At 52.1% G+C, this 124,520-nt stretch overlaps 6 protein-coding genes across 7 annotated transcripts in view; 3 read left to right on the forward strand and 3 right to left on the reverse strand.

Annotated features, from left to right (window-relative positions):
• CCDC102A (coiled-coil domain containing 102A) overlaps positions 1-2,989 on the reverse strand; it is an 8,410-nt gene extending 5,421 nt beyond the window's left edge. Inside the window, exons 1-5 of the mRNA XM_053448503.1 lie at positions 2,286-2,989; positions 1,715-1,878; positions 1,494-1,602; positions 1,236-1,352; positions 648-857 (exon numbers count right to left, since the gene is read on the reverse strand). Of these exons, the coding sequence (XP_053304478.1) occupies positions 648-857; positions 1,236-1,352; positions 1,494-1,602; positions 1,715-1,878; positions 2,286-2,837 (1,152 nt within the window). The 5' untranslated portion in view covers positions 2,838-2,989. The remainder of the gene's footprint in view (positions 1-647; positions 858-1,235; positions 1,353-1,493; positions 1,603-1,714; positions 1,879-2,285) is intronic.
• An 8,448-nt stretch (positions 2,990-11,437) lies between these two features.
• Positions 11,438-20,929, forward strand: LOC128467004 (adhesion G-protein coupled receptor G1-like). Its single transcript, XM_053448502.1, has 15 exons — positions 11,438-11,536; positions 12,356-12,596; positions 12,979-13,058; positions 13,791-14,213; positions 17,108-17,186; positions 17,441-17,555; positions 17,708-17,830; positions 18,034-18,150; positions 18,587-18,620; positions 18,696-18,796; positions 18,966-19,087; positions 19,237-19,502; positions 19,691-19,793; positions 19,884-20,152; positions 20,753-20,929. Exons 3-15 carry the CDS (start codon positions 13,019-13,021, stop codon positions 20,899-20,901), a joined length of 1,941 nt encoding a protein of 646 aa, XP_053304477.1. The 5' UTR covers positions 11,438-11,536; positions 12,356-12,596; positions 12,979-13,018; the 3' UTR covers positions 20,902-20,929.
• A 4,095-nt stretch (positions 20,930-25,024) lies between these two features.
• Positions 25,025-32,447, forward strand: DRC7 (dynein regulatory complex subunit 7). The gene is made up of 18 exons (XM_053448499.1): positions 25,025-25,161; positions 25,712-25,945; positions 26,152-26,323; positions 26,443-26,568; positions 26,668-26,862; positions 27,107-27,265; positions 27,874-28,092; positions 28,204-28,323; positions 28,577-28,646; positions 28,758-28,886; positions 28,956-29,084; positions 29,201-29,427; positions 29,622-29,837; positions 30,430-30,540; positions 30,635-30,745; positions 30,931-31,125; positions 31,472-31,611; positions 32,315-32,447. Exons 2-18 carry the CDS (start codon positions 25,743-25,745, stop codon positions 32,403-32,405), a joined length of 2,613 nt encoding a protein of 870 aa, XP_053304474.1. The 5' UTR covers positions 25,025-25,161; positions 25,712-25,742; the 3' UTR covers positions 32,406-32,447.
• Positions 32,448-35,968: 3,521 nt separating this feature from the next.
• KATNB1 (katanin regulatory subunit B1) lies at positions 35,969-47,063 on the forward strand. Of its 2 annotated transcripts, XM_053448501.1 has the most exons (20): positions 35,969-36,049; positions 38,222-38,368; positions 39,064-39,194; positions 39,814-39,931; positions 40,710-40,810; positions 42,389-42,430; positions 42,529-42,612; positions 42,791-42,906; positions 42,988-43,059; positions 43,339-43,489; positions 43,814-44,001; positions 44,092-44,189; positions 44,266-44,316; positions 44,808-44,881; positions 45,105-45,245; positions 45,394-45,543; positions 45,829-45,905; positions 46,207-46,281; positions 46,473-46,589; positions 46,684-47,063. In XM_053448501.1, the coding sequence occupies exons 2-20, from the start codon at positions 38,329-38,331 to the stop codon at positions 46,814-46,816; spliced, it is 1,959 nt and encodes a 652-aa protein (XP_053304476.1). In that variant the 5' UTR covers positions 35,969-36,049; positions 38,222-38,328; the 3' UTR covers positions 46,817-47,063. The 2 variants fall into 2 exon arrangements, with proteins under 2 accessions (XP_053304476.1, XP_053304475.1); XM_053448500.1 differs by having other exon boundaries at positions 43,814-44,189.
• A 9,906-nt stretch (positions 47,064-56,969) lies between these two features.
• Positions 56,970-106,427, reverse strand: HYDIN (HYDIN axonemal central pair apparatus protein). Its single transcript, XM_053449821.1, has 86 exons — positions 106,256-106,427; positions 105,091-105,201; positions 104,861-105,018; positions 104,283-104,408; positions 103,897-104,016; positions 103,677-103,811; positions 102,497-102,696; positions 102,133-102,257; positions 101,419-101,620; positions 100,459-100,642; positions 99,478-99,577; positions 99,224-99,342; positions 98,827-99,050; positions 98,622-98,689; positions 98,172-98,407; positions 96,605-96,705; positions 96,361-96,512; positions 96,020-96,168; positions 95,508-95,660; positions 94,920-95,158; positions 93,675-93,900; positions 91,679-91,822; positions 91,125-91,265; positions 90,522-90,832; positions 89,808-89,883; positions 89,534-89,632; positions 89,122-89,331; positions 88,848-88,985; positions 88,562-88,739; positions 88,330-88,448; positions 88,090-88,196; positions 87,515-87,651; positions 87,299-87,426; positions 86,977-87,168; positions 86,686-86,835; positions 86,245-86,484; positions 85,987-86,140; positions 85,620-85,784; positions 85,253-85,426; positions 84,233-84,406; positions 83,853-84,073; positions 83,627-83,764; positions 83,283-83,466; positions 82,707-82,848; positions 82,188-82,356; positions 81,235-81,861; positions 80,900-81,124; positions 80,608-80,822; positions 80,341-80,523; positions 80,084-80,203; positions 79,383-79,542; positions 79,034-79,206; positions 78,469-78,667; positions 77,899-77,998; positions 73,283-73,382; positions 72,768-72,936; positions 72,218-72,459; positions 72,003-72,123; positions 71,551-71,755; positions 71,045-71,280; positions 70,638-70,789; positions 70,325-70,514; positions 69,793-69,901; positions 69,293-69,544; positions 69,031-69,173; positions 68,588-68,806; positions 68,121-68,275; positions 67,939-68,039; positions 67,552-67,762; positions 67,193-67,417; positions 66,974-67,112; positions 66,655-66,820; positions 66,339-66,486; positions 65,890-66,097; positions 65,460-65,681; positions 64,958-65,127; positions 63,114-63,312; positions 62,851-63,009; positions 62,494-62,774; positions 60,744-60,963; positions 60,441-60,653; positions 60,158-60,321; positions 59,845-59,995; positions 59,492-59,722; positions 57,663-57,887; positions 56,970-57,515 (listed from the first exon to the last, which is right to left on the reverse strand). Exons 1-86 carry the CDS (start codon positions 106,425-106,427, stop codon positions 57,027-57,029), a joined length of 15,408 nt encoding a protein of 5,135 aa, XP_053305796.1. The 3' UTR covers positions 56,970-57,026.
• A 15,617-nt stretch (positions 106,428-122,044) lies between these two features.
• The window catches only part of CMTR2 (cap methyltransferase 2), a 3,213-nt gene continuing 737 nt past the window's right edge, over positions 122,045-124,520 (reverse strand). Inside the window, exon 2 of the mRNA XM_053448427.1 lies at positions 122,045-124,520. This exon is cut by the window's right edge and continues 104 nt beyond it. Within this exon, the coding sequence (XP_053304402.1) occupies positions 122,334-124,520 (2,187 nt within the window). The 3' untranslated portion in view covers positions 122,045-122,333.

Consider the following 124,520-nt stretch of genomic DNA (forward strand, 5'->3'; position numbering starts at 1 on the left):
TAACGGCTTTCTTCTCTTCCCACAGCGAGTCGTCGCTAGACGTTTATCATCAGCTGCCCGTGTATCGGACGTATGCTGAGCCATTGGTCCCCCGTTCCCCTTTACGTAACCCCTGGGGTGGAAACATACGGCACAGCGTGTAACCCAAGATCCAGCAGAAACGTCGGCGGTCGCGGCAGGGTGCCTTGGTGCGCGTTACACAGTGGGAATGGAGAACACGAATTACTGGCAGCTGTTTGGCACCAAGCATAGCAGCAGGTCTCTAACCCGTTACGTGCCCAGACTGTGGCAATGTATGATTGATGGAAAGCCCGATGCCTCTGTGTGTTATGTATGCGCGGCAGCGGGCAGCACATAGGTTCTCCATGACGCTAAAGGAACACAGCGTGCTAGGCATCGGTTACAGCCAGACTGCGCTTTGTGCCATTCCTCTGATATGTTGGGCAGCGTGGCACAGCATGGCGTCTGACCTAAAGCCATCCCACGAGATTCTAATTCAGTAGCGGTAAAAACGTGTAAAGTGATGGAAACATCGGCTAAATACCCTTTTTTTACCCTTCTAAGCTGTCAGCGTTGTCTGTTCCAAACATGAAGGTGCAGAGACCCTTAAAGCGTTTCTTAATGGGACTTACTAATATTTCACTCACCTTATTCTTCTCAAAGAGTTCAGTCTGGATGGTCCTCAGGTCAGTGTCGAGGGCACTGGCCGTCTGTCTCCTCTTTCGGGTCAGAATTTCCTCCAGGTCTTGAATCTGAAGCCTCAGTTTTTTGTTCTCTCGTTCTAGGCTAAGCTTTTCAGTTTCCAGCCTTTCGCGACGGCCCCACTCCTCTGCGTTCTCGGCCTGGAGTGCCTCCATCTAGTCGTGCGGTATTATGAAAGGTTGATGTGGATAACCATTGTGAGCGGCCGCCATACATGGAAAATATGTGGTAACAGTGATTTCATTTACATGTCACGTGACAAGACTAGCAGAATGTATAGATATTAGATGGATAGATATGAGATAGATATAATATATAGATGGTGTGAAAGCCTTAGCATTAGTACTTGCAGTCAATCGGGTCAGGGCGATGGGAATACTTTCCAATAACATTGCTATTGTTTGTTCATTATTTTTGCCAGCAGTTTACTCGGCTCTTCAAACACTACGGCGTACGACAAACTCTAATCAGACAGACTGACGTGTAGGGAACAGAAGGCTGTGCTGGCCATCTTCCGGGTCAGCTCCGGGTACCTCGGCTCGGAGCTCCGCCAGCTTCTTGTCCATACTCGACCGGACTCCGAGTTCATCTTGCAGGTCTTCTGAAATGCGACCCAGCTCGTCTTGGTGTCGCTCCCTTAGAAGGGTGAGCTGAAAAAGCGGGCGTCCATCAAACATGCACTGTCTACGTAAAGCGCCCTACTCAGTTACTCCTGACTCCCCAGTCATACAATGGATGCAGCACATCCCGTGTCCTCCGTGTGCTCCAAATCCACCCGCATCTCCACTCACCTGCTTAACCACTTCCTGCCTGGCTTTGCTCATCTCCTCACATTTCATCTTCCACTGACCAAGTTCAGCTTCCATCTTCTCAATGGTTTTACTCAGCTGCACTTTGTCCCTGCAATAGGATATTCTGCTTATCTGGCAGCCTAAACATGGTGATGTGCAGATGTTCAGGCGTTGTTTTTCTTACGTGTTAGAGGCTACTTTAATGGTATTAAGGTTCTTACTCTCTCTCTTTAAGCAGCACCTTGTGGGTCTCATCGAGCCTCAGCCGGAGAGCTGTAACCCTCGGAACATCCTCCTCACCGGCGCTTGCTTCGTCCCAGTTCCGGACCCTTGGGCTGCGCCTCCCATTCTGCTGCTCCCAGCCTTCCGTCTGCAGGTCGGTGTCCTAGATGTCAGTCATAAGCGCAGAATAGGGCTGTTAGAACCTGTCAACTTTCACCAAGTCATAATTCGAGAATATAAGCTCCTTAGGAGGAAGACCCTTCTATTTGTGTCCGACGTGTTATGTCTTAATTATTCATTGTTCGCCATCACAGAATAAGATGACACTATAGATGGTTGGTATTTTGCTAAGAAGGCTGCTCTCGGCTTACAGGTGGAATTCTAACATTTCGAATCCCACCCGTCGAGCATGGACATGCCTGCCCCAGGGTGCTGTGCTTTTATATTCTGCATACCTTGTAGACCCGTCAGCTTTTAGATTGCTAAACTTACCCGACAGCTTCATCGGCCATTAAACCTCCTGTCAGTAACCCGGCTGCCCCCACTTTTGTACCACTTGTGGCTACTGACCTTGTTCTTGATGCAACTGTAGGCGTCTACATCCCGCACCGGCTCCTCTGTGTTCAGATCATCGGCCTCTGGCTCCCCTTTGTTCTGTCGAAGTCTCTCCAGCTCTCTGCGAAGTTGTTCGGTCTCGCTGGCTGCCTCTTGCCTCTCTCGTTTGAGAGCCGCTAGCTCCTTGCTCAGTATCTCAAGCCTACTCCTGAGTTGTATTCCCTCTTCCCTGGCCTTATTGCGTTCAGCTCTCACTTTACTCCACTTCTCTCTCCAGTTGGCTGTACAGTCTGACCACCAGCGCATGGTTTTCTCCATCTGTGCCGCTCGCGCCCGAGCCTCTTCCAGCTCTCGGAGGCGAAGCTCCTCTCGGCTCTCCCAATCCCCCGTTGAGATGTTTGTCTGGGGCACCGGGGAGGGTGGTAGACTTTTTGGGGAAGGAGTAAGGGATTCCGGGTGGTATATACATTCTGGTGGAGGATTACTCACACCATAAAGAAGTTCTGTGCTTTGCAACAAGAGAGGGGAGTCTGCTAGCCTGGGGCTGGGACCGCTGCTCTGACTCATAGTGAGCTACTAAGAGTGGATGTATGTGACACGTGACAGCGTGAAAGTGCTCTTACGCCACAATATTAACAGCTGTCCCAAAATGTAGTTACCATGCCTGTTAGGCAAGTCCAGGGTCGGGGTGAGCTCCCCGCTCTGTGCCCTGCAGCCCTGGGGCCGACCTCCCCGCTCTGTATATCGCTAATGGCTGCTTCTCCTTTATTGTGCGTGGCACTGCCTCTGCAAGGCCCACTCACTCGCTAATTAGTTGGAAATCCATCCATCAACTTTGTGTAATTAAAGATGGTTTATGAGCCCTGAAAACAGAAAGAAACATGATCAAAAACAGACCAAAAATCTGGGTTTTCTATTTTGTTGTACTGGTGTTGCTGGTACACACTGGTTTATTTACCAGTGGTGTTAGTGAGACGCTGCGAGTCTGTGTGCTGGCGGTGTTACTGGGGTGCTGCGAGTCTGTGTGCTGGCGGTGTTACTGGGGTGCTGCGAGTCTGTGTGCTGGCGGTGTTACTGGGGCTCTGCAAGTCCGTGTGCTGGTGGTACTGGGGTGCTGCGAGTCTGTGTGCTGGCGGTGTTACTGGGGTGCTGCGAGTCTGTGTGCTGGCGGTGTTACTGGGGCTCTGCAAGTCCGTGTGCTGGTGGTACTGGGGTGCTGCGAGTCTGTGTGCTGGCGGTGTTACTGGGGTGCTGCGAGTCCGTGTGCTGGCGGTGTTACTGGGGCTCTGCGAGTCCGTGTGCTGGTGGTGTTACTGGGGTGCTGCGAGTCCGTGTGCTGGCGGTGTTACTGGGGTGCTGCGAGTCCGTGTGCTGGCGGTGTTACTGGGGTGCTGCGAGTCCGTGTGCTGGCTGTGTTACTGGGAATCATGCGGTGTATGTATTAGTTACTGTCCCGGTGCGCAGTATTAAGTACATTCCATCCCCGTGTCCCATCATCTCTCTCCCATTCACTACAAAGAGGGGGAGGAGGGGTCACACGAGGATTCCAGGCCAGTCTATCAACATCTGTTACTTCCATTGGCCATTTTACACTGTGCTGTCGTATCATTGGCTGCCAGTGCTGTCAGTCTTCCATCTCCATGGTTCCCACAACTTTCTGGTCCACCTCCTTTCCACACTTTTTTTTTTGTATCTATACTTCGCCTGTGAAACCTCAGTATACCTGCCCCCTTCCCCCATGAGGTACTACGTACCCCCCACCCAGCACCCCAGGATATATGTCCCCTGTGCTGTTACTGGGAGTCTGTATAACTGAACTGGAGCCACTGGGCTGCAGACACTGCCTGGAACTCGCCTAAGTTTGAGGAAGTGCTGTGTGTGAGCGTGAGTGTGTGTGTGCCCTCTTACCCCTAGTACTTACATATTACAGGTGGGGGTAGAAGAGCTGCCAGGCTGTCCCTGCTGCTTGGAATCTGCCCCTCTGTGGGTGAGTCTCCTCCCAGCTGACAGCACTTCCTTGGGAGGGGAGGAGGAGGAGGAGGAGAGTCTGGTTAGCAGAGTCCTGCCTGCTGCAAGCTCTGCCCAGGGGCCCCTTGGGAGCCATATGGTGAGGCATATCACTCACAGACAGGGGTCTGCTGCACTCTGCTGAGTCCTAGTCTGCCCTGTACTGCAGCAGGACACTGAGTGAGGGTCTGTCCCTGTACTTTACTACTTTTATTGGGGTTCTGCCCCTGTATTGCAACGGGATACCGTGTGTGTGTGTGTGGTCTGCGGTCTGCCCCTGGACTGCAGCAGGACACTGAGTGGGGGGGTCTTGTCCCTGTACGTTACTACTTTGGGGTTCTGCCCCTGGACTGCAGCGGGATACCGTGTGTGTGTCCGCCCCTGGACTGCAGCAGGATACTGAGTGGGGGTCTCCTCGCAGCATGTGTTCGCTCTTTGCTCTGGCTTGCGTGTGACGCTTGTTGCTGGCTGCCACCCCCGCCCAGCTGTGTGATATATGCACGCAAAGCCCCCCCCCATGTCTATTTGTCTGATAAATATTTGAGGTCTGAAACTGGGGAGGCAGGAGAGGAGAGGGCTTCTGACATCTTACCCCAGCTGTGTACATAGAAACCTTCCCATGTAGCCACAGCTGCACCTATTATAGATTTCGGTCACAACGCTTCCACGCTTGCGGTCTCCCAGAGCTGTGTCTCTCTCTCCCACCTGTTTCTATACGGGACATGAGCCCGGGGCGCAGTCTCTCTGCGTGTAAACGTGCAGCTACTGTTATGGTCGGTGTATATAATCTGTGTACGTGACTACGTTTGCTCTTGTAGTATAGATCAGGTGAATATGCTGCGCGTCTTCCTCCCGGACGGACATTAGGAGGTGCTGTGGCTCCATCTGTTGTGGAGGTGACCGTGTCGGATAATTATTCCCATCACTATAAGCTTGGCTCCAAGGGGTCCGCACACTGATCACGCTACAGCTGCCGCTCTGTCACTAACCGCTCCCAGCGCCATCGCGCATTATCCTGAGCGTGATGAGAATAGAGGCTCTCATGTACATTCCTGGCCAGATGAAACAAAGAACTTGGTGGCCCATCTTCTGACCCTTAACCGGTCTTTGGTCTCGTCTACGATCCATTGAAGCCCCTCTAAAGCCATGTTGGGTCACGTGGTTATGGTGATGCCGGCTTTCCACTTGTCTCATGACGGGGTGTATATATATATATATTTATATCGCTTTTTGATCCGCACAAGACGCTTTATTTCACCCAACTGCCTTGTCTGCTCTCTCCCAGTTCTCAATAAGGAATGTGCAGTGAAATCACGTTGCCAGTTAATGGCTCACACTTGGATGTTATTTTCCACTAGTGGCATTTCCGCTAACTTTGTCTTGTCTGATGCCTGTATCCCCACTAATGGCAGTCATGGGTATAACCTGTGGGTACTCGTACTGCAATATTACCTGCCATTCACATGGCATGCCAGTCGTTGTATCGGTTCTCGCTCCTCCATCCAGGACTCTGAATCGTCTCGTTCTATCGCTCTCGCTCCTCCATCCGGGTCTCTGTTGAATCGTTTCGTTGTTGAATTGTTTTGTTGTATCGGTTCTCGCTCCTCCATCCGGGTCTCTGTTGAATCGTTTAGTTGTATCGGTTCTCGCTCCTCCATCCGGGACTCTATTGAATCGTTTCGTTGTTGAATTGTTTTGTTGTATCGGTTCTTGCTCCTCTGTCCGGGTCTCTGTTGAATCGTTTCGTTGTTGTTGAATCGTTTCGTTGTATCGGTTCTCGCTCCTCCGTCCGGGTCTCTGTTGAATCGTTTCGTTGTTGAATCGTTTCGTTGTATCGGTTCTCACTTCTCCGTCCGGGACTCTGTTGAATCGTTTCGTTGTTGTTGAATCGTTTCGTTGTATCGGTTCTCGCTCCTCCGTCCGGGACTCTATTGAATCGTTTAGTTGTATCGGTTCTCGCTCCTCCGTCCGGGTCTCTGTTGAATCGTTTCGTTGTTGAATTGTTTTGTTTTATCGGTTCTCGCTCCTCCGTCCGGGTCTCTGTTGAATCGTTTCGTTGTTGTTGAATTGTTTTGTTTTATCGGTTCTCGCTCCTCCGTCCGGGTCTCTGTTGAATCGTTTCGTTGTTGAATTGTTTTGTTTTATCGGTTCTCGCTCCTCCGTCCGGGTCTCTGTTGAATCGTTTCGTTGTTGAATTGTTTTGTTGTATCGGTTCTTGCTCCTCTGTCCGGGTCTCTGTTGAATCGTTTCGTTGTTGTTGAATCGTTTCGTTGTATCGGTTCTCGCTCCTCCGTCCGGGTCTCTGTTGAATCGTTTCGTTGTTGAATCGTTTCGTTGTATCGGTTCTCACTCCTCCGTCCGGGACTCTGTTGAATCGTTTCGTTGTTGTTGAATCGTTTCGTTGTATCGGTTCTCGCTCCTCCGTCCGGGACTCTATTGAATCGTTTAGTTGTATCGGTTCTCGCTCCTCCGTCCGGGTCTCTGTTGAATCGTTTCGTTGTTGAATTGTTTTGTTGTATCGGTTCTCGCTCCTCCGTCCGGGTCTCTGTTGAATCGTTTCGTTGTTGAATTGTTTTGTTGTATCGGTTCTCGCTCCTCCGTCCGGGTCTCTGTTGAATCGTTTCGTTGTTGAATTGTTTTGTTGTATCGGTTCTCGCTCCTCCGTCCGGGTCTCTGTTGAATCGTTTCGTTGTTGTTGAATTGTTTTGTTGTATCGGTTCTCGCTCCTCCGTCCGGGTCTCTGTTGAATCGTTTCGTTGTTGAATTGTTTTGTTGTATCGGTTCTCACTCCTCCGTCCGGGACTCTGTTGAATCGTTTCGTTGTTGTTGAATCGTTTCGTTGTATCGGTTCTCGCTCCTCCGTCCGGGACTCTATTGAATCGTTTAGTTGTATCGGTTCTCGCTCCTCCGTCCGGGTCTCTGTTGAATCGTTTCGTTGTTGAATTGTTTTGTTGTATCGGTTCTCGCTCCTCCGTCCGGGTCTCTGTTGAATCGTTTCGTTGTTGAATTGTTTTGTTGTATCGGTTCTCGCTCCTCCGTCCGGGTCTCTGTTGAATCGTTTCGTTGTTGTTGAATTGTTTTGTTTTATCGGTTCTCGCTCCTCCGTCCGGGTCTCTGTTGAATCGTTTCGTTGTTGAATCGTTTCGTTGTATCGGTTCTCACTCCTCCGTCCGGGACTCTGTTGAATCGTTTCGTTGTTGTTGAATCGTTTCGTTGTATCGGTTCTCGCTCCTCCGTCCGGGACTCTATTGAATCGTTTAGTTGTATCGGTTCTCGCTCCTCCGTCCGGGTCTCTGTTGAATCGTTTCGTTGTTGAATTGTTTTGTTTTATCGGTTCTCGCTCCTCCGTCCGGGTCTCTGTTGAATCGTTTCGTTGTTGAATTGTTTTGTTGTATCGGTTCTCGCTCCTCCGTCCGGGTCTCTGTTGAATCGTTTCGTTGTATCGGTTCTCGCTCCTCCGTCCGGGTCTCTGTTGAATCGTTTCGTTGTTGAATTGTTTTGTTGTATCGGTTCTTGCTCCTCTGTCCGGGTCTCTGTTGAATCGTTTCGTTGTTGTTGAATCGTTTCGTTGTATCGGTTCTCGCTCCTCCGTCCGGGTCTCTGTTGAATCGTTTCGTTGTTGAATTGTTTTGTTTTATCGGTTCTCGCTCCTCCGTCCGGGTCTCTGTTGAATCGTTTCGTTGTTGAATTGTTTTGTTGTATCGGTTCTCGCTCCTCCGTCCGGGTCTCTGTTGAATCGTTTCGTTGTTGAATTGTTTTGTTGTATCGGTTCTCGCTCCTCCGTCCGGGTCTCTGTTGAATCGTTTCGTTGTTGAATTGTTTTGTTGTATCGGTTCTCGCTCCTCCGTCCGGGTCTCTGTTGAATCGTTTCGTTGTTGTTGAATTGTTTTGTTGTATCGGTTCTCGCTCCTCTGTCCGGGTCTCTGTTGAATCGTTTCGTTGTTGAATTGTTTTGTTGTATCGGTTCTCGCTCCTCCGTCCGGGTCTCTGTTGAATCGTTTCGTTGTTGTTGAATCGTTTCGTTGTATCGGTTCTCGCTCCTCCGTCCGGGTCTCTGTTGAATCGTTTCGTTGTATCGGCTCTCGGCTGGGTCCTCACAAGGTTACTTCACTTAGACACTGTTTGTGATGATAGCGTTACGGAGGAACCTGGCGGCTGGAAACCATCTCTAGCGCTAGAGGCTCATGTGCCGTCCGCTAAAACAACGCAGGGAGAGAACAGGAAGCGGCTTCCAACTTCCTGCTCGGGCTGACGGGAGGATTCCAATACACTTAGCACTGAGGGCTCATGGGAAATGGAGGGGAATGTGCATAAAGTACCCATAGGTCGCGGCATAATAAGACAGTAATGGTAAGAGAATGAGCGTCTCCAGCCCTGCGACTGTCCCGCTTTCCGCCCGCAGCCGCTGGGACGTATATTGAGGACTTATGGTTGGTCTCTTATAACATTCCTGGGATTTTACCTGCAGGGGAGGATCTGTGTAACGTTTCATAAACGCTCCGCGGTCTGCGAGAGGAAATTGGGGCTTATTCTCCATTCCGAGATAAAAGGCGCCCTTCCTGCGGCACAAAGCGCTGCGAGCCGGACCGCTGATCCGTAATAAACAGAAGCCTCTGCCAATGACGAGTATTAAGGGGTTCGTCGCTCGGCACCGAGAGTCGCGGCACTCGGATACGGCAGCCTTTGCACACCGCTTTGTTTATCGCGCCAGCACATAATGGCTTGGTAGGGTCGAAAGAGCCATTTTTAGTCATCTGTCTGTCTTATCCTGTGTGAGGTGACCACAAGCCACCGAGACGGAGCCTGTTTCACAGTCATGACACCGAGAGCACGTGCGGGGAACTGATTACACCCCCGCCGACCCGCCGCACACCACATGGTTTAGCAGCCGGCCGCGTGTGTTACGCAGCGCTCTGTAATGTCTTTATCCCCCATCGCGATACTGCGCGTGGCCGGAGCAGCCGGGCTCTCTGTGAATGAGCAGCAGCCAAACGCCGCTGTACGTGGGGAATGTGCTGGGCTATGCTGCGCATGCACGGCAATCATGTAGTCTGTGAAGCCGGTGCTCGCCCGCTCTCTGATGTCACGGTAAATCCACTTACATGCGATCAATTTATGTTGACTAAAAGCGCTTTATGGTTCCTAGAATTAGTCATGAAGCGCTGCTGATAAAGTACAAGTGTGGTTTACGAGGCAAGCAGCAGATCGCGGTGGTTATGGTTTCCAGCCTGTGTTTCTGTTTCTGCTTTTTTATCGTTCACATAGCAGCGCCAGCCCTCTCTGAGCTGCGGGTGTTCTCTGTGCCCTGCGTGATGCCAGTCGTGTGGGCTCGAGGATGACCCTGCAGACACAGCGGCTTTATGTGGGCTTCTAAACGACTCGTGCAAATGGCTTGTCGTCGTTTTTCTGCCCCCCAGGTGCCCCTCTCTGTGGCCGGCGCTTTATGGCCATTCTGTTACACGACATGCGCGGCGAGGGATCGTCTGGGTGGAAAGTAGCGTTTGGCTTCAGGCGCTCGGGACGCTCTTATCCGTTACCATTCCCTTATACCGATTTAGCTGATGCTGAAGAGCTTACGCTCACCTGCAGATACACACGGTCTGTGCAGACGTCTCACCGCATCCACAGAAGCGCTGACACACGTGTCCGTGTCATGGAAAGAAGCTCTTGGTTTTCAGAGCGTTAAGCCGGGTTTAACCCCGTAGGGACCAGGGCTTTTTTTTCTGTGTTTTTATGATGTCACCCGTGATGCCCCTACACATTTTGGCATAAGCAGGGCTTTATTTGAAGCCTCATTTATAATTGTAAGAAATTTTGTATGAAAAACATCTAAAAGGTAAAAATAAAAATGGAAAATCGTACATAGCTAGAGCCAAAACCACCCCGTGGCAGCAGATGGAAAAGAAGACAACCCCGCGTTTGCTATCGGGCAGCCGTTGTCTCTCCGATCTCTTTCCACCGTGGCAATAACTTCATTTGTTTTGTGTTTTTCAGACAAACATCCCTTTTCTTATGTTTTTTTTGCCTGGAAAATAAGGGACCGCAGAAAGAAGAGCACCTTATATGTTCAGAAGGTTACATTAGCTGCCCCTCAGTTCATATTACCCCGTAACCCCCCCCAACACCTAAAATAAAGTATCGGAGGCATCATAAAACGCTAATCTGCGACCACCAGACGCTTGCGCTTCCCGCAGAAATCTCGCAGTGATGTCACCGCCGCAGAGGATTCTGGGTATGGTGCGTGGGCTTGTCTGGTGGTTGCAGATAAGCGTTTAATAATGCCTCTGCTACCCCCGCCGCGTTTAACCTTTACCCCACCGCAACTTGTGTTATGTCTCCTAAAAAAAAAGTAGCCCTCGAAGTGTACTTCTTGCTGTATGGCGTGGAAAGGGTGTTTGTACGGCCAGATAAACAAATGTCTCTTACACTTACATTCTATTAGAGATCTGCGCTCAATGTATATGTCTGACTCACTTTGGGGTGTCATCGGTGACATCACCTGTTCTCCCCCTCCGGCAGTGGGGAATTGTCGGGGCCCTCGCGTTGTACCCTCGGTCGGTGAGTGCCTGGGCTTTGGGCAGTTATATCCCTGTGGAGTGCAGCCCCCAGCTGGTAAAAGAACCCTGCCGTGATGTAGGGGCTACGTCCTGGGGCTGGAGGTAATGAGGGTGATGCTGCGCTCTCTCGTGTCATGAGACAGGTGGGCCGGTGCTGCGTGACATCCCGCCGGGGGCCTCGTGGAGACTGCGCGCTGTGTCTCGTGAGCGTTATCGGTGGCTCCCAGGGCACGGCTCGGTTATCTCTTGTAACAGCGCGCTGTACATACGTGTAAAACACATTCTATACGCTATGACTTCGTTTGTAGTGTTTTTACATGGTACGAATTAACCCTTTATGCGGAATCATCCTTTCAGGTAATAACATCGCCTCGGCATCTCCCGGCCGTGTCAGAGAGTCGGCCCAAATGCTTTTGTTTCTTTTGTGAAGCTGCTTCAATGAGACCGTTGTCATGGATACGATGGACCGGCTTAACGCCTGCTTGCCCTGGTTAACGGCTCAGGAATGCCCCCTCTGTGCAGTCTGTGGTGGGGGCAGCATTCCTGTGCCCCATTGCAAGCCGTGCCTTTTCTTGTATGCGTGTGCATGCATGTACATGCGTGTGCGTGTGTCTAACCTTAGATTCATTTACTGGTTTAAAGTTCACGAAGCTGTGAAAGTTTCCACGCTGGGGAAATCCTGCCGCCTGAGTGCTTGTCAGGGTAAGTCATGCAGTGAGATCAGACGGTCTGTGTGAATGAATGAAGAGTGTTTTTGGAGATACTGGGTTTGCCCCCTCGGTGGCAGATTTCCCCGCTCTGCTGTGACTCATCTGTGGGGCCGACACGTGCCCCGTCCGCTCACACAATGCTCCGATTCAGAGGCGAACGTGAGAATGGACAGAGAGGAGCTTCTCATCCCCACGCGCTGACATGGACAGAGCGAGAGGCACTGACTGAGTGTGAGTGCATGACAGAGAATCGGCTCATCTGAGTTGGTCCCTGTGCCGCAAGAGGAGTGGCTATGGGCACTAGAGCTTAATCCAGCCACCCTAACCAGAGACAGGCCGTGGAATGGGGGTCCCTATCCAGTGACAGCTGGAAAAGGGAGCGCCCTTCGGGGGACCCCTGACCAGAGAGGCTGAGGAATGAGGTTCCTCCGAGGGACCACTATCCAGAGACAGCTGGAAAAGGGAGTGCCCCCCCCAGGGGACCCCTGACCAGAGAGGCTGAGGAATGAGGTTCCTCCGAGGGACCACTATCCAGAGGGGGAATGGCACGGCTTTTGGGGCGTCTTTAGGAGGCGTCTCCGTGGTAAGCAGGGGAGCAGGAGGCTCATGGAGGTGAGGAATGTAGCACTGGGATGGCAGGAGCCCCGGCGGTGTTCTCAGTGCTCTGTGTGTATAATCATTAAACAGTCAATAGTGGGGCCGCCTCAGCTTAACGGCACATTACGGGTCGAGCCTGTGTGTAACGCGCTGTGAATCCCTCCTCCCGTGTGATCTGCTGCGTGTTACACGTCTCCCTCCTCCTTTCTTGTAGGTTTCTCAGGAGTTGCCGTGAATCTGCCGACAGGTGGAAGTGGCTCTGCGTGGATAAGGAACTGTCTGCTGGAAGGAGCTGTGAGTTTCCTTGTTTTTGCTCGCATTTGATTGGCTGCGCATAGAGATGTTACCTGTGTGTCACACCTGGAGGGGGCGGGAGGAATGAGACCCTTCACACAATAGCAGACGGCTCGTGATCCGGCAGGCTGTGAGGAACGCGTTAACTAAATCCAGAGCTCCACACGGCGCAGGAAGAACGGATTCTCGCAGGTAACCCCTTCCCTGCCAGCCGGGGAGCCCCCGCGTAACCCCTTCCCTGCCAGCCGGGGAGCCCCCGCGTAACCCCTTCCCTGCCAGCCGGGAGCCACGCGTGATATTTGTTCACTGCTGTTACTGCTTTCTGTATTGTAGTTGTGTTGCCGCACCTGACGCTGTGTGTGTGTTGTAGTTGTGTTGCCGCACCTGACGCTGTGTGTGTGTGTTGTAGTTGTGTTGCCGCACCTGACGCTGTGTGTGTTGTAGTTGTGGTGCCGTGACTTGCCCCTTTGTGTCTCTGCGTGTGGGAAGCTGCCTCCTCCCCTCCGTCTCCTCTCACATAACAAAGCTTCCCTTTATTTATTGCAGTCACTGCGCTGCTGCTGCTGCGTTCCTGGGCTCAGGGATGTCGCCGGCTCTACTGCTTCTGCTGCCACTGATGCAAGGTAAACACTACAACTGGCAATGCGCTAACGGCACGTGGGCTGTCACTGCGGGGTACAGGGGCATCCGTCTTCCCCGCGTGTCGGTACTGGGGCATCGTGTGACGTAAAGTTTAGGAGAGGTGCACCGGGGCCTGCGGACATGCGCGACTGGCGCAGTGCTCACAGCTTTTAATGTTGGGATAAATTCTCTAAAGATGATGAAAGTATGTAAGGCTTCAGTTGGAGGAACGCGCCGGGAAATGTGGAGACAAAGTCTCGGCTCCTGTGCCTGGAATAAGCTGACGGAGTGCGGGACGGAGGCTCGTGTGTGGCCGTCGTGTCTCCGAATAGCATTCGTCTGCTCACCTGCTACATGCACGTCTCTTATCTATTTGGGAATTTTGGAGGGGCAGCCGGCGGTGGCCGCGTCGGCGGAGTGCGGGGGTGCAGCCGGTGGTGGCCGCGTCGGCGGGGGGGGGCAGCCGGCGGTGGCCGCGTCAGCGCAGTGCGGGGGACACTGTACATCGTCGCGCAGTGTTTAATGGTTACAAGGACGGATCATCTCAAGGACGGATGGTTGTTTCCCGGGGGAACGGACGGTTTGCTGCGGCTGCTCGGAGGCGGATTTCTCACGTTTCTGCTCTGCGGGGGTTAATCGCTCCCCGGCAGGTGTTGCGGGTAACGGGGAAATGAGTTCTTGTGGTGTGTCGCTGTGCGAATGTCCCGGCAGTAACGCTACGGCTGTTTTCGCAGGACTGGTGCCCGGCGCGCGTGGCTTCTCGCTCTGCGGATGGCGCACGCAGTATGCCGGCGGTGGCGTGTTGCGGTACCGCGGAGGATTTGGGGCGGATGTCATATCGGTGGAGAATACGCTGGAGGCTCTCATAGTCAGAGGTCCGTTCCTTCCCTCCACCAACATCACGCTCCAGGACCTGCCAGGAAAATACGTGTTCTGCGTGCGCTGGTTCCCCGGCCTCCGGATCTTCAATCTAACGTACGGGCTTCAGAATTACACGTGGGAGGCGAGGGACACGGCACGTGGCGGCCGGGACCCCGCCGGGGAGTCAGCTGACTCTGTGTGTCACAACGAGACCCTCATCATCAACATGACCCTGAACGGGATTAACATGAGCAGCTCCTGTCGCTTTGATGTCCGTCCCCGGGACTGGCTTAACGGTGAGTAAAGGGGTCCCGGAATGCACCCCCCCCCCGGAGAGCTTGCAGGGGGTCCTCATGCGCGGTGCTATAGGCCAGGCAGCCCACGGAGATGTAATGGCTTGGGGGTCTGCTGCAGCAGGGAAGTGCTAGCCAACACAGCAGGTACGTGATGTAGTGTGTGATACGTGGACACAGACAGTGCTGCGTGTCGCGCTGGGACATGTGAGCAGATACTGCGCTCCATCTCCTGGGGGGGCTGCATGTCTGCGCAAGTCATTAGTGCGGCTCGCTGCCGTCCCGTTCTCAGACGCCAGTACCTTGGTTTGCTAAAAGCTTTGAGTGCGGCCCCGCTTACCGCGTGTAGCCCTAACCCGTGGTACCGGCTCCACACAGAGCGGCCGTCCCTCTGCGGCAGGAGGCTTCGCTCTGCAATGGTCTGCGGGGAGTGTGAGTTACAGCATACAGCACACACGCTTCATGTACCTTACGTGCTCGGCATTCAGTAGCTGTATTTCTTACATACATGTATTCTTGGCACACAGTAACTATGCATGCTCTTGCACACGGCCCCGTTACGTGTTCATAATAACCCGATTTGTGAAAGTAATCCGGCGTCCGGTGACTTTAAACACAAACCTTCCTGCACAACCAAAGAGCTCATGAAGCAGGGCTTTGCGTGTCTGCCAGCTTTGTGTTACATGTGACGGATCTCATGAAGCAGGGCTTTGCGTGTCTGCCAGCTTTGTGTTACATGTGACGGATCTCATGAAGCAGGGCTTTGCGTGTCTGCCAGCTTTGTGTTACATGTGACGGATCTCATGAAGCAGGGCTTTGCGTGTCTGCCAGCTTTGTGTGTTACATGTGACGGATCTCATGAAGCAGGGCTTTGCGTGTCTGCCAGCTTTGTGTTACATGTGACGGGTCTCATGAAGCAGGGCTTTGCGTGTCTGCCAGCTTTGTGTGTTACATGTGACGGGTCTCATGAAGCAGGGCTTTGCGTGTCTGCCAGCTTTGTGTGTTACATGTGACGGATCTCATGAAGCAGGGCTTTGCATGTCTGCCAGCTTTGTGTTACATGTGACGGGTCTCATGAAGCAGGGCTTTGCGTGTCTGCCAGCTTTGTGTGTTACATGTGACGGGTCTCATGAAGCAGGGCTTTGCGTGTCTGCCAGCTTTGTGTGTTACATGTGACGGGTCTCATGAAGCAGGGCTTTGCGTGTCTGCCAGCTTTGTGTGTTACATGTGACGGGTCTCATGAAGCAGGGCTTTGCGTGTCTGCCAGCTTTGTGTGTTACATGTGACGGGTCTCATGAAGCAGGGCTTTGCGTGTCTGCCAGCTTTGTGTGTTACATGTGACGGATCTCATGAAGCAGGGCTTTGCGTGTCTGCCAGCTTTGTGTTACATGTGATGGGTCTCATGAAGCAGGGCTTTGCGTGTCTGCCAGCTTTGTGTGTTACATGTGACGGGTTTCATGAAGCAGGGCTTTGCGTGTCTGCCTGCTTTGTGTTACATGTGATGGGTCTCATGAAGCAGGGCTTTGCGTGTCTGCCAGCTTTGTGTGTTACATGTGACGGGTTTCATGAAGCAGGGCTTTGCGTGTCTGCCTGCTTTGTGTTACATGTGATGGGTCTCATGAAGCAGGGCTTTGCGTGTCTGCCAGCTTTGTGTGTTACATGTGACGGGTTTCATGAAGCAGGGCTTTGCGTGTCTGCCAGCTTTGTGTTACATGTGATGGGTCTCATGAAGCAGGGCTTTGCGTGTCTGCCAGCTTTGTGTGTTACATGTGATGGGTCTCATGAAGCAGGGCTTTGCGTGTCTGCCAGCTTTGCGTGTTACATGTGACGGGTTTCATGAAGCAGGGTTTTGCGTGTCTGCCAGCTTTGTGTGTTACATGTGATGGGTCTCATGAAGCAGGGCTTTGCGTGTCTGTGTGCTGCGTTACATGCACCTTTGCCTCCTTGCCATTAATAATACCCAAGGAATGTCACAAGGAGCAGCCGCCGGCGCTTAGCGTGTCTCATTACATGTTACTGATTTACAGATCACCCTGAAAGCTAACAGGTTGGAGATAAATTCCCCGTCCAGACAGGGAAGTGGGAGATGTTTGCGGAGCGTAGAGCAGAGTGAGGTTACAATGCAGCCGCGCATCGCGGAGTCGGCCAAACACTGTGCAGCATGCGGCGGGGGGGCAGAGACATGGCGGCATGCGGCGGGGGGGCAGAGACATGGCATGCGGCGGCGGGGGCAGAGACATGGCGGCAGGGGGGCAGAGACATGGCGGCATGCGGCAGGGGGGCAGAGACATGGCGGCATGCGGCGGGGGGGCAGAGACATGGCATGCGGCGGCGGGGGCAGAGACATGGCGGCAGGGGGGGCAGAGACATGGCGGCATGCGGCGGGGGGGCAGAGGCAGGGGGGCAGAGACATGGCGGCATGCGGCAGGGGGGCAGAGACATGGCGGCATGCGGCAGGGGGGCAGAGACATGGCGGCATGCGGCAGGGGGGCAGAGACATGGCGGCATGCGGCAGGGGGGCAGAGACATGGGGGCATGCGGCGGGAGGGCAGCAGCAGCATGTCTGAGGGAGAGAACTAAAACTCAGACAGCGAGTGCAGGCTCTCTCTTGGGGAGGCTCGGGAGCCGCGCCAGGACGCTTGCGAAATGTTTCCAGTATCGAGCCAAGGCCACGGCGTCCCCCCCCACATCCTTCCAGTGTACCACAACACGCCATTGTGAGTTTAAAAATACAAGGAAGCCGCGCAGCCGGGTGAACAATGCTGGAGCGAGACGCTCGGTGCTGCGCCAACTCATAGCGCCGCAGGCTGGGAGTGTGCACTCGGAGAAGCGAGTGTGACGTCATTCTGTGCAATCCCTGCGGGGCGATAACTGCGTTATCTCCGTGTTTCCTGCAGATACCCGCTTTGTGGACCGTGAGATTTCCATGCTGGGCCGGTTGCTGGACAGGGCCGGTGCTGTTGGCAGCGGACCGGGGTGAGTTACTGGTCGCGTGTCACGGAGAAGGAATTTCGGGAGGTCGGCGTGTTCCTCGGCGAGCTGATAAGCTCCGGCATCGACGACTCGTGTTCTTTTACATTTTTTTATTGTATTTTGGTTAGTAAATAGCCGTTAACCTTTGCACTGCCAAGACGATGAAGCGGTTTGCAGAATGGTTTGCCGGGCCGGCGTTGTGGACCGGGATGTTCCGGCACCGGTTCTGCCCTCTCTTATGCTGGATCTTTTTTTAGGCTGCGTCGTTGGATCGATGCGGCTCTCTCGCAGGTCCGGTTTGATGGGGAGAGCCACCGTTTTGGGAAGGGTTCGATCGAGGCTGCGGTGTTCACGCTGGGTTCGGTAGATGCGGTAAGTGGGGAGAAAAAACACATTTTAATGCCTCACATCAAAGCGAAAGCCGCAATTCCACCCGAAACTGTCGGCGTAAGCGTTTTCCTCAGAGGCCAGACATGTCGTCTTTATCTTGTTCTGTCACTGAAACGTGTACTGTCCACGCGCAGCTGTCTTCCATCCCAAAGGACATGGGGGTCTCCGTGTCGCTGCCCAAAGAACTGCTGCCGGAGAAGGGTCTCCTTCCCAAGAGACTGCACGTGGTGAGAGTGCGCGGGAGCTCCCTGTTCCAGGTACGGTGAAGCTTGTCTGACCCCCCCCCTCTGCTTGTTGTCTGACCCCCCCCTCTGCTCGTTGTCTGCCCCCCCTCCTCTGCTGGTTGTCTGCCCCCCCTCTGCCGGTTGTCTGCCCCCCCTCTGCCGGTTGTCTGCCCCCCCCCTGCTCGTTGTCTGCCCCCTCAAGAGAGCCTAGAAAGGATCTTGCTGGGTTTTCGTAGGATGCGGCCAACAGCACGATGCTCGGTGAACACGTGATCGGGATCAGCGTGGAGAAAACCCAGATTTCCAACCTGCGAGAGGACGTGGTGTTATTCTTCCAGCACCCCCCTGTCCAGGTAACGTCTGTTCTGGGCCGCCCAGGCGCCCGTCGTTCTATATCTCTGTATGTTTATATTTCACGCTCCGGGCACGGCTCTCTTTTGGATGGAAATAATGTTCGGTTTGCGGTTTTCCGTGTCTAGATTGTGCACAGCGAGAGCCAATGGAGGGAAATTCCCCCAAAATATTAATGAAATCTCCCATCTCGACGACTTTGATTACGGACGTTTTTGGGATAAACCCAAACATTGCGTGTTGCTAAAAGGCGAATGCTGGGGGGAACCCCCCAAACTTAGTTTAGCTGCCCCTTTCCCCCAAACTTAGTTTAGCTGCCCCCTTTTCCCCCAGGTGCAGTTGGATAAATCCATTTTTACTTTTCTCTCCCCTCGTTAAGGGGTTAAAGTGCACGCCGACCCTCTGGAGGTGCTGATTATGGTCTGGTCTCTTTCGCAGGCAAACTTTTCCCCCGTGTGCGTGTTCTGGAACGGTAAGTACGGCTGTCCCTTCCACGCACGGCACCGCGTGAAATCCGGCGGTAACGTGACAATGTCTGTCCTCACAGAGTCCGCGTCCGGCTGGAGTACCTACGGCTGCCGGACCATCCCTGCCGGGATCCAGACCCAGTGCAGGTGCAATCACCTCACCTACTTCGCTCTACTCATGGTGGGTCTCACGCTGTCTGACCCAAGGCTCTCCCGACTAGCTGCACCCGCTCTGCAAGATCTTGACCCCTTATATAACCCTTTCCCCCCTGGCATGCACCCCCCCCCATACAGAGCCAATCCTCTGTCTTTCCGCCTGTGTGACGCCGAGTTGTGTTCTTGTTGTGCAGCGGATCGCGGAGCCGGTGATATCTGAGGCGCATTTGGTGTCTCTCACTGCTGTCACGTTTGCCGGCTGTACCATCTCAGCGTTGGCCGCCCTCTTCACCATCTGCTGGAGTTGCTTTAGCAGGTACTGAGACGTGAGAACCGCTCGTTGGGGGAAAGGCCGTGTGTTTGGGCCGTGTGTTCTCTGTGTGTGACGCTGGCGGGGGCCGCGCGGTCCACCGGTTCAGGGCGTTGCTGGTGGTCTGTAACGCTCTCTCATGGCTTCTCTCCCAGGGCCGCGCACTCAAACCCCACTCTGCAGATCCACATGCACCTCCTGGCCGCCGTGTTCCTGCTGGACGTGAGTTTTATGGTGAGCGCGGTGCTGGGGGCGGCGGATCTCCCGCTTCTGTGCAAGAGCTCCGCCATCCTCCTCCACTCGGCCCAGCTCTGCACCTTCACATGGATGGCCATCGAGGGCTTTAACCTCTACCGACTGGTGGTCAAGGTCTTCAATTCCTCGTTCTTGACCACAGGAAAACTGGCTGTGGTGGGCTGGGGTGAGTAGGCGTGCTGGGGGTGGCGGGGTGAGTAGGCGTGCTGGGGGGAATGAGTAGGCGTGCTGGGGGAGGGGGCAGGGTGAGTAGGCATGTGGGGGGGTGAGTAGGCGTGTGTGGGGGGGTGAGTAGGCATGCTGGGGGGGTGCTCGTGTGATTGCCTGCCCCTGACCCCCTCTCTGTTTTGGCAGGCACACCGCTGCTCATCGTCCTCGTCATCGCTCTGATGAATTCCGATAGCTACGGCTCTCTCAGTATTAACGTGGACAGACCCTCCGGCTCCTCGGCAGCCCTGTAAGTCTTCCCTCTCGCTGTGTGATCTCATTGCAGGGGCCCGGGGCCCTGTTACATGCATTATTTCACTCTGTCGCATTCTTTCTCCAGATGCTGGCTCACCGAACCCATTATCCACCACGTGTTGAACGTTGGTTTGTTTGGGTTTGTTCTGCTGCTTAACACGGGGATGTTGGTGGCTATGACCCGCTGCGTCCTGCGCCTGGCTCCGCACACCCGGGGGGAGAAGGTCCGGCACTGCGTCACCCTGCTGGGGCTCAGCTGCATGCTGGGTCTCCCGTGGGGGCTGGCGTTCTTCTCCTTCGGCGTCCTCTACCTGCCCGTGCAGTATGCATTCAGCATCTTGAACTCCTTGCAAGGTGAGTGTGAGTGGCCGGAGCAGGAGATGTAAGTGGATAGCGGAGCTGCCAGAACACTGTTACTCGCGGGGGGGACATGGGGGGCCAGGGGGGGTGAAGTGTCTGCAGATTGCTGTAGCTCGTGAACACTTCTACTCGCCTGAAACTAATGCTCGGTGATGGAGCATGGACCCCGCGCATGTGTTCGATACAGGTACTGAGTGACCCCACATGCTGCCTCTGCCCCTCTCCCCCCCTCCCCCATATACGCGACCGGCTCTCAGTAAGCGCTCGCTTCCGGAAACGCGCTCTTGTATTATGGAGCGAACACACCCGTTGCGTTTGTTCAGTAATAAAACAGACCGGCCGCCCAAGGCTTCCTGAGATCTCACCGCTCTGGCTCTAGCAGTTGGGCCGTGGGGGGCCGGTGTGACCGCAGACCCTCCCTCAGGGGCCGTGGCACGGAGATGCAGGTAATGGGCACAGCATGCAAACGGTGCACCTGCCTCCCGAATTGCGGCTTTAGCGGAGGCTCCCGCACGTCTATGAACTGCTTTGTGTGCTTTAACCTCTTTTCTGTTAACCTCGCTCATTATCGCTCCCGCTTTTTCCTCCTCGTAGGGTTCTTCATCTTCCTGTGGTATTGGGCATTGTCTCAGCCCCACGGAAAGGACGCTTCACGTTCCTCGTACAGCACCGGCACAACACCGGCGTCCCCGCGGCCGGACCAGAGCGTGATAATGTCTGATCACAAGAAGCTCCTCAGCTGAGGGTCTGTAGGCTGCTGTTACCCCTGCCGGCACGCACCGGGCCCTCACGGGAGCCTGGGCCTGGGCCCTCACGGGAGCCTGCGCTGGGTGATGGACATACCGGCTGCAATCGCACTTTACTTGGAACGTCATCTTCGAGACATGAAGCACAAACCCTGCGTTTACCGAGCGCTGTCTCTGGTGGGAGAGTCACGCGTTTCTCTGTACCCCGCGGTCAGGGGCCGGTATCCTGGGTCTAGCGTGACTTTGCTGGGGCTATGCTTTGACTGATGGGGGGGCAGGGGGCAGTACCCTTCTCGCATTACTGACGGGGTACTTTGCGTTACCGGGCTGGGGGGCAGACTTCACATGGAAGCCCTTCTGAAACGGGTCCGTTTGTGTCCAGCCAGCAGTGCTCCTGCTGTACTCTTCCCCATATCCGAGCTCTTTAAAGAAGTAGGGGGGATTTGGGGGGTACTATCCTGGGTCAGGCATCCATAGTGATACATCTCGGCTCCGGGCAACGAGTCAAACGTCCCCGCGGCAAACACCTTCCGGGAGAAGCACCGGAGAGAGCCGGGGATGGGTGACGTGGGGGGGTATGAGGCACGAGAGCTTTCAGCCTCTCGCCCGTTAGTTGCAGAGCCCCAGGTATGAGTGATGTCCCCCCCCCACAGCCCCCAAAAATACTTTATTTCCCGTCTTTTCCCTTATCTGCTGTTATTTATAATGAGATTTTCTATAGAGATTTAACGATTGCAGTGCTATTGGAATGTGTATATATTGGCAGTGAGCGTGTAACCCATGTAATAAACAGAAAAAAAGCCTTCCCGTGTACTTTCTGCCCACGAATCCCAAACAGCGCATTTACCCCCCGCGAGCAGCCATTGCCATCTGTAGTGTTCCTATAACGGCGTCTCGTTCGGGACGCGGAAGCCATTGTGCGAGAATCAGCCGCTTCAAACAACCAGCCAGTGATTATCTCTGCCCACCAGGCCCTCCTTCAACCGCTCCCTCTCCAATTACAGCTCTCCCTCACCCGGGACGGGGTCATCAACTATAGAACGCTCCTGTTACAGCTCTCCCTCACCCGGGACAGGGTCATACAGGTATATTACTCTCCCGCTCCTGTTACAGCTCTCCCTTACCCGGGACAGGGTCATACAGCTAGAGTACTCTCCTGCTCCTGTTACAGCTCTCCCTCCTGTTACAGCTCTCCCTCACCCGGGACAGGGTCATACAGGTATATTACTCCCCCGCTCCTGTTACAGCTCTCCCTCACCCGGGACAGGGTCATACAGGTATATTACTCCCCCGCTCCTGTTACAGCTCTCCCTCACCCGGGACAGGGTCATACAGGTATATTACTCTCCCGCTCCTGTTACAGCTCTCCCTTACCCGGGCAGAGTCATACAGATAGAGTACTCTCCTGCTCCTGTTACAGCTCTCCCTCACCCGGGACAGGGTCATACAGGTATATTACTCTCCCGCTCCTGTTACAGCTCTCCCTCACCCGGGACAGGGTCGTGCAGGTATATTACTCTCCCGCTCCTGTTACAGCTCTCCCTTACCCGGGCAGAGTCATACAGATAGAGTACTCTCCTGCTCCTGTTACAGCTCTCCCTCCTGTCATACAGGTATATTACTCCCCCGCTCCTGTTACAGCTCTCCCTCACCCGGGACAGGGTCGTGCAGGTATATTACTCTCCCGCTCCTGTTACAGCTCTCCCTTACCCGGGCAGAGTCATACAGATAGAGTACTCTCCTGCTCCTGTTACAGCTCTCCCTCACCCGGGACAGGGTCGTGCAGGTATATTACTCTCCCGCTCCTGTTACAGCTCTCCCGGACAGGGTCGTACAGCTAGAGTACGCTGTAATCTGGGAACGCTCCCTCTCCTGGCCAATGACAGCTCCTGGTGTTTGGTCCGGCCAGCTCTCTGCAGACCCCTATGTAAATAACACTGGGGGGGGTTAATAAATCCCTGGTAGGGAAGGAGGAGCCCGTGTCCATCGCCCGGCACTAGATGTCTCGTAAAGATAAGCAGCGCTCGTTACGGCTTCTAAAAAGACGCAGGCGGCAGCGATGGAGGGTTTAAAGTATTTCTTTAGGGGTTTGTGTAAGGATTTCGTGTTCTTAGTCCTCCCCTTCTCTTCAGTGCTTTAGCAGCCGCTACCAGACAGAGCAGAAGCAGCATGGCACCGGCGGCACCAGCGGACTGACGTCTGCCGAGAGAAACAGGCGCTTAGTAGAGCAGCCCCTCCATCCCCTTACATGAAAGGTCAGTGCGGAGCGAGATGGCACGGGACTAACGAGCGAGGCTATCAAACAGACAGGGTGACCGGCTCATCCCCGAGGGAGGAGGCTGCGCAGGGCAATTAGACTAGTCGCCAGTGTAATATAGCTGCTTAAACACAGGTGTCGTAACACTCGGCCTGGCAGCAGCATTGTTAAAGCCCAGGCACCTCCGATCCCAGGCAGGTTAACATTTCCGCCGTAACCAGAAGGTTTACCGGAGTCGGGCGATACGGCCAGGGCGACCTCGTCAGGTCGGGCGAGGAGGCAAATGCTACCCGCTGGGGGTCACGCCAAGTCGCCACGCATGGAGCCAGGGATTATTCGTCACATACGAGGCTTTCAGTGGCCTGGCGTGAGCTTTCATGGCCGGTACAGCGGCTCTGGCGACCGGTGTCTGCACCGGCCTCATGAGAAATGGGAAACCCGGTGCAAGGCTAACGGTGATTGACGGAAAGGGGCACCGGTGACGCGTTCCTCCGGACTGCCCGTACCTTCTGGCGGCTGGTGCCGTCGCCTGGCAGAGCCGGACGCGGCCGTGGAGATGCACCTCCTGACGAAGTAAAACATTTGCAGGGACAAGCGGATCAGGGTGTTGTCTTGAGACGTCATTCTCTCCGCGGTGACATCGCTGCCGTATCTGCAGGAAACAGCATGCGCGCCGTGACCTCTCCCGGCAACCGCCACGGATAGAGTCTGGGACCCGAGATATGACCGACCCACCCCGGATTATCTACGGGAAACGGCACTGCGTCTCGCCCGTTGGAAATGATGGGGTGGCTCCGGGGTGGCCCAGCACTCCTCCAGCTCCGCGGTAAAGGGCTTTTGTGCTCCGTGCCCCTGGATCTGCAGCTGGGCGGAAAGCTTGTGGGAAAACGGGAGGGTCGGGGTCCGATCCTAGGCCTCTGAGAACTTTGGCGAGGGGTAGAGGGTCATGGGGTCATGTGACTTGAACTCCCTCCTTGACCATGAGGGTCACCAACCTGCATGCAAACAAAAAACAAGGGATCAACTACGTTACAGCGAACGGCTGGAGGAAGCCGAAGCGACAGCCACATCTCGGATACCCGGTCTGTGGAAGAGAAGTTTGAGGGAAGCGAGCTGTGACATTTCCCACTCGCCTGGGTCAACCCACCGGTGACCATCGCCGCTGCTGACGGGCGAGCCTGAGGGCAACCCGCTGGCCGCATTCCAGGAGCCGCATATAAATGCTGATCATCTTCTGCAGCGCTGCCCCCTGCAGGGTATGAGAGGTACAGCGGCTTCCCTTCGCTATATTTAGACACGGCACGGGGCAGCACTTCACCGGCGGCTTCCAGCAACATACAAAAAGTACACGCGTGGCTAATGTGCCCAGTGTGGGCAGCCCAGTGGCCTTCTGCACGACAGCTCAATAAAGCTTTCGTTTACTCAAAAAACAGCGATACGGTGTTGCGGTACGTGTCATGTGTCCGCATTCAATCTGGCCAGTCCCTCTTTGGACCCCGATTCCATGCGTCTCCCCCCTCTCCTCCCTGATGCCCCTCTCTCCTCCCCTGATGCCCCTCTTTTCTAGGAGGTCAGAACGTTTGCTGGATATGAGGGGATCGCAGGGTTCTACGGCCCTAAAAGCCCCGATAATGTGTATAGAAACGTTTATACATTAAACGGGATAAATAAACCCATTATTATTCTTCTAAATGCCCCACTCAGTGACATAAATACCCCGTGATAGGGCACAAAGCCTGTGAAAAAGCCAGGGTGAAGCCCGTGTGTCTGGCGTGAGGGTTTGAAGTGCTGGGAGGTATGAGCTGTGGTTACTGGGTATACTGGAGAAAACGAGCTTTTATTTAATAATCCGGCTTGTTACAGAATTACTGCGACTCGGTTACTATGGATAACAGAACTACACCTCCCAGCAGGCCCGGCAGCACTTCCTGCATCCTGTGTTAGGTTGCCCTGGTAACAGCAGAGGTACAGACAGTGTGGAGACGGGTACACTTAGCAAGGTATTTCTTAATACAGCATATTCTCTGTGAGAAGATAATGTAAAGCTTGCATATATGTACAGAACATGCGTGTAACTTCCCTGTGTGTATACGTACAGCATGCGTGTAACTTCCCTGTGTGTATACGTACAGCATGCGTGTAACTTCCCTGTGTGTATACGTACAGCATGCGTGTAACTTCCCTGTGTGTATATGTACAGCATGCGTGTAACTTCCCTGTGTGTATACGTACAGCATGCGTGTAACTTCCCTGTGTGTATACGTACAGCATGTGTGTAACTTCCCTGTGTGTATACGTACAGCATGCGTGTAACTTCCCTGTGTGTATATGTACAGCATGCGTGTAACTTCCCTGTGTGTATACGTACAGCATGCGTGTAACTTCCCTGTGTGTATACGTACAGCATGCGTGTAACTTCCCTGTGTGTATACGTACAGCGTGTGTTATGCATGTTTCATTCCACACGTCACTACAGCTCTTACATGACAAAGCGTGTAATGGACCCGCCTGCAGAAACATACCCATAGGGTCCAGTTGTGTCCTTTGCAGGTGTCGGCCGGCGGAGACAGAGGAGCAGGAGATGTATGTGACGGAGACGGAGGAGCGGGACGAGCGGGAGATGGACGTGACGGAGGAGCGGGACGAGCGGGAGATGGACGTGACGGAGACGGAGGAGCGGGGGCAGACAGACGGGGGGATCGGGGAGGACCTACTGACTGAAGACGAGCTGCGTGATTTGCAGGAACAGCTGTCTCAGATTGAGCTGCCCGGCTCCGGCCACCGGTAGGTGGGAATACCCCCAGCGGGGCAGATACGACACCCGTGACACATACGGGCAGAGCAACCCAAAGCGGCATCATGGCTGTGACATGACGAGGACCCGCCTCCTTTCTTCATATATATATGTGTGTACACTGCGCATTAAATGCATATATGTATATGTCATATGCAATGCGGCGAGCTGTCTGCGTGTTGGTTCTGTGTTTCAGCGAACCCCTTCCCCCTGACAATGACATCGAGTTCCCCTCATCCTACAAAACCAACTCCCGCAAGGAGCGGATCTTGCTTGATCTAGCGGAAAACTTCTGCCGTCAGTACGCGCACCTCTACCCGGACCGGAAACCCCTCTTCACCTGTCCCCAGAATGAGTGTGGGGTGGAGGTGAGTGGAGGGTTATGGGCTGAGTGAGTGTGTGTATTGAGTGGGTGCTCTCACTGTGTGTGTTCTGGCGGACTGTTTGGAAGCCCTAGGGGGGTAATCCACCGATTTTGTGCCGGCAGAAGTTTGTCTGCACCACTCTGCGCCCCACTCTCCTTCCGTACCCGGAGCTGTACAGCTGGGATGGCTGCGCCCGCTTTGTGTCCGAGTACCTGGTGATGCAGCCCCTACACCCCCCGCTGGAGCTGGTAAGGTTCCTCCACGTGGCTGCGTCTCGCCCCGCACCCTGTATTCTTTATGTATCCTGTCCAATGACGGAATTGTCTGCCCTTTCTCCCCCGATGCAGCCGCGCATGCTCCTCTCTTCTAGCACGGCCCTGCGGAGGCAGCAGGGGAGCTGCTTTGATTTCAGCGTGCTGCTGTGCTCTCTGCTGCTGGGTGCCGGCTACGATGCGTACTGCGTCAGTGGGTACGCGACGCGGGAGATGTGCCTAATGGACGAGAGCCGAGACATCTGCCCCCTGCTGCAGAAACCCAAAGAGGTGAGAATCCCAGGTTCCTGCGCGCTCTCCCTGCCTGCTACCCCAAACGCTTCATTTAGAAGGCAAGCCCCCATCTCATAGCCAATACACGTAATCCTACTGGCCTTAACCAGGTCCACACGAGCCACCAAGTAACAGCTACCACAGGAGCAGTCATGGCAAACGAGATGCCCGTCTTCCAGTTACCTAACCTCGCTTTACCTCATGTCCTTTCCATACGTTACGTCGAATCTCTTTGGATAAGATCCCCGGGGAGCCCCCTGTGAAGCATCACAAGAAGTACAGCGTTAAAGCCCCCCGACAGCTGATCAGTAACTTTGAGGTGCAGCAAAACGCCAAGCAACAAGAGAAGATCCAGCAAGGCCTTCGCCGACAGCGCCAGGAGGAGGAGCAGCGCCTGGCGGTGAGCAGCAACATACCGACAGGTGCCAGTAACCAGTGCAGGGTAACGTACCGAGCCGGTCCGTGGCCGGCAGGTGCCAGTACCCAGTGCAGGGTAACGTACCGATCTGGTCCGCGGCCAGCAGTGCCAGTACCCAGTGCAGGGTAACGTACCGAGCCGGTCCGTGGCCGGCAGGTGCCAGTACCCAGTGCAGGGTAACGTACCGAGCCGGTCCGCGGCCAGCAGGTGCCAGTACCCAGTGCAGGGTAACGTACCGAGCCGGTCCGCGGCCAGCAGGTGCCAGTACCCAGTGCAGGGTAACGTACCGATCCGGTCCGTGGCCGGCAGGTGCCAGTACCCAGTGCAGGGTAACGTACCGAGCCGGTCCGCGGCCAGCAGGTGCCAGTACCCAGTGCAGGGTAACGTACCGAGCCGGTCCGCGGCCGACAGGTGCCAGTAACCAGTGCAGGGTAACGCACCGAGCCGGCACCCAATGTAGGGTAACACACTGAGACTGCCAGCACCCGCTGCCAGTAAATGCCTTTGTAGCCCTATAAGCATGGGGCCTATGAATATAGGGTTTTTTGTCCATGTGATTGCATGAAATACTTCCTGGTCTCCCGTGGCAGGATGCAGAACAGCCCGGGCCGGATCCTTTGTATGGACTCCGGGTGCATTGCTGGGTTTTGGTTCTGTGTGGGAAGCGCGAGGTGCCGGAGGATTTCTTCATTGATGCGCTCACCGGGAAAAGCTTCCAGACCAAAGATGAACATTTCCTGGGTGTCGAAAGTGTTTGGAATCATGAGAACTACTGGGTTAACATGCAGGACTGCCGCCACGCGTGCAAGGTAGGGCGATGTACAGGAGACGCTGGCTCGAGACCCTTTGATGGGGTAAATTTTTCAGAGAACGGCTAGGCATGAAGGGCAGGTAATTGCGCCTCTTATTTCTCCCCGCAGGACATGAGGTTTGATTTGGCCGATCCCCTGCACTGGGAATACATGCTTCTGAGTGCCTCCAAACCGCTGCTTCTCACCCCCAATGCGGAGCAGGAGGACGAGGAGGAGGATGAAGACCCGGTAAGCTCAGGACATGGCAGATCAGTGAGATGTGATTCAGGTCTGACAGACGGCCAGGGAAAAAGATATCATTGTTAGCGGAAAGATGGCTCGCGCTCGGTATCAGACTTACGAAACCTGCGCTGTAGCAAGGGCTTTAGTGTGTGCTCCCCCCACTCCACACGCTGTGTGCTCATGGGCTTTATCAACATGTATGAACATACCACGGGGCGGGAGGCTCCCCCTGTAAAACAGATTATTGCTCTGCTTGCAGGACCAAGACACAAAGCCGGTACTACAGATGCCCCCATCTTGGGTCCTTCCCATTGTGATAACTCCAAAAGGTGAGCGTCGTGCTGCTTCCTTCCTAATCCATTATTCTAAATGAACCCAGAACGGCTGATCCTGTCTCCTTACACCTCAGGGTGAAATAATGTTTGTCATTTGGCTCTCAGACTTTGAGACTCGCTGTCCCCAGGGCAAGAAAGTTCTGCAGTACAAGAAGACCAAGTTGGAGAAATGGGCCCCGTACCTGCAGCGGGATGGACTGGTTTCCCGTCTCTCTCTTTACCTGGACAGCGAGTGTAAGTCCGTCGCTTCGGGCTGTGAGTCAAACAATGGACAGCCGCCATGCTCATTGCCGTCCTTCGCAGGCTCTCAGGTGGTAGAAATCCAAGACTGGTTTCAGAACAGGCAGGACAAGCTGGATATGAGGCGTCGGGAAACGCGGGCCGGGGTGACTAGCGAGTACTTCTCTCCTGGACGCAGCGATGCCTTGAAAGGTAATTCTCACATTCGGTGGCCCATTTTATTGGTCTGACAGAAATTTCCACAGTCCGGTCAACTGAGTGTCTGAGTGTGCTGGAGTGTAATGAGTGTGTCGTTCCCTGTCTTTTAGTCCATGTCTTCCAGTCTATGGCTCCGGAGAGCGAGCGCAGGATGGTCTTTTACAGCGAGTCGCGTCTAGATGGTCTAAAGACGAGAGACGAGAAGGCCACGGAGATGACGGAGACGTTTCAGGGCCGATCAGACTTCCTGTATTACCGGCACACGCTGTTCAGGAAAAGGCCTAAGAAGGTGGCAATAGCAGGAGGCCCCGCGGAGGCTAATCCCAGACCCATTCTGGTAAATGCCGAAGTTTATTCTGTTGTGAGAGAAGGAAGCGAGTGTGCGCGTCTTCTCATAAGTGTTCAGAGTCAGTATAAAGAGAGAGCGCAGCTTAGGGGGAGATCAGCTTCAGAATGGGGTCCGGATCCTGCTGCCGAAGGTGCCGACCGGCGCTGTACTAAAGCTCTCCATGTCCTCTCTTCTCTCCGAAGAAAGTTACAGAGCGTTTCCATAGGAATGAGGGGAAAGCAGCCAACGAGGATGTGGCCGAGCGGACCTTCCTGCTCACAGAGGATCGCATCCAGCTCCGCAGTCACCGGGCAGATGATCGTATCACCACCTCGTCCTGGGACTTCCTGAAGCCACCCAATTTAGGAGAGAAGGGCGCGCGTGTCACTCTGACTCCAGAGACCTGTGCCTCCTACCAGGTGACTGTCTGCACCGGGGACAGCGGGGACAGCGGCTTCATGGGCAGACTGGGTTTAAAGCTTGTATTTAGATGACATTTGTGAGGCCATCTGTGTCTTCATAGGTGTACAGAGGCCCTTTATCACTCCCATCACTCCTGTGTTCCAACGGCCCTTTATCACTCCCATCACTCCTGTGTTCCAACGGCCCTTTATCACTCCCATCACTCCTGTGCTCCAATGGCCCTTTATCACTCCCATCACTCCTGTGTTTCAATGGTCCTTTATCACTCCCATCACTCCTGTGTTCCAACGGCCCTTTATCACTCCCATCACTCCTGTGTTCCAACGGCCCTTTATCACTCCCATCACTCCTGTGTTCCAACGGCCCTTTATCACTCCCATCACTCCTGTGTTCCAATGGCCCTTTATCACTCCCATCACTTCTGTGTCCCAATGGCACTTAGACTGCCAGAGGGTCCGGGACCCTCGGGGGGGGCTCTCAGCCATTGTCATGTGCTTTAGAATGCAGAAGGCTCTGTCCCCCTCCTGGCTTCTCGTTGCCTGTCAGGGTTTGGCTCTGTCTGATTCTGGGAATGTATCGTGATTCCAGGTGGAGCCCCGTGAAGCGGTCACCAAACAGCTGTACATGTACGAGACCCTGATCCGCCTGCAGCGGGGGGAGCTGGATGCAAAGGAGGCAGTCCGGAGGTCAGAGGCCGAGGTAACACGGCGAGGAAGCTGCTTTACTTACCCTGTTCCATGACTTTAGGGGGGACCGTAAACCCACCATAAACCCACCTACCCCTTCCTGGCAGGTTCTGAAGATCTTGGCCGTCCGCACTCAGGAAGAGGCCTGTCCTCGGCTCACCGTATCCATTTACGACACAGAACGAAATGAGAAGAGCAAGGAGCAAAGAGAGGCCATGGTAAGACAGCGCACCGGACCGCGTGCGACCGATCCACAACGGCCCTGTAGGAGCAGCGTAGCGGGGTGAGGGGGCTGGGGGTAATTGTTAGTGGTAGGCAGAGAGTAATGGGATTCCGTCCTGAAGATCCACCTCATGCCGTTGATTCTCCATAGTTGTTCTTCTCATTGATTTACCTCTACCAGGAGAGAGCGCAGCGGGAGGACAGCGAGCTCCGCGCCATGCTGGAGCTAGACTACCTGGCACCGTACCTGGCCCAGCTCGGAGACCCCGTGAAGCTGAACCGAGCGCAGGCACAGCAAGTAAAGGAAGACTGTCTGAGGGACCTGAAGCAGAGGCTCATCGAGCAAGCAAACCTCATCCAAGCTCGCTTTGAGAAGGTACCCGCAGCGGCCGTCTTTTACAGCGTGCTGGCTGAGCGATTATCCCAGTAAATCTGTCGTGTGGCACCGTTTGGCAGAATGCGGGCCCTAATTTGGCATCAGCTCTGCCAACCCTAACCCATCGCTGCTTCTTGGGGCTGGCACAGCAGACATTTTTATATGGTGAGGCGTTTGCTTTCCATTTGGATGATTTTAAAATACTGCTTGTCGTGTATATTGTATCTGTACATCACCCCCAAAATGTAACTATTGGGTCAGTATCCGCTCCAGCATGAGATCCAGTGAACAGGTGGGACGCCTTCCTACTAAACCAGGGCTCGCCTCTCTGCCACGCTCTCTCCAGGAAACCCAGGAGCTCCAGAAGAAGCAGCAATGGTACCAGCAGAACCAGCTGTCCATGGCCAAGGAGGACGAGGAAAGCTATCTAGACTTCTGCTCAGAAGCCATGTTCCGCATCCATATCTTGGAGACCCGACTTAACAGGTGCCTGCGCACGAGCTCGGGAAACCCCAGGGGCCAGGGGCCAGGGGCCACAACAAATCACTTCCTGACCCATAGGGTTTTGCAAACGGAGCTCAAAAGTCCGAAGCTCACCCTAGCGATGAATGTATTGCCAAGGTACACGTTGTACTTTGTGTTCAGTGTAGGCCACCATGCCAGCGCCACTGACCCGTCAGCCCCCTCGGCCCTCGGGCGCAAGCAGCATGTGAAGACTGCAAGGGAGTGGGGAGCAGAAGAACTGTAGAGGGGAAAAAGTGTGATTATGTTACCGTATGTTAGTGTGTATGTTACTATGTGTGTGTAAATATGTTACTATGTGTGTGTAAGTATCTTACCGTGTGTATGTTAATATGTTAGTGTGTGTAAGTGTGTTACTGTGTTGTGCGTATATTTTACCGTGTCTGTAGTCAGTATGTTAATGGGCCGAGCAAACATACTAGGCGTGTGCTTGGGACGCTCTGTGGAACCATGCGATCTGATGTTAGTGGCGCAGCGTTGGCACGGGGCGCAGCGTTGGTATGGAGCACATCGTTGGGACGGGGTGCAGCATTGGCATGGGGTGCAGCGTTGGCATGTGGCGCAGTGTTGGTACGGAGCGCATCGTTGGTACGTGGCACAGGAGTGGCTGAACATGAACACGTGATACTTACACGACTGCATGAATAACGTGTCTTTCCCTGTGCAGACACAAGGACCTAGCGCCCAAGAAATACCTGGCTCTGGAAGATCAGCTAAACAAGGACCCGCGGCTGAGTGAGCAGCTCCTCTCCTCATAATTCCCCGTATCCCTCAATAAACATGCCTTCCAATGCACCCTTTATTGTCTGCCAGAGTCGCATTAAATGCACAGACCTGTGTGTGGGATGTTGCAGCATGTGGACAGCACGCAGCGCTGATGGCATGATCCAGACACGTGGTGCCTGGCAGCTCCACGGCTCGCGCTGTTTAACCATCAGCCGCTTGTGTGATGTGCACATGTTTACATGGCTTGCCAGGAACGCACGCATGCAACAAAGCCTCTGGAGTGTCAGCTCATGAGCCGAGCCTTCTTGACGTTATGTGTCAGTTTGTCACTGCTAAGCAGACATGGCTCGGAAAGACTCCCTAGCGCGTGGGGAGCGGCAGCAGACAGAAGCTGTGGGTTGGGGTCCTTGTGCTCGAGGTGTTGGCTCCGCTGAGTCTCATTACCCGCGGTACACGTCGCAGACTGTATAATGCGCGCATGTGACGCAGAAGCCGCATCATGCTCTGGCCGTGTGTCTCCACATCATGTTATATTTCGTGTGTAGCTGTTTCCAGCCTCCGCACACACGCCAGCCTCACGTCACAAGCTTCCAGCTCACGCTACGTGCTAACTGGGTTTCCGTTCGCACATTGTCAGGGCTGTGATGTGATTCAGTAAATTAGGGGTTAAACAATGTCTGGATAAAATACCCCAGCCCCTGTTACAGAGCAGAGCAGGACTACTGGGGGGCCACGGGAGTCAGCCTGTAAAACATGATATATTCAGCCCTCCATATACACGCTGAGCCACGCGTTACTGCTGGGCTATAGGCTCCTATCGCCTGTGTGGGACTTGTACACGGGGTAACACGGCTGCTGGGCTATGGGGTTCTATGGGCCGCCCTCCGCCAGCGTCCCCATCCTGACCCGTCACTCCTCATCTGCTGCCCTCCGCCAGCGTCCCCATCCTGACCCGTCACTCCTCATCTGCTGCCCTCCGCCAGCGTCCCCATCCTGACCCGTCACTCATCTGCCGCCCTCCGCCAGCGTCCCCATCCTGACCCGTCACTCCTCATCTGCCGCCCTCCGCCAGCGTCCCCATCCTGACCCGTCACTCCTCATCTGCTGCCCTCCGCCAGCGTCCCCATCCTGACCCGTCACTCCTCATCTGCCGCCCTCCGCCAGCGTCCCCATCCTGACCCGTCACTCCTCATCTGCCGCCCTCCGCCAGCGTCCCCATCCTGACCCGTCACTCCTCATCTGCCGCCCTCTGCCAGCGTCCCCATCCTGACCCGTCACTCCTCATCTGCCGCCCTCCGCCAGCGTCCCCATCCTGACCCGTCACTCCTCATCTGCCGCCCTCCGCCAGCGTCCCCATCCTGACCCGTCACTCCTCATCTGCCGCCCTCCGCCAGCGTCCCCATCCTGACCCGTCACTCATCTGCCGCCCTCCGCCAGCGTCCCCATCCTGACCCGTCACTCCTCATCTGCCGCCCTCCGCCAGCGTCCCCATCCTGACCCGTCACTCCTCATCTGCTGCCCTCCACCAGCGTCCCCATCCTGACCCGTCACTCATCTGCCACCCTCCACCAGCGTCTCCATCCTGACCCGTCACTCCTCATCTGCCGCCCTCCGCCAGCGTCCCCGTCCTGACCCGTCACTCATCTGCTGCCCTCCGCCAGCGTCCCCGTCCTGACCCGTCACTCCTCATCTGCCGCCCTCCGCCAGCGTCCCCGTCCTGACCCGTCACTCATCTGCTGCCCTCTGCCAGCGTCCCCATCCTGACCCGTCACTCCTCATCTGCCGCCCTCCGCCAGCGTCCCCATCCTGACCCGTCACTCCTCATCTGCTGCCCTCCGCCAGCGTCCCCATCCTGACCCGTCACTCCTCATCTGCCGCCCTCCGCCAGCGTCCCCATCCTGACCCGTCACTCCTCATCTGCCGCCCTCCGCCAGCGTCCCCATCCTGACCCGTCACTCCTCATCTGCCGCCCTCTGCCAGCGTCCCCATCCTGACCCGTCACTCCTCATCTGCCGCCCTCCGCCAGCGTCCCCATCCTGACCCGTCACTCCTCATCTGCCGCCCTCCGCCAGCGTCCCCATCCTGACCCGTCACTCCTCATCTGCCGCCCTCCGCCAGCGTCCCCATCCTGACCCGTCACTCATCTGCCGCCCTCCGCCAGCGTCCCCATCCTGACCCGTCACTCCTCATCTGCCGCCCTCCGCCAGCGTCCCCATCCTGACCCGTCACTCCTCATCTGCTGCCCTCCACCAGCGTCCCCATCCTGACCCGTCACTCATCTGCCACCCTCCACCAGCGTCTCCATCCTGACCCGTCACTCCTCATCTGCCGCCCTCCGCCAGCGTCCCCGTCCTGACCCGTCACTCATCTGCTGCCCTCCGCCAGCGTCCCCGTCCTGACCCGTCACTCCTCATCTGCCGCCCTCCGCCAGCGTCCCCGTCCTGACCCGTCACTCATCTGCTGCCCTCTGCCAGCGTCCCCATCCTGACCCGTCACTCCTCATCTGCCGCCCTCCGCCAGCGTCCCCATCCTGACCCGTCACTCATCTGCTGCCCTCCGCCAGCGTCCCTGTCCTGACCCGTCACTCCTCATCTGCCGCTCTCCGCCAGCGTCCCCATCCTGACCCGTCACTCCTCATCTGCCGCCCTCCGCCAGCGTCCCCATCCTGACCCGTCACTCATCTGCCGCCCTCCACCAGCGTCTCCATCCTGACCCGTCACTCATCTGCCGCCCTCCGCCAGCGTCTCCATCCTGACCCGTCACTCATCTGCTGCCCTCCGCCAGCGTCCCCGTCCTGACCCGTCACTCCTCATCTGCCGCCCTCCGCCAGCGTCCCCATCCTGACCCGTCACTCATCTGCTGCCCTCCGCCAGCGTCCCCGTCCTGACCCGTCACTCCTCATCTGCCGCCCTCCGCCAGCGTCCCCATCCTGACCCGTCACTCCTCATCTGCCGCTCTCCGCCAGCGTCCCCGTCCTGACCCGTCACTCCTCATCTGCCGCTCTCCGCCAGCGTCCCCGTCCTGACCCGTCACTCATCTGCTGCCCTCGGCCAGCGTCCCCATCCTGACCCGTCACTCATCTGCTGCCCTCCGCCAGCGTCCCCGTCCTGACCTGTCACTCCTCATCTGCCGCTCTCCGCCAGCGTCCCCGTCCTGACCCGTCACTCATCTGCTGCCCTCCGCCAGCGTCCCCGTCCTGACCCGTCACTCCTCATCTGCCGCCCTCCGCCAGTTTGCGAGCCGAGCTCCCCATACACCTCGACTACCTCTGCCCCCTCTAGATTGTAAGCTTGTGAGCCAAGCCTTCTCACGGCTCTTTTTAGTTTTGCTTGTGTGAAATCATTCTGTTTGTTGTACTGAGAGTTGTGTGAGTTGTTGTCACTCTTGACATATTATTATGAGGGCATTTATGTGCTCTGCCCTTCCTGCCAGTACTTAACATGTCCCCGAAAACAAGTCCGGAAAAGGGCGTGGCGTCACTGCACGTCCCACACGCGAAAGCCGCTTGGGGCGGGGCTTCTGACGCGATTTGTTTTGAAGACGGTTGTCAGGGAATGACCAATAAGAAGACAGTTTGTAAGCAGGTGTAGGAAACTATTACTGTGGTAACTGCGGGCAAACTGAGTGTACAGCTTCTGCTTATAGGAGGTAAAAGCGGTGTTACCGGGGCTCCGAGGTAATAATACTGTGCCTGGGTATTACAGAGCATGTGAGGTAATAATACTGTGCCCGGGTATTATGGGGCATGTGGGGTAATAATACTGTGCCTGGGTATTACAGAGCATGTGAGGTAATAATACTGTGCCCGGGTATTATGGGGCATGTGGGGTAATAATACTGTGCCTGGGTATTACAGAGCATGTGAGGTAATAATACTGTGCCCGGGTATTATGGGGCATGTGGGGTAATAATACTGTGCCTGGGTATTACAGAGCATGTGAGGTAATAATACTGTGCCCGGGTATTATGGGGCATGTGGGGTAATAATACTGTGCCTGGGTATTACAGAGCATGTGAGGTAATAATACTGTGCCCGGGTATTATGGGGCATGTGAGGTAATAATACTGTGCCAGGGTATTACAGGGCGTGTGAGGTAATAATACTGTGCCAGGGTATTATGGGCATGTGGGGTAATAATACTGTGCCAGGGTATTACAGGGCATGTGAGGTAATAATACTGTGCCAAGGTATTACAGGGCGTGTTAGGTAATAATACTGTGCCAGGGTATTACAGGGCATGTGAGGTAATAATACTGTGCCAGGGTATTACAGGGCATGTGAGGTAATAATACTGTGCCAAGGTATTACAAGGCATGGGAGGTAATAATACTGTGCCAGGGTATTACAGGGCATGGGAGGTAATAATACTGTGCCAGGGTATTACAGGGCATGTGGGGTAATAATACTGTGCCAGGGTATTACAGGGCATGGGAGGTAATAATACTGTGCCAGGGTATTACAGGGCGTGTGAGGTAATAATACTGTGCCAGGGTATTACAGGGCATGTGAGGTAATAATACTGTGCCAGGGTATTACAGGGCGTGTGGGGTAATAATACTGTGCCAGGGTATTACAGGGCGTGTAGGGTAATAATACTGTGCCAGGGTATTACAGGGCGTGTGGGGTAATAATACTGTGACAGGGTATTACAGGGCGTGTGAGGTAATAATACTGTGCCAGGGTATTACAGGGCATGTGAGGTAATAATACTGTGCCAGGGTATTACAGGGCATGGGAGGTAATAATACTGTGCCAGGGTATTACAGGGCATGGGAGGTAATAATACTGTGCCAGGGTATTACAGGGCATGTGGGGTAATAATACTGTGCCAGGGTATTACAGGGCATGGGAGGTAATAATACTGTGCCAGGGTATTACAGGGCGTGTGAGGTAATAATACTGTGCCAGGGTATTACAGGGCATGTGAGGTAATAATACTGTGCCAGGGTATTACAGGGCGTGTGGGGTAATAATACTGTGCCAGGGTATTACAGGGCGTGTAGGGTAATAATACTGTGCCAGGGTATTACAGGGCGTGTGGGGTAATAATACTGTGACAGGGTATTACAGGGCGTGTGAGGTAATAATACTGTCGGGGGGGTAATGATGGTAATACTGTGTCGGGGGGTAATGATGGTAATACTGTGTCGGGGGGGTAACCTGGGGGGTAATGATGGTAATACTGTGTCGGGGGGGTAACCTGGGGGGTAATGATGGTAATACTGTGTCGGGGAGGGGTAACCTGGGGGGTAATGATGGTAATACTGTGTCGGGGAGGGGTAACCTGGGGGGTAATGATGGTAATACTGTGTCGGGGAGGGGTAACCTGGGAGGTAATGATGGTAATACTGTGTCGGGGAGGGGTAACCTGGGAGGTAATGATGGTAATACTGTGTCGGGGAGGGGTAACCTGGGAGGTAATGATGGTAATACTGTGTCGGGGAGGGGTAACCTGGGGGGTAATGATGGTAATACTGTGTCGGGGAGGGGTAACCTGGGGGGTAATGATGGTAATACTGTGTCGGGGAGGGGTAACCTGGGAGGTAATGATGGTAATACTGTGTCGGGGGGGTAACCTGGGGGGTAATGATGGTAATACTGTGTCTGGGTGTAACCGGGGTGAGTAATGATGGTAATACTGTGTTGGAGGGGGGGGTTAATGATGTTAAAATTGTGTCGGGGGTTACCGGGGCGAGGGGTAATGATGGTAATACTGTGTCGGGGGGTTAATGGGGGGATAATGATGGTAATACTTTGTCGGGGTGGGGGGTACTGATGACGCAATGATTATATTGGGTGTAGTTGTGGTAACAATGCGGTGACGCCACCTTTTTAAATCCCCGCCAGTGCAAAGATCTGCTAACCGGACGCCCGTCTCCCCTGGCAGCGGCTGGGGGGTTGGACCCCCTCTGGGGCAGGATCCGGGTATCTTCCCGCTTCAGTCCGGCAGCATTATGGCGACCTCTGGAGCAACAAAAACGGCTTGGAAGCTGCGTGAGTCCCGTGATTGGCCAGGGTTATGCGATAAAATTACTCTTAGAACCACGGCAACCAATTAAACTGCCCAGTCAGCAGAAACCTCTCACTGGTTGCTGTGCTGATAAGGGCACTAAATGCAGTGTCCCGGGATCTCTGTGTAGATGTAGCCTTTGGCGTGTGCGTTTGTGGCGTGTCCTGGGATCTGTGTGTAGATGTAGCCTTTGGCGTGTGCGTTTGTGGCGTGTACTGGGATCTGTGTGTAGATGTAGCCCGTGGCGTGTTGTTAGAAAAATGCTTATGTTATCGTAAATATTATTCCTGACAGACATAAGAAAGCAGGGAATGTCTAGTCCATGATATATGCACGAGTTCACGCCAACACGTCTACTGTTGTTCTATATATATGTGCAAAGGGTCAAGTCTAGGCCATTCTTAATTATGCAGCTTAAAGAGGTGTAACCTGCTTGAAAAGTAACCAATCAGAATGATGCATGCTATTAGAAGTAGATAAGATGCTATATAAACCATGTAATCTTAATGTGTAATCAGACAACGCTTCGACTTTTGTGTGTTGTGTGCCTTGTCTCGATTATGCGCATGATCTAAATAAAGGAAACTCTTTCTGAGGAGAATTCGACCATTATTTCAACCAACACGTGTGTGCTCGTGGCATGTCCTGTCTTTCTCTATCACGCTTCTCTATAATGCAGAAGAGATCGCCGCGCATGCCAGCAATGTGTGCGCCTTGGCTTTGGGGAAAAGTTCTGGTCGTCTGATGGCAACAGGCGGAGAGGATTGCCGTGTCAACCTGTGGTCAGTTAACAAGCCCAACTGCATCATGGTGAGTACACCCCAGGTGACGTGTCTCCTCCACACACACACACACGTGACGTGTCTCCTCCACACACACACACACACGTACACGTGACGTGTCTCCTCCACACACACACACACACACGTGACGTGTCTCCTCCACACACACACGTGACGTGTCTCCTCCACACACACACACACACACACACGTACACGTGACGTGTCTCCTCCACACACACACACGTACACGTGACGTGTCTCCTCCACACACACACACGTGACGTGTCTCCTCCACACACACTCACACACACACACACACACACGTGACGTGTCTCCTCCACACACACACACGTGACGTGTCTCCTCCACACACGTACACGTGACGTGTCTCCTCCACACACACACACACACACGTGACGTGTCTCCTCCACACACACACACACACACACACGTGACGTGTCTCCTCCACACACACACACGTGACGTGTCTCCTCCACACACACACACGTGACGTGTCTCCTCCACACACACACACGTGACGTGTCTCCTCCACACACACACACGTGACGTGTCTCCTCCACACACACACACACACGTGATGTGTGTCCAGAGCAGTAATCCGCAGAACTCTGCTCTCCTTAACGCAGAGTCTCACGGGACACACGTCTCCGGTGGAAAGCGTGCGCTTCAATACCAACGAAGAGCTGCTGGTGGCCGGCTCACAGTCCGGGTCTCTGCGCGTCTGGGACTTAGAGGCTGCTAAGAGTAAGTCAAGCCCGGTGTCACTTTATTTCTTGACATGTTTGTGATGTGTGTGTCCGTGGCATGTGGTGTTTGGTTTTCTGCCCCGTGTGTCTCATGGAGTCATCTCTGTGGCATCCGTGCTGTTTGGTTCTCTCCCCGGGTGTCTCATGGAGTCATCTCTGTGGCATCTGTGGTGTTTGGTTCTCTCCCCGTGTGTCTCGTGGAGTCATCTCTGTGGCATCTGTGGTGTTTGGTTCTCTCCCCGTGTGTCTCGTGGAGTCATCTCTGTGGCATCTGTGGTGTTTGGTTCTCTCCCCGGGTGTCTCATGGAGTCATCTCTGTGGCATCCGTGCTGTTTGGTTCTCTGCCCCGTGTGTCTCGTGGAGTCATCTCTGTGGCATCTGTGGTGTTTGGTTCTCTCCCCGGGTGTCTCATGGAGTCATCTCTGTGGCATCCGTGCTGTTTGGTTCTCTGCCCCGTGTGTCTCGTGGAGTCATCTCTGTGGCATCTGTGGTGTTTGGTTCTCTCCCCGGGTGTCTCATGGAGTCGTCTCTGTGGCATCCGTGGTGTTTGGTTCTCTCCCCGGGTGTCTCGTGGGGTAGTCTTGTTGGCGTGTGCCCCCGGGTGTCTCGTGGGGTAGTCTTGTTGGCGTGTGCCCCCGGGTGTCTCGTGGGGTAGTCTTGTTGGCATGTGCCCCGCGTGTCTCGTGGAGTGTTCTCCTTGGCACGTGGTGTTACTGGATTGTTCCGGTGGGAGGAAGCGTTAACCTGTAATTAGAAGTCCCCCCTATTCCTTTCAGTTCTCAGGACGTTGATGGGACACAAAGCCAACGTGTGCAGCCTGGATTTCCACCCCTACGGGGAGTTTGTGGCCTCGGGATCCATGGACACAAACATAAAGGTAATGGCCTGGCTTTGCGTGGGGTGTGGGGGGGCCCGCGGCATGCTGGCCGTGTCCTGCGTGGGTTTCCTGCTGCGTGGAAGGTTTGTACTGGGCAGGAAGCTCTTGTGGGATACAGCAGAGTGAGCAGTGCGCTTAGAAATGGCTTCCCCGCGCTGCTTGCTGGAAAAATCCATGCACACTCTTATGTATAACGTGTTTGCGTGTGCGTAATCTCTGGAAACGTGTCACACTTTCCACTAAGCTCTCAAACCGCAGCTACCCGCCACATCAGCTACCGGGAAACCACACGTGGTACAGTGCTAAGCGCATTGTCTCCGGCCACAAGCCTTCAGCTCGATGCAAATGCTTTCTCGTTATCAATGGTGCTTTTTTTTCAACGCGCCCGTGGTCCAATAATAATAATATTCTGCAGCTTTACGGCTAATATCAGGTCAACGTGCCCATGGTCTAATAATAATAATAATAATAATAATAATATTCCTCTGCTTTACCGGTAATATCGGATAAATGCGCCCGTGGTCTAATAATAATAATAATAATAATAATATTCCTCTGCTTTACCGGTTATATCGGATAAATGCGCCCGTGGTCTAATAATAATAATAATAATAATAATAATATTCCTCTGCTTTACCGGTTATATCAGATAAATGCGCCGGTGGCCTTATAATAATAATAATAATATTCCTCTGCTTTACCGGTTATATCGGATAAATGCGCCCGTGGTCTAATAATAATAATAATAATAATAATAATATTCCTCTGCTTTACCGGTTATATCAGATAAATGCGCCGGTGGCCTTATAATAATAATAATAATAATATTCCTCTGCTTTACCGGTAATATCGGATAAATGCGCCCGTGGTCTAATAATAATAATATTCCTCTGCTTTACCGGTAATATCGGATAAATGCGCCCGTGGTCTAATAATAATAATAATAATAATAATAATATTAATAATAGTATTCCTCTGCTTTACCGGTTATATCGGATAAATGCGCCCGTGGTCTAATAATAATAATAATAATATTCCTCTGCTTTACCGGTAATATCGGATAAATGCGCCCGTGGTCTAATAATAATAATAATAATAATAATAGTATTCCTCTGCTTTACCGGTTATATCGGATAAATGCGCCCGTGGTCTAATAATAATAATAATAATATTCCTCTGCTTTACCGGTTATATCGGATAAATGCGCCCGTGGTCTAATAATAATAATAATAATATTCCTCTGCTTTACCGGTAATATCGGATAAATGCGCCCGTGGTCTAATAATAATAATAATAATAATATTAATAATAGTATTCCTCTGCTTTACCGGTAATATCGGATAAATGCGCCCGTGGTCTAATAATAATAATAATAATAATAATATTAATAATAGTATTCCTCTGCTTTACCGGTTATATCAGATAAATGCGCCGGTGGCCTTATAATAATAATAATATTAATAATAACGCACGGTTCCTCGAAGCGAACTCTGCCGTTGCCGGCTGGAGCGCAGTAAGGTGGTTGCGTTCTCGGGTTTATTTTTTTAAGCTCCTGCTCTTTTCTTTTTTTTCTTTCAGCTGTGGGACGTGAGAAGGAAAGGCTGTGTGTTTCGCTATAAGGTTGGTTCTGTGCTGATGCGTGGAGAGTCGGCAGCGCAGGTCCGTGGCATCCACGTGTCGGTGATAGCACGCCGTCTCATTCTATGACTTGTTCCCAGGGTCACACTGAGGCTGTCCGCTGTCTCCGCTTCAGTCCTGATGGGAAATGGTTGGCATCTTCTGCAGACGATCACTCTGTTAAGGTAAGCGCCTTCTGGGGCCGGCGTGAGTGTAGCTGAAAACGCTCGGTGTCGTCATGTGTCATCCTAGGGGGTCGGACAGAGATAAGTCACCGTTCGGGTCGTTTCCTTGACGTTCGGTTGCGCTTGTCGTGGGGCTGAAATGCTTCTGGCTGTTACGGCGCGTATTGTGCATTTACAGCTCTGGGACCTGACGGCTGGGAAGCTGATGGCTGAGTTCAGCTCACACACGGGACCCGTGCATGTAGTGGAATTTCACCCCAATGAGTACCTGTTGGCGTCGGGGAGTGCGGACAGGTAAGAGAGGCCGGTGGAGTCTGGGGGTGTTTGTAAGGAGGGGAACGGCAACCCCTAAAGCGTTTGTTTATGTCTCCGAAGGACTGTTCGTTTCTGGGACCTGGAGAAGTTTCAGCTCGTCGGCTGTACGGAGGGGGAGACTGTACCGGTCAGGTAACACGGTCTATTCACTAAACTGAAGCGTTCCGAAACATTCTATGTTATACAGAGCCCGCCCAGGATGCGGAGTCAGCTCTGCTCCCCTCGCGGCTTTCTGCGCTGCCCGGGGCCGGCTCCCCTCGCAGAGACCCGTACATATAGTAAGAAGGCCCAGGCCCTGTATAGGTTCATGTGCCGGAGGTGCCCAGACCGGGTCTGTCCGTCTTCTTCCTCTTGATCAATCACGTTGGTTGGGTGCCGGCTCTCAGCATGTTTTCTGGATGCTCCCTGCAGGGCCGTTCTGTTCAGCAGCGACGGCGGCTGCCTGTTCTGCGGGGGCCGGGACTCTCTCCGAGTTTACGGATGGGAACCAGAACGCTGCTTTGATACGGTTCCGGTGGGATGGGGCAAGGTTTCCGACCTTGCGATCTGCAATAATCAGCTGGTAAGTGGCTTCCCTGGCTCTGGCTGTTGGAGGCTTGTGCCGGGTAATTGTGGCTCTGGCTGTCGGCGGCTTGTGCCTGGTAATTGTGGCTCTGGCTGTTGGCGGCTTGTGGCGGGTAATTGTGGCGGACGGTGGCTCTGGCTGTTGGCTTGTGCCGGGTAATTGTGGTGGAGGGTGGCTCTGGCTGTCGGCGGCTTGTGCCGGGTAATTGTGGTGGACGGTGGGGTTGTTTAGCGGCTGCTGAGGACGTGCCGTTGGTGCTGGATGCTAAATGCTGCAGGTGGAACGTGAAGCTTATTTTATCTGTTTTGTGGATGATTGCAGATCGGGGTCTCCACCACACAGTCCAGTGTCTCCTCCTTTGTGGTGGACTTAACCCGGGTTAAGGTGACTGGCGCCGCACCACAAAGTCCCCACTCACCGGCAATTCCCATCAGCCAAACCACCCCCACCGGATCCTCTCTGAGACGCATCTACGAGCGTCCATCCACGGCATGCAGCAAACCGCAGAGGTATGGAAGCAGAAGCCCGTCGGTTTCCTGCCGCCATCACAAAGAGACTGTCGGGAACCCTGCCACTAACCTTCTCCTCCTTTCCTGCAGGGTCAGTCCTACCAGTGACGAGGAGGAGAAGGAATCCAGAGCTGAGATCCAGAATCCTGAGGTTTATAAAGAGATCTTCCAGCCAAGGAATGCGATCTGTGAGTGTGGAGCTCTCTTCCATGCTGTGGTGCCTGCGCGCCTCGCTCGCCTCTTCATCTTCTTTCTCGTCCACAGCTCGCACGCCGCCCCGGAACAGTGAACCCTTCCCTGCTCCGCCGGAGGATGGTGAGTCGGCCTCCAGCTCCATAATATTTGTCACATATCTGGAACCCACCGCATTAAAATATGCGTTCCGCTAATTTTTACGCTTCTCAGGTGGTGTTGAACTTTATAATTTTGCAGTGTTTTCCACACATTGTTTTAGTCGCCTGGGGGGCCGTTGTAGGCAGTGAGGGGGGGGGGTTAACATTTCCTACAGGGCTGGAAATTGTACAATGTATAGAGATCCACTTTGGGGTATTTTAAATCAACACCCTGTGATGTCACCAATGATATCGCATGGTTGGGTTCCCCCGCACAGCTATCGGGAATGCTATGGGGAGCCCTTGTATGTCATCTGTCTCGTAGGGGCTGCAGCCCACCCACACATACACACACATAACATGCCCTGTGTCAGGTTGTGTCCGTTTATACATTGGCCCTGCGTGTAATGCGTGTAATGTGCCCCCAGCCCGTGTGCCAAGCTGACCTCTGACCTTTAACTTCATGTTCTGCAGAAACTCTCGATGTGAAGGAGCCGCTGGTCCCAACTCAGGACATAGTGACCCCAGCCCCAAGCAACAAAAGGAATGTACGTAGCACATACATGTAGATCGTCATGTGTGGTACACGGACACTGAACGGAACACCAGACTAACCGGTATCAGGGTCTCCGCACACGGGCACCTGGGTCTGAGCTAATGTGAGGAGACCCTGAGGTGTCCTGATGCTTTGAGAACCTCTGCAATATGTTCTGTGGGTCTGGAGAATCGTTACTTACAGTTTTGGCTTTTTTTCTTACCTTTTTGCCTTAGTTTGAACAGCTGCCGAGGCCACCGGTAGCTGCATCCACACCCATTGTGTGTCAGACCCCATCTGCGCCTACGAGCAACCCCCCGGTTATCTCTGCGGCTCGCAACGAACCCATCGGTCTGAAGGCCGCCGACTTCTTGCCCGTGAGTGCGCTGCCCTCCGGGCCCCTGGTGAACGGGCTCTTGCCGTGCATTGGGCGCGTGGCTCCTTTTCTGCGGTGCCGGAATCTGTTTGCTGTAATCATCTGGCACCGTGGATATGACAGCTTCTCTCCCTTACATCCCGTCGCAGGCTGTGAAGGGCTCGTCGCCGGCAGAAGTGGTGGATGAAGAAGCTGTATGTCAGATTCGGAAAGGCCACGGCACCATGTGTATGGTTCTGACCAGCCGAATGCGGAACCTGGACACCGTGAGAGCCGTGTGGAGTACCGGAGACATGAAGGTAGGACAGCGCAGACGGGGAGCCCTCTGACGGGGCTGTGCAGTGGGATGATAGCGGGGCTCTCCTGTCCCGGCGGTAATGTATGCCGTTCTCATGCCCTGTATCCGCTCCGGAAGCCTCTTGCTGTTTGCTTTGGGTCACAGATGAGGCGCCGTCAGCCTGAGATTGGCTTCCGCTTGGAAGAAGCATTTCAGTGGATGTTTGTAACAGACTCTCCTGTGCGCGACCTCCGGGCTCTGGAGATAAGCAGGCCAGGGGGCTATAACCCTAATACTTTCATTTCAGACATCTATGGACTCTGCCGTGGCTATTAATGACCTATCCGTGGTGGTAGATCTTCTGAACATCATCAACCAGAAAGCGTGAGTCCCTGTTTACTGCCGCTGGGGTCTGTTCCTTTAGCCCCTTGACATCCCTACATGTTATGAAAGCCCGTGGGGTCTCCAACGCATGGATATATATGTGACTTGCCATGTATGATGCGTCGGTATATCAAGACAAGATCTCCCCAGTCTCCTCACCCAGTGAACTATACATTATACAGGGCTGGCTCAGCCCTTCTTGCTGGAGGAACCAACCAATGAAGTGAGGGAGCTGAACCCACAGCTCTTACAAGCTTAGTGAATTAGCCCCCCCGGTGTCACGCTGTCCTTGTGCCCGCAGGTCCCTCTGGAAGCTGGATCTCTGCTTAGCCGTCCTGCCTCAGATCGAGAAGCTGCTTCAGAGCAAGTACGAGAGGTGAGAGATGGCCTAAAACCGCCGCTCGCGTGTTTACATGTTTGAGGTAGTGCCGCCGAGCGTCTCTGCTCCCTGTAGGCGAGTGACCTTACCGAGTGCCTAAAGTGCCCAGCGTATGGAAATTCCTGGGTGCTCCTTTCAGAGGCTGCCCCTCTGCGCGTGTTAATGGCCGTGTTGTGTGCCTCTCCTAGCTACGTGCAGACCGGGTGCCTGTCGCTTAAGCTGATTCTGCAGAGGTTTTTGCCGCTGATCACCGATACGTTGGCCGCCCCTCCCCCCGTCGGTGTGGATATATCACGTGAGGAGAGGTTAGTGTCGTGTCACCTCCTGCTGTGGCGACCCCAAATATATATATATATAATATAATATCTCCGTACTCCTCTGCTCGCTGTCTCCCCGCAGGATCGCCAAGTGTAAGATGTGCTACAAGCAGCTTCGCACGCTCAGCCAGCTGGTGAAGAGCAGAGCGTCGCAGGTCGGCCGCTATGGAAGTGCCTTCCGGGAGCTGCAGCTGCTCCTGTCTGCCTTGGAATAGTCCGGGTCTCCTCCGAGCGCTGCTCTGGGACTCTGACCAAGGCCATGACACCTGTTTTCAAGGTATGAACCTGCAGGAGGGGTGTGCACAGGCCATGTCTTCAAAGCCCCTGTAGAGATCAAAAGCTGCTGCTTAACCTGTTCCATGCCAAAACCTGTGTATGATCTAACGGGATCGTCTCTTGTGGAAGCTGTTTACGGTGTGTAATTTATAGTTCCATTTCATTAAAGGAAAGTGTCATTTTTAACGTGTGTGATGTGATTGACTGCGGGGCGGGTTCTGTCCCGGGGCTCCTCGCCGTCCCTTATACCCCCAGCCTGGTGCATTGTGATCTCTGCGTATTCATACAGGAGTCCGGAGGCAGTTCCTGGGAGTCCAAACGTCGCTGCTGGTTTGTGGGTTGCATACAGGGCCGGGCTGGTCGTGAGGCCGGCCATCCAATTATGCCTGTGGCCGCTGCCAAAGCAGCCTCTGGGGGTAAAAGGCTAGTGCTGTTTGATGGGCAGATCGACTTTTACCCGTTAAGACGTTGATTGGCAGATGTGATCCCAGACTCCGAGGAGGGGGAGGGGAGACGCTTTAGTGTAAATATGAAAGGGGGGGGTATGGAAACAATGCTGTCCTGATGTCCAGCCAGGCAATGGCGTAACGGTTCGGCGCACCACCTACCATAGTCTGTCGCTGGCTCTAATCCCATGACTCTTGTATTCATCTGTGTAAAGCATACATACATACATACATACATACATACAGTACACCAACACACACGGGTCATACGTCCAGGCGAGGCAGAGAGCACGGGTGACTGGAGTGAGTGTAAGTGTGCGGTAGAGGAGTGCGCTTGGATTCGTATGGTTGTTTTGTTTTTTTGTTTGTTTGTTTTTTTTTACCAAAATTGTCTATTTGTTGATTTCTGACAACAAAGAAATGAACAAATGACAAAAGCCCTGACGATTTGTTAAGTTTGTTTGTTTGCCTCATTTTGTTCAAGACGGGAGCAAAAAACCAATTCTGCGATTAACCGCTGAAACACTATACTAAAACCTGAACTTTAACATCTCAACCAGAACAGGAAGGCTGTTCCCCATCACCACCACCCCCTCTGTCACGTACGTCTTCCGCATATTAAGTAAAAAAAGTTAAAATCCCAGAAGCTACTTCTGCTGGGGGGCTGTTCCATGTACCCCCCCCCATCAAAGTAAATCTTCCTCACATTAAGTAAAATGCTCTATCCAAACCACTTTATTGGGGAGGTGGAAGCTTAGACTGCTCCGACTGCTCCCACAGCAGTAGCGCAGATATTTCACGGCTAGTAGCCGCAGGGGCATAGAACCTCTAGGATGCTTTTATTTAATGTCGGGATGATCTGGGTACTGAGAGGCTGACAATCCGACCCTCCATGTTCACCTAATCTGTGTGCTCCCAGGAGGCTGGACTCCTTGTCTCGTCAGGGGCTTATGATGCATGCCTGCTCCTGATTCCCCTGGGCGTTCTTACCCCCCCTCGCCCGATCATTATGCTTCATGGCCGTGTTTGTCGGTTCCATGGATCCCGATTACTACGCTGATGCTGCCTACCTGGTTATAGCTCCCGGCTTGCCTAATGCCCAGCTCCAGTCCTCCCACCTCAGCCTGTTGCTTTCCGCCGGCTCCAGCGACCCCGTTGCCTGCCTGCTCTACCCTTAGCCGATACCCAGACTGACTGCTTCTCCCAGTTGTGTTTTCAGAAGGCGCCAAAGAAAATCTAAGGGTACAAAAGACTTCCCACTCAACACATGAGCACCGTCTTCCTCCAGTCACACACCACACCACACCACACACCGACACACACAGCACACCGACACACTGCATATATATATATATATAAACAGCATTCAATAAACACCCACAGCCACTCAAACACTCGGGGAATAATATACGTGGGGCTGCCATTCAAACTTCCACGGCGCGGCTGCCACTCGGCGCCACAACGCATGAGACATTAGAGCCAGCTGATTGGCAGATGCACAAGGAGGGGTGGAGAAATGTTTGCATGAATGCTAAGGGGGGGGAATGAAGATGAGGGGGACGGAGTGCTTTCTGTATGTGGGGAGGCAGAGCGCTTTCTGTATGTGGGGAGGCAGAGCGCTTTCTGTATGTGGGGAGGCAGAGCGTAGCCACCTGCTGCTGGCTCAAGCTATTAAACTCCGGCATAGAGGAGTACGGTATGGCTGTATCTTTATATATAGATTGATGGTTGCTGGTTCAATGGCGGCTTTAGTGCAGCTGACCTTTTATGTCACCACGGAAATATGACTGCGGTATGTAAAATGTAATGTGGGTGTAGAGTAGTGCATGCTCGTACACGTGTTAGAGTGGCTGTGCGTGTAAAGAGTTACTCTGCGACAGGGAACTGGTGCTCGGCAGCACCGCAGGTATCACGCCAGCAGGCAGCGTGATTCTCTTCTTTCCCGAGGGCATAAGATGCCTGAGCATTCCACTCGTACCCTAAAACATTAAAGGTACGCGCAGCCGCTATAACACTTACTAGAGAGTCACCCAGGATCAAACCAGCAGCGCTTCGCATGGCAAGTCACGCGACTACCCGTTAGGCCAATAGAGAGCTGGCTGCTTTGTCGCCCCATAGATAGATGATGCCTGTGGACGTGTATATGTGAGTCTCGCGGTGTAGTGGTTAGAAGCCTATCATGTGAGCTGAAAGGTTGTTGGTTCTATCCCCGTGTAAGTATATAGTGCTATAGGTGCTGCGTGTGTTTTGGTTTTTAGATCGGCGGATTTGAGGATATCTATCGCGGACGAGCTCATTCGGGTCGCTGCTCTTGCGGCTCGGTGCTAGGCGCTTTGCCTGCCATGTAGTTGGTCCTTGGTTCTAATCTCCATGAGTCCTAGTAGGTAGGTGGTTAGATAAGTGGGCTGGGTGGGCGCGGCGGTGTGGTGTGTGAACGGAGTATGAGTATGATCGGTGGTGTGTGAACGACGTGCGGGTCGGGGCAAATGGGACTTAGAACCAAGAGGCGAAGCACCTAGTTTTTTGTCCCCGAATGTAAATATAATTAAAGTAAAAATATAATGTTTCAGTGTCTATTTATTTTGGGTAGCAGGTAAGGTGTTTCTAGTGGGAATCGAACCTGTGCTCCACAGCACCGTAGGCATCACAGCTACCCGCTACACCGCTGTGTAGCTTGACTGTGTTGTTTCCCACGTACATATTATTCCTGACCCGCGAAAACTTTAACTATACAGATGCCCTCCATACCAGCATCCAGCAATCAGCGGGAAATAGAGCCAACAACCTGCTGGATGTAAATTAACACAATTACCCTCTACGCCACCAGATAGCTAGACTGTGTGCCTCCTCCTCACTCACATACACTCAAAAGAACCCACTCTGTGGACGTGGAACATACAGGCATAATATGGGCGCCGGAAGGCAGACAGTGCAGCTTCTTGGTGGTGTAAAGATTATGCCGCTATCTATAATATGCAGCTGAGATGATTCTAACCCTCTTGCTGTCTCCATAAGTGGCAAAGGGAGAGAGAGAGACACAGGGACAGACATAGGTAGCACTTGGAGAGACACACAGGGACAGCTAAAGGTGGCAGAGAGAGACAAACCTGGAGACACCTCGAGGAGGTAGAGAGAGACATACAGAGACACCTAGAGGAGGCAGAGAGACAGACACACACACAGAGACACCTAGAGGAGGCAGAGAGAGACACACCTGGAGACACCTAGAGGAGGCAGAGAGAGACACACCTGGAGACACCTAGAGGAGGCAGAGAGAGACACACCTGGAGACATCTAGAGGAGGCAGAGAGAGACATACAGAGACACCTAGAGGAGGCAGAGAGACAGACACACAGAGACACCTAGAGGAGGCAGAGAGAGACACACCTGGAGACACCTAGAGGAGGCAGAGAGAGACACACCTGGAGACACCTAGAGGAGGCAGAGAGAGACACACCTGGAGACACCTAGAGGAGGCAGAGAGACAGACACACGGAAATAGCTACTTAGCTATAGGTGGCAGAGACACACAGGGCGCAGGTATAGGTGGCAGACACACACAGGGGGCAGCTATAGGTGGCAGACACACACAGGGGGCAGCTATAGGTGGCAGAGACACACAGGGGGCAGCTATAGGTGGCAGAGAAATACAATGGGCGGTTACAGCGATTCACAGCCAACTATCTGCCCCCAATCCTTCCTCCTCCTCCGGTTGGGAAGCCCTTTGGTCTCACGCCTCGTCCTTTCCCCTCCGAACTCTTTCCCCCTCAGCTCAGCCTCTCTTAGGTTCCCCCCACAGTTGGCCGCTGACCGGCCGCCACCTTCCGCTTTTCGCACATCTTGTCATTCAGAGCCGTCACTGTGTTCGGGGGGAGAGGTGACAGGTCTCGCTCGGGGTTCCTGCTGCCGCTCGAGACGCCGTCACCAACCAGGACCCGTCGCGCACATCCTGTCACGTGATCGTCGCGCTGCCTACCGGGAAGTGTAGTCGTCCAGGGCAAACTGGGGCAGCAGAAGCAGGCACGGCGCCTCTGTCAGCGGGCAGCAGACGGTAACAGGGGGCAGAGGGCAGCAGACGCAGGTAGGGGCAGCTGACAGAGGACGACAGGAGACAGTGAGCAGGGGACAGCTATCAGGGCACAGGTGACAGAGGGCAGGTAGGACATACAGGATGCTGTGCGAGTCAGATATTCTTAAATGGTGTCATGTTCGTAACAGAGCAGAAAAGCACCACCTCAGAGGCCACACCGCAGCCACGGGGGCCACAATGCATACATGCCCCACAGTGGCGTCAGGGCTGACTGGAAATTAAAACCAGCCCTGGTAATAATTGAATCCCATCTTCCATGGTACCGTTTTTGGGGACACTGCGCATGGCGGGTTCTGGCCCCAATATTTCATGTTAAGAATAGGGGTAAACCCTGTATTTTAAAGCGGGTGTATATGTCACATTTTAGGGCAGGTGATTATGATTATATGCAGAGCAGACGGGCACTCTGTCTCATGCCAACTGGTGGTGTAATGGTTATAACACCCGAATGCTTGGTGGTGGTTACCCCGGTGTAAGTATATAGCGCTATAGGTGCTGTGCGTGTTTATGTTTTTAGATCGGCGGATTTGAGGATATCTATCACGGACGAGCTCATTTGGGTTGTGGCTCGGTGCTAGGCGCTTTGCCTGCCATGTAGTTGGTGCCCGGTTCTGAGGCCTGCGAGTGGCTGTGAGTCTGAATGGTATGAGTATGAATGCGTTTGAGTATGAACAAAGTGGTGTGAGTGAAGTGCGTATAAATGTGAGTCAGGATGAATGGGAATAAGAACCAGACGGTAGTGCCGTAACTTTTTATGCCTGCGTGGAAATATGATTGCTTTGTGTAAAAATATCACACTGCTGCGTTTCTATATTTTTAAGTTCAGAGCCCTGAGCGTTCATTGTCTGAAAGGTTGCGTGTGAAGTGCCAGAAAAAGGAATCGAGCCGGCACTCCCCAGCACTATAAGTATCACAGCTAACCGTTACACCACCGGGCAGCTTTACTCTCTGCTTGTCACATGGATCTATGATGGCTGAATGTTCCACGGATACTTTAAAACATTCAATACACGCACAGCCACTATAACTCTACATACTTACATAGAAGAGTCACCTGGGATCGATCCAGCATTCCTTGCCACTGTGGGTCAGATGCTGAACCGTTACTCCGCGAGACAGTTAAGTATGTTTTGCCTCCCCGTTGTACATATGTTGCCTGCCTATATGAGTCAGGATCAGGCATTATATAACCAAGGGGAAAGAGCATGTCTGTCTATCTCGTGGCATAGAGGTTAGGTGCCTAACCTATGTTCTAAAAGGTTGCTGGTTCGATCTCGGTGTAAGTATATAGCGCTATAGGTGTTGTGTGTGTTTTAGGTTTTTAGATCGGCGGATTTGAGGATATCTATCGCGGACGAGCTCATTCGGGTCGCTGCTCTTGCGGCTCGGTGCTAGGCGCTTTGCCTGCCATGTAGTTGGTCCTTGGTTCTAATCTCCATGAGTCCTAGTAGGTAGGTGGTTAGATAAGTGGGCTGGGTGGGCGCGGCGGTGTGGTGTGTGAACGGAGTATGAGTATGATCGGTGGTGTGTGAACGACGTGCGGGTTGGGACAAATGGGACTTAGAACCAGGAGGCGAAGCACCTAGTTTTTTGTCCCCGATGTAAATATAATTAATGTAAAAATATAATGTTTCAGTGTTTATTTATTTTGGGTAGCAGGTAAGGTGTTTCTAGTGGGAATCGAACCTGTGCTCCACAGCACCATAGGTATCACAGCTACCCGCTACGCCACCAGGCAGCTTGACTGTGTTGTTTCCCACGTACATATTATGCCTGACCCGCGAAAACTTTAACTATACAGATGGTCTTTATACCAGCATCCAGCAATCAGCGGGAAATAGAGCCAACAACCTGCTGAATGTAAATTAACACAATTACCCTCTACGCCACCAGATAGCTAGACTGTGTGCCTCCTCCTCACTCACATCCACTCAAAAGAACCCACTCTGTGGACGTGGAACATACAGGCATAATATGGGCGCGGGAAGGCAGACAGTGCAGCTTCTTGGTGGTGTAAAGATTATGCCGCTATCTATAATATGCAGCTGAGATGATTCTAACCCTCTTGCTGTCTCCATAAGTGGCAAAGGGAGAGAGAGAGACACAGAGACAGACATAGGTAACACTTGGAGAGACACACAGGGACAGCTAAAGGTGGCAGAGAGAGACAAACCTGGAGACACCTCGAGGAGGTAGAGAGAGACATACAGACACCTAGAGGAGGCAGAGAGACAGACACACAGAGACACCTAGAGGAGGCAGAGAGAGACAGACACACAGAGACACCTAGAGGAGGCAGAGAGAGACACACCTGGAGACATCTAGAGGACGCAGAGAGAGACATACAGAGACACCTAGAGGAGGCAGAGAGAGACACACCTGGAGACACCTAGAGGAGGCAGAGAGAGACATACCTGGAGACATCTAAAGGAGACAGAGAGAGACATACAGAGACACCTGGAGACACCTAGAGGAGGCAGAGAGAGGCATACAGAGACACCTAGAAGAGGCAGAGAGACAGATGGGGGCAGCTATAGGTGTCAGAGACACACAGGGGGCAGGTATGGGTGGCAGACACACACAGGGGGCAGCTATAGGTGGCAGACACACACAGGGGGCAGCTATAGGTGGCAGAGAAATACAATGGGCGGTTACAGCGATTCACAGCCAACTATCTGTCCCCAATCCTTCCTCCTCCTCCGGTTGGGAAGCCCTTTGGTCTCACGCCTCGTCCTTTCCCCTCCGAACTCTTTCCCCCTCAGCTCAGCCTCTCTTAGGTTCCCCCCACAGTTGGCCGCTGACCGGCCGCCACCTTCCGCTTTTCGCACATCGTGTCATTCAGAGCCGTCACTGTGTTCGGGGGGAGAGGTGACAGGTCTCGCTCGGGGTTCCTGCTGCCGCTCGAGACGCCGTCACCAACCAGGACCCGTCACGCACATCCTGTCACGTGATCGTCGCGCTGCCTACCGGGAAGTGTAGTCCTGCGGGGAAGCAGATGCAGGCATGGGAGCTGTGTTAGTGGGCGGCAAGAACAGATCCACTAGGGGGCGCTCGTGTATGCCGGTTCAAAAATAAAAATAAATCAAAAGAGAAAGATGATGGTGTAGTATTAAACACAGGAGGTCTTATAATGAGTTTACTAATGCACTCACAATGTATATGTATTGGTCAAGCCTTATGTCAATCAACACTTCAGGATCCATGTGTGGGGGATATGTGGGAGGAAGCGTAGAACATACAAAAACACAATGGTATAGTATTGTTATATGCTGGGACACGCCAGGGTGAATGCGTGTGAATTAGTGGGCGGCAAGAGCAGGTAGGACATACAGGATGCTGTTAGATTCAGATATTCTTCAATGGTGTCATGTAATTGACAAACATCCCCACTGGGGCCACACTACAGACACGCACCGTTGTGGCGTCAGGGCTTGACTGGGAATTAAAACCAGCCCTGGTAAGAATTGAATACCATCTTCCATGGTACCGTTTTTGGGGACACTGCGCATGGCGGGTTCTGGCCCCAATATTTTATGTTCAGAATAGGGGTAAACCCTGTATTTTAAAGCGGGTGTATATGTCACATTTTAGGGCGGGTGAATATGATTATATGCGGAGCAGACGGGCGCTCTGGTGGCGTAATGGTTATAATGGTTATAACACCCAAAGGGTTGGTGGCGGTTACCCCGGTGACTGTATATGGCGCTATAGGTGCTGTGTGTGTGTGTTTACGTTTTTAGATCGGCGGATTTGAGGATATCTATCACGGACGAGCTCATTTGGGTCGATGCTCTTGCGGCTCGGTGCTAGGCGCTCTGCCTGCCATGTAGTTGGTACAAATGAGACTTAGAACCAGGAGACGGTGCACCTAGTTTTTTGTCCCTGAATATAAATATAATTCATATAAAAGATATACATATATTTTTTAATATAGAAATATAATGCATTCACATATTTGCAGGTGGCATCAGGTAAAGTATTTCTACCGGGATCAGAACCTGTGCTCCGCAGCACCGTAGGTATCACGTCTACCCGTTACACCACCAGGCAGTGTTTGAGTTTGTTGTTTCCCGTGGTCCACAAATACTCTTAAACAGAATATAAACACTATTCACATAGAAAGGTCGCCCAGGTTTTATCCAGCAGATGTTTGTGGGGTGGGTTAGACGCCTAACCGTTCTGTCTCCCCATGGACATATCATGCCAGGCTGCTCCTGACTCATACAAATATTCTTCATAGAAGCCTTTATAGCATCCAGCAGGCAGAAAAAGGTGAGTATTCCTACTGCCTACTAAAAATAAAAAGGACAGATCTGCTGCACCAAATGTTATAATGTGTTTTTACAGTAGTACTTACAAGGTAGGTATACTCTTTGGCTGGTGATTACTGTTGAACAGTAGAAGGAGCATTTATGAGGCTAAAGGGCCTTGACGGTTTTAGGTTGGTTTATAAATGCTTTGAAAGACTGAATAATAAAGCCATTTATAATCTTGCAATCTCGCTGGAGTTCCTGTAAGATGAAGCACGGGCAGAAGTCACATGTGGCCTTTGGTCCACATCATCATAAATTGTTCTAGAGCCAGTCTCTTGCAGACTGTGGGCCCAGTGCCAGTATCAGAGCCAGCCCAGGCTAACTGCGGCCCCAGTGCCAGTATCAGAGCCAGCCCAGGCTAACTGCGGCCCCAGTGCCAGTATCAGAGCCAGCCCAGGCTAACTGCGGCCCCAGTGCCAGTATCAGAGCCAGCCCAGGCTAACTGCGGCCCCAGTGCCAGTATCACAGCCAGCCCAGGCTAACTGCGGCCCCAGTGCCAGTATCAGAGCCAGTCCAGGCTAACTGCGGCCCCAGTGCCAGTATCAGAGCCAGCCCAGGCTAACTGCGGCCCCAGTGCCAGTATCAGAGCCAGCCCAGGCTAACTGCGACACCAGTGCCAGTATCAGAGCCAGGCCAGGCTAACTGCGGCCCCAGTGCCAGTATCAGAGCCAGGCCAGGCTAACTGCGGCCCCAATGCCAGTGTCAGAGCCAGCCCAGGCTAACTGCGGCACCAGTGCCAGTATCAGAGCCAGGCCAGGCTAACTGCGGCACCAGTGCCAGTATCAGAGCCAGGCCAGGCTAACTGCGGCACCAGTGCCAGTATCAGAGCCAGCCCAGGCTAACTGCGGCCCCAGTGCCAGTATCAGAGCCAGCCCAGGCTAACTGCGGCCCCAGTGTCAGTATCAGAGCCAGCCCAGGCTTACTGCGGCACCAGTGCCAGTATCAGAGCCAGCCCAGGCTAACTGCGGCCCCAGTGCCAGTATCAGAGCCAGCCCAGGCTAACTGCGGCCCCAGTGCCAGTATCAGAGCCAGCCCAGGCTAACTGCGGCCCCAGTGCCAGTATCAGAGCCAGCCCAGGCTAACTGCGGCCAATCACCTCTAAGGCTTTTATATGGCGTAGAGCTGTGTCATTCAAGAAGGGCAAACATACCAGTCCTGCTCCAGGGGGGAGAGTGAAACTGGCCAGGAAAACACCTCGCGTGAAGACGGCGCATTTCCCTGCTTCACTGACTAAACTCACACGTTTCATTTCAAAGTCATTTTTTTATTTCAAAGACAACTCAGCAGACACTGTGATGTTTCACTTTTCCAATCCCACACCCTTCAAATAATAAACCCAGCAGATTCCTTGGGCAGTTCCGGTGGCTCGAGGACAGGACACAACCAGCTTGCCAGTCACCGGGGTCTTGCTTCCACCGTGTGGCGCTTCAAATGACACGGAGATGTGATGGGTCTTCTTGGAGCGGACATGCTCACCGGGCTTCACTGTAAAAGCTGCAGGATCCGTCTGGAAGGTGAAGCTTGTGGGCTGCAAGAAGATATTCTTGAAGGGGATGGAGATGGTGGACCCTGAACGGATCTGCAGGGGACCTTGAGGCTTTGGAGACAAAGCAGAGCCAAAAAGCGGTATGGTGTATTCTCCCCCAAGTGGGGAGGAGAGAAGGAGGGTAGCACGCGTCTCCCCAAGTTGGACCGGTTCGTAGGTCACATCCACGCTGACTTCTGAGCCACCCTGTGAACCGGGAGCAGCCATCACCATTTTGTCCACATGGAAGTCCGAGTGATCGACCTGGAGAAGCAGAGATATAAGCAGGTGTGGGTTTCTGAGCTGGATCATAAAGGACAACACTTTCTGTCAGGGGTAGATAAAGCTTTGAGACTCTCCGTCGTCGGCTGCTGCGCTGCTCCGATACACAGAGAAAGAACCCTTCCTTACCTTGCAGCTGTACTCGGTCTTCTGCCGGGTGTAGTTAATGAACTTGGCACTCAGGGTCTGGCTGGACCCCAGGCTTGTGTGGAAATAGATGGGTTTCTCAGCTAAGGCCGGCAGAGCCCTCAGGAGCAGCTCGTACTGAAACAAACCCAAGTCCGCGCTCTGCAGGGTCAGGCGTCCAGACGACTCGCCAGCCTTAAGAGGCTGAAACTCGAACATCAGACTCCCCTGCAACAGACAGAAGGCACAGGTGGGGCAGGTTACCTCAGACAGGGCAGGTACAGTGAGAAGGGGCAGGTTACCTCAGACTGAGCAGGTACAGTGAGAAGGGGGGCAGGTTACCTCAGACTGGGCAGGTACAGTGAGAAGGGGGGCAGGTTACCTCAGACTGGGCAGGTACAGTGAGAAGGGGGGCAGGTTACCTCAGACAGGGCAGGTACAGTGAGAAGGGGGCAGGTTACCTCAGACAGGGCAGGTACAGTGAGAAGGGGCAGGTTACCTCAGACAGGGCAGGTACAGTGAGAAGGGGCAGGTTACCTCAGACTGGGCAGGTACAGTGAGAAGGGGGCAGGTTACGTCAGACTGGGCAGGTACAGTGAGAAGGGGGGCAGGTTACGTCAGACTGGGCAGGTACAGTGAGAAGGGGCAGGTTACCTCAGATAGGGCAGGTACAGTGAGAAGGGGCAGGTTACCTCAGATAGGGCAGGTACAGTGAGAAGGGGCAGGTTACCTCAGACAGGGCAGGTACAGTGAGAAGGGGCAGGTTACCTCAGACAGGGCAGGTACAGTGAGAAGGGGCAGGTTACCTCAGACTGGGCAGGTACAGTGAGAAGGGGGGCAGGTTACCTCAGACGGGGCAGGTACAGTGAGAAGGGGGGCAGGTTACGTCAGACTGGGCAGGTACAGTGAGAAGGGGCAGGTTACCTCAGACAGGGCAGGTACAGTGAGAAGGGGCAGGTTACGTCAGACTGGGCAGGTACAGTGAGAAGGGGCAGGTTACCTCAGAATGGGCAGGTACAGTGAGAAAGGGCAGGTACAGTGAGAAGGGGCAGGTTACCTCAGACTGGGCAGGTACAGTGAGAAGGGGGGCAGGTTACCTCAGACGGGGCAGGTACAGTGAGAAGGGGGGCAGGTTACGTCAGACTGAGCAGGTACAGTGAGAAGGGGGCAGTTTACGTCAGATAGGGCAGGTACAGTGAGAAGGGGCAGGTTACCTCAGATAGGGCAGGTACAGTGAGAAGGGGCAGGTTACCTCAGACAGGGCAGGTACAGTGAGAAGGGGCAGGTTACCTCAGACTGGGCAGGTACAGTGAGAAGGGGGCAGGTTACGTCAGACTGGGCAGGTACAGTGAGAAGGGGGCAGGTTACCTCAGACTGGGCAGGTACAGTGAGAAGGGGCAGGTTACCTCAGACAGGGCAGGTACAGTGAGAAGGGGCAGGTTACCTCAGACTGGGCAGGTACAGTGAGAAGGGGCAGGTTACCTCAGACTGGGCAGGTACAGTGAGAAGGGGGGCAGGTTACCTCAGACGGGGCAGGTACAGTCAGAAGGGGGGCAGGTTACGTCAGACTGAGCAGGTACAGTGAGAAGGGGGCAGGTTACCTCAGACTGGGCAGGTACAGTGAGAAGGGGCAGGTTACCTCAGACAGGGCAGGTACAGTGAGAAGGGGCAGGTTACCTCAGACTGGGCAGGTACAGTGAGAAGGGGCAGGTTACCTCAGACTGGGCAGGTACAGTGAGAAGGGGCAGGTTACCTCAGACTGGGCAGGTACAGTGAGAAGGGGGGCAGGTTACGTCAGACTGAGCAGGTACAGTGAGAAGGGGGCAGGTTACCTCAGACTGGGCAGGTACAGTGAGCTGAGGGGGCAGGTTTATCTCGGGCACTTTGCAGTCCGTGATGAAGGTGACAGGCACATTCAGAGGATTCTCCACCGTCACTGTCGTTGCGGTGCTCTGACGCACAGGAGTGACCATCTCGATGGTGTCTACAATGCCAGGAGGAGTCGCTTTAAATGTTACAAAGTAGAAAAGGTACTCTTGGGTTGTCTCATTGCGGAAGATCACCTAAAAAAGAAGATAATCAGAACGGATGATCCTGCAAGATAAACCGTGTGACCCGTGTACGGGTGACGGCCACATGCCTTGTGTGGGTCTCCTGCTTGTAATAAAGCGTTAGGAACTCTCACCTTGGTAGAGAAGGTGCCCTCTTTGTGAGAGTGAAAAGACAATTTGTAGTCACTTTTGGCCGCTCCGGGTACTTCCAAATAGTCCAGACCCTTAATGCTGGTGGCACTGTCTGCCTTTTCAGGCTTCAACATTTCCACAATGACATGAAACCTGGGTAACGAGAGAGAGAGGGAGCGAGAGGAGTCGGGACGTGTCTGCGCATGCACTGCTCACCCACTAACACCCTGCAGAAACCCCTCTAACATCCCATTACAGTGCTGCGTGGCATCCAGACACGCTCAGGGGTATAGCAGCCTTCACGTCCATTCGTACCTCTGACGTTTGTTCAGCCAGTTGGTAACACTCAGCAGTTCCGTGTACAAGGTCTTGCATGGCACCTCGCGGACAATATTACCCGATGATTTGGGGGGTTCGGCCACTCCGTGCAGCACATACATCAATCCTGTCCCGTCCGGCAGTGGGAAGAAGATGGAGCCCTGACAGGACCCAAAATAGAAGTGTTTACAGTATAACCCCGGACACATCTCACAAAACTAGCAGCACCAAAGCTCTTGGCCCAGAATGCCCCATGCCTGTACAGGGCAGGTACCGTTACCTGATGCTTCTTGCCCTCACTGCTCATGGTTAGGGGGTAATAAGTGATCTCGTATGGCTTGTTCTGCTGTTGAGCTTCTACGGTCAGGACATCTGCGCCGGTCCAGTGTTCACCATGAATGCTGGGCTTTAGATTCCATGCGCGACTTGTCTTATTGGACAATAGAATGGTCTGTATCTGCTTGGTTCTCACTGGGCACTGAAAGCTCACAGCCTGCCACAAAGACAAGGAGATTACAGAAAAAGCACATAGGCCCCCGTTCTACTAAAATACCCCTAAGAGTCCAATCCAGCTCTCACTCACCTCCTTGGTGGATGGGGGGCCAATGCAGGATCCAGAGAGCGTTAGATTCAAGGCCTTACTTTCCTCAATGTGACAAGCAATGTTTTCACAGTGAATGTCGGAGTTAATTTCATGTGGATGAAAGATAACATCGAAAGTCACGTCTGCCCCGGCGGTGATATAACCAGAGACCGGAGAAATGGAGAAGTCCGGGTGAAACGACTTCATATCCCACTGAAACCTACAAGGGGAGAAAGCCCAGAAAGAGGATCCTTACCAAGAGCTGACAGAAGAGCAAATATTTCCTTCAGTCTGTGGCATTATTGTACTTCAGTGCCAGTCTGTGCCCTAACTGGACTATCTGTGCAAGTTTGCCTCCTCACTGTGCTTCATATGCCAGTCTGTGCCCTCACTGCGCTTCGTATGCCGGTCTGTGCCCTCACTGTGCTTCGTATGCCAGTCTGTGCCCTCAATGCGCTTCATATGCCAGCCTGTGCCCTCACTGTGCTTCGTATGCCAGTCTGTGCCTTCACTGCGCTTCATATGCCAGCCTGTGCCCTCACTGTGCTTCGTATGCTGGTCTGTGCCCTCACTGTGCTTCGTATGCTGGTCTGTGCCCTCACTGTGCTTCGTATGCTGGTCTGTGCCCTCACTGTGCTTCGTATGCCGGTCTGTGCCCTCACTGTGCTTCGTATGCTGGTCTGTGCCCTCACTGTGCTTCGTATGCCGGTCTGTGCCCCCACTGTGCTTCGTATGCCAGTCTGTGCCCTCACTGTGCTTCATATGCCAGTCTGTGCCCTCACTGTGCTTTGTATGCTGATCTGTGCCCTCACTGTGCTTCGTATGCCGGTCTGTGCCCTCCCTGCGCTTCGTATGCCAGTCTGTGCCCCCACTGTGCTTCGTATGCTGGTCTGTGCCCTCACTGAGCTTCGTATGCCAGTCTGTGCCCTCACTGCGCTTCGTATGCCAGTCTGTGCCCTCACTGCGCTTCGTATGCCAGTCTGTGCCCTCACTGTGCTTCGTATGCTGGTCTGTGCCCTCACTGTGCTTCGTATGCCGGTCTGTGCCCTCACTGCGCTTCATATGCCAGCCTGTGCCCTCACTGTGCTTCGTATGCTGGTCTGTGCCCTCACTGTGCTTCGTATGCCGGTCTATGCCCTCACTGTGCTTCGTATGCTGGTCTGTGCCCTCACTGTGCTTCGTATGCCGGTCTGTGCCCCCACTGTGCTTCGTATGCCAGTCTGTGCCCTCACTGTGCTTCGTATGCCAGTCTGTGCCCTCACTGTGCTTTGTATGCTGATCTGTGCCCTCACTGTGCTTCGTATGCCAGTCTGTGCCCTCACTGCGCTTCGTATGCCAGTCTGTGCCCCCACTGTGCTTCGTATGCTGGTCTGTGCCCTCACTGTGCTTCGTATGCCGGTCTGTGCCCTCACTGCGCTTCGTATGCCAGTCTGTGCCCCCACTGTGCTTCGCATGCTGGTCTGTGCCCTCACTGTGCTTCGTATGCTGGTCTGTGCCCTCACTGTGCTTCTTATGCTGGTCTGTGCCCTCACTGTGCTTCGTATGCCAGTCTGTGCCCTCACTGTGCTTCGTATGCCGTTCTGTGCCCTCACTGTGCTTCGTATGCCGGTCTGTGCCCTCACTGCGCTTCGTATGCCGGTCTGCACAACTACTCTGCTACATGTCCCAGTGTTTGCGAGCCTTCAGGTCCCTGCTGTAGCAGGCATGTTTGACGCATCAATGCCAGGGCCCCTCTACGCTGTTGACGTACCTGGCTCCAAGCTCTCCAGTGTTACTGAGGACGACCCTGCGTGTAGCCTGGCTCCCCAACACCACAGCACCAAACGAAATATGTTCTTGATCCAGGCTCAGCTCCAAGTCTTGGCTGCTTCCACGTAGCACCAGAAGGGAGCACACAGCCCCAGCCACTTCCATCAGCACCTCCTCAGCAAATGGGGTGATCCTGCTCTGTGGGCAGAAGTGCATCTCCATCTTACACTTCCCTCCATTGGCAGCTATTGTCACCTCGGAGCTGGGCAGCACACTGAGGACCTGTGGGGTAGTGACAGTTATGGCGCAAACAGCCCATCAGCCAGAGCATCGGTAAAGAAAGTCTTCTGCACCGTACCTTGGGATCCTGGAGCGCTGGAGCGCTTGCATTCAATGTAAAGGTACACGTCACAGGGCATGCGCTATTATTTACTACTGGGACAATTTTCTTCACAGTCTGACCAACTCTCACAGCGCCAAAATGTGTCACTTTGTACTTGGGGTCACCAACTTGGACCTGCGCAGAGTTCAAAGGAAGGAAATGGAGGGATTGTGATTTCAGCACTTGATATGTATAAATGAAAAGGTTATTAATAAGCTGTGCTCAAGAGCGATTCTCACCTTCATCTCGATGCCCTGCCCCTGAAAGTGAACCGGCTGCTTGGAATGGCCATTCATTAGAAAGGTAATCGTTTCCTGGTAAGGGATGGCTGCTCGGGGAAAGAATGTGATGGGGATTTCCATCTTCCCACCAGGAGACAGGACATCCGCGTGGAAGTCAACCTCAAAGTACGCCGTGTTATCATACAGACAATTCACACTGTGGAAGACAAGACATAGGAGAGGGTTATGTGAGCATACCAACCATGGATACACACCACCCTGTCACCCAACCATGGATACACACCACCCTGTCACCCAACCAACGATACACACCACCCTGTCACCCAACCATGGATACACACCACCCTGTCACCCGACCAACGATACACACCACCCTGTCACCCGACCAACGATACACACCACCCTGTCACCCGACCAACGATACACACCACCCTGTCACCCAACCATGGATACACACCACCCTGTCACCCAACCAACAATACACACCACCCTGTCACCCAACCATGGATACACACCACCCTGTCACCCAACCATGGATACACACCACCCTGTCACCCAACCAACGATACACACCACCCTGTCACCCAACCATGGATACACACCACCCTGTCACCCAACCATGGATACACACCACCCTGTCACCCAACCAACGATACACACCACCCTGTCACCCAACCATCGATACACACCACCCTGTCACCCAACCAATGATACACACCACCCTGTCACCCAACCAATGATACACACCACCCTGTCACCCAACCAACGATACACACCACCCTGTCACCCAACCAACGATACACACCACCCTGTCACCCAACCATGGATACACACCACCCTGTCACCCAACCAATGATACACACCACCCTGTCACCCAACCAACGATACACACCACCCTGTCACCCGACCAACGATACACACCACCCTGTCACCCGACCAACGATACACACCACCCTGTCACCCAACCAACGATACACACCACCCTGTCACCCAACCATCGATACACACCACCCTGTCACCCAACCATCGATACACACCACCCTGTCACCCAACCATCGATACACACCACCCTGTCACCCGACCATCGATACACACCACCCTGTCACCCGACCATGGATACACACCACCCTGTCACCCAACCAACGATACACACCACCCTGTCACCCAACCATGGATACACACCACCCTGTCACCCAACCATGGATACACACCACCCTGTCACCCAACCAACGATACACACCACCCTGTCACCCAACCATCGATACACACCACCCTGTCACCCAACCAATGATACACACCACCCTGTCACCCAACCAATGATACACACCACCCTGTCACCCAACCAACGATACACACCACCCTGTCACCCAACCAACGATACACACCACCCTGTCACCCAACCATCGATACACACCACCCTGTCACCCAACCAATGATACACACCACCCTGTCACCCAACCAACGATACACACCACCCTGTCACCCGACCAACGATACACACCACCCTGTCACCCGACCAACGATACACACCACCCTGTCACCCAACCAACGATACACACCACCCTGTCACCCAACCATCGATACACACCACCCTGTCACCCAACCATCGATACACACCACCCTGTCACCCAACCATCGATACACACCACCCTGTCACCCAACCATCGATACACACCACCCTGTCACCCAACCATCGATACACACCACCCTGTCACCCGACCATGGATACACACCACCCTGTCACCCAACCATCGATACACACCACCCTGTCACCCAACCATCGATACACACCACCCTGTCACCCAACCCTACATTCTATTTTCCCTACAGCGTCTACCAACCTGATCTCCCGAACATCCTTGTTAGTGATGACAAGAGTTTTCTGGACAGGGTGCATACCAGCACGATAGATAAAGCAATTCCCAAAACTGTGCTGGGTAAAAGAGAAGTGGATTCCAGGTCTTACGGCTGCGCCAAGAAAGCAGCATCTCATCTCCGGCCCGTTTTCTATCTGTGAGATGCAAATAAACTGTAAGCCCGTCGACCCAATACCCGCCAGGAGCAGCCGCGTCAGGCAGAGCTCGAACATGTCATTTAAATTAAAGTGAACACCTGGACTTGCCTGATTATGAGACAACTACACAACTTTTCTTAAAAAAACTAATTGGAAACAGATTAAACTCTGAGACGAAATATTGCACCAGATATACATTAACATTACATTTTCCAGTGTAAAGCTTCAAGAACACGCCACGGGCTACGTGCCTTTGCCATGTGGCTAGCCAGGGTGACTTTTGTGCTCTCCTGCATGGGAATAACAGTGTCCTGCACAGTGCTACTGACCTTCACACGCAGCTCGGCATCCTTTATGATACACCTCCTGGTGGGATGGAAGGAGAAGGAGACTGGGGTCTGCTGTCCAGGCCCAACACAGCCACCGCTAGGAGTAATGCTTAAATAATCCTCCACCCCTGGCGGGGCAGACAGCTCACATGAAAAGGTGAAAGGGAAATGACCTTTATTCATCACGTGAAACAGCAGAGTGCGGCAGTCATTAATATCCACCTGTGCAGAGGGAACAAAGTAAGGAAAAAAAGAGAACAACAATTTAAGAGGCAGAATTCATTGTGGACTAGGAGCCACGGAGACTTCCCACTACTTTCCTACAACCCTTCGCCCTCAGACATGGACCTTTCACTTTTTAACCGGGTTTGTAAAGCGAGGCTGTTGTAGAGAGCGGTGGCATTGATCAGGTAGTAAGCCATGGACTCACCTGTCCCAGGTCGATCTCTTGGGGTCCCTGGCTGGTTAGGCTGATGAATGTGCCTGTTGTGTCCTGACATTGAACACACGCCTCGGTGCTGTGCCCCTCTGCCTTCACATTTAGGCACAGGGGCTCAGTCTTGGTCTGGACGTCACAGATCAGATTGACGTTTATGTCACCGACTTGCGATGGCTTGATAGCAATGCATATGGGTATCCTGCAAAATGTTAGGATTGATTAGATAAACACCACCTCTCCACATTATGGAAACATAGAATCTGCCGGAAGACAATAGCCATTCAGTCCATCTGGTCGCCCGTTTCTCCTGCTGGAAAGACTCAAACCTTAATCAGTCGTTGGTCTTGTCTTAGATTCAGGAGCCGGATGTCTATCCCGGGCATGTTTAATACCCTCGCTGGATTTGCCCCTAACTAATATCAGGAGGTTATGGCTCCTACCTTGTATGAGGAGGGACTGTTCCAGCCATGGGTTTCACCACCAGCCTCTGACTGCAGCCCTCAGAATAGCAAGAGCTTTCACGGATTGAGAAGGTAAACGCGTTCTCTTCATTATTAATCAGATAAACAGTTTCTTGCGTTTCGTGACCTGCCATAAAATATTAAGTCTTCATCACTGCCGCCAAGAAAACTATACCAGCGCCGCAAAAACAAGCTGAACCACGGCTCACGAGTCTCAGCAGCGACAGCCAGAGAACTACCATCTTGCTGTACATCACAGCTTACCCCACCTTACGCCATTAGCAGCATGACGTACCGATCAACAGCGAACGGAAGTTGAGGTGAGACCTGTCCAGACATACACGCGGTTCATTGGTTTTGCCGACAAGCAGGAACGGCACAGTAATATTCTGCTCAGGGATGGTAAAGGTCCAGAAAGACTCCGTCACACCCAGGACTTGAGGGACAAACTCAAAGGAGACCTGTTAAAATGTAGGTAGATAAGGGCAATATTGCGATAAAAATACGTATTTCCCTGTTGTAAAGCATGTCAGTTTACAGAAATCCTGGATATCTTCACACTCCTCGGTGTGATCGCTGCCCGTTGCGCCCACCACAGGCAGATCTGCTCTTACCTCCACCTTCTTGTTAGGCTGGATAAATCTTTGTTCACTCAGGCAGCGGAAGGTCAGGGAGTTCTGGGGGGCGGCTGGGTCTTCACACGTCCACAGGAAGGAATATGGGCTATCGGTGGGATTTAGGATGCTGAACGTCCTACAGAGCACAATAACAAAGGAACTCAGTAAATGAACTCTGGCAGTCACCATTCTAAGACCAAAGCGATAGGTACCCACCTGACGTTCCTTGTCCGCACTCCAACAGACATGAATTCAATTACCCTTGTGTTAGGGTCGAGGGTGGTCCCGCCAGGGGCTCCGTGGGGCCCTCCTAGCTCTGAGTTCCGCCTCCCACTAGTGATATAATCTGAATCTTCCAGCTGGAAGTGGCAGTAGGGTAGCAGGCTTCTGCCTTTTAATGAGAGAACTGGTTCCTGTTGTCCACCATGGAGGTTGGGCATGCTGTGGACAAACAAAGATGGAGAATCAGTGCTTGTGATTATAACATTGAGTTCAAGTTGTATTCATCATGTGCTCCCCACGTGTATCAGACGTTATGTGGTTAGTATTTCCCCCCGTTGGCTGGAATCCCTCACCTGCAGATGAGACGTGCCACAAATTCTCCAACCTCCACAGGAGAGAACTTGATAAGGAAGTCCTGGGTGTCTCCAGCTGGAATGAGACCGCAGCTTGGCTGCACAGAGAAGGGCAGGGTATCCACTCCCAGAGTCACAAGCGAGGACACGCTTTCCATTACGCTGGCGGGACGACTCTGGATGGACGACGTACTCACGCTGCTAATGAGGTCTACGTGGAAACAAACAGTGAAACAAATATCCACACGCAAACACACACGTACCTTCAGTGCACCATGAAAGACACCTGGCCAGCTTGGGCCATATGTGTGATGGCTGCCACATCTGACTGCCCCTGATGGCTAAGCACGTGTGCTATGGATAGAATGTCAAGGACACCCCACTCACCCTCTGAGTCGCCAGGTCTGGTGGAGCTTCTGCTCTGCCCTTCCACATGCACCTGCCAAGAGAAGTGCAACTGGACTGAGCCGATGTTCTGGATCTGGTATCTACGCAGACAGGGAGGAAGAGATAAGTGCGATGTCTTACTAACAGTCTGCTCTACTATATCTCATCCTACCCGCACTCACTTGTACACACGCGTCTGGTAGAGAAGTGTGTCTTTGAACTGCACTTGGTGGCAGTCGGCCTTATACTGCGCATGATCCACAGTGGCACTGACCAGCAACTGTATTTCGCGAGAGCCCAGCACGGTGTGAGAAGGCTCCGGGTCTGCCTCTATCACCTGCAGGTAAATAGACTGTGATCAGAGCGGCAGGGAAGGCACTACCAGACAGTTCTATGCAACCCACGCAGTCTTTGAAAACCCCTGGGGTCTTGTTCCCCCCTTTGGAGCAAAATTCGTTCGCTGACAGCGAGCCAGGTCTCATCGCTAATAATGCTCTTGTGGCTGAATGGAAACAAATGCGAACCGCAATGTTTCAGCATCCAATGGGAAGCCCTCGTAGAAGAGTGGAGGCTCCATCATAATTGCCATGACTTTTGGAATGAGATGTTTGATGAGCAGTGTCCACATACCTTTGTGGTGAACTCTTACCTTTCTTTTGGTGGGGCTCTGACCTGCTGGAACTTTAGTGCTTTCCACCCACTTTACAGTTCTCATCCCATCGTCCCAGTCAAGAACTTGATCCAAGGGCAGAGAAAATGAAATCACTGACACCCTGCACCTCACCAGCGATTTACTGAGAGCCACGGGTACGTCTGATTTCAAGGTTAGGGTCACGTGCTTGGAGCAGGCTGCATGGATGTGTCCTACCTACAGCCAGACACGGAGACAAAGATCAGCCTCCCAGAGCTATTTTCTTATGCAACAATGAATACCACGACAGATTATATTTAACCCTATAGAAGAGTGCAGCCGGCCACAGGCAGAGATAACACACCCGCTGACCTGCGGAGCTTATGCTTTTCTGCCTATGAATGGAGATCACTGGTTGTAGAATGAAACTACTCATCTGAAGTATTGACAGCATAGCATACCTTAGGAGAGAAAACCAGAGGACCATCCAAAGGCCACTCAAACCTCATGGCATCCACAAGGCTACGATTTGTCATGGTGAAGGTCACCTGGTACGGCTGGCCAACATGACAGTCCCCGAAAATTATGTGATCCGCACAAGGAGCTGTGTGGACAGATAAGCCATCATGTTAACATACGATAAAAAATACAGCAGCCCTCGCCATCTTGGTCACAGTCTACGTTATATATTCCCCTCACATGTTTTTAGCATTGTGTCCTGACCTTGTATAAGCCCGTCCTCCATAGTTGCTTCAGGAATTGTGGCTTCTACCACGTTGTGGATATTGTCAAGGGTCAGGTCCTCCTGGTATCCCTCCCCTACCAGCTGGACAGAGATCTGCTCATACTGATTGTCCATCACCGACAGGCTCAGTATGGCCTCAAAGCGCTGGGACTCCACAGGACGGAAGATCACGTCAAACTCTGCCGTATCTCCAGCATGGAGTATCAGAGAAGCAGCGTGAGCCCTACGACCTGGAACATGAAAATATACATTACTTGAGTGTTACTGGTAGAGACGGGAGGCTGGCCCGAGGCCACTCCAGGAGCCCAGGGCAAGCAGACAAGGCTTGCACCATGACCACCCCAAGCAGTCATATACATACATAACACACTCTCAGTAGAAACATGTCTTGGCATCACTGGGCAGACGGTGTCATCCCATGCAAGATACGGGAGACATATGGAAGGTATTGAGGAGTAAGAAGGAACATTACACGTACTGTGAGCTCCGGGATCTCCATCTGCACTCAAAGCCGGATAAATACAGCGAGTGCACGACCTGGGCTTTAAACTGAAGACACCACCATCTCCTGGCAGGTCCATGTTTACCTGAGAAACAGAGACAGCAGTAGAGAACAAAGGGTCAAGTACATCTACTGCTCATTTACTTCACATGGGGAGAGACACGGGGTTCTAGACTATATTATTATAAATAGACTATATTGGTATATACAGTCAGTATTACAGGGTTCTAGACTATATTGGTATATACAGTCAGTATTACAGGGTTCTAGACTATATTATTATAAATAGACTATATTGTTGTGTAGAGTCAGTATTACAGGGTTCTAGACTATATCGGTATATACAGTCAGTATTACAGGGTTCTAGACTATATTGGTATATACAGTGAGTATTACAGGGTTCTAGACTATACTGTTATATAAGTCAGTATTACAGGGTTCTAGATTATATTGGTATACATAGTGTTACGGCACACGGACTGTATTTAAGGTCCTGCGTTAATCTCACCTGAGCAGCAATAGTCCCTTCATTTTTCAGGACCAGCGGCAGCTGCTGGCTCCGGCCTACTAACAGCCTCTGAAAAAGCAGTAGCGGAGCTCCCCGCTTGTTGCGCAGCGCAGGACGCACAACGGTGACTCGAGGCAGGTTCCCTTCCCCGCTGATTTCAAAGGTCAGGCTTCGAGACTTAGAGAGAACACTGAGGGGAGAACGTTGGGGGATATGAAGACATGACGCCAGGGATCATTTCCTCAGCAGCGTGCTATGCAAGCAACATATAGTGTAGAGAGAGACGGCATAACATCTGAAGACCGTTCTTTACCTCCCTGCCCCCTCCGCGGAAGCCTCAAAGACACACTGATACAGCTGCATACTGTGCGGGGTAAACGTCACACTGGCAAAGCCATGGCTATGGCTTGGGATGCTCATGCGCTGCGGCTCTATTTCAAACACATCATTCATCCGGTACGATGACTGAAACAGAGAGGGAAGGAGTCGCTCAGAGCGTATTGAATGCAAACGGCCTCGTCCCACCTCACTGGTACCTGTGCCTGTATATACGTCTCATCACTGAAAAGCAACCCAGAGAAACGGGACAGGGAAGGGGGACCGGCTGCAATGGAGCGTCACAAGAAACAAAAACATTGTTTCAAACATAAAGTGAAGATCGCTCGTGACTGGGAAGTGCGAGGGAATGATGCCAGCCTCAGAATGGAAAGGCTTTCATACCTTGGCGGAGCTGGGCTTGATTGCCAGCGTCACATCACAGGGGACCTTGCCTGGGTTCAGGATTTTAAAGCGAGCTGTCGATGACTGTCCTACGAGCACATTACAGAAAAGGAAGCGCTTCTCCTCCTGCACGTACGCGCCTCCGGTCTGAAGCGAGGGCAAACACTGCACGATCCTGGCATCTGCCACAATAAGGTGCTCCTCAAAGATAGTCGCAATGTCATCTGTCACAAAGCCTGCGAGAATCCAGAAAGCGTAAGAGATTAATACATAGGCCCCCCCTATATCCAGGCAAACATTCCTCTGCGCCACTTACTGTACTATGGCACGGAAAGGGCTACAAATGACGAAGGTGGCTCGTCTATCCCAGAAGCTCACACTGCTCACACTTGGCAGTGATGCCAAGCACCAGTCCATAATGGCGAGTGGTTACTCAGCTTACGGTGCGGACGCTGCTACGTGGATGAATACAAACAGCTAAAGTCCTACAGAAGCATGAGACACACCTGGGGTGCAGACTTCGCTCACAAGGCGGAAAGGTATCCCCCCAGGGTGATCCTCAGGGTTCCGATCAGAGATTTCAATAGCAAGTAATTCTTCGCTTCTCCCAAGCTGGTCAGCAAAACAATCAACGTTGACTGTCTGATGAGCTCCTGGGGGGACGGTTCCAAAAGCAGGAGACACCGTGAACACGCCAAGAGTGATACGGGCCTGAAAATGCAAAACACACAGATCTCAGTATATGGGGCACGTGACCTCCTCTGGAGTCAGCACGACCCCGAGCACATTAACATCTCTCTATCTGCCCCCCGCCACCACCCTGCCTCTCCTTACTGCCAGTATCCTGCCCACAACAAGAGGACTGAACGCCTGGATCACACGGACACCGTATCATTAGAACACAAGGACATATAACATTGTCTGCCTCTCACACGTTTGGGCACACGGGGCAATATACCTGGCCTGCTGGACCCATCTCTCGCAGCTGGGAATCATTGCGTTTGGCTTTGTTGAATACCACAGATTTGCTGGATCCAGAGCCCTCACGAGAACGCGCTCTCTTCATACCATGAGTGAGTCTGACAGAGAGAGACAGAGACCATTATACCTGGCGGCTCAGGCCGGGGCATTTGCCTGGATGTTGTTCGTCTGAGAATTCTTAAATCTGCTTACCCCTTTTTGGCAGGCTGGACCACCACCTCGCGTGTCAGTTTACTGATATTGTAACGAAATTCAAGCTGGGATGTGTTCTCGATGGTGAAGGAACATAGTTTGCGACTTCCCAGCACCATGGCCCCAAAATGAATATCTGAGGAAGGGGAGAGCCGGTACCTGGAGAACACAGAGCGCACACTCACCCGGACAGGGATACTGGCGATGGTTTCTCCACCGTCACACAGGCTGGGCTCAATAACCTAAGGAAAAGTCTAGAACATTAGCTGCCGCTTGGCTGGGCCACTATTCACCCATGGATACCCCCTCTCACGCTCTGGTTGCAGATATATATATATATATGGTATATATATATATACATATACCATTCAGCAAGGACAATCCATTAGTGTGCCCAGTGCTGGATGCCAGGCATCGCTGCCACTTTCAGCTTGCCTTGGCAAATAGGCAGAGGAAATGAACCTATTGGCATCACAGGTTCATCAAACATTCGCTGACTCCCAGCACAATCCCCGTAAAGAATAATATGGCCGACGGGAAGCTCGCTTACCTGGCACCGCAGAATTGGCTTGTCCAAAATCTCGACTTCCTTTTTGGACTGGAAGAGGATCTGCACCTGAGTGGAACGGTCACTGGGACCCAGAGTTCCCTTCTGGGGCAGGACGGAAAAGATGGAGTTTAGATCTGGCATCCCGGGGCCTGTGGCTTCCATGGAGAAACTGCAGGAAGAATAAGAGGAGATCAAGATAAATGGCGGGTATAACGGGCTAATCGTGTCATTCCGTAGGTCAGAGGAGTTCATTCGGGCGCTCGGTAATATTTGACTTTTTGAAGGGAAGCACAGCAGAGAAGTCTGGATTGTTGGGACACAGCGCAGCTTTAAGGAATGAACAGCTAAATATTTCTTAGTAAACAAGGAATGAATGAAAGGCAAATTACTGCAAAACACCACAAATGGAGTTACATGAAAATACTTGTAATTGTTATTACGGCGTGTATAGAATCCTAGACTTTTCTGCCGCTGGTCACAGCAGAGGACAACCTACAGCGCTAGTCGTCACTCACCTGAAGCCAATCTCATATTTGCCTTTGTTCTTCAGTGAAATAGTGTGCTTCGCTTCTTCATTCACCTTCACCACCCCGAACTCCAGGCCACCATCTGTACCTGCCACATGGAACCGGGATACATCACTGTACATACATGTCAGGTCAACCAGCACCGGCAGATGCCTTTATAAGAACATTGGCCCTCGGCTCCCCTAATCTCCGCGTCAGACACCCGATGCCTTTATATGAATATTGCCCCCCGGCTCCCCTAATCTCCGCGTCAGACAGCCAATGCCTTTATAAGAACATTGGCCCTCGGCTCCCCTAATCTCCGCGTCAGACAGCAGATGCCTTTACATGAATATTGGCCCCCGGCTCCCCTAATCTCCGCGTCAGACACCCGATGCCTTTATATGAATATTGGCCCCCAGCTCCCCTAATCTCCGCGTCAGACAGCAGATGCCTTTATATGAATATTGGCCCCCGGCTCCCCTAATCTCCGCGTCAGACAGCAGATGCCTTTATATGAATATTGGCCCCCGGCTCCCCTAATCTCCGCGTCAGACAGCCGATGCCTTTATATGAATATTGGCCCCCGGCTCCCCTAATCTCCGCGTCAGACAGCAGATGCCTTTATATGAATATTGGCCCCCGGCTCCCCTAATCTCCGCGTCAGACACCCGATGCCTTTATATGAATATTGGCCCCCGGCTCCCCTAATCTCCGCGTCAGACAGCAGATGCCTTTATATGAATATTGGCCCCCGGCTCCCCTAATCTCCGCGTCAGACAGCAGATGCCTTTATATGAATATTGGCCCCCGGCTCCCCTAATCTCCGCGTCAGACACCCGATGCCTTTATATGAATATTGGCCTCCGGCTCCCCTAATCTCCGCGTCAGACACCCGATGCCTTTATATGAATATTGGCCCCCGGCTCCCCTAATCTCCGCGTCAGACAGCCGATGCCTTTATATGAATATTGGCCCCCGGCTCCCCTAATCTCCGCGTCAGACAGCAGATGCCTTTATATGAATATTGGCCCCCGGCTCCCCTAATCTCCGCGTCAGACAGCAGATGCCTTTATATGAATATTGGCCCCCGGCTCCCCTAATCTCTGCGTCAGACACCCGATGCCTTTATATGAATATTGGCCCTCGGCTCCCCTAATCTCCGCGTCAGACAGCAGATGCCTTTATATGAATATTGGCCCCCGGCTCCCCTAATCTCCGCGTCAGACAGCAGATGCCTTTATATGAATATTGGCCCCCGGCTCCCCTAATCTCCGCGTCAGACACCCGATGCCTTTATATGAATATTGGCCCCCGGCTCCCCTAATCTCCGCGTCAGACACCCGATGCCTTTATATGAATATTGGCCCTCGGCTCCCCTAATCTCCGCGTCAGACAGCAGATGCCTTTATATGAATATTGGCCCCCGGCTCCCCTAATCTCCGCGTCAGACACCCGATGCCTTTATATGAATATTGGCCCCCGGCTCCCCTAATCTCTGCGTCAGACACCCGATGCCTTTATATGAATATTGGCCCCCGGCTCCCCTAATCTCTGCGTCAGACACCCGATGCCTTTATATGAATATTGGCCCCCGGCTCCCCTAATCTCTGCGTCAGACAGCCAATGCCTTTATATGAATATTGGCCCCCGGCTCCCCTAATCTCCGCGTCAGACAGCAGATGCCTTTATATGAATATTGGCCCCCGGCTCCCCTAATCTCCGCGTCAGACACCCGATGCCTTTATATGAATATTGGCCCCCGGCTCCCCTAATCTCCGCGTCAGACAGCAGATGCCTTTATATGAATATTGGCCCCCGGCTCCCCTAATCTCCGCGTCAGACAGCAGATGCCTTTATATGAATATTGGCCCCCGGCTCCCCTAATCTCCGCGTCAGACACCCGATGCCTTTATATGAATATTGGCCTCCGGCTCCCCTAATCTCCGCGTCAGACACCCGATGCCTTTATATGAATATTGGCCCCCGGCTCCCCTAATCTCCGCGTCAGACAGCAGATGCCTTTATATGAATATTGGCCCCCGGCTCCCCTAATCTCCGCGTCAGACAGCAGATGCCTTTATATGAATATTGGCCCCCGGCTCCCCTAATCTCCGCGTCAGACAGCAGATGCCTTTATATGAATATTGGCCCCCGGCTCCCCTAATCTCCGCGTCAGACAGCAGATGCCTTTATATGAATATTGGCCCCCGGCTCCCCTAATCTCTGCGTCAGACACCCGATGCCTTTATATGAATATTGGCCCTCGGCTCCCCTAATCTCCGCGTCAGACAGCAGATGCCTTTATATGAATATTGGCCCCCGGCTCCCCTAATCTCCGCGTCAGACAGCAGATGCCTTTATATGAATATTGGCCCCCGGCTCCCCTAATCTCCGCGTCAGACACCCGATGCCTTTATATGAATATTGGCCCCCGGCTCCCCTAATCTCCGCGTCAGACACCCGATGCCTTTATATGAATATTGGCCCTCGGCTCCCCTAATCTCCGCGTCAGACAGCAGATGCCTTTATATGAATATTGGCCCCCGGCTCCCCTAATCTCCGCGTCAGACACCCGATGCCTTTATATGAATATTGGCCCCCGGCTCCCCTAATCTCTGCGTCAGACACCCGATGCCTTTATATGAATATTGGCCCCCGGCTCCCCTAATCTCTGCGTCAGACACCCGATGCCTTTATATGAATATTGGCCCCCGGCTCCCCTAATCTCTGCGTCAGACAGCCAATGCCTTTATATGAATATTGGCCCCCGGCTCCCCTAATCTCCGCGTCAGACAGCAGATGCCTTTATATGAATATTGGCCCCCGGCTCCCCTAATCTCCGCGTCAGACACCCGATGCCTTTATATGAATATTGGCCCCCGGCTCCCCTAATCTCCGCGTCAGACAGCAGATGCCTTTATATGAATATTGGCCCCCGGCTCCCCTAATCTCCGCGTCAGACACCCGATGCCTTTATATGAATATTGGCCCCCGGCTCCCCTAATCTCCGCGTCAGACACCCGATGCCTTTATATGAATATTGGCCCCCGGCTCCCCTAATCTCCGCGTCAGACAGCAGATGCCTTTATATGAATATTGGCCCCCGGCTCCCCTAATCTCCGCGTCAGACACCCGATGCCTTTATATGAATATTGGCCCCCGGCTCCCCTAATCTCCGCGTCAGACAGCAGATGCCTTTATATGAATATTGGCCCCCGGCTCTCCTAATCTCCGCGTCAGACAGCAGATGCCTTTATATGAATATTGGCCCCCGGCTCCCCTAATCTCCGCGTCAGACACCCGATGCCTTTATATGAATATTGGCCCCCGGCTCCCCTAATCTCCGCGTCAGACAGCCAATGCCTTTATATGAATATTGGCCCCCGGCTCCCCTAATCTCCGCGTCAGACACCCGATGCCTTTATATGAATATTGGCCCCCGGCTCCCCTAATCTCTGCGTCAGACACCCGATGCCTTTATATGAATATTGGCCCCCGGCTCCCCTAATCTCCGCGTCAGACACCCGATGCCTTTATATGAATATTGGCCCCCGGCTCCCCTAATCTCCGCGTCAGACAGCAGATGCCTTTATATGAATATTGGCCCCCGGCTCCCCTAATCTCCGCGTCAGACAGCAGATGCCTTTATATGAATATTGGCCCCCGGCTCCCCTAATCTCCGCGTCAGACAGCCGATGCCTTTATATGAATATTGGCCCCCGGCTCCCCTAATCTCCGCGTCAGACAGCAGATGCCTTTATATGAATATTGGCCCCCGGCTCCCCTAATCTCCGCGTCAGACACCCGATGCCTTTATATGAATATTGGCCCCCGGCTCCCCTAATCTCCGCGTCAGACAGCCGATGCCTTTATATGAATATTGGCCCCCGGCTCCCCTAATCTCTGCGTCAGACACCCGATGCCTTTATATGAATATTGGCCCCCGGCTCCCCTAATCTCCGCGTCAGACACCCGATGCCTTTATATGAATATTGGCCCTCGGCTCCCCTAATCTCCGCGTCAGACAGCAGATGCCTTTATATGAATATTGGCCCCCGGCTCCCCTAATCTCCGCGTCAGACAGCCGATGCCTTTATATGAATATTGGCCCCCGGCTCTCCTAATCTCCGCGTCAGACAGCCAATGCCTTTATATGAATATTGCCCCCCGGCTCCCCTAATCTCCGCGTCAGACAGCCGATACCTTTATATGAATATTGGCCCCCGGCTCCCCTAATCTCCGCGTCAGACAGCCGATACCTTTATATGAATATTGGCCCCCGGCTCCCCTAATCTCCGCGTCAGACAGCCGATGCCTTTATATGAATATTGGCCCCCGGCTCCCCTAATCTCCGCGTCAGACAGCAGATGCCTTTATATGAATATTGGCCCCCGGCTCCCCTAATCTCTGCGTCAGACACCCGATGCCTTTATATGAACATTGGCCCCCGGCTCCCCTAATCTCCGGGTCAGACACCCGATGCCTTTATATGAATATTGGCCCCCGGCTCTCCTAATCTCAGTTCATGCCCTAGACTCCCCTAAAACCAGCGTCGGCCCTCAGCCTCCACTATCTCCAGGCCATAATACCTATGGACCTCCTTTAGTTGTTGCAAAATGTACCTTTCGGGAAGCTAATGTCCAGAGCCACGTCGTACGCCTCGGCAAACACTTGAATGCTTTCCAGCTGAACAATTCCCAGGACATTATCAACATCCGAGACCTGAAAAGACAGGGGCCCCTGAGTCACAAGCAGGTTCCCTGCTGGTTGGGTATATCAGACGTTGCCCTCGTCACCGGTCCATATATACTGCACCGTTCACAAGTTTGGGGTTATGGAAAACGAGTACGTTTTAAACTTAAACTGAGATTGGGGAACATAACATGCCTTTGGAAGACAGGAGTGATGGGAGTGATAGAGGACTGTAAGGAGATGGGGTGTGTATGGCTGTGTGTTTCTCTGTCTATCCATCTTTCTATCTATATGCCGATGTATGGTACCTCTCTATCTATCCATCCATCCATCCATCCATACACATACACTAAGTTTGGGGTCACCCATTAAAATAAGATGAAATGGATCAGATTTGCAGGCAGGTGTGGCTGATTTTTATTGGAATATCTTCATAGAAAGGCCCTTGTTGTCTCGGCCATGCGGCAGATACAAGGCCTGCTACCCCAGCCTCACGATACCTCAAGACGAATGGACTTTTTCACGCTAGCGGCTCTGGCCGCTTTGAAGTGCATCTGGAGTCCACACTCAGAGCGAGGGCCCACTATTCCTTGATGCTGGGACACAGAAAACTCATCGCCAAGGTTTTCCAGTCCCGTCAGGCGCCAGGCGGCAGGCAGGAGGTTGCTGTTTCTGAGGAAGATTGTCCTGGAGTCCTTCCTGTAGGTAGAGAGACGTTGAGGGCCATGACGAATGGGTTAATGAAGGCCGGCTGAGACACGACGGGGTTACATGTTAAAAGGAATCTGTTTGAATGGTTTTATCGTCATAGCAGTCAGTGGAATAATCCGGCTCATTTAACCGTTCCTCTGGTTGCTATGGTGACAAAACCCCTTCTAAGGCTTTGCTCCAGAATCGCTTGTTATAATTGTAACATGCGGCTTCATATGACATAAAGACTCAGCGGCTGATGGCAGAACCCTCCCCTGACGGTCTTTTCCCTGCAATCTCACGCGCAGGCTGTTATTCACTCGCTATCCTCCTAATAATTATCAGACACTCGCACACCGCCTCTCATCCTCTCACCGGTGCAGCAGGATTTTATCAAAATGAATGTGTTTGCGGTCTAACTCCAGCTCTGGGCGGACGCCGCGGCAGGACACCCGGAACACAACCGGCTGGGGATTGTCTTTAATGCAGCAGACGATGCTGTCCTCGAATACGCCCGCCGACGTGGGGTATGCCCAGATACACAACTCCTGTGCAGAAGAAAAGACACACCGAAAATGATCAGATCTACCCCCAGAGACCCCCAAGATGGGGCAGGCAGTGCTGGTGAACATAAACAACCGGACGTGCCCAATCCCATCACATGCGCCTGGACAGTACATGCCCTGTGTGGGGCGGAAATGTCTGCTCTAGGAAGGCAAGTCACCTGCTTCTCGTTGGCCTTCAGGTTCATGCTCGGCGGGTCCAGGATGAAGGCAGCTGCCTTGACGTCATGTTGGAAGCTGAAGGTGATCTCGGCCTCCATGGGAGACGCGTTGCAGATGGCGATGCTCTGCATGTTCTCCGGGTACTGGCCGGCTTTGTACCTGACGGGAAGACGGACAGAATCAGCATGTCTCGGGGCCCAAATCTCAGACTCCCAGAGGCATGTTTCCCCCGCGTCAAGTGTCCGGTAACGGAGGCTCTGTCTCACATACAATATACAATGCTTTTACCCCATGCGTTCCGCATGTTCTGGGCGCAGGGGGCATCTCCTAAACCCGCTCCCACTTCAAACCGTCTAAAGCTACGCGACAAACTATTACTCAAAACGATCAAACGTGAAGCTTTCTGAAATAAGCTGCGGTTACGGGGCCCTGCTCCAGGTCTAAGGCAGATGGTCGGGGGGACTCTGGGCAGGACCCCCGGGGCTTCACCGCTCTATGGCCAGTTACAAGAGAAACCCCCGATGTCCCCAGTACCGATCCCTTTACAGTACCGGGGTTTGAGCCGGCACAGGCTGCATGGCACGCGTCGCGCAGTACTGTGTATACACGCGGCGTATCTGACTCGTCTGCTGTATTCATGTGAAAGTGTTTTCATAAAATGCCATACTATGGCCCCAGAAGGACGGGCCCCTCTACTCACTTTTCTCTGGATTTTCCGCAGAGCAAGGGACCAAATTCAAAGACTCCTCGGCTCACAATGAACTTCTTCTGAACTACGTCGTCTGGCTTTACGTCCTTCTTGACGTGAGGAAAGACCACCCTGCAAATTAAACGACGATACGGCAACGTTACAAAGCACAGAAGTGAACGGAAGAGCGCCGTGGAGCTGTCTGTACTGCTGCGCAGCTCGCAGGGTTTGGTAAGTAAGAGGCTCTCTGGCCGTGAGTCTGCACTCACCTGGGATCATGGCTGATGGCTGGAAAGGCACAGACTCCCCGACAGTAAAGCGAATATCTACGACGGGTCCCGACAAGCTCAAAGTTCAGAGTTTGGTCAAAGTTCCCGACGGTTTTTGAGTCAAAGTGGATTCTCAGAGTAACGTCTCCTCCAGCAGGAACAACCCAGCGGAAAATGCCCAGTCTGGTGTGAAACAAACGGACAAGGATGGGTATGACCGTTCCTCAGCCGATAAAGCCTCTCGCCCCAGCCCGGCTATAACCTCACCGCAGCAGCTTCCCCGGTAGACCCTCTCCGGCGGTGCTGCCCTGGTCCACATCGGAAAGGGGGGTCCGGGTGTCAGGAGGTGGGGAATGGCTGTCCACAGGCTGCTGGCTCTTGCGCAGAGAAGCAGGCCTGCGTTTGTCTTTCTGGCTTTCACGACCCATGTCTGCCGACTTGTCCTTCTTGCTTCGGCCTTTAGTCGGGGTCAGCTGTTCCTCCTGTAAAGATGGAGAGCAAACGCATTGAAGCCGATGTCGGCACAGAGGTTCTGTCTCCCTGGGATAATGACCCTCACCTTCAGCATGGGGAGAGGGAGCGCCGGCTCTGCCTCTGGCTCTGCCTCCTGCTTTTCTCCCATGATAGCATTCGGATCATCAGGAGAAGATGCAACAAAGGTGAAATGGCTGAGGGTCTCCAGATCAGTGGACGCAGCCCGTCTTTCTGGGAACGGGATCACTGAGAACAAGCAAGGAGGAGGAAGTGGGGGACCCGAAGGGCCCAATCCAAGGCCATCGAGAATCTGGCAAAAGAAATCAGATTATACATCACCCATCAATGGTCATTGTAATACAGATCTCTGTGATATACATCTGTCGCATCGGTGCGGACTCTGAGCCGTCTTTCACTCACCTCCTCTACAGAAGGTAACTTCCCGCTCTGCAGAATTTTATTGCCACTTGGTTCACAGGGATCCGTTATCTGGAAATCAAAGTGTGGCACTCCGACTTCGGGCTTCAGCTCGTCCAGCTGCTCCTGTGCCTCGCACTCCAGGGCGGACGGTATTCCTGCAGTCCCTTCCATTCCTCTAAGCCTGTCTAGGCGTTCCTTGTCTGCTTTCTCTTTCTCCTGACGATCCTTCTCTGCTTGACGTTCTCGATCCTTACGGTACTTCTTCCCGGAAGGAGCCTGGCGTTCCGTGGCATGTTCTTCTCCTTCGCGCTGAGCGTCATCCGTAGCTGTGGGGGTGAGAAGGATCCCCTGCACGCGGTCCCAGAACGTCAGGATGTGCAGAATGTCCCTCTGACAGGACTCGTAGCTTTTAAATCTTTGGATCAGTGGTCTGTCGGTCTCGTCGTGCGAGTCCTTCTCCAGATCGTTCTGTACTGACACAAGCTGTAGAGGGTCCTTATTCCTTCTCTTCTTACCGGGGTCATCGCCTTCATTGAGTACAGACTCGGGGCGTTCTTTGAGCGACACTTTCCTCTCTAGGCCGGAGTCTAAGTGTGGGTCGGCTTTCATGGTGTGTGTGCCGATCACCTGGGGAGAGAAACAAGGTATCTGTTAGTGGCCGGGCGCTATGCTTAAGGGCTAGTGAAGCGCCATGGATTCACCAGGACTAGTGGAACGATACCCACAGCGGAACACATTGGATCGCTAATACGACTCGCCATGTTGAGTATGATCAGGCATCCGCTGAGCCTCACAAAAGGGCTAAAACTAAGCCGGACCAATGTGAGCAGGCGGTGATTTCACGGCGTGCACACAATGAGGAAATGAGGAAGCACATCGCACAAGAGCGGCTGGGGTCGTTACAACTTGTCTGTGGATATTGGATGCTGTCACCATGACACTGCGCTCTTTACCTGTTTGGAGCCCATTTGGCTCTTTTTGCCCCCCGTCTCTTCTTTGCCTGAATCTCGGCTCTTTCCTCTGCGCATTTTCTTCCTCAGCTCCTCTTCCTCTCTCTGCTTTAGCAGCTCTTCCTGCATCCTCCGCTCGCGCTCTTCCCGCGCCAGGCGCTCCTCGCTCTCCCTGTGTCAGAACACACAGTTAGCGCCCCCCGCAGTCCATAAGACCCCGCTGTAACTCCAGGCGCTGCAATCAGCAGCCTTAATGGCCATCGGCGAGCCGGTGATAAACAGATAATAAGGGCCGATATAAACCCCTTAGCCAAATAAAACAGAGAGAATTGGATTCGCCATCGCGGTGTCCTTTTCACCACAACATACACTATTACCAATCTAACGCAGAGGCTGGGGACAGCATGAAGAGGGGGCAATCAGCAGGGACAAAGCACTGGTTTCCATGGGAACTGCTCTGATCTATCATTTTCCTGTCTGCATGCGCCGGGTGACTTCGGACATGAGTTCATCCGGACAGACCTTTCCTTCCGCTGCCGTAGAGCCTGGAGCCGCAGCTCATCAATACGAGATCGCTTATCAGCAGGAAGGTTCTCATACTCCTCCTCGTCCATCTCCTCCATCAGAGCTTTCTCCATGGCCAGGGCGCGCAGTATTTCCTGCTCTTTTACAACACGGAAACAGGAAGTCACCAAATATATACATTTATATATAAATATATACCCTAACCCAAGAGCCCGCCTCCACGCACACGCAAGCCAAGAGCCGGCCTCCACGCACACGAAAGCCAAGAACCGGCCTCCACGCACACGCAAGCCAAGAGCCGGCCTCCACGCACACGCAAGCCAAGAACCGGCCTCCACGCGCACGCAAGCCAAGAGCCGGCCTCCACGCACACGCAAGCCAAGAACCGGCCTCCACGCACACGCAAGGCAAGAGTCGGCCTCCACGCACACGCAAGGCAAGAGCCGACCTCCACGCACACGCAAGCCAAGAGCCGACCTCCACGCACACGCAAGCCAAGAGCCCGCCTCCACGCACGCGCAAGCCAAGAGGCGGCCTCCACGCACACGCAGACTAAGAGACAGCCTGAAATACCTTTGCGCTGTCTGTGTGCGAGCTCGCGTGACTTCATGGCAGAGTAATCCTGGTGGAGGTTGATCAGATATATGTGTCTTCGATTATTCAGAGCTTTCAACAAAATCTGAAGGGCAGATGAAGGATTCCGGGCGAACAGGGTATCCAAGCCGTCAAACACTACCCCGCGAAAACAGTCCTTTAACTGAAAGATGGGCATAAGGAATGGATTTTATCGCAGGGCCATATATCTGCCAGAAGAGAGTACATGGTGAGCGTGCAGCAGCCCAGGGGGGCCGCGTGCAGACCGCCCCGAATCAGGCTCCTGCTCTGGTATTGGGGACATGCTGGTTACATCTCTTTACCTGCAGCCTCTCACTCAATATATCCTGAAGCAGCTCTTCTGGCAGAACACAGCTCATCAGACCCATTTCACCACCTACACTGGCACTCACACTCAGCCGCCGCTGAGCACGACCTCCTGGGAGAGGGGAACTCCCGGCCTGGGGACAGACAATCAAATAAACATACATAAAACACAAAACAAGCACAGAAATGGGTGGAGAAGAAGGCCTGGAGGACAACTCTTACCTGAGACCCCCCCGGTTCAGACAGGTGTTGCTGCTTGGCTCCCTGCACTAGGTGGCTCTCCGACTTGCCTTTAGTGGCCATCAGGCTACCTCGGTTACCTCTTGAGATGACGGACTGAGAAGCTACTTTAGACTCTGCCCCTTGGCCTCCCTCGGCTGTATGTTTGGCTAAGGCCTCCACACTAAGTCTTGGTTGACCACCGACCTCTGCTGCCTGGGAAGCTGGAGCAAAGAATGGCAATGATAGAGAGCCTTACACGTCCACGACAAACACGTTTCTGCACAACGTCAACAATTCATTCCTAAAAGAAAGCATCTCGCATACAGACGTGACTACGACACCCGAGGTATATCAGGGGTCCCCAAATCCCGCTTTCTCACCTGCCTCTTCTACCTCCCGCTGAGTCTGTTCCAGCGACGCTTTGGAGCAGAGTTTTCTTGCTTTTAGACCAGTAGGGCTGTTACTGTCAGAAATGGCTTCGACCACCACAGAGTCAATAGACAGGCAGGCAGTATTATAGTGCTGAGCCAAAGCCACCGCGGCAGAGGACTTCCCTACAGCAAACAAGGAAAAGAAGCCATAATGCAGCCTCGCAACCTGCAGACTTATGCAGCCTCAACAGGCCAGGTACAGCACCGGTACAGCACCGGTACAGCACCGGTGCAGCCACTAAAGAAGACAGAACACAATGCAAAATCCATCAGAGGCCTAGCGGCTGAGCGGCTGCAATTATATAAAACTGGGAAACTCGGCCCCCTCTTTTCCTACCCATAGGTGTGATCTCCTTCTTTAGGAACTTCCACCATTTCCCTGCAGCACTGGCTAACGGTGGCCATTCCCTGCAGCACTGGCTAACGGTGGCCATTCCCTGCAGCACTGGCTAACGGTGGCCATTCCCTGCAGCACTGGCTAACGGTGGCCATTCCCTGCAGCACTGGCTAACGGTGGCCATTCCCTGCAGCACTGGCTAACGGTGGCCATTCCCTGCAACATTGGCTAACGGTGGCCATTCCCTGCAGCATTGGCTAACGGTGGCCATTCCCTGCAGCACTGGCTAACGGTGGCCATTCCCTGCAACATTGGCTAACGGTGGCCATTCCCTGCACCATTGGCTAACGGTGGCCATTCCCTACAGCATTGGCTAACGGTGGCCATTCCCTGCACCATTGGCTAACGGTGGCCATTCCCTGCAGCATTGGCTAACGGTGGCCATTCCCTGCAGCATTGCCTAACGGTGGCCATTCCCTGCAGCATTGGCTAACGGTGGCCATTCCCTGCAGCATTGGCTAACGGTGGCCATTCCCTGCAGCATTGCCTAACAGTGGCCATTCCCTACAACACTGGCTAACGGTGGCCATTCCCTGCAGCATTGGCTAAGCCTCTGCTATACTACAACTCACCAGTAAGAGGCGCTCCGTGCACAATGATTGCAATACCCCTGCGGTAACTTGCTGCTCGGCCCTCACTGCTGGTATCGATGCCCAAGTGCCTGGCAATGGCCTGGGAGACTGGGTTCATCTCCAGCTCCCCGACTGCCACCTTGGTGCCTCCGTTGCTGACCAAAACCTTTTCTCCTGCAAAACACTGACCGATTAGCGGAGCCCCCCCTTTCCCAGATGTGCAAACGGTAAAATCAGGAACGCGTTGTGGAAAACAAGGAAGGAGGGATATGAAAATCTGAGCACCCTATAACACTGCATTAGCAGAGGCCCAGATATAGCCCCACTCGCTGCCTAGGCCATCATTCACCACAGCGACGCTGCTCACCTGGGCCTTTCGCTGGGTCCTCTCCAGCATCTTCCAACTTGCCGTCTCCTCTGGAGGAATGGCTCTCCCCACCGGTGGCGGCAGAGGGTAAGCGCTGGGATCCAGATAGATTGGGATTCTGTCCCGTGTCAGACGCTGGGTCTTCTTCAGTGTCCTCTCCGACACCTGGAAGGTAGATTAGAACAAGTCACACATAGAAGATAGAAACGCAGTTGCCACCATCTCCCACCCTGGAGGGTACATTTTAGGAAAAAGACAATAACTGGCAAGTCGCTTCCGGTAAATGGAGCTGTTCCCTGTAACCAGTGACTGCTTGCAGTAAATGGACCCCCCAGCTAGGAAGGCAGTTTGATGCTGGTATGATTACCTCTCTCCAGAAGTCTTGCTTCCCTGTTGTCCTCTAGCAGCCTCTTCTTTTCCTCATAGAAGTCCAGGACTTCCCTGGGCAGCCTCTCTCCCGGCAGCCGTGGAGGGAGCAGCAGGGTATTCTGAGCATCGTAGCTCTTCAGCATTGCAAGCACCTGCACCCGACGAGCCACGTTAGTTGGCAGCTTTTAAATTGATGGGTAACATTGCTACAAAAAAAATGCTGGATTCAGACGCAGCCGGGACTCTCTGTACTAACCTTCTCTTCCTCCAGGTACTGCTTGTCCATCTCCAAAGAATAGAACTCTACGGGGAAACTGCACGGGTTCCTCACCAGAATATCCATACTTTCCCCAGGGCTGAACGGAAGGACCGGGCCCAGCTCCACCACCGAGGGCGAAAACTCCAGCTGCGGCTCCAAGCCCTGACCCTGGACGTGGATCATGAGACGGTGGCTGCTCTGCGCCAGCTGCAGCACCACACGCTGCCTGTACAGCTTCTGAGAACGCACAAGGCAGGCAAATAGAAGACAAACTGACCAGAACAGCAAAGCAGAGAAGCCCGGCTTGCTTCAAGCGTGATCATCTGACAACGTGTTCCTTCTAAGAAGCTCAGCTAAGCTCACTGTGGATGGTGAGCCACCGTTCTGTGTTCCCTTCTGTGCCCCTTCCCCCTGTCCATCCTCATCTCAGAGACTTACCTCCTCTTGGGGAACAAATTTAATCTCCACGTTCTTCTTCTGTCCGGGAAGGAGCACGCCTGAAGCTGGAATCATCTCAAAGATGGCGGCTCCTGGCTTTGTGTCCTGGCGCTGTTTCTTGCGGAGATGCATTGGAGTGTGTTTGTCTACCTGCAGCGCATATGGGGAAAAGCGTGTGTGCACGCATGAAAAACAAGGCTGCCACGTGTAGCAAGGCCACATTCAGCACTCAGCAGCGCGTGCCGAGCTTTACCTCGCAATGATTTTATCATTGAGGGAACACACTGATACCTTGGCTTCATTCTCCTGTCTCATCGCCGTCCACTGGCACGGCACAGAGAACTGGTTGCACAGCTGTAAGGATCTGATCTGACACTGGCCACACTGTACGGGATCAAAGTCCACGATGTCGCTGGACACGCTAAGACACGGTATTGTCACGCATGCCCTGAGCCTTACGGGGAACGCGGGGCCTCCGATCACCTGCCGTGGGAAGAGAGATGAGTAAACACATTACCGAGGCGGAAATTGACCCGAACTTGATGCGCATATAATTAATACGTTCTTTATCAAGTCAAACAGGGGAAGGGAAGGCAAATTCTAAACACTGCACCTGGATTGGCATCACCACGTCCACAGGCCCGACACCGAGGTTAGCGCCTCTGGGATCGAACTTCACCTGGAAAGTCTCCGCCTGATAGCATGGAAGGTTCTTTACACGGTCTAACTCCGTCGTGAATCCTGCTCAGACACGCAACAGGCGGCGGATATTAATGTCAAACCCCAAACATAGAGTCAGCGCGCCCGTCACATCCCAGTAACGGTTTACCTGTACCGGCTAGCCCACGCCGGTCCGCGCGGAAGGACACAGGGCAATGTCCGCTGTTGGTAATTTTGACAGTGTGCGTGCAGACGTCTCCCAGAATTACAAAGCCAAAATCCAAGAGGTAATCTGGCAGTAAGGCCCTGCAATACATCATCACAAACCCATTGAGTGTGAAAGGCTAACATATTATTATAGCTGGCCACATGCTAGAAGCATAGACGGCTGTAACGAGGGACAGAGAAATTTGCTGAAGTATTAGAAACGGGCAAGAATATGCTGTAAAAAGAGCCAGGCGGGCAGAGGAGCTGACAATCACGCAGAGGAGCTGACAATCACGCAGAGGAGCTGACAATCACGCAGAGGGGCTGACAATCACGCAGAGGGGCTGACAATCACGCAGAGGGGCTGGCATTCACGCAGCATGTGACACAACCACATGTCAGACAGAGAAGGGCTCTTAATGATGTAATAGGATGTTTGCCTCAACAAAGAAGGTAAAAACGTGAGGGAAACACATTGTTTCTAAATAAAAGTGTGAGGAAAAGTGCCCCGAGAATTGGTGGTGTTATTTTGATCACCTGTGAAGCCTGCGCATGGTCCCATCGCTGGACTCCAGTGCAAGCTGCTCCGTCGCATGCTCCTGCATGAGCAATCTCTCCACCTCCCTCAGCAGCAGGGTGTTTGTCTGCAAAACACAGCATGACTGTCACCAACGACACAACCGCACCAGCGCAGAACACCTCCGCACACACACAGAACGGATGACCGCTAATCAGGGGACACAAAGACTGATGGGAGAGAAGTGCTCGGTGTCTTACGGAGGAATGAGATGCCTCTCGAGGAGACTCTGTGTTGGCTTCTGGGAAAGAGCCACTAGTCAAGGTGTCTTGTATCTTCTCCCAAGCCTTTTCTACGTAGGCCTGAAGCTTGTCATTCTCTGGAAGCACAGACGGACAATTACAGCAGGTGGGGGAACATAAGCATCCTCCAAATAAAAAGAAGACACAATATGACAGAAGAGTGCAGGCAAATAGCTCCTGGGACACGTACCATTAATGTTACGTGGAAGATCCAAGTAGATTCTAGGGAAGACTCCTTTCCCTCGAAGAGTAATATTTTCAGGCTCCAGATGGGCCACCTGCAGCTGGATGACTTGATGGAATGCCTCTGGGACCCCCGGGAAATAAAAGACCTTCAAGATTTCCTCCCCACCAGCAGCAACGTGGCCCTGAAAGCAGACACAGACTATAGCCACTACCATGCTGGTCTCTCAGGACCACAAGTCAACAGAGCAGGAGGTGAACGGGGTGCCCCAAATGGATGAGAGGGCACTTACACTCAGTGGCTGCACTAGCGGCTTCCCAGGCCTGAGACTTGCTGCACTTTCCGCGCTGGCGTTAATCACGCTGAATGGGAAGCTGACAAGTCCTGTGTTACGGAGGACAATGTCGGCCTCGGCCACCTTATCAAAGAGCTGCAGAAAGACGCAAGGAGGTTAGTGGCGCACTGAGCTGGTGACATGCCCTGCGTCGCCTCCTCTGGGTAATCATCCATTTATAAACAGCCCACTCTCAAACTGTGACCCTGGGTCGATATCAGGATGCCTGTACCTGCACGCCATAGTCTATGTCCATCGCGCTTAGCGTGTAACGGACAAGCGAGGCCTCTCCCTGAAGGCTGATCTCGTAGGTGGGACCTCCGTGCACCTTACACAGAGCCGCTGCGTGTGCACTGATGCCAGCATGACCATAAAACGTGAAGCTCGCGGTCTGGCTCTCTCCTGGCTGCAGGGTCCCGAACAGAGGAAGGATGTCGAACACCTGTTGGGGCAAAGAATAATCAGCACCAAAACTTCTGCTATTGGCACAGTTTTCTCCTGGGATAATACGACTAGATTATTTTTTCTTATTCATTGTGGACGGAAACACAAGAGACTAATCGCTGTGCAGTTACTGGCACAATCCACTAATGTGCATCAACATTCTACTGGTGATCCAGCGCTGAGAGCCATGGCCACCTCACCTCCTCCACCCCCGTCACCGTGTGCTCTTCTCCTGGAGGTCCGGAGACAGCTGAGGGACCCTCGGAAAGCCCATCTGTTCCAATGCATGGCACCGCGTCCTGCAGAAACACAATAATGAGCGTGTTCAGGAGGTCCACGCAGAGACACGGAAGCTTGAAGGCACAGGGTGGTGGAGAGGGCAAATAGATCATTTTTAAAAGAACAGCACAGTCACTGATTACTGTATCATGGATATGGAGTGATCCCTCCAAGCTGGAGAACCAGCAGCCATACCTTCTGCTCAGGATCCTCCACATGGGTTTGGATAGAATGCAGACCTTTCTTTTCTGGCATTTGTGATTTATTCGTACTGTGGAATCATCAAGAAATGTATTAAAACATCTATTTTCAGACTGCATAACATGTACAAGTGGACATTACTCCACCAGCGCCCTCTCTACCCCCAAGTCACTCCATGAGGACCCTGTCCACCAGACTTTACTCCACCAGCACCCTCTCTACCCCCAAGTCACTCCATGAGGACCCTGTCCACCAGACTTTACTCCACCAGCGCCCTCTCTACCCCCAAGTCACTCCATGAGGAGCCTGTCCACCAGACTTTACTCCACCAGCGCCCTCTCTACCCCCAAGTCACTCCATGAGGAGCCTGTCCACCAGACTTTACTCCACCAGCGCCCTCTCTACCCCCAAGTCACTCCATGAGGAGCCTGTCCACCAGACTTTACTCCACCAGCACCCTCTCTACCCCCAAGTCACTCCATGAGGAGCCTGTCCACCAGACTTTACTCCACCAGCACCCTCTCTACCCCCAAGTCACTCCATGAGGAGCCTGTCCACCAGACTTTACTCCACCAGCACCCTCTCTACCTCCAAGTCATTCCATAATGGCTATTAATGTACCTATTTTGATGTTATTCCAAGAGACATATAAACGGGATTAATCTACAGCGACGATGACATTGTAATTTGGGACCCTCTTTTTAATACCTAATCTTGCAGTTCTCTTTTTGGTAGAGCCATTGGTAATGGACGGGACATGGACTGCAGTTGGTGATCTCCAGCTCTTTGGTGGTCTCAGTGTTGTTTAAAATACACCCAAAGTTGATATGGGTAGAAGTGAAGTTGAGATTGGGGAAGTGCACCTCTCCCTGGAGCGACACGGAGTCGGTGTGAGGGTGCTCAGCAAATCTGATCGTCAAAATCTCCTCGGCCACTTGGCTCCTCAGATCGTGGATGTAAGTCGGGTCAAATCTTACAGTCAGCTCTGTCTCCTCTCCAACACCCAGAATCTGGGCTGTCTGCAAAGGGGAAGGAACACGGAATGTGTTACCATCATTTCTGTTAGATTTATCAGACTCAAACATGCAGGAACCTGCTCTCCAGACCGATGTATTCCTCTTTGCATGTGATCACAGAGCGCTATTCACCGTGGTTTCCAGCCACGTGGACTCCACACGTCTGAAAGCCATAAAGGAGTCCCTGCGCGATGTGCCTTCCCAGACAATAACCCGCTAAATACCAGCTGCCCTTTGATTTCTGGCCAGGAGATCTATGCAGATGATGTGTCCCCAGCGACGTGCCCCCCAGTACCTCTGTGTCCACTGGCTGTAGTGTCTCCTTGCAGCAGACAGAGAATGGGGGTCTCAGAGACAGGAATACGGTGAGGGGCAGAGACGAGATGTTTTTCAGTGTCAGGGGCTGGTACTGCTGTTCCAGACTATCATCAGGTCGCTGAAAAAAGCCAAACCGCCGTCTGTCATTGGGCTAAGAACATAAAAAATATCTACCCCTTCCTGCCTCCATACAAATAGGGGCAATTTCATCAAAACTGCACATGTATGGAATTGGCAAAAACAATAACACACATTAAGACATTTTGGTAAAAAGGAGGATAGGGTCCTGGTCCTAAAAGCTTACAATCTGTTAGGAGGGTGAGGGGAATAAGACACAAGGAGAAAGGCTGCCTGGGCGAGGATGGTTTGATTGAGGCGCCGGGGGTGTGGAGAGGGGCAGATAGATTGTTCAGGGGGTCGGTTTTTGAGATGGGTTTTAGTAGTAAGTAGTGGGGAGTCAGGCAGGGCAGGGAACTCCTAGGATCATTATATAATATAACGTTGTGTGCGCGGAAGCAGAGCGTCTATCACCTTCTCCACGTAGAAGTGAAGTCTCTTGGTCGAGAGATGCAGGATGGGAGCAACGAATTGGCAGATCACATCCACCTCCATGATCTTGTCCTTCCCTGACTGCTTCCCAATGATGGCCTGTCCCAGCAGTCTCTCCTTCACCACCTGTCACAAGCATGTAAAAGACTATCACACTGTACACCACGGCCCCTGAGCGGGGTAACTAACCCAGTGTGCAGAAAAGTTACCATAACAGCAGCCTCCAGGCCAGATGATCTACATTCATTCACAGGGAAAAGCAATTCTTCTACCAGGGGACTGGTAGACAGGTGTATACCCCGGCCAACACAGGGTTAACGGACAGGTGTGTATACCCCGGCCAACACAGGGTTAACGGACAGGTGTGTATACCCCGGCCAACACAGGGTAACTGGACAGGTGTATAACCCGGCCAACACAGAGTAACTGGGCAGGTGTATACCCCGGCCAACACAGGGTTAACGGACAGGTGTGTATACCCCGGCCAACACAGGGTTAACGGACAGGTGTGTATACCCCGGCCAACACAGGGTAACTGGACAGGTGTATAACCCGGCCAACACAGAGTAACTGGGCAGGTGTATACCCCGGCCAACACAGGGTTAACGGACAGGTGTATACCCCGGCCAACACAGAGTAACTGGACAGGTGTATACCCCGGCCAACACAGAGTAACTGGACAGGTGTATACCCCGGCCAACACAGGGTTAACGGACAGGTGTGTATACCCCGGCCAACACAGGGTTAACGGACAGGTGTGTATACCCCGGCCAACACAGGGTAACTGGACAGGTGTATAACCCGGCCAACACAGAGTAACTGGGCAGGTGTATACCCCGGCCAACACAGAGTAACTGGACAGGTGTATACCCCGGCCAACACAGGGTTAACGGACAGGTGTATACCCCGGCCAACACAGAGTAACTGGACAGGTGTATACCCCGGCCAACACAGAGTAACTGGACAGGTGTATACCCCGGCCAACAGTGGGGTAACTGGACAGGTGTATACCCCGGCCAACAGTGGGGTAACTGGACAGGTGTATAACCCGACCAACAGTGGGGTAACTGGACAGGTGTATAACCCAACCAACAGTGGGGTAACTGGACAGGTGTATAACCCAACCAACAGTGGGGTAACTGGACAGGTGTATAACCCGACCAACAGTGGGGTATCTGGACAGGTGTATAACCCGACCAACAGTGGGGTAACTGGACAGGTGTATAACCCGACCAACAGTGGGGTAACTGGACAGGTGTATAACCCAACCAACAGTGGGGTAACTGGACAGGTGTATAACCCGACCAACAGTGGGGTAACTGGACAGGTGTATAACCCGACCAACAGTGGGGTAACTGGACAGGTGTATACCCCAGCCAACAGTGGGGTAACTAGACAGGTGTATAACCCAACCAACAGTGGGGTAACTGGACAGGTGTATAACCCGGCCAACAGTGGGGTAACTGGACAGGTGTATACCCCGGCCAACACAGGGTAACTGGACAGGTGTATAACCCGACCAACAGTGGGGTAACTGGACAGGTGTATAACCCAACCAACAGTGGGGTAACTGGACAGGTGTATAACCCGACCAACAGTGGGGTAACTGGACAGGTGTATAACCCGACCAACAGTGGGGTAACTGGACAGGTGTATAACCCGACCAACAGTGGGGTAACTGGACAGGTGTATAACCCGACCAACAGTGGGGTAACTGGACAGGTGTATAACCCAACCAACAGTGGGGTAACTGGACAGGTGTATAACCCAACCAACAGTGGGGTAACTGGACAGGTGTATAACCCGACCAACAGTGGGGTAACTGGACAGGTGTATACCCCGGCCAACAGTGGGGTAACTGGACAGGTGTATAACCCAACCAACAGTGGGGTAACTGGACAGGTGTATACCCCGGCCAACAGTGGGGTAACTAGACAGGTGTATAACCCGACCAACACAGGTGTATAGCTTTACTCACTTTGGGAAGGTCTGAGGAGCCCTCCAGCAGGACATCAATGCTCTGGCCTGGATGGAGCTCCATGCGGGAAGGGTGAAGTTTGAAGACAGGGCCCAGGGGCTCTGGAATGATGGAGGGTAGCTGAGGGCGCCTGCGGAACTGAGGGAAGCCCTCCGTCATCCAGTAGAGCTGGTGAGTGCGGCGTCCGCGGTTAGTCATTGTGAAGCGATAGTGGCAGGGTCCAGCACTGTAACAAGACACAATGATAAGCCTGAGATGGGTCACTGGCCACCCTGGCTACACACAGAGCCAGCACAAGGTACACACGTCGGCTGAAAATCACTATCTGACGCCGCCATTTATCAGTGAGTTTAGTGCTCAAGTGAAAATAATCAGCAGGAGAAACAGATCTCAAGAAATGTAATATACACGTTAATTTAGGGCCCCGCACACGACATCTGGTAAAATAAGTGGGAATGAAGACAGGAGGGTCTCCCGAGCGGCAGAACGTCTTCCCAAGCGTTGCCATACAGCGAGGCTTCATGGGTAGAGGGGAAGGAGACAGAGGCCTCTGGCCGTGGCACTGATTTTAGGAAAAGCCGTCAGATTCGTCTGTACTGACTCCGTGAGCAGGTCTCGTGGTGCCATGCCGCGGTCACTCTCTCCTCGGAGTCTCGTGTTACTGCAGCCGCCTGGATGGAGTTACCATAATGTTATCTCCCCTTGTCTGCTATTATACGGAGCAAGACACGGAACAAAGGCGCTGACAGCCGGGGAAACCAGTACAAAGCACCAGCAGTACATGAAGAGGCGGCCATGGTGGGATCACATCTCACGCTTAACTATCTGTCTACCTGTCACGCCAGATACACAGGGGTCAGGTGGCATGTGCAAGCTGATCAGGGCATTCGGTTGCCAGCAAGTGCTCTGCACAGTATGAAGCTTTCATCCAACACACAATGCCGCTGGTGTCACATGAAGCTGCAAACAAAGACACTGAAGAGGAGAAGCGGAACCCGAATCTATTCACTCGGTGACACGGGCGGCCGGGCATCGCCCTGCGGCACTCACCTCTCTTACATTTTCCACTGTCACCGGAGACGCGCGTGCAGCACTCTCTCTACCATCTAGCCCTAAATACACTGTATATATACTGTAACACCATAAGCCACGCCCACTGCGCCAAAACCAATCCCAGACTGACTCCGCAGCCACACCCACAGCGCCAAAGCACCGATCCTGTAAGGCTGACACGGCAGCTCTTACCTGAAGTGAGCTCCCAGGTCCAGGAGCGGGGCAAACGTTCTGTCGGTGACTATGGTGGTCCCGATGCCGACGGCGCGCAGCGGGATGTGGTAGGTGCTGCTGTTTGCGATGGCCAGCTGCAGCGTATCTGTGAAGCTGACGGTATCGTCCAGATGAGCCACGAGTGTTAGATGCATTTTCCCCTCAGGGGGAACCTCGCCGGAGCTGGGTTCAATGCGCCACAGAGACCGCTTGCGTGTCTGCAGGAAGAGACAGTCAGTAACAGGGCACAGTGTGAGACACCAGAATACCAACTGTCTAAGACAGATGCAGACTGCACAAACATGGAGGATACCAACTGCCTGAGAGACACAGAGCCTCTGGGGGGGCTCCATGCGGCCTGCCTGGTGACTAATTACAGTAAGAATATATCACTCGTCCAGCCACCTGACTGACTAATCAGGGCGGCTGCATCCACTGCAATGGGCGAAAGCTCCTTAGCATGTTACATCACACACGTATGATGGCCCACTATGTGTGGTATCACACACTAAAGCAGCTCAGTCACATGCAGTGAGCAGCTTGTCATCTCGCCCGTGTTTTGCTTACCGTGGCCGCGTGGAAGGACGCAGGAATCGGTGACTGATTGCTCAGGACTAGAGTCTTAGAAACATCCGTCAGAACCTGGATATTCCCAAAATCCGCTTCACTGGGACAGACATGGACAACAGGGCCTTCTCCAGTGCACAGCAGACGCAGCTCCTGTCCACGAGAAGCACAAGTCATACTTATCGGTGTGAACAATCAGACTACAAGGGCCACAACTAGAGGACATCCGTGAGACCAGGACACAAGGCATCTCAGCAGATCTACGGATTTGAAGGGCCAATAACGATAGCCGTAGCGTACAGAAATGATCTCTTTTCACCTTACTCCTACCGACAAGAGCTGCAGTGGAGAACCCGTGGCAGGTTGCTGGGCATCGTCTCCTGGCGGTAACCAACAGACTACCTTCCCGCTGAGCTTGCGGAAGGGTTTACTGGTCTTTGGAGTGAAAGTCCCACGGAAATAGTTATTCTTTATCCAATCATACACACAGATCTTGGGGGGGGGACACTTACCAGTGGGGGCTCCACCTGCCCAAATACCCAGATATGAGCTCTGGCACTCTGCTCACCAGTCTCCTGAGCTTCTATGATAATGGGCAGCTCCACACTGCTGTGAGGCTCTATCACCCCGCGGGGCATGGAGCTGTAATAGCGCACGGGGGCTGTGCCGGCCGGCTCCTGCGCAGAAACATACTGTCATTAATACAAAACCAACAGAAAACCCACAGGGGTCCAGATCGTAAGCTGCCAGGACCTCTACCATAGCACGTCATTCTGCCAACATCCCACACGCCATCCTTCCTCTAATCCCTCTCAACGACTTTTATCTCATCATCTGCCCAAATGCCCACAGCGCGTCGGCCCGCGTACCTGTGGCAGGAGGCCGTAACATCCCGGGAGGTCGCCGGGGTTTGTCAGAGTGACGGTTCTCTGATACGGGTGCTGGAGAAAGCAGCGGCCAAACCTCACCGCAGGGTCCTCTACATACAGGGATGGGATCTCACACCTTCAGAAGGAACAGAGCCATGAAGACACAGAGCCTGCAGCGTGGTCTGCGGTGAGGACTTGTGTACCGGCCACGCGTGTGTATGTGAATACCTGGCAGTGATGGGCAAGGCTAAAACTTCATCTCCAATGCCGTCCACATCCACCACAAGGGCCAGCTCATACTTCTTCACATGGTTGGGACAAAAGGTGACCTGCAAACATAAACGTGGGAATGTTTACCCGGGGAATATATCTGTAAAGAGCTGAACGTGGTATGTATATGTAACCGGTACCCGGGGAATATATCTGTAAAGAGCTGAACGTGGTATGTATATGTTACCGGTACCCGGGGAATATATCTGTAAAGAGCTGAACGTGGTATGTATATGTAACCGGTACCCGGGGAATATATCTGTAAAGAGCTGAACGTGGTATGTATATGTAACCGGTACCCGGGGAATATATCTGTAAAGAGCTGAACGTGGTATGTATATGTAACCGGTACCCGGGGAATATATCTGTAAAGAGCTGAACGTGGTATGTATATGTAACCGGTACCCGGGGAATATATCTGTAAAGAGCTGAACGCGGTATGTATATGTAACCGGTACCCGGGGAATATATCTGTAAAGAGCTGAACGTGGTATGTATATGTAACCGGTACCCGGGGAATATATCTGTAAAGAGCTGAACGTGGTATGTATATGTAACCGGTACCCGGGGAATATATCTGTAAAGAGCTGAACGTGGAATGTATATGTAACCGGTACCCGGGGAATATATCTGTAAAGAGCTGAACGTGGTATGTATATGTAACCGGTACCCGGGGAATACATCTGTAAAGAGCTGAACGTGGTATGTATATGTAACCGGTACCCGGGGAATATATCTGTAAAGAGCTGAACGTGGTATGTATATGTAACCGGTACCCGGGGAATATATCTGTAAAGAGCTGAACGTGGTATGTATATGTAACCGGTACCCGGGGAATATATCTGTAAAGAGCTGAACGTGGTATGTATATGTAACCGGTACCCGGGGAATACATCTGTAAAGAGCTGAACGTGGTATGTATATGTAACCGGTACCCGGGGAATACATCTGTAAAGAGCTGAACGTGGTATGTATATGTAACCGGTACCGGGGGAATATATCTGTAAAGAGCTGAACGTGGTATGTATATGTAACCGGTACCCGGGGAATATTTCTGTAAAGAGCTGAACACGGAGACACGCGAACACAGAGCACCTGTGTGCCGGAGGGCAGCGTGTGAGTGAAACACAGAGTAATGCCTCTAATGATCTACCAGCGAGATAGAAAGGTGCGCAGCGGCCTGCCTGCGCGATCTCATACGATGGGAACGCTCGCCCTGGGGCGGCATATAGTGGGAAGCTGCCACTTCACATTCAAACTCTCATCTGGCCACATGTGATATCTGTTCATGTAACCGATGTTCAGCTCAAACACGTGTTTCAGATGCTGGCCACCCTGCTGTAACACAGTGAATTACTGGGGGGTGACCAATGAAAAGAAGGGAGGAAGTGACACACTGAAGGGTTAATGACAGCGTAGAAAAGGGTCCAGTCACTGAAGCAGTGCTTGGAAGACACGGCGTGGTATTTCAGGTCAGTGAGAGACCACGCCGCGGGCAGGTATTCTATATCACACAGCACCGTACCTCTATGTCTAAGGACCCCTGGGACCGGATGGTGCCCCGGGAGGGAGAGATGGAGAACTCTCGAGGTCTTGGGCTTTGGATGGACGCTCTGCTCCAGGTCGAGCTCCTCTCATCGAGAACCTGAGCGGAACTTGCAATGCTTGCTTCTCCGCTACCATCGCCCAGGACGCGCAGGTTAAACGTCATGGGTACCAGCGAGGTGTTACTAAGTGAACAGGTCAATATTTGTGGGAACCCTGAAAAACAAACACATGAGTTAATCCTTAAGATCAGTTCTGAGCCCTGCGACAAGATGTCACCCAGACACGATAAACAAAGGGTAGAAAACGATGACAAGAAGATCGCCAAAAACTCTTCTTCCGCTTGTGTTCCTTTAGCAGGGTTTGATAGCCGGAGCTAGTCTGACGGGTTTGGGGTTTGGCAGATGTCCCGTGCCCAGCCATAACTCACCAAAAGAGACATCTCCAAAATGCAGAGCGGGGGCGCTGAAGTGAAATGTGGGTCCAATCACGCAACCCCTGGGGACACAGAGAGGTTTCAGAGAGAAGACACTCGCTATCCAAACGTTATTATAGAAGACACAGAGCGCCACTTACACATAATGCAAACCTACAGAGAGCGATAAATACAGAGAGCGATAAATAAACTCGTATACCTCACTGTCAGCGCCAGGGCCTCCGGAGACCCGTCCACAGAGAAGCACAACTCCTGGCTGAACTCCCCCAGAATCCCACCGCAGACAGATATCCGGATGGCCTGGTGTCCGCCTGGAAGAACGATGCCTTCGCTCGGGTCAAATGTGAAGAAGGAGCCCACTGCGGCGGCGGGAGGAACCAGCGTGAAAATTCCATCAATCGCTCCTTGATTTGTCAGGATAACCTGTGATGGGGCAAAGAACAGAAGATGAAGAAAGAACAGTATGTCATACGCCCCCCCAACCCCACCAGTCTCTGCCCCCTCGCTCGCGTCCGGGACCCCTCTGACATTCTCCCGGTGCGCTCTATGGCAGCGCATCTCAGCGCAAGCAGCACGTGCCCCCCGCTCCCGCTCACCTCATAGCTGTGCAGGGAGCCAACAAAGATTTTGCCAACATCCAGCTGGTCAAAGTTAAAGCGCAGCTTCGGTCCCAGACCTTCAGCTCGGATTCGCAGAGGAAGACGCGTCTCTCGACCTGAGGATGGCATGAATGGCGAGATGGTTACCCATTCACATCACTTCTCTTGTAACATGTATAGGATGGTTACGTGTAACTTATTCCGTAATCATACGGGCACAATAATCTACACGCGTGTGCTTTATGCGGTACCTGTTATGTCGCAATAGACAGTGCGCTGGTATATCTTGGATTCTTGGGGCTTGAAGAGAACTCTGACCTCCACAGATGAGTTTGGCCAAACATCTCCTTCCTGTGGGCAGAACCACGAGATAAACGGGGGAACCGGTGAAACATGGCAGAGATTCCCCCCACAGCTAATGCTGACAAATCATTGCAGGAATTGTGAGGTTAATAGGCCTGTCATTCCCAGCCTGGCCACCCCGTCTCACTGGGGCACATATACGCCAGGCACGGTACATGTGGCCTATGCTGCCTAGTTATGCATGAGGAATATCTAATGGACAAGAACCCAGCAAGGCAGGCTTTCAGGGCACACATCAACCAATGTTCACCAGGTTTGCCTGTGACCATATGGGGAGATCCTGAAAGAGGAGCCAAAATTGGCCTGCTTAACCAAGTCAGTCTTTTCGTAGTTTAATACGCGGAGAGGCCTCCGGTTACTAAGAACACACACATGTACTCCAGGGAATCCCGGTATGCCCCGGTGGGGCAGGTGGCCGTGTATCACGCTGTGACAGAATAACACGCCACGGGTAACAGACTGACACAAGCTGCTGTATGAAGCTGTTTACTGTTCAAGGACTTGTCTTGTATGTGGTTCATTGTGTCGTGTGCACCCCAGAGTAAGGGCAGATCTATTAAACGGAGGGGCATTTGGAGGGCATATCAATGTCCACGAACTGGTGCTTAGAACTTTATCTCTATCTATATCTATATCTATATATCTATCTATATCTATATATCTGTATCTATATATCTATATATCTATATCTATATATCTATCTATATCTATATCTATATATCTGTCTATATCTATATATCTATCTATATCTATATATCTGTATCTATATATCTATATATCTATATCTATATATCTATCTATGTCTATATATCTGTATCTATATATCTATATATCTATATCTATATATCTATTGGATATGGCAGCCTTACTGTGGGTTCTATGTGGAACACATCATCGGTAAACAGCATGGCGTCATCCTGTACTATCCTGCGGCGGTTTTGGAAGCTGCGGCTGAGAAGGGAGAGGCGCGCACGGAGAGAGGGCTCTGCGCTGCATTCCTCCAGAAAGTGATCCATCTGCTCGTCTTCTTCTGCGCGGAGATCCAAACACAATCTGCGGATAAAGCAAAAAAGACAGCTCAGGGTGGAAAGAAACACGGAGCGCGCACTCTACCCCAGTAAGAATAAATGCCCTTTGAGGGGCAGGTTGTGTATCGATGCATTGCAAGCAGGTCGTTATCAGCAGCAGCTATTTCCTGGCCACACAGTGGGCCGCTGCGCCCTCCTCATCTCTCGGTTTTTAATGGACAACGCAGTGGAAAATATACCAATAAAGCCCTTTCGGCCCAAAGCTTCTGTAACAATATAGACCAAAAAAATCAACGGATACCCAAAACCGAACTGGAAAGAAATCCCCCCCACACAACATGCGCAAGCAGTGGCTGCAGTAAGCCAGGACGTAGTACTCCGCAGCCACACGCGGCACACTAGCGCAGCAAGCTAGTAACACATACAGCACACGCCGCATGTTGGGTACAGCACCGTGTAACGGCGGGTCTCAGGGCTGTTGGGGGAGACTCGTGGACATGAAATGAGGTCGCCCTGTCACTAAGCGCGGACAGGACACGGAGCGCACTCCCTGCGTGTCCTGCGCAAGTTTGTTCTCAAAGTGCTTTCTTCAGCACAAGACTATTCATCTTTAGCTAATGTGATTAAATATTGAGAAGAGTGGAAGATTCTCTGAGCTGTGCCCCCTCCAGGCAAACACTGGCCCAATTACCACGCTCCTTACTCATTTCACCACTACTTCTTAACCCATTCATCGCCCATCTTAGTGAACGGGTGTCGGCATGTCAAAGTAGAGATGGCTGCCACCCCAGTCACGCTCACCTGGACTTCTGCTGCTCTTCCTCGTGAAGGGTAGCAACGGCTTTCCAGCGGAAGTGAGTGATGATGTCACTGCGATTGACAATGCTGATCGTCCTCTGATTGGCCAATGAAATATAGGTTTTTTCTATCATCAGGGAATTCTTGTCGAGCCGCACATTGGCATCAGCGGCTGCTCCATACAAACTGACACTAATGTCCTCTCCTAGGAGATAAAGAGAAAAATGGGTTTGTGCCCACATCCTAACCCGGCCTCCACATCTTCAGTCCGTCCCGGGCACCCAGAGCCAGTGGGCTTCAAATGACTAAGCTCGTTACTAAACACCCACCAAAAGCACCAAATCCGTGAAGATTTACATGTTTACTCAGGGCCGGGGACACCCTGCCGGCTCACCTAAATGGCTAACGGGTCACATGATCAGCAAGCCGTCCATTCTGACAGCTGGGGATGGCTCAGGGTAGAGCAAAATGAGCAAGTGCCCAGTTAGCGTGTGCCAGGCTTTCTAACAGGTTTACCCCGCTAAGCGTGTTCATTTCCACACGTTACACCAAGCCCTTCTGCCAACACACAGTCTGAAGGCAAGTGGAAGCCGGGAACTCAGGGCAGAGGTCAGCGTGAGCCTGATGTGACCTCGCACCGGCAAACTGCAAACGACGAACCCCGGATTGGGTGGATACAGAGAATGGTGAATGCCTGTTCCTGGGCGCCCTATTTACCTGTGTCATAGTGAAGGGTCAGGGCCTGCGAGTGATCCCCCGCCTTCTCAGGCTGAAACTCCACCGTCACCTGCATGCTCTCTCCGACAGCCAATGTGCCCGACACCGGCTCCACCGAGAAAGGCCTGAGAAAAGAAGCATTCGTCCCAGAGACCAGGGTTACATACGGACCACGTACTAAAACAGCCTCGGTGACGCCCCGTCCGAGGGGGCCGAGTGACTGCAGCCTGGTGTGTAATGGGAAGAGTTCCAGGTATTGGGGTCACAGACTGATTGCTAGATGCGATTATCGTGGTTAATGTAAGTGTGAGAATGAGCGGGCAGACATGAGTGTGGCAGACATCGCGGTCCGTGTGTCTAATACCTGTGAGTAAGGAGCCAGAAGCAGGCATCTCGGTTGCCAATGTTTCGCACCAGAAGGGTTTTTTGGGAGTTGTACTTTACTGGGCAGTTCTGGAAAGTGATTTCATCCGGGAAATCCAACAGGCCCCGGGCCCCAATCGCCCGGATGGGAACCACAAACTTCTCCCGTTCAGTAATACAGATGACTTCATGGAAATAGTCCTGTGGAGACACGAATAGGAGTCAAATGGATGAATAGTGCGGCTGCCGCGCGGTCAGACAATGGCCCATGAAAACCCGCAGCTGCTGCAGAAGATCCCGAGAAGCTGTCCGTCTCCCAAGAGATTCTGCAGCAGCTGCGGTATTTCGGAGGTCTGCTGCAGCCGGATGATATGGGTTTGTCCCTGCGCATAAAGAGACCCCGCTGCGCGTGACTATAATAAACCATCAAACCCCAGGATAGCACAAAGCTGCAGCCGGGTATTTCACAGCCGCAGGCAAAGGCCATCGCTGAAAAAGATGTTATATATATATCTCGAAAGACGCTGCCTCTCCAAACCCCCCCGCGGTGCTGTGTGCCGCCATGATCAGAAGACGATCGGGCCCTCTCTATTCATGTACGATAATAAAGGGAACAGAGCTTTCAGCGGGAGATGGAAGAGCTTGCCAGAAAAGGCGACACTAATGGGGCCGTGGGGAGGAGGAGGCAGCGGGAGCCGACACAAGGGCACATTATCCAGAGAAGTCACTTCGCTCAGGGGCCACGATTCTCACTATACCACATAACAGCACGCTGACCGCGAGAAATCCGGCACATCACTGACTAATCTGACCAAGTCTGTACCGTGAGATGTAGGAATCAGGTCAGCCTGAGCGCACGTGTCATGACCATGCAGTGCTCCCTGTTTATTGTGGTACGTGTTGTACACGCTGGCATTTCTAGTCAGGAGGGGACCATGGTCCGGGCGTTATTTGCGCTCAGGGAAACATATCAGAAACGTTCCGGTGCTGCACACAGCGCAGGTCAGCGCAGCCACCTCCATATCACCCTAAGCGCCATGCAAGACCTGTGGAAGGCGTTTGAGGGCCCTCGACGTGGCAGCTGACTGGGATTGGGCAGCAGATGGGAACGTGGACGCTGGAATCCCCACCATCACACCAGCCACAGAGAACGGCCGGCCACGCGCACCTAATCACTTTACCTTGTTCTCTTCTGGGGTGAACAGGACGTGGAAAGTAGACTCCATCCCCGGGGCCACCTTGTGACACACATCATTGGGGCTGATAACTTGGAAATAGGGCGAATTCTCCTGAATGACTTTCACCAGCCGTGGCACCTGTCATGCACAAAATCAGTGACAAAATCCACGGTAACACACATTACCAGGGGTAATTACGAGGGGTAACTGTGCGCAGGCTCACCTTGTCACTGTTCCTCAAGACCAGTGGCACTTCGTATGTTTCACAAGGAGTGTAATTCTGGAAGACAATCTCCGAGGGGAAAGGCTGGAACAGGGCTTGGTCCATGTCCACGGCCGAACACTAAGGTCAAATGAATTCACAAGTCAGGAGAGAGCTGGCCCATCACGTACTGGCTGTAGCCCGGATTATCTGGCAAACGAGGCAAACGAATGCCCCCGTGACCTTACTCCGAGCCCCTGTGTCTGATGCTTGTTCATTAGGTTAGAGAGGGCCTAGTAGCTGCCGAGCAGGGGATGTGATTAGTAATAAATGAACCAAATACATTGTGCTCCCTCTGAGCCTATGGACTTTACTCCCATCCTCCCCGAACCCAAGGAGTACGGCACCTTCTGATGGGTGGTCTCGCTCATGTCAAGCAGTTGAATGATCTGTGGCGGGTGCCCCTCTCGCGTGGTGGCCAGTCTCTGCTCCGTGGTCAGGGACATTTCCCTGAGGAAGGCTGAGGGGGTGAGCTGTGATTGAGAAAAGAAATAAACACATTGTAAGCAAATGTTCCATGAGCGCAATTTTCAAGGGGCAACAACAGGGGCGCAACGCCCCGACTCCCAGTGTGCGGCACATCATTAACCAGCAAACACGTGTGAGACGGGTCAGCGCACCATGCGGTGTGGCCAGGGCAGGCACAACAATGCGTGCGCTCGTTACTGTGTGTCTCATAAGCTGTCAGAAAGGTTGTGGCGTGGGCCCCGGCAGGTACACACGCCACACGTGGTGCATCATCAGTGTAGAATAATCTCTGTGGCCGGAGGCCTGAGCCCTGCATCGTCAGTAAAGGCTTTGTCTGAACATCTGTCTGGACTGATTTGTTTCTCTGCTAGATAATCCCTGGTTTCAGTCACCAACATCTGTCTTTTCCCTCAGATGGGATGACAGAAAATGACTCCGTTTGTTCTGTAGTCATTACCGTCGGGGTGGCCCCTCCATCTCTAGCCAGCTGTGGGTTGCGCGGAGCCACTGTTTTGCTCTGCAATGCCCCGGCCAGTTTAAGGCACGGCTTCTGGAGGGAGCTCACCGGTCCCCGGAGTTTTCCGCTCGGCATGCTGTCTGCTCTTCTTAAATCATCTGTGGAGGAGAAAGCAGAGATTTATTCGAGGAACATCAAAAACACCAATTCCCTGCACTCAGGCAGCGTACGGTACATGGCGGCATCACACGCGCCGGCAGCATCACACGCGCCGGCAGCATCGCACGCGCCGGCAGCATCGCACGCGCCGGCAGCATCGCACGCGCCGGCAGCACCATCATCTGCCAGGGATAACAGAATATTCAGCCCCTGGTCTACAGCCAGGCAATGAATGGGGAGATTGATTAACACTCCCCATTCATTAATCACGTGCCAAACCAAACACATCATTCATTATTCACATGTCCATGGAAATGGTTACAGGGCAGCAGGCAGGTAAGACGTGAAGTTAGAGGTGAGCGTCCCGTACACTACTGCCCCACAGGCATGGAAATGGTTACAGGGCAGCAGGCAGGTAAGACGTGAAGTTAGAGGTGAGCGTCCCGTACACTACTGCCCCACAGGCATGGAAATGGTTACAGGGCAGCAGGCAGGTAAGACGTGAAGTTAGAGGTGAGCGTCCCGTACACTACTGCCCCACAGGCATGGAAATGGTTACAGGGCAGCAGGCAGGTAAGACGTGAAGTTAGAGGTGAGCGTCCCGTACACTACTGCCCCACAGGCATGGAAATGGTTACAGGGCAGCAGGCAGGTAAGACGTGAAGTTAGAGGTGAGCGTCCCATACACTACTGCCCCACAGGCATGGAAATGGTTACAGGGCAGCAGGCAGGTAAGACGTGAAGTTAGAGGTGAGCGTCCCGTACACTACTGCCCCACAGGCATGGAAATGGTTACAGGGCAGCAGGCAGGTAAGACGTGAAGTTAGAGGTGAGCGTCCCGTACACTACTGCCCCACAGGCATGGAAATGGTTACAGGGCAGCAGGCAGGTAAGACGTGAAGTTAGAGGTGAGCGTCCCATACACTACTGCCCCACAGGCATGGAAATGGTTACAGGGCAGCAGGCAGGTAAGACGTTTAGAGGTGAGCGTCCCGTACACTGCTGCCCCACAGGCATGGAAATGGTTACAGGTGCGATGGGCACGGTGGATGTAGTAGCGGAGTATGAAGAGCCCCAGGTGCGCTGAACGCTGATGAAACATACAGCGCAGGTGAGAAAAAGTCTTTCCTCGAGGCAGAGTGCAAACCCCCGGAGCCCAAAACTTCATGCACAACATACATGTCCTAGAACGGCAGCACACGTAATGAGTTATTTGTATGAGGGATGAAATCGTACACACTGCCAGCACCGCGCACTCAGGGGGCGCTTGCACAATAGAGGCGAGTCCCAGAAGGCTAGACAAACCCCAGCCAGCTATCCCATGAGCGCTCTCTGTGATGATGGCGCTCTGCAGCAGCAAGACAGGATCCCTGTACTGAAAGCTCCGCAGCACGGGGGCCACGATCATGCTGGACCCCTTCTCAGGCAAACAGGGTCACCTACGTGTTCAGTGGCAGGGCACTTACCGCAGCTAACGGGGTGACAGAATGTGCCCATTTGTGTTTTGGTGCGACACAGGGTGCCTATAGCGCAGCACATTATATACATCTGCCTGTAGCGCAGCACATTATATACATCTGCCTGTAGCGCAGCACATTATATACATCTGCCTGTAGCGCAGCACATTATATACATCTGCCTGTAGCGCAGCACATTATATACATCTGCCTGTAGCGCAGCACATTATATACATCTGCCTGTATTCTGGGAGCCACACCATAAAACTGAGCATGTCTGGCTGTTAAGAGCAATCTGGCCATCCTCCTAGCTCCACTCCACGAGTTTGTGTCTGGTTTGCTTTGCCCATTAGAAGCACACTTCACAGTCCCTCCATTAGAAGCCAGCGCTGAGGTTCCAGGTATTTGGTATTAAATGTGTGCAGGAGGAGGTGGTGCTGATGGAGTAGCAGCTTGAACCAGGTGTTTCATCATTTTGTTCCCTGTGCGTGCAAAATCCAGACGGTAATTCAACATTACTGGAGACGACCTACGTGCCTGGGACCCCGCTTCTGAGCATGCTTCATGAGCTGGGCTCCAACATTACTGGAGACGACCTACACGCCTGGGACCCCGCTTCTGAGCATGCTTCATGAGCTGGGCTCCAACATTACTGGAGACGACCTACGTGCCTGGGACCCCGCTTCTGAGCATGCTTCATGAGCTGGGCTCCAACATTACTGGAGACGACCTACACGCCTGGGACCCCGCTTCTGAGCATGCTTCATGAGCTGGGCTCCAACATTACTGGAGACGACCTACACGCCTGGGACCCCGCTTCTGAGCATGCTTCATGAGCTGGGCTCCAACATTACTGGAGACGACCTACACGCCTGGGACCCCGCTTCTGAGCATGCTTCATGAGCTGGGCTCCAACATTACTGGAGACGACCTACGTGCCTGGGACCCCGCTTCTGAGCATGCTTCATGAGCTGGGCTCCAACATTACTGGAGACGACCTACACGCCTGGGACCCCGCTTCTGAGCATGCTTCATGAGCTGGGCTCCAACATTACTGGAGACGACCTACACGCCTGGGACCCCGCTTCTGAGCATGCTTCATGAGCTGGGCTCCAACATTACTGGAGACGACCTACGTGCTTGGATCTCATTTCTGGAATGGCACATTGTCCCTGGGTCTTATATCTAAGACAGATCTCTAAAACAAGCCCTCTGCTATGTTATCACATCCAAGGAGGCGACCTATGAGTGCCCATTGTATTTGTAGGAAGCCAGTGGTGTTCTCAGGAGGGCAATGGGGCAAACAAGACAAGTGAATGAAGAACAAGCAGGTGCAGGAGAGTCCCTTCCTGCAGCAGGCATCCTAGAGCAATTCAGTGTATTCCCCATATTATCCAGGATTTGTCCCATCACCGACGGACTAATCCGTGGTTGGCAGGCAGATTACAGGCGTGTGGGGGGATTAGGATGCAGCTTTCTGCTAGGCCCTGCCAGGCAGGACTGGGACTGGCATGTGCAGAACGGAATCTCAGCTTTAGTGAAAGCACACAGCCCCCAGCGCGCAGGAACGACGCCAGCCTCAGTGCCCTCCTCAAAGCAGAGACGGCATGGTCTGCGAGTGACCTAGATAGCAGTACGGAGATGCAAAGAATAAGCTGCAGTGAGATAGTTTTCAGTGAGATAACTATACAGGTTAATCAGCATGTGAGCCGCATTAGTCCCCCACGGGACATTTTTCCAGAATCCTAGGGGCGTTTCCCCGCTCGCTTCTATGAATTGGTGCCATTTTAGTGATCACTTCTGTAATTTGCTGCAGTATTTAGAACATAGACTCTAACGGGACAGGCATTTCAGAAAGGGCAGCTTTACCGCTGTGCGCGGAGCTGCTGTATGTTCTGTATCCCACGAGATCTCGATTCTGTATATTGGGAGAGCTCGGTGTTTCACAGCGGCGGTGTTTTCTGCAACCGGGAGATCAAAGTGCTCCAGAGCTCTTCTGCATTCTGTAGACCCTGACATTCATGTGTTCTATAGTTTCCATTTATTCGGTGGAAATCCGTGTTCCAGAGCTGCTATATATATTCTGCACCCGTGTGTTCTCCGATGCAAGAGATCCCTGGGTTCTAGATATGTTATATATCCTGGAAAGCAGGGGAATAGTGTTCTAGAGCTGCTATATAGTCTGTAAACCTGGAGACCTCAGTGTTCGAAAGCTCCTGTATGTTCTGTAATGCAAGAGATCCCTGGGTTCTGGATATGTTATATATCCCGCAGATCAGAAGAATAGTGTTCTAGAGCGTTTGTATATTCTGCAGACCAGAAGATGTGTTCTAGAGCTGCTGTATATTCAGTGACCCTGACAATGCTCTGGAACTCTATAAATTCTGCAGACCAGAAGACGTGTTCTAGTGCTGCTGTATATTCAGTTACCCTGACAATGCTCGGGAGCTCTTGTATATTCTGCAAACAATACTCTGGAACTCTATAAATTCTGCAGACCAGAAGATGTGTTCTAGAGCAGCTGTATATTCAGTGACCCTGACAATGCTCTGGAACTCTATAAATTCTGCAGACCAGAAGACGTGTTCTAGTGCTGCTGTATATTCAGTGACCCTGACAATGCTCTGGAACTCTATAAATTCTGCAGACCAGAAGACGTGTTCTAGTGCTGCTGTATATTCAGTGACCCTGACAATGCTCGAGAGCTCTTGTATATTCTGCAAACAATACTCTGGAACTCTATAAATTCTGCAGACCAGAAGACGTGTTCTAGAGCAGCTGTATATTCAGTGACCCTGACAATGCTCTGGAACTCTATAAATTCTGCAGACCAGAAGACGTGTTCTAGTGCTGCTGTATATTCAGTGACCCTGACAATACTCGGGAGCTGTTGTAAATTCTGCAAACAATACTCTGGAACTCTATAAATTCTGCAGACCAGAAGATGTGTTCTAGAGCTGCTGTATATTCAGTGACCCTGACAATGCTCTGGAACTCTATAAATTCTGCAGACCAGAAGACGTGTTCTAGAGCAGCTGTATATTCAGTGACCCTGACAATGCTCGGGAGCTCTTGTATATTCTGCAAACAATACTCTGGAACTCTATAAATTCTGCAGACCAGAAGATGTGTTCTAGAGCTGCTGTATATTCAGTGACCCTGACAATGCTCTGGAACTCTATAAATTCTGCAGACCAGAAGACGTGTTCTAGAGCAGCTGTATATTCAGTGACCCTGACAATGCTCTGGAACTCATATATTCTGCAGACCAGAAGACGTGTTCTAGTGCTGCTGTATATTCAGTGACCCTGACAATACTCGGGAGCTCTTGTAAATTCTGCAAACAATACTCTGGAACTCTATAAATTCTGCAGACCAGAAGATGTGTTCTAGAGCTGCTGTATATTCAGTGACCCTGACAATGCTCTGGAACTCTATAAATTCTGCAGACCAGAAGACGTGTTCTAGAGCAGCTGTATATTCAGTGACCCTGACAATGCTCGGGAGCTCTTGTATATTCTGCAAACAATACTCTGGAACTCTATAAATTCTGCAGACCAGAAGACGTGTTCTAGAGCTGCTGTATATTCAGTGACCCTGACAATGCTCTGGAACTCTATAAATTCTGCAGACCAGAAGACGTGTTCTAGAGCAGCTGTATATTCAGTGACCCTGACAATGCTCTGGAACTCTATAAATTCTGCAGACCAGAAGACGTGTTCTAGTGCTGCTGTATATTCAGTGACCCTGACAATGCTCGGGAGCTCTTGTATATTCTGCAAACAATACTCTGGAACTCTATAAATTCTGCAGACCAGAAGATGTGTTCTAGAGCTGCTGTATATTCAGTGACCCTGACAATGCTCTGGAACTCTATAAATTCTGCAGACCAGAAGACGTGTTCTAGAGCAGCTGTATATTCAGTGACCCTGACAATGCTCGAGAGCTCTTGTATATTCTGCAAACAATACTCTGGAACTCTATAAATTCTGCAGACCAGAAGACGTGTTCTAGTGCTGCTGTATATTCAGTGACCCTGACAATGCTCTGGAACTCTATAAATTCTGCAGACCAGAAGACGTGTTCTAGTGCTGCTGTATATTCAGTGACCCTGACAATGCTCGAGAGCTCTTGTATATTCTGCAAACAATACTCTGGAACTCTATAAATTCTGCAGACCAGAAGATGTGTTCTAGAGCTGCTGTATATTCAGTGACCCTGACAATGCTCTGGAACTCTATAAATTCTGCAGACCAGAAGACGTGTTCTAGTGCTGCTGTATATTCAGTGACCCTGACAATACTAGGGAGCTCTTGTAAATTCTGCAAACAATACTCTGGAACTCTATAAATTCTGCAGACCAGAAGATGTGTTCTAGAGCTGCTGTATATTCAGTGACCCTGACAATGCTCTGGAACTCTATAAATTCTGCAGACCAGAAGACGTGTTCTAGAGCAGCTGTATATTCAGTGACCCTGACAATGCTCGGGAGCTCTTGTATATTCTGCAAACAATACTCTGGAACTCTATAAATTCTGCAGACCAGAAGACGTGTTCTAGAGCTGCTGTATATTCAGTGACCCTGACAATGCTCTGGAACTCTATAAATTCTGCAGACCAGAAGACGTGTTCTAGAGCAGCTGTATATTCAGTGACCCTGACAATGCTCTGGAACTCATATATTCTGCAGACCAGAAGACGTGTTCTAGTGCTGCTGTATATTCAGTGACCCTGACAATACTCGGGAGCTCTTGTAAATTCTGCAAACAATACTCTGGAACTCTATAAATTCTGCAGACCAGAAGATGTGTTCTAGAGCTGCTGTATATTCAGTGACCCTGACAATGCTCTGGAACTCTATAAATTCTGCAGACCAGAAGACGTGTTCTAGAGCAGCTGTATATTCAGTGACCCTGACAATGCTCGGGAGCTCTTGTATATTCTGCAAACAATACTCTGGAACTCTATAAATTCTGCAGACCAGAAGACGTGTTCTAGAGCTGCTGTATATTCAGTGACCCTGACAATGCTCTGGAACTCTATAAATTCTGCAGACCAGAAGACGTGTTCTAGAGCAGCTGTATATTCAGTGACCCTGACAATGCTCTGGAACTCATATATTCTGCAGACCAGAAGACGTGTTCTAGTGCTGCTGTATATTCAGTGACCCTGACAATACTCGGGAGCTCTTGTAAATTCTGCAAACAATACTCTGGAACTCTATAAATTCTGCAGACCAGAAGATGTGTTCTAGAGCTGCTGTATATTCAGTGACCCTGACAATGCTCTGGAACTCTATAAATTCTGCAGACCAGAAGACGTGTTCTAGAGCAGCTGTATATTCAGTGACCCTGACAATGCTCGGGAGCTCTTGTATATTCTGCAAACAATACTCTGGAACTCTATAAATTCTGCAGACCAGAAGACGTGTTCTAGAGCTGCTGTATATTCAGTGACCCTGACAATGCTCTGGAACTCTATAAATTCTGCAGACCAGAAGACGTGTTCTAGAGCAGCTGTATATTCAGTGACCCTGACAATGCTCTGGAACTCTATAAATTCTGCAGACCAGAAGACGTGTTCTAGTGCTGCTGTATATTCAGTGACCCTGACAATGCTCGGGAGCTCTTGTATATTCTGCAAACAATACTCTGGAACTCTATAAATTCTGCAGACCAGAAGATGTGTTCTAGAGCTGCTGTATATTCAGTGACCCTGACAATGCTCTGGAACTCTATAAATTCTGCAGACCAGAAGACGTGTTCTAGAGCAGCTGTATATTCAGTGACCCTGACAATGCTCGAGAGCTCTTGTATATTCTGCAAACAATACTCTGGAACTCTATAAATTCTGCAGACCAGAAGACGTGTTCTAGTGCTGCTGTATATTCAGTGACCCTGACAATGCTCTGGAACTCTATAAATTCTGCAGACCAGAAGACGTGTTCTAGTGCTGCTGTATATTCAGTGACCCTGACAATGCTCGAGAGCTCTTGTATATTCTGCAAACAATACTCTGGAACTCTATAAATTCTGCAGACCAGAAGATGTGTTCTAGAGCTGCTGTATATTCAGTGACCCTGACAATGCTCTGGAACTCTATAAATTCTGCAGACCAGAAGACGTGTTCTAGTGCTGCTGTATATTCAGTGACCCTGACAATACTAGGGAGCTCTTGTAAATTCTGCAAACAATACTCTGGAACTCTATAAATTCTGCAGACCAGAAGATGTGTTCTAGAGCTGCTGTATATTCAGTGACCCTGACAATGCTCTGGAACTCTATAAATTCTGCAGACCAGAAGACGTGTTCTAGAGCAGCTGTATATTCAGTGACCCTGACAATGCTCGGGAGCTCTTGTATATTCTGCAAACAATACTCTGGAACTCTATAAATTCTGCAGACCAGAAGACGTGTTCTAGAGCTGCTGTATATTCAGTGACCCTGACAATGCTCTGGAACTCTATAAATTCTGCAGACCAGAAGACGTGTTCTAGAGCAGCTGTATATTCAGTGACCCTGACAATGCTCTGGAACTCATATATTCTGCAGACCAGAAGACGTGTTCTAGTGCTGCTGTATATTCAGTGACCCTGACAATACTCGGGAGCTCTTGTAAATTCTGCAAACAATACTCTGGAACTCTATAAATTCTGCAGACCAGAAGATGTGTTCTAGAGCTGCTGTATATTCAGTGACCCTGACAATGCTCTGGAACTCTATAAATTCTGCAGACCAGAAGACGTGTTCTAGAGCAGCTGTATATTCAGTGACCCTGACAATGCTCGGGAGCTCTTGTATATTCTGCAAACAATACTCTGGAACTCTATAAATTCTGCAGACCAGAAGACGTGTTCTAGAGCTGCTGTATATTCAGTGACCCTGACAATGCTCTGGAACTCTATAAATTCTGCAGACCAGAAGACGTGTTCTAGAGCAGCTGTATATTCAGTGACCCTGACAATGCTCTGGAACTCATATATTCTGCAGACCAGAAGACGTGTTCTAGTGCTGCTGTATATTCAGTGACCCTGACAATACTCGGGAGCTCTTGTAAATTCTGCAAACAATACTCTGGAACTCTATAAATTCTGCAGACCAGAAGATGTGTTCTAGAGCTGCTGTATATTCAGTGACCCTGACAATGCTCTGGAACTCTATAAATTCTGCAGACCAGAAGACGTGTTCTAGAGCTGCTGTATATTCAGTGACCCTGACAATGCTCTGGAACTCATATATTCTGCAGACCAGAAGACGTGTTCTAGTGCTGCTGTATATTCAGTGACCCTGACAATACTCGGGAGCTCTTGTAAATTCTGCAAACAATACTCTGGAACTCTATAAATTCTGCAGACCAGAAGATGTGTTCTAGAGCTGCTGTATATTCAGTGACCCTGACAATGCTCTGGAACTCTATAAATTCTGCAGACCAGAAGACGTGTTCTAGAGCAGCTGTATATTCAGTGACCCTGACAATGCTCGGGAGCTCTTGTATATTCTGCAAACAATACTCTGGAACTCTATAAATTCTGCAGACCAGAAGATGTGTTCTAGAGCTGCTGTATATTCAGTGACCCTGACAATGCTCTGGAACTCTATAAATTCTGCAGTCCAGAAGACGTGTTCTAGAGCAGCTGTATATTCAGTGACCCTGACAATGCTCTGGAACTCATATATTCTGCAGACCAGAAGACGTGTTCTAGTGCTGCTGTATATTCAGTGACCCTGACAATACTCGGGAGCTCTTGTAAATTCTGCAAACAATACTCTGGAACTCTATAAATTCTGCAGACCAGAAGATGTGTTCTAGAGCTGCTGTATATTCAGTGACCCTGACAATGCTCTGGAACTCTATAAATTCTGCAGACCAGAAGACGTGTTCTAGAGCTGCTGTATATTCAGTGACCCTGACAATGCTCTGGAACTCATATATTCTGCAGACCAGAAGACGTGTTCTAGTGCTGCTGTATATTCAGTGACCCTGACAATACTCGGGAGCTCTTGTAAATTCTGCAAACAATACTCTGGAACTCTATAAATTCTGCAGACCAGAAGATGTGTTCTAGAGCTGCTGTATATTCAGTGACCCTGACAATGCTCTGGAACTCTATAAATTCTGCAGACCAGAAGACGTGTTCTAGAGCTGCTGTATATTCAGTGACCCTGACAATGCTCTGGAACTCATATATTCTGCAGACCAGAAGACGTGTTCTAGTGCTGCTGTATATTCAGTGACCCTGACAATACTCGGGAGCTCTTGTAAATTCTGCAAACAATACTCTGGAACTCTATAAATTCTGCAGACCAGAAGATGTGTTCTAGAGCTGCTGTATATTCAGTGACCCTGACAATGCTCTGGAACTCTATAAATTCTGCAGACCAGAAGACGTGTTCTAGAGCAGCTGTATATTCAGTGACCCTGACAATGCTCGGGAGCTCTTGTATATTCTGCAAACAATACTCTGGAACTCTATAAATTCTGCAGACCAGAAGATGTGTTCTAGAGCTGCTGTATATTCAGTGACCCTGACAATGCTCTGGAACTCTATAAATTCTGCAGTCCAGAAGACGTGTTCTAGAGCAGCTGTATATTCAGTGACCCTGACAATGCTCTGGAACTCTATAAATTCTGCAGACCAGAAGACGTGTTCTAGTGCTGCTGTATATTCAGTGACCCTGACAATACTCGGGAGCTCTTGTAAATTCTGCAAACAATACTCTGGAACTCTATAAATTCTGCAGACCAGAAGATGTGTTCTAGAGCTGCTGTATATTCAGTGACCCTGACAATGCTCTGGAACTCTATAAATTCTGCAGACCAGAAGACGTGTTCTAGAGCTGCTGTATATTCAGTGACCCTGACAATGCTCTGGAACTCATATATTCTGCAGACCAGAAGACGTGTTCTAGTGCTGCTGTATATTCAGTGACCCTGACAATACTCGGGAGCTCTTGTAAATTCTGCAAACAATACTCTGGAACTCTATAAATTCTGCAGACCAGAAGATGTGTTCTAGAGCTGCTGTATATTCAGTGACCCTGACAATGCTCTGGAACTCTATAAATTCTGCAGACCAGAAGACGTGTTCTAGAGCAGCTGTATATTCAGTGACCCTGACAATGCTCGGGAGCTCTTGTATATTCTGCAAACAATACTCTGGAACTCTATAAATTCTGCAGACCAGAAGATGTGTTCTAGAGCTGCTGTATATTCAGTGACCCTGACAATGCTCTGGAACTCTATAAATTCTGCAGTCCAGAAGACGTGTTCTAGAGCAGCTGTATATTCAGTGACCCTGACAATGCTCTGGAACTCATATATTCTGCAGACCAGAAGACGTGTTCTAGTGCTGCTGTATATTCAGTGACCCTGACAATACTCGGGAGCTCTTGTAAATTCTGCAAACAATACTCTGGAACTCTATAAATTCTGCAGACCAGAAGATGTGTTCTAGAGCTGCTGTATATTCAGTGACCCTGACAATGCTCTGGAACTCTATAAATTCTGCAGACCAGAAGACGTGTTCTAGAGCAGCTGTATATTCAGTGACCCTGACAATGCTCTGGAACTCATATATTCTGCAGACCAGAAGACGTGTTCTAGTGCTGCTGTATATTCAGTGACCCTGACAATACTCGGGAGCTCTTGTAAATTCTGCAAACAATACTCTGGAACTCTATAAATTCTGCAGACCAGAAGACGTGTTCTAGAGCTGCTGTATATTCAGTGACCCTGACAATGCTCTGGAACTCTATAAATTCTGCAGACCAGAAGACGTGTTCTAGAGCAGCTGTATATTCAGTGACCCTGACAATGCTCGGGAGCTCTTGTATATTCTGCAAACAATACTCTGGAACTCTATAAATTCTGCAGACCAGAAGACGTGTTCTAGAGCTGCTGTATATTCAGTGACCCTGACAATGCTCTGGAACTCTATAAATTCTGCAGACCAGAAGACGTGTTCTAGAGCAGCTGTATATTCAGTGACCCTGACAATGCTCTGGAACTCATATATTCTGCAGACCAGAAGACGTGTTCTAGTGCTGCTGTATATTCAGTGACCCTGACAATACTCGGGAGCTCTTGTAAATTCTGCAAACAATACTCTGGAACTCTATAAATTCTGCAGACCAGAAGATGTGTTCTAGAGCTGCTGTATATTCAGTGACCCTGACAATGCTCTGGAACTCTATAAATTCTGCAGACCAGAAGACGTGTTCTAGAGCTGTTGTGTACTCTGTAAATCAGGAGAGCAGGAATGTTGTTTCCATGTGTACAGAAAATTGTGAAAGGGCCCCAGGGGCCCATAAACTGAATCTATCACAAAACAGATGGAATGACAGAGAAAGAAGGCTTTAAAGTGTTTGGTGATAAACCCAGCAGCTGAATGGATACCCGAAGAAGGTGGTATCTGACAGGGCTGCAGTCCACTCACACGTCAGGTTTATAATCACCAGGTCATCCATCTGCAAATGAAATGCCAAGCTTGCGCAGGCGCACCAATCACCCAATCACATCTCACATACCATATGTAGCCACATACAGTCCTGCATTTACTCTCTCGGGTGTCCCATGTAATGTCATAAATGCCCCACTACCCCCACATAATGCCATATCAGCCCACTAATCATATTTAACCCACAACTGCCCCAGTAGCCCCACATAATGCCATATCTGCCCACTAATCCTATATAACCTATAACTGCCCCAATAGCCCCACATACTGCCATCAGTGCACAGACTCTGTGTAAACCATAACTGCCCCACTACCCCCATATAATACAGTATCTTCCCACTAATCCAATATTACCCATAACTGCACTAGTAGACCCACATAATGCCATAACTACCCCAGTAACCCAGCCTAATGCCATAACTGCCAATACCCCAGATAATAACATATCTGCCCACTGATCCTATATATATCCTATATAAACCATAAATGGCCCAGTACCCGCACGTAATGCCATATCTGCCCCCACTACCCCCACGTAATGCCATATCTGCCTATTAACCTCATATAAACCTTAATTCTCCCACTACCCCCACGTAATGCCATATCTGCCTACTAACCTCACATAAACCTTAACTGCCCCACTACCCCCACATAATACCATATCTGCCTACTAACCTCACATAAACCTTAACTGCCCCACTACCCCCACATAATGCCATATCTGCCTACTAACCTCACATAATACCATATCTGCCTAATAACTTCATATAAACCATAACTGCCCCACTACCCCCACATAATACCATATCTGCCTAATAACTTCATATAAACCATTACTGCCCCACTACCCCCACATAATACCATATCTGCCTAATAACTTCATATAAACCATTACTGCCCCACTACCCCCACATAATACCATATCTGCCTAATAACTTCATATAAACCATAACTGCCCCACTACCCCCACATAATACCATATCTGCCTAATAACTTCATATAAACCATAACTGCCCCACTACCCCCACATAATACCATATCTGCCTAATAACTTCATATAAACCATAACTGCCCCACTACCCCCACATAATACCATATCTGCCTAATAACTTCATATAAACCATAACTGCCCCACTACCCCCACATAATACCATATCTGCCTAATAACTTCATATAAACCATTACTGCCCCACTACCCCCACATAATACCATATCTGCCTAATAACTTCATATAAACCATTACTGCCCCACTACCCCCACATAATACCATATCTGCCTAATAACTTCATATAAACCATAACTGCCCCACTACCCCCACATAATACCATATCTGCCTAATAACTTCATATAAACCATAACTGCCCCACTACCCCCGCATAATACCATATCTGCCTAATAACTTCATATAAACCATAACTGCCCCACTACCCCCACATAATACCATATCTGCCTAATAACTTCATATAAACCATAACTGCCCCACTACCCCAGCATAATACCATATCTGCCTAATAACTTCATATAAACCATAACTGCCCCACTACCCCCACATAATACCATATCTGCCTAATAACTTCATATAAACCATAACTGCCCCACTACCCCCACATAATACCATATCTGCCTAATAACTTCATATAAACCATTACTGCCCCACTACCCCCACATAATACCATATCTGCCTAATAACTTCATATAAACCATAACTGCCCCACTACCCCCACATAATACCATATCTGCCTAATAACTTCATATAAACCATAACTGCCCCACTACCCCCACATAATACCATATCTGCCTAATAACTTCATATAAACCATAACTGCCCCACTACCCCCACATAATGCCATATCTGCCTAATAACTTCATATAAACCATAACTGCCCCACTACCCCCACATAATACCATATCTGCCTAATAACATGGATTTATGTGAATGCCCAAACCCCGCGTCGCTCACCAATCAGCTGCAGCGTCCCGGATGTGTCCCCGGTGTACATACCGTATACCGCCTCACAGGAAAGCTGTAGATCGTTGGTTGCCATAGAAACGAAACGCTTAGTCTCTTAACAACACGCCCTGTGATTGGGCCCCAGCGCTTCAGTTTGTTTCTGTGGAAACCATCACTAGTCCCGCCCACCTAGGTGTCACCGTATAGCAAGCATCCTGCCTTCTGCGCCTGGTACGCCGTGTGAAGTGTAGCCAGTGCACCCCGACTGACTGCTCCTTGCGACACTGGACACCCTGACTGACTGCTCCCTGCATCCACTGCACCCCCAGGGTAACTGCCCACTGTACCCCATGATTGTCCCCTGCAACACTGCACCCCTTGACTGACTGTTCCCTGCAACACTGCACCTCCTGACTGATAACTCCCTGCACCGCTGCGGCTCTTAATAAAATAACTGCACCTCCTGACTGACAGCTGCCGGCACCACTGCACCTCCTAACTGCTCCCCCCCACTGACCGCACCTCTGTGACCCTAGACCGACTGCTCCCTGCACCGCTGTAGCCCTTGATAACATCACTGTGACTCCTGACAGCACCCATCATCAGTTTCAGGCAGCCACATCCATGAGCAAGATTGTAAGCTTGTGAGCCGAGTCTCTCCACCTAATGTATCGGTTTGTCTTAGTCTTTCAATTCTTGTCTCGTCAGACTCCTTGAACATATGGACTGTATTAAGCGCTGCGTATAAATCAAAGACATTAATAATAATCATGAGCCCAGTAACATGGCCTGTTAATAAAAGATACCATCCTACACAGACGGTTCAATGCCTATGAGCAGAGCAATAACGACACGTCACCGCACCTTAACACCACTAATGAGGGAAAGGAAAGTCTCTGCAATTAGAAACCACAATGGAGTAAATGTGCCGGTCATACCGGCCCCCTCCACAACGCCTGCCAGGGTCCCACTCCACACTGCTGTTGGCACATCGCGGGTTAATCGGATGAGGCTTGTGCAATGAGCTTTTATTCTCTGTTCGTAGAACCGTACGAAAGAGGTGCATGCAGAAGGTCTGAGGCCAGCCGGGCCACCTCGTGCCGGGGAACTTATCCCACTGAAGGCCACTACATGTGCAGTTTGAGCGGCTGATAGAGAAGTGTGAGGGCAGGGGTCGCTAGCTTCAGTGTAACAGGGGCAGGAGCGGCAGAGCAGGCGTATGAACGGGTCGAAGGAGCACCTCCTATTGCAGCTGCTTACGATGGTGGGTAAGTGGCTTCCCATCAGAGGGCTGCGGTGGCGCTGGTTGCGTGGTGTAAGCGGTGTGAAGAACTGTATCGCCGTCTGGCCAGCTCGTGTGCAGACTTACAACGCCAGCAGCGATTGGCACGGCGAGAAGGGCTGTGGGTCACATTACGGATCAGTTATGGGCAGAAAGCTTGCAGAGGCACAAGCAGCTCTGTGAAAATGGTTAAAACTGAACTTGTTTCCAAAGCAATGGCAAAGAATTTAGCGGTCCACGCGCGGCCTCACAGAGCTCATTATGGAAGAGATACGAAGCTCACGCGTGAAGTGTATTGCTGGAAGCTATGGGGTATCAGGAGCAGAGAGCTGCAGCGGCGGGCCGTATTACACAGAATCCACACGGCTCTGAGGCTGTAAATGGCTCTGGACGGTTATGGACGCTGGCGGACGGACTATGATTGGGGTATGGTGCAGGAGACATCTGTAGGCACCCAGCAGACCACTTGAACCCCTAATAATAAAGCTAATACCGGTACGCTGATCTTTTGCAGCTCTGCTACACAGCTGTTGGGTAAATCAAGGTCACCAAACACAAATCAGTTTTTAAACACTGAAAGAGATGAGACTGTTCCCCCTCCTACCCCCCTCGGCCACAGTAAAGGGGCATTGGACTGGAAACACTAATGTCTTCCCTCCCAGCGCTGAGCCATAATCTGCTTAATAATTGAGCTTGTTGAAGGAAGAAACCCTGATGGCTGACGGGACGAGCTGTAAGCAGAAGAGTCACCACAGGAATATATAAGCTGCCAAAAGTGGTCACCACGAGGTCCAAACCTGCCCTCGCTCCACCAGGCAAAGAAAGACCTGAAAGTGCCACAGAGCGACAGCCACAGTGGGGGACACCGGCGCGGCATATACAGCCAATCACAAGCCACAGGGGCAATTAATCACTGCACTTCCTGTCCACGCATGGGCCGCTCTTTGTTAAGCAGGTGGTGGGGTTTACAGGTTTAATGAACTGATGGTGATTTAAATATTAATTTGCAGGACCAGCCAAGCTCTCCCGGCAGCAGAAGCTCACAGGATGGACCTTCGTAATCTGCCTACTGGGACACAGTTTCACTTCAATGCATCGATAGATACTGAGATACCCAATAGAAGCTCCCGTGTTGGTGAAGAACGACATGGAAAGGCCCAGGGCCTCCATCAGAAGCCATCATACCCAGTGGCCAAGGTTCTGTGGCACTCACGTGATGAAGGCCCATGGCTCTCTGATTATGCCTCTGCTAACGGTGGCAAGTTTCCATCTAGAGAGGCAGCGAGTGAGCCGTATCAAACACAACCATCAGGGAAAGTCTGTTGATAATTAGAGGTGGGGGGCATTTTGTGTTTGGAGGAGAGGGGGCACTGTTCTGTATAATACCATAGCTTTAATGAGGAGCCGGTGAAGGGTTCCTTAAAAATGAACTGATAATCCCCACCTTCCAACTAAAGCCAAGAGATATGGAAGAGTCAGAGCAGCCGAGCGCCCACCAAAAGGGGCATTCTCTACCAAAGCCGCTAAGCTACCAGCAGCAGCAGCAGCTCCTGTCTCGTCAGGCTGCACCAGCCTCAGCGGGGCAGGTCCTACAGACTGGAATCAGCCCTGGCCATGGCACACCAGGGGACCCCACATTCTCGGCACATTGACTGGGAATATGGCTGCGTTTATTCCTAAATCATGCAGTGGAAAGGCACTCCATTACTAATATTCTTAACAGCAGAAAAAGAATAGGAACCATAAGTCAGTAGAGTCCCCTAGGCATATTCTGGCCCCCAGTGTAACCATCCATAGCCCTGGAGCATGATGGCTCTTACAGTAGGTATACGCAGAAAAGCTAAAATTGTGTTGTAAAGAATAAAGACGAGACAACATGGAAAGTGCAGTGTTTTACTGTTCAATGTGTATGTCACAGTAAAAATAAAATATTCCAGCATAAAAAAGGAACTAAAATACACTTCTGGCTAGAGATAACCTCAAACAATAAATGCTTGACTGCAGCTTAACAAAACTCCATTATGTCCAAAGAGTGCGCTCCAATGAAGCCTCCTGCCCTATGGGAATGAATAAAATCACACAATTAAGACAGTTTCTGCAGGAAGAGATCTTCATTCTCTGAGAGTCAACGCAAAAACACTGAGAAACAGACACAGTAACAGCCGTGTTTACGTGTGCTCCGCATCTTGTGACAATCTCCGGGATTGCGGCTTAATTGAAGCCAATGTCCTTTCGCTCTCATGGTGACCGATCACGTGCAGTCTATACCTGACAATGGCACCATTTAAATCCCATAAAAAGTACAAAAAGGGACCCCTGAGCAGGGCCTCTATAGGAGCAAACTGTAGGACCTGTCGGGAAGAGCCAGAGCTCAGTAAGCACTCTGTCCTTTCCTTCAGCAGCTCCAAGTGCTGTGTGAACACATCGCAAGGAGCACGGAAGCCACAACAGAGCAGCAGAGTGTCAGCTCCTGGAGCGAGGCTGGTGGCAGGACACGAGAATGTTATCACCTGAAAGCAATGATACAGTACATAGAGTATACCAGCAGTTACACGGGTGAAGGAAGACAGGACAGGGAGCACCAAAGAGTCACCGTCCTGCAGCTGGTTCAGGGCATGTAGAACCCAGTTGAGGAGCTGCTGCTGGTAGGCTGGATCCCCATCGTGCAGAACAGAAGAGCATTTAAGTGAACATGGAGACTGAATGAAAAGACAAGGCACCTGCCTGGCATTCAGAAACTCAGAGAGCGAACGAGAGCCACAAACCAGAACACGCTGACCGGCCTGTGTCATAGTTACCACCTCTGTGCCAATAGTCTCTGTGGCCAACGTAACACAAAGCGGGCAGCTTGGGAAAGAGTCCTCTGCAGACGCCTTAAAGCACCCCTCAATGGCTGCGTTTAAGCTCTTTAATTCCTCGCTGTCACAGAAGGGGGAGCTTTGGATTCTTGTCAGCAGCTTCCCCTCCAGGATGTACCACTCACTGATTTTCGGGTCACCATAACCTCCTTCAAGAAAGCAACCAGCACCCACGTTGTCTTGAAAATGCTCTTTGAGCCAGGGGCTAAAATAACCAGCAGCCACCTTTGCGGCCCAGGTTAAGCTCTCAAGCTGCTTCCTCTCATTGAAGGTGTCAGTGCTTCGGACACGGCCGCTCACACATCGCGTGCCGACGCTGCACCCGGCCTGCACTTTTCTAACAAGCCAGTGTTTTCTGGGAATACGCTTTATCTGGAACTTTTGGAAGTAATAGGAAACTGCATAATCCCGCAAGGCATTCAACCGGGACTTCTCCTCTTCCCCCATATACGAGAAGAGCTGAAGATTTCCCATGATGGTTTCTGTCTGATGCTTGTGGAAGAGAGTACAGCACTCTAGGTGGCATCTCATAAACGATGCTGGAAGGATTCTGTGGGGGAACAGGGCTTTGCTCACGATATCTGCGCCAAAGTTCTGGATCATTTTTGACAGGAGGTCTTCCATAGGCTCTTTCCCAGAGTACCCCAAGCATACGACATAAACCTCAGAGTTTCCAGCTTTGCTCGTTCCGGGTTTAATAATGTGCACCTGATCAAAACTACAATTCAGAAGATACATGAGGTTGACAGAGGAGTGCTGAAAAAGGGTAAACATCTTCAAAACAAACGACCCTCCCTTGCCAAGGGTTGCCAGACAGGTGACCACTTCACAATAATGTAGAGGAGAAACGAGAGACTCCTGCTCTCCTGGGTTGCCTTGGCAGTCAAAGCTTCCATCTGCGGTGATCAGATGGACAGTGGGCATGTTGCTAATGAAATGCTGTAGACCTGTCAGGTGTTTCAAAGTCATGACATCCCCTGTATTGTCTGGTCCAAAAAACCACCATGGAAGTGTGTTTGCTATCAGGCGATCATCAGTAATCATAACCAGCCCGTCATTGGCTTCGTGGTAAGGATTAAGTGTGTTGGCGACCCAATTCCAATCGCAATTCAGAGCTTGTGTTTTCAGGTAATGGTTAAGACTGGCCACAAAAGCCCCCGGTGCCTCGCAGAGATGAATGGTGTTCAGCTCCCTGTTCCACAAAGCTTCATTGGGTAGAAGTGAATAGGTGCCCAGAATCTCATGGAACTTGCACCAGGCTTGGGTGCAAAGCTCAGCATTGGCGGATCTTCGTACCTCAGACACGACCTTGCCTGCCTTGTTTGTGAATGACGTGTGTTGATGCCATTCATCCAGCCTTTTGTCACTCAGAAGGTTCTTCACTTGATTGAGAGAGTCTTTCAAAGCTAGAAGTTCTTGGAATTCCTCATGTGCAGAGATAAAGGCCTCCCCAGAGCCTGGAAGAAGCCAGTTGGCCTCTTTCACATATTGGTAGTG

The sequence above is a fragment of the Spea bombifrons genome, chromosome 10, assembly GCF_027358695.1.
Source record: "Spea bombifrons isolate aSpeBom1 chromosome 10, aSpeBom1.2.pri, whole genome shotgun sequence".
Taxonomy (NCBI): domain Eukaryota; kingdom Metazoa; phylum Chordata; class Amphibia; order Anura; family Pelobatidae; genus Spea; species Spea bombifrons.

What these genes read in the sequence shown, in the direction of transcription:
- LOC128467004 (XM_053448502.1), top strand. Translation starts at nt 13,019, where the DNA reads ATGTCGCCGGCTCTACTGCTTCTGCTGCCACTGATGCAAG. An exon ending in TGCTGGAGTTGCTTTAGCAG is followed by an intron (nt 19,088 to 19,236) that starts GTACTGAGACGT and finishes CTTCTCTCCCAG; the next exon opens with GGCCGCGCACTCAAACCCCA. An exon ending in TCCGGCTCCTCGGCAGCCCT is followed by an intron (nt 19,794 to 19,883) that starts GTAAGTCTTCCC and finishes TTCTTTCTCCAG; the next exon opens with ATGCTGGCTCACCGAACCCA.
- DRC7 (XM_053448499.1), top strand. Translation starts at nt 25,743, where the DNA reads ATGTATGTGACGGAGACGGAGGAGCGGGACGAGCGGGAGATGGACGTG. An exon ending in AGGAGGAGGATGAAGACCCG is followed by an intron (nt 28,324 to 28,576) that starts GTAAGCTCAGGA and finishes CTCTGCTTGCAG; the next exon opens with GACCAAGACACAAAGCCGGT. An exon ending in CATTGTGATAACTCCAAAAG is followed by an intron (nt 28,647 to 28,757) that starts GTGAGCGTCGTG and finishes TTTGGCTCTCAG; the next exon opens with ACTTTGAGACTCGCTGTCCC.
- KATNB1 (XM_053448500.1), top strand. Translation starts at nt 38,329, where the DNA reads ATGGCGACCTCTGGAGCAACAAAAACGGCTTGGAAGCTGC. An exon ending in CCCCAAGCAACAAAAGGAAT is followed by an intron (nt 44,882 to 45,104) that starts GTACGTAGCACA and finishes TTTTTGCCTTAG; the next exon opens with TTTGAACAGCTGCCGAGGCC. An exon ending in GATATATCACGTGAGGAGAG is followed by an intron (nt 46,590 to 46,683) that starts GTTAGTGTCGTG and finishes GTCTCCCCGCAG; the next exon opens with GATCGCCAAGTGTAAGATGT.
- HYDIN (XM_053449821.1), bottom strand. Translation starts at nt 106,427, where the DNA reads ATGATCGTGGCCCCCGTGCTGCGGAGCTTTCAGTACAGGGATCCTGTC. An exon ending in TGTTCCACATAGAACCCACA is followed by an intron (nt 99,578 to 100,458) that starts GTAAGGCTGCCA and finishes TTCTGCCCACAG; the next exon opens with GAAGGAGATGTTTGGCCAAA. An exon ending in CTGTACCTGCCCAGTCTGAG is followed by an intron (nt 57,888 to 59,491) that starts GTAACCTGCCCC and finishes TGTCTGTTGCAG; the next exon opens with GGGAGTCTGATGTTCGAGTT.